At 45.4% G+C, this 143043-nt stretch overlaps 4 protein-coding genes across 8 annotated transcripts; 2 read left to right on the forward strand and 2 right to left on the reverse strand.

The window, feature by feature from the left end:
• Positions 1–1311: 1311 nt before the first annotated feature.
• Positions 1312–82045, reverse strand: DNHD1 (dynein heavy chain domain 1). Its single transcript, XM_010592266.3, is given in 42 exon segments — positions 1312–1662; positions 1844–2643; positions 2826–2975; positions 3146–3237; positions 4433–4634; positions 4716–4838; positions 5050–5236; positions 5443–6408; positions 6538–6716; positions 6913–7065; positions 7315–7635; positions 12347–12824; positions 13038–13469; positions 13600–13782; positions 14020–14169; positions 19361–19463; positions 19539–19743; positions 19943–20151; positions 20742–22344; positions 24246–24534; positions 24739–24931; positions 25095–25275; positions 25472–28364; positions 28479–28576; positions 28863–28988; positions 33797–34004; positions 34601–34695; positions 35158–35356; positions 35460–35587; positions 42001–42318; positions 42321–42492; positions 42931–43088; positions 47070–47313; positions 47405–47670; positions 64121–64172; positions 64484–64621; positions 64717–64971; positions 72050–72206; positions 74001–74111; positions 74190–74393; positions 79080–79253; positions 81432–82045. Coding segments are annotated over 42 exon segments (14145 nt in total). The 5' UTR covers positions 82031–82045.
• Positions 82046–92713: 10668 nt separating this feature from the next.
• Positions 92714–104376, reverse strand: TIMM10B (translocase of inner mitochondrial membrane 10B). 2 transcript variants are annotated; one of them, XM_064288517.1, is made up of 3 exons: positions 104156–104266; positions 103976–104071; positions 92714–103775 (listed from the first exon to the last, which is right to left on the reverse strand). In XM_064288517.1, exons 2-3 carry the CDS (start codon positions 104039–104041, stop codon positions 103599–103601), a joined length of 243 nt encoding a protein of 80 aa, XP_064144587.1. In that variant the 5' UTR covers positions 104042–104071; positions 104156–104266; the 3' UTR covers positions 92714–103598. The 2 variants fall into 2 exon arrangements, with proteins under 2 accessions (XP_064144587.1, XP_003412266.1); XM_003412218.4 differs by having other exon boundaries at positions 92715–103775; positions 104266–104376.
• Positions 104377–104459: 83 nt separating this feature from the next.
• On the forward strand, positions 104460–111419 carry ARFIP2 (ADP ribosylation factor interacting protein 2). Of its 2 annotated transcripts, none has more exons than XM_010592267.3 (8): positions 104460–104586; positions 105380–105520; positions 105757–105853; positions 106517–106635; positions 106811–107032; positions 107570–107727; positions 107870–108044; positions 108500–111419. In XM_010592267.3, the coding sequence occupies exons 2-8, from the start codon at positions 105422–105424 to the stop codon at positions 108653–108655; spliced, it is 1026 nt and encodes a 341-aa protein (XP_010590569.1). In that variant the 5' UTR covers positions 104460–104586; positions 105380–105421; the 3' UTR covers positions 108656–111419. The 2 variants fall into 2 exon arrangements, with proteins under 2 accessions (XP_010590569.1, XP_010590571.1); XM_010592269.3 differs by having other exon boundaries at positions 104485–104687; positions 108500–109198.
• A 252-nt stretch (positions 111420–111671) lies between these two features.
• TRIM3 (tripartite motif containing 3) lies at positions 111672–138960 on the forward strand. 3 transcript variants are annotated; one of them, XM_003412056.4, is made up of 12 exons: positions 111672–111778; positions 120936–121101; positions 128036–128267; positions 128489–128640; positions 128844–129024; positions 129303–130035; positions 130159–130262; positions 135970–136137; positions 136355–136523; positions 136795–136865; positions 138130–138270; positions 138394–138960. In XM_003412056.4, exons 2-12 carry the CDS (start codon positions 120971–120973, stop codon positions 138544–138546), a joined length of 2235 nt encoding a protein of 744 aa, XP_003412104.1. In that variant the 5' UTR covers positions 111672–111778; positions 120936–120970; the 3' UTR covers positions 138547–138960. The 3 variants fall into 3 exon arrangements, with proteins under 3 accessions (XP_003412104.1, XP_064144588.1, XP_064144589.1); XM_064288518.1 differs by lacking the exon at positions 111672–111778 and adding an exon at positions 111785–111980; XM_064288519.1 differs by lacking the exon at positions 111672–111778 and adding an exon at positions 112131–112487.
• The last annotated feature ends 4083 nt before the right edge of the window (positions 138961–143043 follow it).

Consider the following 143043-nt stretch of genomic DNA (forward strand, 5'->3'; position numbering starts at 1 on the left):
GCAACCCTATAGGACAGAGTAGAACTGCCACATAAAGTTTCCAAGGAGCACCTGGTGGATTTGAACTGCCAACCTTTTGGTCAGCAGCAATAGCTCTTAACCACTCTGCCACCTAGGTTGTCTTCAAATTCTTGCTACCACAAAAAATTCTGCAAAGAATTTTCTTACCAATGTTCCCTTACAGATGTAAATGTGAATCTTGGTACCTGCTCCAAGTGAATTTATCAGCCCAATTATCCCACAATTAATTATAAAATCTGAACAATATATAAACCAAAAAACTGTTTCAAGGCACTGGAAAGTGACCAAAAGCAGGCAGACACCAGATGAGAATTCACCCTTGAAAGACCTCAACTTAACTTCAGTGGGTAAGAATTGCGATTTGGTGACCTTGTGAAGGTGTTTCCCAACTCCACCCCATCCCAGCTCCAAAGGTAGAAAATCACAGTTGGAATTGACTCCATGGCAATGATTTTTTTTTTTTTTTACTGGCTCAAAGTAGCAGAGGACAGAGTTAAGGGCAGATAGAACAACTGGAAATTTGGGAGGGGAAATTCTGGAAGTGAGAGTGACCCTTATAGAGAAAATACACTTCAGTCATTAGAGAAATTCCAAAATTCTAGAGGTTATCTCTCAGGAACCAAGGACAAAATGCAGATTCTTTGGCTAAACTAAATTCTTTACACCATAGCATCTGAACTATATAGACTGGTCCCTTCTACCTACTCTCTAACACATCACCCTGTTTTATTTTCTTTATAGCACTTGAAAATAACGTTAACTTATTGCTTGTCTCCTTACCTTAAAACAGCTTCACTCGTTCCTGGTGAAACACCTGGCTCAGAGGGGTGTTCAATAAAGAATTGTTGAATCAACATAGGACCTTGTATCTTCTGTGTATGGCTTGGTGAATAGGGAAGGGATGACTCCCATTAGATAACTTTAAAAAAACATTTCGAGTTCTAATGCTCTCCCTACAAAAATCCCCCTTGTGGATTTAGCACAATGCTGAGACTACAGTAGAGAGTTGGACAAAGACTAAGGATCCTAGGTGTTGGTCAGCCTTCTCTTGGTTACATGGCAAACACCAGGCCCTCTCCCTTCCGTGTGCCCACTCTCCCGTCTCTCTAGTTGTAGGGCACACACCCTCTTCTGCCTCGTCTCCCATGTGGGTACCCTCCTCTTGCCTCAGTTGTGCCCACACTGGGCTCTCCCCTCAGTGCCCCACCTTCTAGGTGCACACACCCCGCTCTCCTTGCAAATCTCAGAAGCCTTTCATGGAATTACTCCAAGTTTATTTTGGTTAAGGACTCAGGACAGGGGTGGGCTGCAGGCATGAACTCTCCGTTGGGCACAGATGGCGGGGCTGAGTTTCGTTGGCAGGGGCAGGTGCATCAGGATATTCCTGCCGTGCAGCCTGGTGATTCCAAGGGGCCCTTCCATGTACACAGGGCAGGAGTACACAGCCAGGCCACCTGTAGGCGGCAGGTCACTGGTGACCCGGGCCTGCACGCAGACGCTGACTGGAGGCAGAGGGCTGGGCTGGCTGGAGGGACTGTCCTGCACGGCTCCAGCTATCGGGTCCCACTCGGCGTTCAGCAGCTGCAGCCCGATTAGCAGCAACCCCATCTCTGGAACGGTGGGATTTGGGCCATTCTCCACCTGGGAGCGCCAGAGACTGGTCAGGCAAGGCTAGGAAGCTGGGGATCTTGGTGGAGCAGGGTAGGAGAACTGGGTGGGGTCACGGAGAGGCAAGATCAGGAAAAGGTGCAACGGGGTAACTGTAAGGTGGAGTCCAGGGCTCAGAGAAGCGGAATTAGAAATGAAAGGGCTGCGCGAATACCCTTAGATGCAGGGGGTTGCTGTTCAGCTCCTGACGTTTATGCGGGCAGTGACTGGATCCAGAAACTTGATTACCAGGGAAATTCGGACTGCACGGATACTGGTCCAGAGCAGCCTCCCAACGCAGTGCCAGTAACAGGCGGCGCGGATGGCAAAAGGCTGACAGATGAAAGACGCGCTCTGGTACTTCGGTGCCAGGGCTCACGCTTAGGTACCGGGTCAACAGCTGTCCACGGCGCGACAGCTGTCGCAGCCAGAGCCATGGCGGTTGCGGGCCGGCAGGCGCATGGAGTCGCCAAGGTGGGGGCAGGCAGCCAGTCCAGAGAGCATGGGCCACAGCGATACAGCGCCGGGAGGCGCACGGGGGCGCGCCCTTCAGCTGCTGTAACAGGCAGTCAAGGTCACGTTGCAGCATGCCTACCAGCTTGCTCAGTTCCAGGGCTTCGGTCTCTAGGAAGCACTCCAGAGGCCGCCGCACATCCGGCCCCAGCACTGCTCCTGGGCCGCCAAGCTGGCCTTGGTTAGTGTTCGAGGTCAGCAGAGCTTGCAATGACTCCAGTCTCCGCAAGGCCTGCACTAGGCGTTGCCGCAGCCGTCGTTCTGTCTGCCAGGCACCTCCGTGAACCCCAGGAACCCAAGTGGGTGAACTCTGCCGCAGCTCACTCAGGAGAGCACGACTTTGGCGTCGCAACAGCCAGGACTGGGGGCCCTCACTTAGTCCACAGGTCCGGGGTTCAGGTGGTGTGGGCAGTAGGTGCATCTGGGCCTTGCAGTCTGCCATAGCATCCAGCTCCCCTAGTTCTTGGGAGCAGAGGTGATGGGTGAGAGATGGGTGGACTCCCCCAGGCCGGATGGAAGGAGTAGGCCTTTGGGCCCTTTACCCCATCACTCCCACCTCATATACCTTTATTGGTACTTGTTGTCCACATACATTACACTGCACTCCTCCCCCACCCCAACACAGGTAACAAATGATGGCTTACCTGGGCTGGGCATCAGAGTGGCCAGTAGATGCTGGGGTGTTTGTGGGTAGGTCCAGTTGCCACTAGTAGGGCTCAGGCAGGCTTCAGTGAGGCTAATCAGGGCCACCCGGTCCTCCATGTCCCCCACAGGACCCCCATAGAAAACCGAAGCTGAGGATGAGGTCAGAAGCCCTTAATTCCAGTTCATTCCCTTCAGTTTTCTCCACCCCCAAACCAAGTTGTGAATTACATCCCAATCTCTCAGTACCCCATCCCCCACCTCTTTCCAGGCTATCCTGGGGGTTGATGTCTGGCTGCATGAGGGATGGCAAAAGTCTCACCAGCCAGCTCCTGCATGGCAGCACTGGGATTGCTGAGGCTGGCCCACAGCTGGCTCTGGATGTGAAGGACCTGGGTCAGGGTATCTTGATTCCTGGGGAAGAGAGCAGGAAGTAGAGTTTCCAATACCATCCATGTACCGAGGACTCTCCGGTCTTTACCTGCGCTTGCCAGCCATGAGGGCTCACCTCAAATACAACTTTATTTCAAACTGAAATCCTTTTCCTCACAAAATCTGTTCTACCTCCTATCCCACTGATTGGTACTACCAGTCACCCAACTGCCCATGGCAGATATCTGGAAGCCATCCTTGACTCCTCTCTCTTCCTCACTGACCTCACTCACCCCATATTTACTCTCTACCCTTACTGTAACTTGTTGTTAGTTGATTTGTTAGTTGCTTCTAGTTGATTCTCACTTCTGGTGATCCCGTGTATGCAGAGCAGGACTGCTCTGTAGGGTTTCCAAGGCTGTGACCTCTTGAAAGCAGATCGTCAGGCCTCTCTTCCAAGATGCTTCTGGGTGGGTTCGAACTCCCAATCTTTGGCTACTAGTTGAGGGTTTAATCATTTATGCCACCCAGGGTGCCCATATGACCAATACCACTATCTCTTCCCTTGGAGACTGCCACAGCCTCCTAAAACTCTGCTTGTATCCAGCCCTGACCACTATGGTCCATTCACACTACAGCCAGAGTGATCTTTACAACAGACAAATAGGATCACATTTTTTCTCCTTAAAACCCTTCAGTGGCTTCCAGCTGTCCTCAGAATAAAATCAGACCCCTTACCATGGCTAACAGGTCCTTTATGACCAGTTTTACCACTCCCTACTCATCCCTCGGAAACCCTGGTGGCATAGTGGTTAAGTGCTATGGCTGCTAACCAAGAGGTCAGCAGTTCGAATCTGCCAGGTGCTCCTTAGAAACTCTATGGAGCAGTTCTACTCTGTCCTATAGGGTCGCTATGAGTTGGAATCGACTCAACGGCAGTGGGTTTGGTGGACTCATCCCTCAGCATGTCCACTTCAGTCACCCCGAAGTCTTCTCCCTCCTGCTAAACTTAGTTCTCTCTACTCAGAAAAGCCCCGTCCCCACTGCCTCTGCTTTCAATACTAAATTCAAAGCAAGATCCCAAAGTCCTGGGAGAAGCCTTCCTTGACTTCCCCTTGCCCGTACACTTTGGAGCACCCCAGAGATTAATTTGTCTTACTCATACCAGCACAGGGAAGATATTCAATATTTGCTGAGTGATAATCCACTGACTAGGTTAACTAACTGGCCTACTCACCAGCGCCCCCTGTGTGCCTGTAGCCTCATTCCATAGAGCTGCCGGTGGAGCAGGAGGCCATGTAGGAGGAGCAGAGGCAGTGCCTGGGTTGTGGGTGGCATGCAGAGTCCCTGCTGGGCTAGCTCCACACTGTCAATCAAGACACGGCCCAGCTCCAGAGACTGGTCCCACAAAACAGGCATGGAGTGCTGAGTCAGCACAACTGGGGAGAATGGAAAGGACAGAGTCAGCATAGCACAGTTGCCCTCTTCAATACGAGAGCCTGTAGGGGGAGGCTCCTTACCTGGCAAGGAAGTGATAGCCTCTGCAGACACAGTAAGCCAAAGACGGAAATCCCTGTGGACAATGTTCACATTCCTGCTGGCAGGTTGAGCTAAAAGCAGTTCCAACTCCAAGTCTGAGACCACTAGGGATCAGACATTGGGCTGAGATCAGGCCTGGGGTTAGGAGTCAGACACAGGTCTGAGGATTAGGCTTGAGGCTGGGGGTCAGCAGTCAGACATAAAGCCAAAGGAACAGTTTTGGGGCTAGGGAATCAGCCATAGGGCCTGAGACTTCAACCTCAGGCTGAGTGGTAGGGTAGAGTCCCAGAAGCCATACCTAGGCAGCAGACCTACCGTTAGCTCCGTCAAACAGACCCAGCAAGGGCTGTAGCAGCTCTTTGGGCCAGTGGGGCATCAGATGACAGTTATCCAGCACCAGCCAGTGCCCCTTTTGCATAGCCTGGCATAGAGTGCTGACCACTCCTGGGACCGGGTCCCAGGCTTCACTGCCCAGGGCTATCACCTGCAGATGTTTCTGCCCCTGGGAATCAACAGACAAATGGAAGAATGACTAAAACTGATTCTGGGATAACCAAGGGACCCAGAATAATGCCACAATGATCCCCAAAGACCCTGATTAATCAAAAAATGTCCACGAGAATTATTGTGGGAGGGGCGGGTCTGCACACTCCATCCCAGCCCATAGGAGCACTGGGTCACTCTGTGGTCAAGAGGCTAGGTCCAAACCTGTTCATGCTTGGCAGCTAGTTTCTGGATGACAGTCAGGGGATGCAGGGTGGCTGTAGGGTGGCCAGGCGGTGGCAACAAGATCAACATGGGTTGAGTAGCCTGACTGTGTTCGAAGGGCATGGTGGGGGCACCGAGTGTTTCATCCAGGGGCCGACCCAAGAGGCTGGTGGTGAAGTCTGCCAGGGCACCTGCCAGGCACTCAGGTCGCAGCACACGCCACAGGATCAGCTTCTGGAGGAGGCTGAGGGGATCAGGACCAGGACCAGGTGCAGGACCCAGCACTGTGGATGGCAGTGACAGGTAAGCCTGCCAAATTTTGGAGTGGCCTGCTAGGGATGCACGCAGGCCAGCAAATGGGGGCAGCATCTCTAACATCCCACATTCGTGCCAGGCCTTCAGCCCTAGCCAGGCTGGTCGGACCACACCTGCAATATGCTGGTTGTGGCCTGTGCTGGGAGATGCTGCCAGTCCAGGCCAGAGCGCCAGCCTCTCCAGTTCTGGTGCCTTTCTTGCTGCTTGCAGCAGAGCCAAAGCACCCAAGGCACCCACCAAGGGCACTCGAGTCAAGCCCAGTGCAGCCACAGTACTGCCCAGCAGCTGGCGGGTCAGCTGTGTTTTCATCTGCAGCAGATGGCTGGCCGTGTCCTCACCTGGCTGAGTCTCACGCTTCTTTATGTTGTCCAAAGCCTGCTTGGTGGCTGCCAAGCAGTTCTCTGGACTCAGACGGAAAAGTGGCAGGAGGTTCTGCAGCGGACTTAGGGCCCGTACTATGGCTATTCCATGTCGGACCACGCGCCGATAGGGTATCCACAACACCATCTCCTGCAGCCTCAGGTCTTCTTGCTCCTCACTCTGGGCACGTAGCTGACATAGCTCTGTCTGAGCCCTCACCATGTTCCGCAGGTACTTAGCTGGTTTCTGATTCTCTGAGTTCTGGCACAACAGCATCGTCAGCAGCTTCTCCTGCATAGTCATTCATTGTATGGTTCTGGCCCTTTCCCACAAAGTCCCCAGATGTCTACACTCATCCCCAGCGCTATACCTGGGCCCCTCCAATGCTCATTCCAACCCATAGACTAAGCCCTCAAGTACCTCAGCAGCCTCCATGGCTTTGCAAATATCCAGGGCTCTGCTCTTTAGTTCCTGCCAGCGGGTCTTGAGCTCGGGACGCTCTACACACAAAACTTCATCCAGCATCTGTTCTTCTAGTATGTCCGTGTTCAGGCCCAGATCTAGTACATTCAGCCCCTTCAGCAAGTCACAACCTAGCACTAGAGGTTACATAGGAGATGCTTAACCACTTCTCCTTGGCAGAGCTGGGGAGGGGTGGGGTGCACAGAGAGTCTGGTTCCCTACTATGGTCCTACAGCTGCTCTAGGCCAGGGTGACTGAAGCCCTCTTAGGGCTGGTCCAGGGGACTTAGTGTGACCACAAAGCTGTCCTGGCAACCTGCCTGCTGGGCCTCACCTTTTCCCAAGGCGCTGAGGGGGAGAGTAGTGCTCAAATAGAGACAGAAGCCAGGCTGCACCTGGGGTGGGCTCAGCTGCTCCCGCTGCAGCAGCCATTGCAGTTCTTGGCACCCTAGGCCTAGCTCCATGTTGGTCAGTAGCACGGGCAAGCCTGTGAGGGAGAGAGACAAGGACATCCTCCCCACCATGCCAGCACCCAACACCCCCCCACTATGTACAAAGTCTGGCTGTAACCGGCTCCCCACTGGCTGATAGGAGGGTCCCCTCAGGACTCTTCAGCATAGTTAGTGTCTGGGATGAGGGATGGGAGCTGAGGATAAGATTGGGGTATGAGAGGCCTGTGAGGTCACAGAATCTGGGAGGACAAAGAGGGACATGGTGGGTGGGGACCAGTTCTCACCATTGGCAGCTGCCTCCTGAAGCTGATGACCGAGCTCTGGGTCAGCACCTGAGAGCACTGTAAGGTGGAGAAGAGGTGGAGACTGAGTCTCAGAGGCTGGCTTTGACTCCTTATTCTCTGTCTCTTTCTCTGTTTCCTCTTGTTCTTTCTCTTCTTCCTTTTTCTCCTTCTCTTCCTCCTTTTTTTCCTCTTCATTTTCCTTTTCCTCTGCCTTCTGCTCTTCTGTCTTGTCCTTAGTCTCACTGCTGTCCTCACTATTGTCATCTTTTGCTTCTGTGTCTTCTTTACACACTCTCTCTTGTTTGCTCATAAGGCCATTCTCTGTGGCAGAAAGGTGCAGAGGAGCTGTTCTCAGGGGACAAATGAGGCCCCTAGGGAGCACTGTTCACCCAAGAACTCAATCTTATGAGGAAAGATTCACAAGACACCTTAGAAAAGTTACTTAAATTCTCTATGACTCAGTTACCTTACCTGTAAAATGGGGCTGATACTAGTGACTACCCCATAGGGTTGCTGTGGAGATTAAATAATACATATAAAGCACTAGACAGGTACCTAGTAAGCACTCAAAAAATGCTGGGGGGAAAAAAAAACCAAAAAAACCATTGCAGTCAAGTTGAGTCTGACTCATAGTGACCCTACAGGACAGTAGAACTACCCCATAGGGACAGCTGGTGGACTTGAACTGTCAACCTTTTGGTTAGCAGCCATAGCTCTTAGCCACTGTGCCGCCAGGGCTCTCAATAAGTATTAGCAATCATTATTATTACTCTAACATCCCAGGGATGGGTTCTAGTCATTCCTGAACACAGCTCCATTTCTGTCCTTTCTGTAGGTAGAAGAGCCAATGAATTTCCTTTTTTTTTTTTTTTTGCCTAAGATAATTCCATCAGTAGCAACTAAAAGAGCCCTCACTAATAAAGAAATCAGTGCTAGAAAGTAGTGAGTCATAAGCGAAAGGTAAAAAACTTTATGATTAGTCAAGTCATGGATGGTGTGGCAGACATAGATGGTTGGCTAACTACAGCTGTTCCCAACCCCCTTTCTCCATTGCCTTTTGTACTTCAGAAGCTGGAAAGGATAAATTCTTATTTTTCCTAGATTCCCTAGCAGGTGGGCATTGCCAGGTCTACAGTTCTGGTGTCTTGTTTTCTATTACTGCATAAAAAATCACCACAAACTTAGTGGCTTAAAACAACACCCAGGGTTCACTGGGTTAAAATCAAGTTATCAGCTGGAGCTTCAGTTCTCATCTGGGGCTCAGGGTCCTCTTCCAGGATTACTGGTTGTTGGCAGAATTCATTTTCTTCTCACACTTTCTCTGTAGAGCCCTCCACCTTCAATGGCGCATCAAATCCTTCTTGTGCTTTGGTTACCCTTTTCCCACTTTTCTCTGCTTTTAAGGGCTCATGTGATGACGCTGGGCCCACCTAGGTAATCCAGAGCTCTATATTAGCTCTACGATAACTCTATATTCAGGTCACCTGATTAGTAGCCTTAATTACATCCACAAAGCCTCTTTTGCTATGTAATGTAACATAACCTTGGGAGTAACATGAGATGACACAGATAGGTTATAGGGGCCAAAATTCTACCTACTATATTTGCCTCTCAGACTTCTGGAAGTTCTTTTATTTTCCTGACAAAAGGGACAGAAATGGCTGGCACTAACTCTGACATGCTGCTTGGAGGTGTAGCAGCCATCCTGCAACCATGACATGTGTATTAGTTTTCCGGGCTGCCATAACAACTTACCATAAACTTGGTGGCTTTAAACAACAGAAATTTATTCTGTCACAGTTCTGGAGGCTAGAAGTTTGAAATCAAGGTGTCGCGGGGCCTCAGTCCCTCCAAAAACTCTAGGGGAGAATCTTTCCTTGCCTCTTCCAGCTTCTAGTGGTTCTAAGCATTCCTTGGTTTATGACTGCATAACTCCAATCTCTGCCACCATCTTCACATTGCTGTCTCTTCCCTGTTACTGTGTCTTCTCTTCTGTCTCTTATAAGGACATTTTTCATTGGATTTAGGGCCCACCCAGATTAATCTAGAATGACCTCTGTTATGGATTGAATTGTGTCCCCCAAAAATATGTGTTTTAAGTCAATCTCTTTCAAGATACAGAAGGAGCAGATTAAGCAAGCAGAAGGAAAGATGAGGGAAGTTAAATGCCACACAACATGAAGATCACCAAGGAACCATGGAATAAGACCTTACCCCAGAGCTGATGGAGAGATGAAGCCTTCCCCTAGAGCTGGTGCCCTGAATTCAGACTTCCAGCCTGCTAAACTATGAGAAAATAAATTTCTGCTTGTTAAAGCCACCCACTTATGGTATTTCTGTTGTAGCCACACTAGATAAGTAAGACAATATCATTTCAAGGTCCTTAATTATATCTGCAAAGACCATTTTGCCAAATAAGGTCACATTCACAGGTTCTAGGGGATAGAATATGAACATACCTTTTCTGAGGATGCTATTCAACCTACTATAATGTGATAAGCCAATATGATTGTAGAAAACCAAATGATTGTAGAGCAGAAAGATATAAAGACTCTGCACACTTGAAGTTAACACTGAAGTCCTGCACTAACCCTGGACTGCTATCTTAGTGTTTCTTATACCGTGGGAGATAAATAAATCCAAATTCGTTTAAGCCATGCCAAATTGGGTTTTTGTTACTTGCAGCTTAGTGTATACCTAAGTGATATAATAAGTTATGAGGAAAATGAGGATTTTTGTTTTCCCTGATGAGAAGCTGGCTAGGTTATGTGGTGTGGAAGAAGCTGGCTTTCCTCGTGGGACTTGGACCGTATGCTCACCGAGCATTAGTGGACTTAGTAGAATATATTAGAGAATGCATACTTTTTGCAACCTCTAGAAGAAGCTTTGTTAAGGGTACTCCTTTCTGCTCATATCAAGCAATTCCAAACCACAAATGAGCAGATATTCATACACTTTGCTGATATGTGAAAACCAAATTCTCTGCCTCGTGCTACATGGAATAGGAAATTATGCGATATCGGAGGAGCCTGGGAGTCAGGGAAGCCTAATCCTCCAGCTCCCTCCAAAGCATTTCTCTATATGCATCCCCTGCTTAACAAAGGTAATAGGCCTCCTTTTCCAATTGATTCGGGTGCAGCCACGTAATAGTGGCTATGTTCCATGGCAGATTCGCCTACTTGGACTATTATTACAGTGTGAGGTGAAGGAAGAGGTTTAGACAGATGACAGTTAGCTAAGGCTTGGAGGAATGTGTGGAGCCCCCAGAACTATTCCTAAGAGACAGATGCCATGACCGTATGGTTTAAATTCAAAGATAAGAGTGTACCAAGATTTTTGACATTGGTTAGTAGCTAATAGGGTCTTTACGAATGAAATCTGCAGGAAAAAAGGTTAGAGATTTAAGAGAATTAACCAGAAAATCCCCAGAGTGTGGTAAAAAGGAATCTGTGTTTGCTTAATTTTAAGGCAAATCTCAAGCCCATATGTACATTCCAAAAGGAAGTGAGCATTTAAGGCAGAACAGCTCCAAACAGGGGACCGCTCCCCAGCTTTACTTTCACAGATCACCCTGAGAATAATCCAAAAGGAAGTGAGCATTTAAGGCAGAACAGCTCCAAACAGGGGACCGCTCCCCAGCTTTACTTTCACAGATCACCCTGAGAATAATAGGCAAGGAAAATTCTACTATTTGTCAGGACCCAGGACACCTGAACTGACTGTCTAAGAACTCACTCTAATTATGATGCTAATCATTGCCTTACTATCTGTGTCTGACATTATCTGATATATGCTATAGACCAATACAGAGTGTGTGTCTTGCCCTTTCCCAGTTTCTAAGCAGAAAGTTTATTGTAGCTATCCTGATTCTGGAAACCCTGGTGGCGTAAATGCTACCAAAAGAGTCAGCGGTTCAAATCTACCAGGCGCTCCTTGGAAACTCTATGGGGCAGTTCTACTCTGTCCTATAGGGTCGCTATGAGTCAGAACGGACTCGACTGCACTGGGTTTGGTTTTGGTTTTGGATCCTGATTCTTTAGTTTGGTGAGATTTAGCATGTAATTATCTATCATAGGTTATACAGCCATGAAGAGACACATCTTGAACTGATCAAGAGCAATGAATATTATTCAGAGTCCCCAGACTCAGAATTGGATGGAGCAGCTAGCTGTTTCTTTGGACTGTCTTTTATGAGAAAGGGGGTGAATCATTTATAATTATACAAGCAATGGCTGTATAATGGGCATTTCTGTATTAGTGTATGGAGACAATGCAAAGTTATGTTGGACAGCCAAGGGAGTGCGGGGGCGGGGGGACTGGGATAATGGTAGCAGTAATGTATTAGTAGTAACTATGACTAACTTTTTTGAGGCCATATATTAGGCACTGTATGACTTCCTTTTTCATGAATTACCTTAATTAATATAACACTTCATGAGACGGATATAATTAAGGCCCCCATTTTACTGGCAAATACACTTAGGCTTAGAGAGGTTAAGTACCTTGCCTTAGGTCACACAGCTGACAAACGAGATATTTGAACCTAGTCTGACTATAGCGTTCATGCTATAGACCACTTTACTATATACCTCCCATTGTGGATGTGAATCATTCTGACCAACACAGCCCCCAACTCCTTCTTCTGGGAAATATACACCCTCTCTTCCTTACCCTTTGAAATGTTCCATCCAACATCCCAACCAGATGGGTCCCTGATCCAAGCAGGGCCAATAGAAATAGTTCCCCAGAATTTCTGAACATGGAATAAATTTGGGCAGTAAAGCTCTGAGCTGTTGGCCAGGTTCCTGATAGTGCTGAGTAGGCCAGGAAAATGGAAGATGGTGGACTAGTCAGCCATGTAGGCTTAGAATCATTGTAATATGGGCAAAAAATGTAAATATGACCAAATTTAAGTATAAGATGGTGAAATCTGGGATACCCGGCCACAAGAGTTCAGTGTCTTTAGTTTATTATGAAAGGGAAGACCACATGTGGCTAAGAGCGTTGAGCAGTTCAGACACCCCAGAAGCACCGTGCTTACCTCTGCCCTTAGTAGGGGCTGAGACTAAGGAACTATTCTCTTCCAGAGGCAGTGGGTCCAACCAGATAAGGGCCTGGTTGCTGGGGTCAAGCAGCAGAGGCCAACGGCAACTATAGTAGTGGGTGCGACTTCGCAGAAGCAGACCGGCCAAGCGGGCAGACTTTGCCTGGGGCTTCAGGTCTCTATCCCACTGGTGCTGTTCGCAGTCAGAGCTCAGTAAAGACAGAAGACTGAAGGGAGAGTGTGTGGGTAGCAAGGGATTCTTTGGCATGGTGACAGATTTCTGCTTCTGCTTCAGTGCCTGTGCCACATCATCTGGGCCCAGGGTCTCCTGGAAGCCTTTGCACAGAGCCAGCCACTTGTTTAATAGCTCCTGGCGCCGCCATGGTGGGAAGGGACCCAGGTAGACGATGGCAGCTGAACACAGGAGGGCATCTCCAAACACAGTCATGCAGTGCCCCTTCACCTTCTAGGGAGGAAGGCAAGACCAGATGGTGTGTAGGCAGTGGGGAAGGTAATGGCAGAGGATCTGGCAGACGGGGAGCAGATTGGCGTATGGGATAAAGCATGGCAAGAAGGGCAGAGTGGGACAGGGGGATGTAGTGAGGGCCCAGGGAGAAGCAGAGGAGTGGGAGTGGTACAGAAATGACCTATGGGGGGATATCTGGAAGGCGCTGGTTACCTTGAGCTGTGTAGTCCAGGTGAGCATGGGTGTGAGGAGTGCAGCCTTTATGGGCCACTTGTAATATTTGCCATACTGTGCCCGAATGAGGGTCTCCATCACATAGCTGTAGGAAGCTTCAGCATCCTTCATCTTTCTAGTCAAAGCCAAACTGTGCTGCAGGGTCTCATGGGCCTGGAACTGGTAGTGGCCCAGGCTGGCCTGCTCTCGAGCTAGCGCCGCCTCCACCTGTTGTAGCAGCAGACCTGTGGGCAGTCCCCGGCGCTGTGCGAGTCCGTAGCGTAGAACGGCCCAAAGCCAGACTGTCAGGTTTGCTGCGGGTATGCTTACTGCTCGCAGGGCCGCATCACTCATGCCTGGAGCCTTCAGAGCTATGTTTAACTTTATCAGCTCTGAGTCTGTCATTTTCTCCTTGGGGAAAAACACCAGCTCCTGGGAGGATGTGTGTTAAGGGAATGAGAGAAGACATGAGTGCTCTGAACCTTGACCCAACAGCCTAGCCTGCCAAGTCTCCCCTATCCTCCTCTTTCCTTACTCCTCCATTGTGCCCCAACTTTCTTACCTGATAAAAATCCTCAGTGCATAACAGCTGCTTGGCGCTGGCCCAGCCTGGTTCACGGTGGAACAGGTCACACAGTGCATTGGTCACCCAGACCACAGATTCTGGTGGTGCTCGATAGCTTCGTAGCTCTTCAAAGTCAGCCGCCCGAAGCTGGCTCAGGGGCTCCAGGAATGCCTGGCCCATCTGTATGAGGAGAGATGCACTCTGAAGTGAACTTCCCACAAAGTGTTTCCAGGCAGGATCATCTTCTCCCAGAAGTCCCCACGAAAGACAACTCTTCAAGCCATCCTATTATCTTTGCCCGCTCCTCCCCAGCAGACTCTATGATAAGCCACCCCATCCTCTCCTCTGGACATCCTACAAGGGACTGTCCTTTCCCAAGAGAGGAACAGTGCAGGGTAGGTGGCAGCAAGAGCCCACCTGTTCCAGGAAAGCCTCGTGCTGAGCCTGTAGGGCATCCCGTTGCTTGACCAGGTTCTCAATGAGTTTCTCCTGCTGCCGACATTCTGCCAACTGCTGCTCGTACAGGAGCCTGTCTTGTTCTAGCTGGTGCTGAAATGCACTGAGGCTCTGTGAACAGAGATTTAGGCCCTGCAGCTCCAGATCCTGGGTCAAATGGGAACACCCAAGGGAAAGATTCCATGTGTGTGGGACCCCAGCACACACTTCACTTGTCAGGGCAACCAAGTCTGAGTCTGTGAGCTATACATCTAGTAATACACCAAGTCGGTGGTTGCTTTTTCTGCAGCAGCTTTGCCATCATATAGGCCCAGGCAATCTGAATCCAAAGCCTATGGGCTTAACCATTATGCTCCTTATCTTACTTGACTCATTAGCAGCATTTGTCCCAGAAGATAGGTCCTTCACTCTTGAAGCATTCTCCTCCCTTGTGTTTCATGATATTATGTTTTCCTTGGGCTTTCTCCAACTTGTCTGGCTGCTCTATCTCTTCCTCTTCCATTTCCATACCACCCCCTTCTCCCCGCCTCCTCATCTTATCACTCTACACTTCTACACACCCTCATGGCTTTGATTACCACTTATACTCTAACAACTCCCAAATCTGTATCTCTAGCTAGATTCTTTCCCAAGCCCCACATCGATGTATCCATCTACTTAATGAAAATCTCCTCTTGGATGGCTCACAGGCCCCTCAGATCCCACATACCCCAAAATGAGCATATCAGCTATGCCTCCTTAGCTCCCCAGCAATCTTACTCCTCTCCTCATGCATTCTTTTTCTCAGAGAACTGAGGGGAAATACACCCAGTTTCCCAACGAAGAAACCTAGTTGTTACCCTGAACCCATTTCCTCTATTCCCCAAACCCAATCTATATCTCCAAGATCTTTCAATTCTACCTCCTAAATGTCTTTATATCCAGCCCCATCCCAAACATTCACCATGCTCTCTCACCAGGCTCCCTGACCTTCTGCATGGGCTTCCTAACTGGTCTCTCAGTTTCCACTCTTTCTCCTCCTCTAATCCATTCTCCATGGTGCAGCCTGACTAGTTCTCTAAAAACAAATTTCATCATGCCTCTTAACACTTATCACTCCTTCATTGCTTTACAATGGCTCCATGATTAGGTCCCTAAATCATCTTTCCAGCCTCCTCTCTTTCTTCTTCCCCAGCAATCTACTCTCCAGCCATCCTGACTTTCATTTCCTCCAACATGGCACATATTCCCTTGCCTCTGGGGCTTTGCACATGCTGTTTCTTCAGCTTGGTACATCCTTCCTCCCCTACCCCTTTCATACCTAGTTAAATCTTACCTACCTTCAGGTAGCAATTTTGATGTACTTCATTCATTTGTTTTTATATCTAAGAAATGTTTTTCAGCCCCTACCATGTTCTACACATGGCTTTCTGCTAGATACTGTGGCACTGTATATTCTTTAGAAAAGCCTTCTAGGTACTCACCCTGTTAGAGTTGTTGTTAGGTGACGTAGAGTCAGTTCCAACTCAAAGTGACCCTATGTACAACAGAACAAAACACTGCCCAGTCCTGCACCATCCTCACAATAGTTGTTATATTTGACCCCATTGTTGCAGCCGCTGTGTCAATCCATCTCACTGAGGGTCTTCCTCCTTTTCACTGACCCTCTACTTTACCAAGCATGATGTCCTCCAGGGGCTGATCCCTCCTTACAACATATCCAAAGTATGCAAGACAGAGTCTTGCCACCCTTGCTTCTAAGCAGCATTCTGGTTGTACTTCTTCCAAGACAGGTTTGTTCATTCTTTTGGCAGTCCATTGCACATTCAATATTCTTTGCCAACATCACAATTCAAAGGCATCAATGCTCCTTCTGTCTTCCTCATTCATTGTCCAGGTTTTGCAAGCATATGTGGTGATTGAAAGAAAACACCATGGCTTGGGTCAGGGGTACCTTAGTTCTTAAAGTAGCATTTTTGCTTTTGAACACTTTAAAGAGGTCTTTTGCAGTAGATTTGCCCAATGCAATGCGTCTTTTGATTTCTTGACTGCTGCTTCCATGGGTGTTGATTGTGGATCCAAGTAAAGTGAAATCCTTTACAACTTCAAACTTGTCCCTGTTTATCATGATGCTGCTTATTAGTCCAGTTCTGAGAAGTTTTGTTTTCTTTATGTTGAGGTGTAATCCATACTAAAGGTTGTGGTCTTTGATCTTCGTCAGTGAGTGCTTCAGTCCTCTTCACTTTCAGCAAGCAATGTTGTGTCATCTGCATAACACAGGTTGTTAATGAGTCTTCCTCCAATCATGATGCCCCAGTCTTCTTCATATAGTCCAGTTTCTTGTATTATTTGCTCAGCATACAGATTGAATAAGTATGGTGAAAGGCTATAACACTGACGCATGCCTTTCCTGACTTTAAACCACACAGTATCCCCTTGTTCTGTTTGAACATCTGCCTCTTGATCTATGTACAGCATTCTCATGAGCACAATTAAGTGTTCTGGAATTCCCATTCTTTGCAATGTATCCATAATTTGTTATGATCCACACAGTTGAATGCCTTTGCATAGTCAATAAAACACAGGTAAACATCTTTCTGGTATTCTCTGCTTTTAGCCAGGATCCATCTGACATCAGCAATGATATCCCTGGTTCCATGTCCTCTTCTGAATTGGACTTGAATTTCTGGCAGTTTCCTGTTGATGTACTGCTGCAGCCACTTTTGAATGACCTTTTGTAAAATTTTACTTGCATGTGATATTAATGATACTGTTTGATAATTTCCACATTCTGTTAGATTACCCTTCTTTGGAATAGGCATAAGGATAGATCTCTTCCAGTCGGTTGGCCAGATAGCTGTCTTCCAAATTTCTTGGCACAGACGAGTGAGTACTTCCAGCACTATATCCATTTGTTGAAACATTTTAATTGTTATTCCATCAATTCCTGGAGTCTTGTTTTTCACCAATGCTTTCAGTGCAGCTTGAATCTCCTCCTTCAGTACCATTGGCTCCTAATCGTGGGCTACCTCCTGGAATGGTTGAATTTTGACTAATTCTTTTTGGTTTAGTGACTCTGTATTCCTTCTCTCTCCTTTTGATGCTTCCCGAGTGCGTTGTTTAAGATTTTCCTCATATAATCCTTCAGCATTGTAGCTTGAGGGTTGAGTTTTTTCCTCCCTTCTTTCAGCTTGAGAAATATACCGAGAGTGTTCTTCTCTTTTGATATTCTAACTCCAAGTCTTTGCACATGTCATTATAATACTTTGTCTTCTTAAGTCACCCTTTGAAATCTTCTGTTCAGCTCTTTTACTTCATCATTTCTTCCATTTGCTTCAGCTACTCTGTGTTCAAGAGCAAGTTTCAAAGTCTCTTCTGATATCCATTTTGGCCTTTTTCTTTCTTTCCAGTCTTTTTAATGACCTCTTGCTTTCTTCATATATGATGTCCTTCCACAACTTGTCTGTCTTTGGTCATTAATGGTCAACACATCAAATCTATTCTTGAGATGGTCTCTAAATTCAACTGGAATATACTCAAGATCATACTTTGGCTCTCGTGGACTCACTTAGACTTTGTCGAAATACACCTCACACTATTTTGTAATTGTCTGGGTGAGTCTATATCTTCCAGTAAACTGTAGGCACCATGGAGGCAAGGACATATCTCTTTTATTGGGAGGTAATATAATCTAATACTACTAGTAAAAACATAATTGAGCTGTTACTATGTGCCAACACTTCATCACAACCTTATCAGATTAGGGAAATACTCCCTAACCTTTTTGGATCTCAGTTTTCTCATCTGTAAAGTGGAAGAAGGACAGCCACCTCAGAAAGCTGTGACAAGAATTAGATACCAGTTGCCGTTGAATCGATTCCAATTTATGGCCACCCCATGTGTGTCAGGAGTAGAACTATGCTCCATAGGGCTTTCCGTGGCTGATTTTTTGGAAGTTGATCAACAGGCCTTTGTTACAAGGTGCTTCTGGGTGGATTTGAACCTCACCAACATTTCAGTTAGCAGCTGAATATGTTAACTATTTGCACCACCCAGGGACTCCAAGAGTTAGATAGATAGATATAAACAGAGGCCTAAATGTAAACATAGATATAGATATTAATGAGTGCCTGGACAAAAAAAAAAAAAAAACCATGGTGTCAAGTTAATTTTTGTTGAGTACAGTAATGAGTAAGTGAATAAACCGGTTGAATATGAAAGAGATGGAAGGGTCCAGAATAACTCCTGGAATTTGACTTTAATGACTAAGTGTATGATGGTGCCATTTCCTGTTGTGGAGAACACTGGAAGAAATATATAGTATTATGGCTGCCAAATGAATTACCTAGGGACCTGCAACTGAATGATCCCTAAGACTATGAACAACTCTTATCCAGACTTTGGACTTATTATGTTGTGCTCTGATGTAAGTGACCCATAAATCAGATAATAGTAGCACCCCTAAACCAGATCAGCAATTCTTGATAATAATCAGCTTGGGAAAAGATAGGGACCAAGACAAGAAACTGGAATTTGGAAAGCAGAGGAAATGGTTTTCCTTTCCCTCTCTGAATTTTCCTTTTGCATCTCAATTGAGTCCTGAGGCCTAATATAAGCTTGCCATCCTAAGTGGTAGATGATAGCATGGTACCAGTACCTTGAGAACTCAGGAGGCACCATTTATATAGAGAACACAATGAAAACCGTGTACAAAAACACAACGTAAGCCGGGTCCCTGGAGTTGTGCAACACTGCATGAGGACGTCCATCAGAAGAGGCAGGCTAGGCATCCCCCCTCCCCAACATACACACACCTCTGCTGCATTGCCATCAAGTTGATTCCAACTTATAGGGACCCTATAGGACAGACTGGAACTGCCCCATAGAGTTTCCAAGGCTGTAATCTTTATGGAAGCAGACTGCTACATTTTTCTCCCTTGGAGCAGCTGTTGGGTTTGAACTGTAGACCTTTCAGATAGCAGCCAAGTGCTTAACAACTGTACCACCAGGGTGCTGGCTAGGCATTAGGGAGCTGTAATGCCTGAAAGCCCTGTAACGAGTTATATCTTGTAAGTCAGATTATCTGCTTGTGAGTTGGACACTAGCTCACTTCCCTGTAGTTATCCCTGAACCTTTATCAAATCTTATGTAGCAGCTCATTAACACTTTTGTTAATGGGAGGGGAAAGGAGAGGATTTGAAAAATTATTCAAAAAAAGGGTACTCTAGGGAGATAAGGATTTAGGTTCAGTCTGATTGGTTCCTCCCATTGGAGCCCCTGTTTGACCCCAGTCTGTATGCATGCCTGATAATCTTGTCCTTACCTTGCGGGAGCTTTTCAGCTGCTGTTCCAGGTTGAAGACAAGGTTGCCATGAGCTCTGTGCTGTTCCATCAGCAATTCCAGATTCTCCAGGGCATGCTGGATCCTGGAGATACAATGTGCCAGTGAGTAGACCTGAGGGAGCAGAAGGAGGTATATTGCGGGGAATGGGGCCACTCACTGCTGGGCCTTGTTCCTCATCTTCAGGGTCATCTGGTGCTGCAGCAGCAGGAAGGTGTCCAGGAAGTCTATGAAGGTCTTAGGGGTAACAAGTGGCAGTATAGGGCACAGGTGCTCAATGTAGCTGGCAGCCGAAAGGTGAATGAGTGCCATGGCTTTGGACACACTGGAAATTGAGGACTGGAGGTCTGGGCACTTCAAAGAGTCTGCAAAAGGTACAGCTTCTGACTGGCTTTGTAGCTTGTAAGAGAACAGGAAAAAGAAGGTACCCTCTCCTAGCTCAGGAAGGAGGGCATAAAAGCTGAAGGGTGCTTACTAGATTCTAGAGAAAGAGACTGGTCAAGGTAACAACTCTTATTAGAACTAGATTGAGATAAATGGCAAGAACGGGTAAAGGGGGCTCACCGTCACCAAGGGGTAGACTCTGAGCACCCTCCAGGTGGTGCTGGGCCACACTGACCAGGTCAGATTGGTCCCAAGGTTCATAGTGATCAATGCTGGCAACAGCCAGTTGAAGGAGTCTCGGGAACAGGTTGGAAGGTAGCTGCTTGTGGGCCTGGTCGTCTCTGATCAGGAAAAATAGGTGCAAGTGGCTGCACACGTGCTGGTAGAACCTGTGGGCCAGAGACTCAGATGCTGTCCTCCTCTTTACCCCTGTTTGCCCTTCCAGTTCCCAGTCCAACCCCAACCCCTTAGCCCTGATCTTCTGTACATTGACAGTGGCCCCTAGATTTTCTTATGGCCTTTTGACCAGGATGGTTCAAGATACAGGGGTGGACTATCCACTAAGAAGGTAAGCACAGGTTTACTTATGCTTACTTACTAACCTGTAGTGAACAATTTCACATTTTTTCCATCACATCAAAGATTCTGCTTCTAGGTATGGCTGGTAGCTGTCTCTCTCCCAGCCCCACCGCACCTTCCTACAGAATCAAAGCCTCTTTTCAAATTTACAATCCCTGACAGGGGCAGATGACTGAGTAAGCAAGGTAAGCATGGGCTTCCTTGTGCTTCTGTACTCATCTGTAGTGAACAATTTCATATGGGTTTCACTTTGATGTGGCATGGTGAAACCCATGTGAAATTGTTCACTACAGATTTGTAAGTAAGCACAAGTAAGCCTGGGCTTACCTTGCTTACTGGATAATCTACACCTGAATAAGAGAACAGAACAGGCCCTGAGAATGGCAGTCCTTGTCCTTACCTCTGAAATACCATTTCCTTCTTGATGTTCTGTTTGACACCAAGGTTCTCTCTGGGGAGATGTTCCTCAAGGTTGTTCAGATCTGCCTCTGTGTACTGGTCAGGGAAACTGCCTGAAGTTGCCAGAGCCAGCAGGCGATGAAAGGTCGTAAGATCCACACCCTCAGGCACCAGCAGGGCCACTTGCTGGCCTAATATGCCAGCATGCCAGCTGGCATCCCGTAGACACTGGAGAATGGCCTCCTCTGATCCAGATGGCAGATGGAGGAGACGGGCCTGACAAATACTAGCAGCCAAAGTGATGGCAGTACGGCGCCCAGTACTCAGAGCCCCTGCAAGCAGTAGGCCATGCTGCCGGGGCCTCGCCAACACACGGACCAGGCGGGCTACATGCTGGGTCATGGAACGGCACAGGGCAAGTGGGGGCCTTAGCCTCAACTGAGCAGCTGAGGTGGCCAGCTGCTCCTCCAGGCTCTCCCACTGTCGTTCCAAGTACAAGTTGGGGCTTTCCAAGTTGGACCCCAGTATCAGCTCCTGACTGAAGATCAGGTCTGAGGGCTTTTCCTTGGGATGGAGTAGAAGCACTGGTAGCAACAGGGGTGTGACCAGGTCCATCCGGGATGTCTTCTGCCACCAACTCTTGGATCTCTTTATCTGGAGCTTGAAGCCAGAAATACTTGTGTTTTCCTCCTGGGTTGTCTTCTGACTTGTGCTCTCCATGGTCTCCTTGTTTACTGGTCTCATAGATGGTGTTAGACCTGGATTGCCAAAGTGTAAGCCTGTGGGAACTTGAAGGGCATATGGGACCCCCTCTTCCTCTGTCTCACTGCCGCTGTTGCTCAAGTCCTCCCATTGGGCCAGCTCCCCTTCGGATTCCACTTCAGGCACTTTTTCCTCCTCCTCTTCATCCTCATAGCCCTTGCCCAGGTTCTGAGCCCCTGACGTCGAGCAGAAGACACACTGAGCTACTTCTAAGAGCAGCTTGGCACAGTGGAAGCGTTCCTTAGGGCTGTCCAGTCGGTCACAAAAGGTCCTCTGTGCCTCATGCAACCAAAGACGCACCATGTTGCGTGTGGCTATCATAATGGTCAGACGGGTACCACGCAAGCCTGATACCCGGCGTAAGTGCTCCTGGTGGTTGAGACAGTCCATGAAACCTCGGGAACCCATTCTGGTTGGCAGCAGCTGCAGGCTGCCTAGTAGGTGGCTCACAGAGTGCAGGGAGAAGCGGTAGTGTGGGTGAAGGGGTGAAGGCATGAAGCAGCTGCTCACAGCCTCCCAGGCATCCACTGAGGCCTGAACCAGTGCTCCTGCCAGTACTCCCTCCCGCTCCACAGAGAGGAAGCGTTCAAGCCAGGCCTGAATGCTAGGGGTATGCCTGCTTAGCAGGGTAGCCCGGGTCATGGTGCCCAGGGTCAGCACTGTGAAGAGTCGAAAGAGGCGCGGGCACAGTGGGCACTCATAGCAGCCTGGAACTGTGACCGTAGCAAGGAAGTTGACTATAGGCTGCAGTGTCTGCAGTTCCAAGGTACTATGGGCATACACAGTGCCATCTATTGCCTGACGCAGAGTCTCCAACACTGGTTGGCAGCTCTTCTCTGGATCTGTGGGACATAAAGAATAAAGTAAGCACATGAGTGAGAGTGTCACCCTGTTCCTCCTGTTTCTCTCCTCGTATTACTAGGTCTGCTTCCAGCATACCCAGGGTTCTGAAGGAATTTTGTGCATTTGATGTGTTGGATTGGGCCTTGGTCACGTCTGTGTAAGTGGTTCCCTCTCCCCCACATTACACCTATAAGCAAGTATGCTTCTCTCTTCTCCTCCAAATCCTACCTCCATGACAAGTTATTCATTAACCGAAGGCTAATGACTAGGAGGGTTTGGAAGCCGAGATGGATGGAAACCACACCTGATCACAATAGGGGAAAAAGTGCAATCTTCTCATTCAAAGAGAGTGAATTTATATCACATGCACATTTTTAAAAAAAATCTACTCAATTAAAGCATGATTTATATAAAATAAAATACACACATTTTAAGTGTGCCGTCTTATTAGGCTTTTATGAATAAAGATGACACAGATACAGCATGTAGCACATAGTACTCAATAAATCGTTACCTTTTATTAGTAAGTACTTTTACCGCCTTCCTCAAATTTTCTGTATCCTGTAAAAGACTTCAATGTCTGACTGGACAACCCATCCAATGCTATAATCCACTGACTTTCTTGACTTAACAACCTGTACCTATATTTCACTTCTCCTGCCCATTCCCATGGCCATATTCTGAACTTGTCATCATCTGGAGGTACACCAATTTATAAACTTTAAACTTCAATATCCCCAACTTCTATCACAATTTCTCCCCTTTCCTTTCTTATCTTTTCTTCTACAAACTCTTATCAAGCACTTACTTCCTGTTGGGTTTGTAAAAAAAAAAAATGAGACATAGCCCTGTTCTCAGGAATTCCTGGGTGGCACAAATGGCTAAGCACTTGACTACTAGCTGAAAGGCTGGTGATTCAAACCACCCAGGGGTGCCTTGGAAGACAGGCCTCGCAATCTGCTTCCAAAAGGTCACAGCCTTGAAAATCCTATGGAGCAGTCCCACTCTGCACACGTGGGGTCACCTTGAGTCAGAATCAACTCGATGGCAACTAACAACAACTATCCCTGTTTTCATGAAGCTCAGAGTGTAGAGGAAGGTACAGAGAAGTAAACATACAATTATAAAATCATGGTTATCACAGGTTAATGTGCAGACACAGGATAGGTATCTAACCTAGCCTAGGGGCTCAGGCTTCCTAGAGGAGATATTGCCTGAGATGATTTGGAAAGAATAAGGAGGACTTAGCTGGATAAACAGGAGACAGAGGGTGGAAAGGAAGCCTGACTTGTTGGATGCCTGCATGTAGCTGAGTCCAGTCAGATCAAGTGTAACAGGCTATAGAAGAAAGACTCATCACAAAGAGCCTCATGACGGCATTTGCCAAAGTTCCAGGTAATGACTGTGTGAAACAGGGAAGGTGGAATAGAAATAAGCAGGAAGATTCAAGGGATATTTAGGAGGTAGAATCAAGAGACGTAATGACCCGACTTTGGTGAGAGAGAAGGAGATGCCAACAATATTTCTGGCTTAAGTGACTGGTTGGATGGGTGTACCGGTTACTAACAGCACACAAGGGGCAAGTTTTGGGGGGAAGATGATGAGTTCAGAGTTGGGTCTGTGGTGCTAATGGGACAAGGTGAAGATGTACAGTAGATGGGTAGAGAAACAGATCTGGTGCTTAGAAGAGAAGCCTGGGTTAGAGAGAGAGATTTAGCAGTCGAAGCATAGAGATGGTTGATGAAGCCGTGAAAGTGGTTGTGATTGCTCAGGGAGCATATGTAGAATGAGAAGATACCAGGAATGGGCACTGAAGTTTGATCTGGAGTCATATATTTGAAGGATTTACAGCCTCAAGAGATGACAGCACCTCCTTCCTTCTCTCCTCCCAGTGCCTCACCAGAAGCCGCCAGGTGTAGATCCTCTAGCAGGAAGAGGAGGGAGCCTTTAGAATCCTGGTGATCCCCAGATGATGGGCTGGTTTGTGCTTGGCCTTGGACCCCTTGGCTCAGCAGGAGGCGAAAGTGGATGGAACTGAAGGCAGGGTGGATGGGGATGAGAGTGTAGGGGTGATTTGGCTCCACTAGCACCTCCACAAAGGCTGACTTCCCCGATGCTGCCTCTCCAGCCAGCAGAACTGGTTGTCCCTTTGACAGAAGCAGGTCCACCACATATAAGAGCCGTTCGGTCTGCAGGACAGGAGCAGAGCTTACTATGGCAGCTCCAGTTTGGGATAGTAATCTAGCTGAAAGTAAAGGTCTAGTGGTTTTGTCTTAAAGCTGTGCCTGCAGAACACAACATATGATTGTGAAAACCTTTCAAAGAATGGGAGTAGGTGGGCCTCAGCTGGGCCTTGAGCCCCAATCCCAGCTACTGCCCCACTGTTCTCACACCTGGGGAGAAGGGTTGAAGGTGCCCAGAGTTCCTCTGATACGGCTGCCTAGATATTGGCCAGTGAAAGGAACCAGTGTCCCATCTTCAGGGCACACATGTAGATCGAACAGCAAGGCTGAGGGTGGTGGCTCAGGGTAGTTGGAGAGGCAATTAATAGAGCTCCTCAGGAAGGTGTCAAAGAGGGGCCAGAGCCTGCTCAGACAGACACACAGGCAAAAGTGTCAGTAGTAACAGTTCCATTTGTGATACCCACGCACTCCTCCATACCCCACCAGTGATGTCACCTGGGTTTTGACTCCCACGGGCCAGTTCATCTCAGCCCTCTACACCCCCCAGCCCCCACCTCTGTAGGCACCTGGAGGGAAGGAGGGCTCCAAAGCCCCAGATCAGGGCAAAAAGAAAGCTGCTGACAGCCAGCAAATGCTCCCTCTGCTTATTCTGCACATCTTCGTTGTCAGTCTGGGACCGGTTGTTCAGGTAGCTGCTTTTTGAGGGCTTAAAGCTCTGGGTCATAGGTTCACTACTGCTGGGGTCCTCTGCAAAGGTCATCATAGCCAGAATAGGAGGCCGGGTAGAAAAAAGCAGAGGTTGGCTGTATTACTTCTCCTCACCTTCGGTCCCTGGGCCCAGGTCCACCAAAGAATCCATGTCCCAGGCTCCAGCTATACCCCAGCTACCCTCAAGGCTCCACCTCTGCCACCCTCTCTCAAACCAGCCAATCTCTCTCCCCACCTTGACCTCGAGCATTTTCCTCCTCATCTAGACGCAGGTAGGGATCAAGCAGACTACGAAAGATGCGGGCCAGGGTGGTGACTTCGGCCACGCCTGGGCAGACAGCCTGCTGCCCATGTACCTGCAGTACGGAGCTGGCGCCTTGGCGGGTGAGGAATCTGAATGTGGCAGGCACCAAAACTTCAGCCAAGCGGTTGAGCTCAGTGACCGTCTGGTGCTGCAGGCGGTATTCATGGGGTAGGGCAGCCATCATGACGTTAAGCATACACTGCCAAGTCTGCTCCCCACCACACCAGACCAGGGCACAGCGGCCCACCACTGTGGGGGACATGCCTGTGGCATCTGCCACCTCCATCAAGAAAAAGGTGCCTGGGGGGCGTGTTATCTGTTGGCCATTGGGGAGGCTAAGCTTGGGAGGATCACTAAGGAGGTAGGTGATAGAGTCCAGCCAAGCAGCACTGGGTGCCCCATCACACACAACCCAGTGCTGGATCCCTGCTGATTCTGGAGTCTGCTCCTTTGAGCCCATGTATTTACACTGGATGGCTGCACGAAGCAGCCTGGGGAAGACACCATGGTGCCACCAGGGGCCCTCTAGCCATCCCAGAAACTCCTGGGGGCTGAGAACACTGGGGTACAAGTGGGTAATTTCCACAGGCTGGTAGCTCTGGGTTGAGGTATCCTCCGTGGCTGCCAACCGGTTCTGGATCTTAAACAAGCAGTGCCAACAAGTGGTCTTGCCGCTGCCTGCAGGGCCCAGGAGCAGAATGCCTGAGGCCCGTCTCAGGGCCTGGGTCAGCTGCTCCAGGGAGCCCAAAATTTCAGGGCTGGGATACAGTCCTACCTGCTGCAGTTCCTCCACTATCAGTGGCTTCATCAGCCTGGGAGTCATAGGCTCCACCAGCACTTGGCTGGCACTAGGGAAGAGCCCAAAGAGCAGCTCTCGGAGCTTGTGCAGGTGGGCCTCATTGAGGATGCTGAACAGCTGTGAGTGCAGCAGAGCATGCAGTAAGGCGGCCTCTTCAATGGCAGCTAGGCTGCGGGGATGCTGGGACTTGGGTTCCTTCTTGGTCACATTTAGCCTCTGTATTGTATCCTCCAGAACCTGCTTGAGCAACGGCAGGCGGCAGGGCAGGGGCCCAGACACCAGCTCACCCTCTAGGGAGAAGAATTTGGATAGGCGGATAGCCATGCGGGAGGCATCCCGCATCCCTGCACCCAGCAGGGTCATCTCTGCCACATAGTACAAGTCAGGCAGTGCCAGTGCCACAGGCCGCAGCAGCAGGCGCAGGTTGGCAGGCACAGCAGGGCTCAGAGCACGCAGTGTCAGGAGACAGCCATAGCCAAGGCGCATGTACACGTGATGGTTTTCAAAGAAGCCAGTGCCAAGTTGCAGGGGATGGATGGGGTCGATGGTGCTGGTGCTTTGGGAAGCCTCCTGGTACAGCGGGGCATACAGAAGGCGTAGTTCAGCCAAGCGCTGACCCAGGGCAGAGAGCAAGCCAGGAGGCAGGTGCTGAACTGCCTTCAACATCAGCCAGGCACCGCCCTGTAGGGCACCATTCAGGTAGTTGCTCAGGCATTGGGCCTCTAGCTGAGGCAAGCAGGGCAGTATCACCAGTTGGCGGCCCAGGGCCCGTGCCAGGTTAGTCACCATAGCTGTCTTGCCCACACCATCAGGGCCCAGTAGGGTCCCACAAGCCACCTCCTCTAGGGCCAATAACAGCACCAGGGCTGGCCGCTCAGACAGCAGGCTGGGTAGAGGCTCCAGCCTGGGTCCCAGGTACTCATAATTGTACAGGAAGGGCCGGCCCAGCATATCTATCCAGCAGGCAGCTGGTGGCAGAGAGGACCCAATAGGTGTAACAATAGTCCTGAGACCCTGCAGGGGGCTTTTGGTTACACGAGATGAACCCAGGTGGTACTTGAGTTGGCGGGCCCAGTGGAAGTCTCTCAGATCACTGACCTCATGCTGCCGCAGTAGCTGTGCTATATCCCGATGTGTCACTGCCATGACCAAGAGGGCACTGAACAGGCTGGTCTGGCGGACGGAGAGCAGGGGCTGCTTATCCTGGGAGCCCCTCTGGGCCCGCACAAAGTGCATCAGTACCTCAAGCTTGCGCATTTGCATGGGGACCATGGCCAGGATATTCCCCTCAAGCAGAGCCTCTTCTATCTCAGCCCGCCACACTACCTCCTCTGCAACCAACACACACTGCCACGGGAAGGCCTGGGCTAAATGCAGCCAGTGGAAGATATACTGGTGCAGGGGAAGCTGGCTGTGCTGGGGTAGCTGTTTGAAGACGTCATCTAGAGATGTGCCCTGAGTAAGGCGGGTGGCCACACAGTCCTGCAGCATGTGCACCAGGGCCATACGCAGAGACTTCTCCAGAGAGGCCAGCCACTTGGGGAGATCTGGATGCAGAGGAAGGGGCCCCTGCAGCTTCATCTCTTCCCCACCTGCCCCTAGCACTGCAAGTGCTTCCACCAGAGAATTCGTGCTTGGGCTCAACTCCCGGTCATCTATGTTTTTCTCCTCATCAGTTGTGTTGGACTTGAAGCTCACAGCATGCACATGAGGAAAGCAACGTCGTGCCCATCGCTGGGCCTCACATGACTCCAGTGGGGCAGCCAGCAGGGCCACCAGCTCACTGTCACTAAGGAAGAACAGGCGGGGGAAGTGAGAACGCACCCTGTAGAGTACGCTGTCCAGAGCCATGATGATGCCCTCCAGCTCCACCGAGCCTGCTTGGAGTAGTTGTTGCAGCTGCTGCCCCTGGAAGTAAGGACTCCGCTTAGCACTGGGCACTAGAAGTGACAAGACCAGTGGGTCAGCTACAGAGATCCTCATCAGAGTTCGATACTGGTCATCCATGGCCTTGAAACGAGAGCTCTGTGGTGAGAGTGAGGATGAAAGTGAGGGCAGACATGAAGTAGTAGCTCCCCCCACACTCTGAGCCCTGATATTCAGTAGCCATTGTCCACCCCTTCTCACCCCTTCCCCTACCAGGTCAGAACTAGGAAGCTGGATCTTCATCTCATGCAGGACTTTATTCAGAAAAATCCACTTCTGCTGGAAAGTCACCCACACCTCCAGCAGAGCACCTGTGAGAGCAGCCAGAGGAATACTGAAGGGAGACACTAGGGTTCAAACTTCTGCAAGGGGTCCAGCCTGCTCCTGCTGTGACCACTTAGATGCCTCACCAGCTCAGCCAAACTACTCTGGCTCAGCAGAAAGATCTGTCCCCTCATTCCAAGAAGTAGCCATGAAGGAGGCCCTCACTCTACCTTTCAGATATTCCCCCACTCAACCTCCACCTCTCATCCCCTCCTTCTTGGGCCATTCTGCCTCTGATCCCACCCGTCAGCCTACCTAGAAGTCTGCACTCACCCAGGCCATGCATAATGTTCACCCACTCCAGGGCTATTTTATTCAAGTCTCCTGACTTTTGGATGGCCAGAATCTTGAATAATATCTGGAGACTCTCCTGGATGGAATTCTGCAGGCTGCTGTAGTCTGGGGAAGAGTGGGCTCCAGCTGAGCTGAGCTGGCAGTCAGATGAGGCAAGGACAAGGGTTGGGGTGAAAAAAGGAAGTGAGCAGTCATGGTGACCTGGAATCCCTTCTAGGGGAGCAGTGACAGAGACCCGGATACCCTTTCTATCTTTGAGGATCACATTGACCAATGCAGTAAAGTCAACCCTGCTTTGGAGTAGAGCGCTGACAACCCCACCACCACCATCATACGCAAGCGTGCACTGTGGGTAGACTCCAGGCCTGCTGATTTCCCAACTTAGATGCCATGAGTGAGGGGCTCTGCCCTTACATAAACCTACTTCCACGGAAGTTCTTTGAAGAACTTGAGCCTCCAGCCTAGGAAGAGGGCTCAGTGGTTCCAGGCACCGTACATCATTTTTCTATAGCAACAAAGCCCATTCTGAGATGAAAGGGATTCTGGTAACAAGGCTGAGAGGGAAATCTTCTTCCATAGTCTTAGCACTTAGCCCCCTGGTGCTGCTCAAAAATTTATCACATCCTGCCATGGGAGACTGGGGCTGGAAATGAAGTAGGGGCCCAACTAAGGTGAAAATGGGAAAATAGAGAGAGGAGATTGATTTAGACAGAAGCAGGATTCTCCAAATACCCCTATTGGGCAGAAAATGCTCAGTATCCTCCTCTCAGAGTGAAAGAACTTATACTCTACTCCCTAGAAAAAATAGTATTTCTCTGATCCCTCTCTCTATCCCCTTCACTTACTCCTCCCCAAGTTGAGAAAGCAAAAGGGACCATCTCTTGTGCTCTAAGGGGTGTGAGACAGGCCACAACCCTCCATGCAGCTACCCGAGAAAGTGTCTTCAAGTTTTCTCTGCATACCCAAACAAACCCAAAATTTTCGATTGATTTTGGGAAGGTTGTGAAGAGGTAGCGGGAATCTCACTTAGGCATAGATCCAAGCTGTGTCCATCAACACAGTATATCAAAAACACATGGTATTTTGGAAGTAATAACTCTGATAGCCATAGATCTGAAGCTGCTCTCTAGAACACCCACACATTTTTGGTCCTACCAGTTGAATTGTATGCTCACCAAGAGTTGGAGTGTGCTTGCAAACCTGTCTATGTGGGTTATATTATCATTGTAATTACTAAATTTAGTCTAGTATTATATTAATCACTGAAAAATGAATGGATGGGAAAAGAGTTGCTATTTCTAAGGAAACTATGGAAGGCTTCAGTAAAGGTGAATTAATAAAAATATGCTATTAAAGCTAGCGTGTTGTTGTTGCTGTCAGGTGTCGTCGAGTCAGTTCTGACTCATTGCGACCTTATAGGACAGAGTAGAACTGCCCCATAGGGTTTCCAAGGAGCAGCTGGTGGATTTAAACCGCCAACATTATTGTTAGCAGCCAAGCTCTTAACCACTATACCACCAGGGCTCCAAAGCAAGTGTTTTTGCTGTAGTTAGGCACCATCAAGTCAGTTCCGACTCATAGCAACCCTATGTACAACAGAAGAAAACACTATCCCATCCTGCGCCATCCTCACAATCCTTGTTATCTTTAAGCCCGTTGCTGCAGCCACTGTGTCAATCCATTTCATTGAGGGTTGTCCTATTTTTCGCTGACCTTCTACCTTACCAAGCATGATGTCCTTCTCCAGGGACTGATCCCTCCTGACAATATGACCAAAGTATGTGAGACGAAGTCTTGCCATCCTTCCTTCTAAGGATCATCCTGGCTGTACTTCTTGCAACACAGATTTGTTCGTCCTTTTGGCACTCCGTGGTATATTCAGTACTCTTCACCAACACCACAATCCAAAGGTGTCAATTCTTCAGTCTTTCTTATTCATTGTCCCGCTTTCACATGCATGAGGCAACTGAAAACACCACGGCTTGGGTAAGGAGCACCTTAGGCTTCAAGGTGACAATCTTTGCTTTTCAACACTTTAAAGAAGTCTTTCACAGCAGATTTGCCCAATGCAATGCGTTTTTTGATTTCTTGACTGCTGCTTCCATGGGTGTTGACTGTGGATCCAAGGAAATGAAATCTTTGACAACTTCAAACTTTTCCCCTTTTATCATGATGTTGCTTATTGGTCCAGTTGTGAGAAGTTTTGTCTTCTTTACGTTGAGGTGTAATCCACACTGAAGGCTGTGGCCTTTGATCTTCATCAGTAAGAGCTACGAGTCCTCTTTGCTTTCAGCAAGCAGGATTGTGTCATCTGCATAATGCAGGTTGTTAATGAATCTCTCTCAAACTCTGATGACCTGTTCTTCATATAGCCCGGCTTCTCGGATTATTTGCTCAGCATACAGGTTGAATAGGTATGGTGAAATGATACAACCCTGAGGCACTCCTTTCCTAACTTTAAACCACGCAGTATCCACTTGTTCTATTTGAACAACTGCTGCTTGGTCTATGTACAGGTTCCTCATGAGCACAATTAAGTTTTCTGGAATTCCCATTCTTCCCAATGTTATCCACAACCAATTTGTTATGATCCACACAGTTGAATGCCCTTAAAACAGTTGAATGCCCTTAAAACAGTTGAATGCCCTTACATAGTCAATAAAACACAGGTAAGCATCTTTCTGGTATTCTCTGCTTTCACCCAGGATCCATCTGACATCAGCAGTGATGTCTCTGGTTCCATGTCCTCTTCTGAATCCAGCTTGAATTCCTGTCAGTTCCCCCTCCATATACTACTGCAGCTGCTTTTGAAGGTCTTCAGCAAAATTTTGCTTGCATGCAATATTAATGATATTGTTCAATAGTTTCCACATTCAGTGGGATCACCTTTCTTGGGAATAGGCATAAACATAGATCTTTTCCTGTTGGTTGGCCAGGTAGTTGTCTTCCAAATTTCTTGGCATAGACAAGTGAGTTATTTCCAGCATGGCATACATTTGATGAAACATCCCCATTGGTATTCTGTCAATTCCTGGAGGCTGGGTTTTCGCCAATGCCTTCATTACAGCTTGGACTTCTTCGTTCAGTACCATTGGTTCCTGCTTATATGGTACCTCCTGAAATGGTTGCACATTGACCAATTCTTTTTGGTACAGTGACTCTGTGTATTCCTTCCATCTTCTTTTGATGCTTCCTGAGTGATTTAATATTTTCCCTATAGAATCCTTCAATATTGCAACTCAAGGCTTGCATTTTTTCTTCAGTTCTTTCAGCTTGAAAAATGTAGAGCATGTTCTTTCCTTTTGGTTTTCTATCTCCCGGTCTTTGCACATGTCATTATAATACTTTATTTTGTCTTCTCGAGCTGCCCTTTAAAATCTTCTGTTCAACTGTTTTATTTCTTCATTCCTTTCTTTCCCTTTAGCTACTCTGTGTTCAAGAGCAAGTTTCAGAGTGTCTTCTGACATCCATTTTGGTCTTTTCTTTCTTTCCTGTCTTTGTACTGACCTCTTTCTTTCTTCATGTATGGTGTCTTTCATGTCATTCCACAACTAAAGGTCTTTGCTCATTAGTGTTCAATGCATCAATTTTATTCTTGAGATGGTCTCTAAATTCAGGAGGGTTATACTCTGAGTTGTACTTTGGCTCTTGTTCACTTCTTCTAATTTTGTTCAGTTTCAACTTGAACTTGCATATGAGCAAGTGATGGTTTATTCCACAGCTGGCCCCTGGCCTTGTTCTGACTGATGATATTGAGTTTGTCCATCATCTCTTCCCACAGATGTAGTGGATTTGATTCCTGTGTGTTCCATCTGGCAAGGTTCACGTGTATAGTCACTGTTTATGTTGTTGAATAAAGGTATTTGCAATGAAGAAGTCATTGACAAGCCAATTTCAAAAGATCGGGAAATTATAATAAAAGTCTAAAAGATTTCAGGATTCAGGTAACTTTACAAATGTCTTCACGTTGCTGCTTAACTTTACAGAAATTGAAATTGGAAATAGGGGACAACGCATTAATCATTTGATTTATGCAAGACAGGCAGTAAGGAAATTCCAAGGACAAGGCCTTGACCTTATGTTAAAAGCAAATAAATGTACATTTATATGTTTTAAGTTAAAATAAACAATTTAAACCATGTATGCTTCATATTTTATGATTTCCCTATTTAACTAACTTTTGGGATCAACTGTCTGGATTTCAGTTGTGTTGGATAAGAGATTTTCTCCTCTACAGCAACTCCCCAACTATACCATCTTGGGTGCCTGTACATATGCTGTTCTCTGTGCCCAGCATGTCCTTCTCACTTTGTAAGTTTGGCAAACTCCTACTTTTTCTAGGCCAGCATGAGAGCCTCTGCCTAAGGGAAGACTTCTCTGACTCTCCCAGGTCCTTTAAAGCTGGACTGTTCTCTGAGACTTTACTGCCCTAAATAAAGTGTGCTAATTTATTAAGCACTTTTCTCTATACCCACTGCCTGTCTCTCACTGGACTGCAAACTCTTTAGGGACAGGGGTGCTGTCCGTAATCTTAAGGTCTCCTGTATTTGACACAGAGGAAGCAAGTGAGTTTGATGAAGAGAATGAATAAAGGAATGAATGAGTGAGTAGAGCATAAAATCAGATAGCAGGGTACAGTCTAGAGGATAGAGCATTGAAGGTGGAGAGAGATGATCATGAGGAATTTCTAAGTGTACCCACGAAGGGAAGAACTTCTGCTGAAAGAGCTGGCATTTGGGAGAGGAGGAGTCTCAAGGAGATTAAGACACTGTGTCAGAACAGTCTGATGTCTCAGGCTGTCAGGTTAGGATGGAGCCCTAGCTAGAAAAGCCAGATGTGGCAGTGATGGATGCAGGAGATGAAAGTGGCCCCCAGTAGGGGGCTTTTGCTGGGCCACCAGGGTTGGGTCTCACCTGAGAGGATGAAGGTGCCACTATCCTTGCTTACTACATCCCACTGGGGGCTGCGGAGCATCTGTCTCTTGGAGTGCTCTGAGGCTGGGGGCTCGTAGGGTACACGCAGGATAAAGTTGAGCAGGCGCAGTTGGCGTGCTTCCCAGGACCGCTGCAGCTGCCGTAGGGTGTCTTGGGCATGGACTCGTTCGTTTTCACACTGCCAGATCTGGAACAGCTGGGTCTCAGGCACTATGACTAAGTAATGGCTCAGGGGATATCATTGGAGCAGAGGCTTGGGGGTTGGGCCTGGGGCACGACTCAAAGACCAGGGCTTAGACAAGGTGAGCTCTTGAGGATGAAGGAAGAGTGAGACTGTCTGGTTTCAAAAATAGGCCATTAGTGGCATCTAACTGTTTTGACCCAGGGCTGCTGCCACAGCCTTGAAGCCTACCCTCTTGCAAAGCTCCAGCTGAGCAGCCAATACCTCCATCATCTCGTGGTGTTTTGAGACAGGGTAAGTGCTGGGGGAACACCCATCATCCTGTGTGCCCATAATTTTTGAGCTGCCACCCATTGCCCACCCCGAGGTGGGAAATGCTCTTGGTCACAGAGAGTCTGAAACCATGTATCAGATGCCCATCTAGAGACTTAAGGAGAATGTTCATACCCTCCAGGCAGGTCAGGAATCTCATCCCCGCCCTCCACATGCCAACATCCACTGCCCCCTTGTCTCAAGGGGCTGCTGAACCTTAACTGGCACCATTAGAGCTTAGCATACAGGTCCTGGGCTTGGACCACCCTACTTCCTCTTGTGGGCCCCACCTGGTTGATTCGATCTGCAAACTCCAGCAGTGGACAAGTAAGCAGCTGGCCCAGTGTTAGGAGGTCCAGATTATTGAGACTTCCCAGCCCTAAAGCTGGAGGTAAAGCAGACAATGTCAAAGCTCCATCCTGTATCTGCCAGAAGCCAGCCCATATCCCAGAGCCCAGTCCTACCCTAAGCCCAGGGCCCAGATCTGGGAGCCAGAATGCAGCCCCACCCCCAGCCCAGCTGAAACTCTGATTATAGATCTCGGAGCACAACATAGAGCCAGCATAAAGCCCAGAACCCAGAATCCTGAACCAACCTCAGAACCCAAAGCTAAGACCCCAGCCCAAAGCTCAGTCCAGGTCAGAGGAGAGGACCTCCACATGGTAGTGAAGGAGGTTAGAAATTTATGTCCCTGGGGGAAAAAGAGCTTTGGTACCTGGAGGAAGGCAGGGAGCTGACTAGGATGAGAAATGTTTCCAGCAGGAGCAGCAGAGAACTGAGTTATGACAAAGTTCTAACCTCTACCTTCTTCCCCATGCCTGTTCCCTCTGACACTAACCAAACACACCTCGCGTGAGGGCTTGGCAGTGGAGGTTCTGCAGCTGGAGGCTGCCCAGCTTGGTGAGCAACGGTAGGAAGCTGCGGAACTCCTCCAGCATGCGCATGCAGCGGTGCAGAACTGGGCTGTGCAGCCCCAGGGTTGTGCTCATCCGGGCTGCCTCTGTTAGCCAGCCATCTGTCTTCTCCAGGGCCACAGTCAGGCTGAACTGTAGGAAGAGGGATTCTCACTTCTCGCTGTGAGACCCTGCCCACTTCCACCCTTCAGGCCCTCTACTCCCAGGCAGGAGCTCCAGAGAAGGGTGTCAGTACCTTGGGAAAAGCCATGCACTTCCACTCGCTGATGTTTTCTGAGATGACGCGGTACAGGTGCCAGATATGCTGCTGTTGCACAATAGGACGGGTTCCACAGGCCGGCAAGGGCACAGGATTCTCATCCCCTATGGGATAGGCTGGCTGAAGCCTGGGGCTAGGTGGCAGGGCTTGATGGGGGGGTGGTAAGTTAAAAGTCCAAAATGACAGGAGGGAAGACCCAGGAAGTAGGAGAAGAGGGCCCAAAATGTTCAGTATAAAAATGGAGGTGGGGTCAATCCAAGGGGCAGTTATTCCAAAGAAAAAGTATTTAGAAAAATGTGAAGGCAATGATAGGGAAGCATTCATCTTCTATTAGTCTCCATCTCACTCCACTTCAGCTACATCAGACCCTCTACTGTTGCTCATACACACCAGGCATGCTCCCTCCTTCTAAGGGTCCTTGATGGGCAGGTCATTCTTTCTGGAACACTCTTCTCTCAATCACATGACTCAGTCACTCACCAAAGTCAAGTCTTTGCTCAAACATCAGCTTAATGAGGCTTATCCAGGCCACCCCATTAAAAAGTGCTATCTAATTTCCCTGGCATTTGACTCTTCTTACCCAGCTCTATTTTTTCTCTATACTATTTATTACTTCCTAACACACCACAAGGCCAAAGATGAAGAAATTGAAGATTTTTACCAACTTCTGCAGTCTAAAATTGATCAAACATGCAATCAAGATGCACTGATAATTACTGGCGATTAGAATGTGAAAGTTGGATACAAAGAAGGATTGGTAGTTGGAAAATATGGCCTTGGTGATAGAAAAGACACCAGAGATTGCATGATAGAATTTTGCAAGACCAAGGACTTCTTCATTGCAAATACCTTTTTTCAACAACATAAATGGTGAATATACACATGGACTTCACCAGGTGGAATATACAGGAATCAAATAGACTACATCTGTGAAAAGAGATGATGGAAAAGCTCAATATCATCAGTCAGAACAAGGCCAGGGGTCAAGCATGGAACAGACCATTAACTGCTCATTTGCAAGTTCAAGCTGAAGTTGAAGAAAATTAGAATATGTCCACGAGAGCCAAAGACGACCTTGAGCACATCCCATCTGAATTTAGAGACCATCTCAAGAATAGGTTTCATGCATTGAACTCTAATGACCAAAGACCAGACGAGTTGTGGAATGACATCAAGGACATCATGCATGAAGACAGCAAGAGATCATTAAAATTACAGGAAAGAAAGAAAAGACCAAAATGGATGTCAGAAGACACTCTGAAACTTGCTCTTGAATATCAAGTAGCTAAAGCAAAAGGAAGAAATGATGAAGTCAAAGAGCTGAACAGATTTCAAAGTGCAGCTTGAGAAGACATAGTAAAGTATAATAAAGAAATGTGCATTGTAAAAATGTCTGTTCTACCAAAAACCATCTATAGATACAATGCAATTCCAACCCAAATTCCAATGATATTTTTTAATGAGATGGAGAAACAAATCACCAACTTCATATGGAAGGGAAAGAGGCCCCAGATGAGCGAAGCACCACTGAAAAAGAAGAACAAAGTGGAGACCTCACTCTACCTGATTTTAGAACCTATTATACCGCTGCAGTAGTCAAAACAGCCTGGTACTGGTACAACGACAGATACATAGACCAGTGGAACAGCTGATATTTGACAAAAGCCTAAAGTCAGTTAAATGGGGAAAAGACAGTCTCTTTAACAAATGATGCTGGCATAACTGGATACCCATCTGCAAAAAAATGAAACAAGACCCATACCTGAAACCATGCACAAAAAGTAACTCAAAATGGATCAAAGACCTAAATATAAAATCTAAAATGATAAAGATCATGGAAGAAAAAATAGGGACAATGCTAGGAGCCCTAGTACGTGGCATAAACAGTATACAAAACATTACTAACAGTGCAGAAGAGAAACTAGATAACTGGGAGCTTGTAAAAATCAAACACTTATGCTCATCCAAAGACTTCACCAAAAGAGTAAAAAGATTACCTACAGGCAGGGAAAAAGTTTTTAGCTATGATAGTTCCGATCAGCATCTGATCTCTAAAATCTATATGATACTGTAAAAACTCAACTGCAAAAAGACAAATAACCCAATTAAAAATGGGCAAAGGATATGAACAGACACTTCACTAGAGAAGACATTCAGGTAGCTAACAGATACATGAAGAAATGCTCACTATCATTAGCCATTAGAGAAATGCAAATCGAAACTACAATGATATTCCATCTCACTCCAACAAGGCTGGCATTCATCCAAAAAACACAAAATAATAAATGTTGGAGAGGTTGTGGAGAGACTGGAACACTTATACACTGCTGGTGGGAATGTCAAATGCTACAACCACTTTGGAAATCGATTTGGCGCTTCCTTAAAAAGCTAGAAATAGAACTACCATATGACCCAGCAATCCCACTCCTTGGAATGTATCCTAGAGAAATAAGAGCCTTTACATGAACAAATACATGCACACCCATGTTTATTGCAGCACTGTTTACAACAGCAAAAAGATGGAAGCAACCAAGGTGTCCATCAACGGATGAATGGATAAATAAATTATGGTATATTCACACAATGGAATACCATGCAGCAATAAAGAACAATGATGAATCCGTGAAACATTCCACAACATGGAGGAATCTGGAAGGTATTATGCTGAGTGAAATTAGTCAGTTGCAAAAGGACAAATATTGTATAAGACCACTATTATTAGAACTTGAAAAATAGTTTAAACAGAGAAGAAAATATTTTTTGATGCTCACGAGAGCGGGGAGGGAAGAAGGGAGAGGGGTTTTCACTAATTAGATAGTAGATAAGAACTATTTTAGGTGAAAGGAAAGACAACACACAATACAGGAGAGGTCAGCACAACTGGACTAAACCAAAAGCAAAAAAGTTTCCTGCATAAACTGAACGCTTCGAAGGCCAGCGCAGCAGGGGCGGGGGTTTGGGGACCATGGTTTCAGGGGACATCTAAGTCAATTGGCATAATAAAACCTATTAAGAAAACATTCTGCATCCCTGTCTGGAGAGTGGCATCTGAGGTCTTAAATGCCAGCAAGCGGCCATCTAAGATGTATCAATTGGCCTCAACCCACCTGGAGCAAAGAAGAATGAAGAACACTAATGACACAAGGTAATTATGAGCCCAAGAGACAGAAAGGGCCACATAAGCCAGAGACTACATCAGCCTGAGACCAAAAGAACTAGATGGTGCCCATCTACAACCGATGACTGCCCTGACAGGGAACATAACAGAGAACCCCTGCGCGAGCACGAGAGTAGTGGGATGCAGACCTCAAATTCTCATAAAAAGACCAGACTTAACGGTCTGACTGAGACTAGAAGAACCCCGGAGGTCATGGTCCCGAGACCTTCTGTTAGCCCAAGACAGGAGCCATTCCCAAAGCCAACTCTTCGGACAGGAATTGGACTGAACTATGGAATAGAAAATGATACTGGTGAAGAGTGAGCTTCTTGGATCAAGCAGACACATGAGACTATGTGGGCAACTCCTGTCTGGAGAGGAGATGAGAGGCAGAAGGGGTCAGAAGCTGGCCGAATGGACACAAAAATACAGAGTGAAGGGAAGGAGTGTGCTGTCTCATCAGAGGGAGAGATACTAGGAATATATAGCAAGGTGTATATAAGTTTTTGTATGAGAGACTGACTTGGTTTGTAAGCTTTCACTTAAACCACAGTAAAAATTAAAAAAAAAAATGTGCAAAGACCTGGAGGTAGAAAACCAAAAGGTAAGAAAACGCATAGCATTTCTCAAGCTGAAAGAACTAAGAAAAAATTCAAACCTCGAGTTGCAATAATGAAGGATTCTATGGGGGAAACAGGAAGCAACAAAAGTAGATGGAAGGAATACACAGAATCACTGTACCAAAAAGAACTGGCCGACTTTCACCCATTTCAGGAGGCAGCATATGATCAAGAAGGAAGAGGCCCAAGCTGTACTGAAAGCAATGGCGAAAAACAAGTCTTCAGGAATTGATGGAATACCAACTGAGATGTTTCAATAAACAGATGCAGCACTGGAAGTGCTCACTTGTCTATATCAAGAAATCTGGAAGATAGCTATCTGGCCAATTGACTGGAATAGATCCATATTTGTATCCATTCCAAAGAAAAGTGATTCAACAGAATGTGGAAATTATCCAACCATGCCATTAATAGCACACACAAGTAAAATTTTGCTGAAAAATCATTCAACAGTGGCTGCAGCAGTGCATCAACAGGAAACTGCCAGAAATTCAAGCCAGATTCAGAAGAGTGCATGAAAGCAGGGATATCATTGCTGATGTCAGATAGATCCTGGGTGAAAGCAGAGAATACCAGACAGATGTTTACCTGTGTTTTATTGACTATGCAAAGGCATTCAACTGTGTGGATCATAACAAATTATGGATAACATTGAGAACAATGGGAATTCCAGAACACTTAATTGTGCTCATAAGGAACCTGTACTTAGACTAAGAGGCAGTTGTTCAAACAGAACAAGTGGATACTGCATGATTTAAAGTCAAGAAAGGTGTGTGTCAAGGTTGTATCCTTTCACCATATTTATTCAATCTGTATGCTAAGCACATAATCTGAGAAGCTGATCTATATGAAGAAGAACTGACCATCAAGGTCATTAACAAGCTGCCATCTGCAGATGACATAACCTTGCTTGCTGAAAGTGAGGAGGTTCTGAAGCACTTACCAATGAAGATCAAAGACCACAGCCTTCAGTATGGATTACACCTCAACATAAAGAAAATCAAAATCCTCACAACTGGACCAATAAGCAACATTATGATAAACGGAGAAAATACTGAAGTTGTCAAGGATTTCATTTTACTGGGACCCACAATCAACACCCATGAAAGCAGCAGTCAAGAAATCAAACGACTTATTGTATTGGGCAAATCTGCTGCTAAAGATCTCTTTAAAGTGTTCAAAAGAAAAGATGCCACTTTAAGGACTAAGGTTGCCCCTGACCCAAGCCATGGTGTTTTCAATTGCCTCATATGCATGTGAAAGCGGGACAATGAATAAGGAAAATCAAAGAAGAATCAATGTCTTTGAATTATGGTATTAATGAAGAATATCGAATATACCATGGACTGCCAAAAGAACGAACAAATCTGTCTTGGAAGAAGTTCAACCAGAATGCTCATCAGAAGCGAGGATGGTGAGACTTCACCTCAAATAATTTGGACAGGATATTAGGAGGGACCAGTCACTGGAGAAGGACATCATGCATGGTGGAGTGTAGGGTGAGCAAAAAAGAGAAAGGCCGTCAGCAAGATGGACTGACACAGTAGCTGCAACAACGGGCTCAAGCATAGCAATGATTGTAAGGATGGTGCAGAGCCAGGCAGTGTTTCATTCCGTTGTACATAGGGTCGTTATGAGTTGAAAGTGACTCAATGGCATCTAACAACAACGCCAACATACCACGTAATTTAGTTATATTTTACGCCTATTAATTATTGTTTTTCTTCCTCAGCTAGATATTAGTCTGTGAGTACAGGGATTTTTGTCATTTGTTCATTGATATACCTCAAGTACCTAAAAGAGTACTTGGTACATATTAGACAATAAATATATGTTGAATGAATAAATGAATGGACTCACAGCCCAGGGAGAATTCAGTGAAATGCGTATGAATAAAGAGCCAGCCCACTTAGAGGACCATAAGGAGTAAAGGGTGAAGTTCTCTGTTGTGTTTACCTCTGACAGTAATTCCCGGCCTTCATCTCTTAAGCTACCATGTTAGTTCTTAACCTTTGGTTTATGACCAGTTTTGAAATATGTATCAAAAGTAATTTATAATTAATATAATAATTATAGTGCTGAGGTTTACAATTTACTCAAAAGAAATGAGACCAGATGGAAGGCTATCGTTATAAAATCATCATCCTCACTTGTTTGAATTTCAGTATACTTTCTTGAATGGGAGGAAAAGACCCAAGCCCTGGAAATCATGAACAGGACAATCTTACACATGTGAACCGCATCCATCGTGGCATTTTTAGAATATTAAAAGGCTGAGAGTTGATAGGCTATGAGAGCTCTATCTGACAAAATAAAACTACATACAGTAAATCTAAACTCTTCCAATCTCTCTTTGTCTGAACTCAGACAGAGATCCATATAATCTTTGATAGAAGTTATCTTAGCATCAAATACTGGAGAAATAACTCCCTCTGTAAGAAACAGCAGACTGGAGAGCTCCAGACGCATGAAAAAATAAATGCAGACTTGAGGATTAAGAGCAAATATCATTTGATGGAATATTGAAAAAACTATCTGCCTTCCCCACCAGACTGAGTCCCCTGTATCCCTACTCTAAGTACAACACCTGACATAGCCAATGATGAAGGATTTTATCCTATAATTTTCATTTATAAAAGAGACTAATGAAGGTATGTGATTCCTGAGCTCCCAACCCTTATCTCAGCAGGAGGAAGGGTCTAGCTCATGGAGCTGGTGAAGGGGGCAGGGTGCTCAGTACCAGTGAAGGTGGCATAGGCGTGGTGCAATTCGCTGAGGTGGCTGGCTGTGTTCTGGAACTGACGCTCCAGGGAGATGAGCTGGCGCTCAGTGCTCCTCTGCTCTTGTGCAGGGTCCATGAAGGGACCAGACAAGGCTTTCTCCAGCAGGCCGTCCAGCTCCGCCAATGCTGCTGCCATCATCTGCTGCAGCTTGGGCACAATGGCATGTCGCTTGCTGAGCAGGAACTCTGAGGCCTGGCTTTTCTCGAACTGAAATGCCTCCCATGTGTCCAGTAGCTGTGAGGCAAGCAGAGGGTAGTCAAGTAGATGTGGTTGTAGGGAGGGGAGCTGGGTGGGGTGGGCGACTCCTTGAATTGCCCTCTCACCGAGATGTCTAGCGCCTCATTTTCAGCACTAAAGAGGCTAAAGTGGTTGCGGATGAGTTCATGAAGTGACCGTATGTATTCCATTCGATCTTCCAGCTCTATGTACTGTTCATTGGCTTCATTCAACTGCAAGGATTACAGCATGGGGTCAGCACCCCCAACCCTGCACACCCTTTTGGGGGGCACTACCACCCTCTGGAGGGCCCAGATCCCAGCAGCAGCCTTTTAGCTAACTAGTATCAGAGGCAATCTGACCCAGGTCTCTCTAAAGGCAGCACAGTTCCTTGCCCTCCAGACCATGACCCTGATGACAGGGCAACATGTCCCTATCTGAATGAGTGCCACAGAGAGCAGGACTACGACTCTGAAGGCAGGACTGTACCTTTCTCATCACATCAGGGCCTCCCCAAGGGAAGACTTAGCAAGGGCAGAACACTGAGGTGAGCACAGTTTAAGAGCATCAAACTCCAGTGGGAACTCACGGAAGGCCTAGAGAGAGTGTGGCGAGTATCTGAGGGGACGGGCCCTGGATAAGTGAGGCAAGCTGGGTGCGGGAGAGCCCACCTTCTGGGAGCACCGTGCGATGGCATCAATGTCCGAGTTGATGGTTTGGAAGATCTGCATGAAATCTGTGAGCTCCGCCATCAGCTGCTGAGAGCGGCGCCAACACTCGTCTTGCACCTGTGCGAGAATGTCCTTCCTGATGTTGTCCAGCTTGGATTCTGGAGACAGGAAAGGGTTAGGTGTTAGGGGATACATGAAAAGAAGGGGTACTGGGAGAATGCTTGGGGTCTAGAGGGAAAGAGTGGGAGTGGAGCTTAAAAGAAAGTCAGTCCATGAATTTGTTCTGGGGCTCCAGCTCAGTGTCCAGTCAGCTGCTATGCCCTGAGGCCTGGGCTGTGCACCAGTAGACAAGAGTGAATGGGTGCGACAGAAAGTATCCCTGCCTTCAGAAGCTCACAATATGGTGGCAGAGACAGACATATAAATGGACACTCACAAACCAGTGTGATAAATGCCCTGCAAGTGCCCAGGAGCCCTCGACCTGGCACAGTGAGGAGAGGCCTGCAGAGGCTGGAAAAGGCCTCCTCAGAGAGGGGGACGTCGGAGTTGAGTATGTTGAGTACTTAATGCTCAAAGGCACAAAGGCCTGCCAAGTAGATAAAGCAGCATGTGCAAAGGCATGGAAGTGACATGGCCATGAATAACAGGATGCCCTAACAGAGGTGGGAGATTTCTGTTTGGGGAGTCTTACTGCCTATGCTTTTGTAGAAGAGGTGCCAAGAAGTGGCTATAATCTGTCTTTTGTTTTTAAGCATTAAAGGACAGAAGCTATCAGTTGGGTACGGGGCTAGAAGATAATCCTGGAAGCTTCCTTTGGTGATATGTACAATTCTGTTGTCCTAGAGGGTGATATGATATTTCATCAAATCTAAGACACCACTAACTATAGGAAGCACCATTATTTTATATACCACTAAAAAAGAGAAAAATGATGCTATCTAAACTCCGGCATGCCACCAATCATGGCCTCTTGGGTTCAGAGATGTTAAAATAAGCACAGTACAGTGAAATACAGTATAGAAATATAGTATACAGTATGCCATGAAATATAGTATAGGGTGCTTACTACATGCCAGGCACTGTTTCAGGTACTTTACCTCTACGCTCTCGTTTAATCCTCACAAAACCACTTTGAGGTTGATACTATTGCTGTCCCTATTTTATAGGCAAGAAAGCTGAGGCTCAGAGAGATTTAAGTAATTTGATCAACTCCAACAGTTAATATATGGCAGAGGAAGGATTCAAACTTAGGCAGCCTGGTGCCACTCTGTCATATTTTCTGTTTTGAGGTATGAAAAGTAAATCAGCCTATCCCCTATGGGCATCCTTGCAATTAGAAAGTGGGAGAGTGAGTTGCAAAGGTAGATAACTGAGACATATTAGAGACACTGGAGACATAATTGAGACACTTTTGGAGCCTTGAAGGACCTGTCCAAGAGGACTGAGCACTAAGAACAGAGACTGAGAGAGCCCAGGGAGAGGGAAATTACCGAGGGGCGCCCTCAGTTGAACAGAACACTGAGGATGTTGAACTCATCTTTAACGCTGCTCTTTTTGGAGCAGCAGCATCAGGCAGATGAAGGCAGACAGGAACTCAACAGCGACACTGTGTGGTAAACCCAACCCAGGGCTGTCTAGTATCAAGCAGCAATGGCAATAAAAATATATATATATAGATGCATAAAATATCAGGGTTCCTGGCGATTGGAAGTTGGAGATGGACTGGGAAACAGATTTGAGAGGTATTTAGAAGGCAAAAGAATGGAAAGGACTTGGCAATAGGTTGAATGTGGCAGGGTTAGAAAGAGGAAGGAGTAAAGAGCGACTCCAGGTTTCTGTTGAGACCAAATGACCAGAGGGGATAATTATGCTGTTCACTGTTGAAGGGAGCTAGGAAAAAGAGGAACAGAGCTGCAGGATAAGAAGATAAAACCAGATCAGTGAGAAGGATGAGACAAGACAGAGGGAGATGAGGTTAAATGAAAAAATTATTAAGCATCTATTGCATGCCAGACTCAATGCTAGTACTACGAAGAATATTCTCACTATAAATAGTTAAGAGTTCGGCTGCTAACCAAAAGGTTGGCAGTTCGAATCTACCAGGCACTCCTTGAAAACTCTATGGGACAGTTCTACCCTGTCCTATAGGGTAACTCTGAGTCGGAACTGACTCGATGGCAACGGGTTTGGCTTTATAACCCTATGAGTAAAGTATCATTAAGCTCATGTTACAAATTAAAAAAGTGAAGTTCAGTAATCTGCAGTCACAAAGCAAGTAAAAAACAAACCCTGTACTTTTCTCTCTCTATCTGCTCCTCTTAAAGAGGTCAGCTTATCCTGGCCTAAGGAGCAAGGACCTAACAAACTAGAAAAAGAACACAGACTTCCAGAACAGCAGTAGAGCGAAGCCCTCCCAAAACAGAGCCGAAAAGAAAGCAGACAAATCAAAGGTGCTCCCTGTTTCTGCCTTGCCAACCTGGACCCCTGTACGTATGGGAAGGGAGGGTGGGGGAAAGAGCGGGCAGTTTTTGTGGCCCATAAGATACCTTATGAGGCATATATTTTGTCTGTGAGCAAAGGCAGGGGCAGGCAGACACTTTGAAGCAAACTCTTTTCAGGACCCAGTTCCAAGGCCTCCCACCTTCAGCAGGTTCTGGCGGCGGGCAGGGGTGGGGTGGGGTGGGTGGAGGGTCCAATAGTATCTAGTCTCTGTAGGAAGTGGACACTATTGGTGCTGCCAGCCATGAGGGTTAGTGAGGAAACTGAATAACCTCTCTGTATCCTAGAAGAACAAATCACGGGCTTACAAGTCTACTTCACCATAATCCTCTCCAAGTCCAGCTCCTTACCTAATACACAACATCATGAGACATCCTTCCCATGGGAAAGGAGAAAGAGACAAGAATGGACAAGACTGGGTCTTGAACCAGATTTCTCTGAAACCCTTGGATACCAACAACTGGGCCCTGGCCTAGTGGGGGTCAGTATTGGCAAGAAGAGACCACCCTGTAGTGTCTTCTTGTGCTAACATGAGATAGTCACAATAGAGTAGAATCATGACATGATATGTTGTGGCAGAAAGAAGGCCAAAGATAATGCTCCCAAGTGCCCCACAGCTCCCAAATGGCAGAGGATACAGAAGCTAGCCAAGAGCTGACAGCCAATAGGCCCAGATAGGTTTCCTGTGTTGAGGGGTGAATGACCCTGAAGCAGAAGCTGTGGGATGGTCAGCCTAAGACAGACTGGATGGAGGATTCACTAAAGCTCCAAGGATCTGCAATACCAGCAGGAGCCAGGATGGGGTTGAGTCAGCAAAGGGAGATACTCTGAGCCCCAATTAAGAGAATACAAGCCAGTCACAGAAGCCCAGGACCCATCAGTATCAGAAGCAGTTATGTCAGGAGGGCAGAGATCAGGCAAGGACGCATGACACCTCAATGAGGGTCATAGGAGACAGCAAAGAAAAGCACACAGGCCAGGGGACGCTTCCCTTATGCCAGATGCCACCTTAGGAAGGAAAACGAGCAGAGAACACTTGAGAATAAAAACCGCTCAGAGCTGTAGTGTGAATTTTGAATTGATGGATACTCAAGGTAGACTGAATTAGACCAAAAGTGACTGCTATAAATGAAAAGTGCTCTCTTTAATTGGGAAGGTTATGCTTTTCTTTCATCACCAATAGAAGTTACAACTACAGAGCAAGACGAGATCAGTTAAAGACAATCTCGACTTCTTACACATCCAAATTGTAGTATACAGTTTGACTTTGCTACATGTGGGGAATGCAGCAATCCAGATTTCCAAGAATCTCTGTGCAGAAACTGAGCTCAACAGCACAGGCTAAGAAAGTTTTCAGTCACACTTGTTTTAAACTACTTGCACACCGTTAGAATAGAAAGTGTCACATGGCAGGGACACGATTCCTAAGGAGCACAGGGAATGACAGACTCTGTCTTCTGTAGTGACCACACAGGCTTTCGATTGTAAAAGAAAGGGCCTAGGGCCTGGAGCTTTGGGAGGCTCCATGGGTCCAGTGAGGGTCCTGCACCAAAGGTCCCTGAAGAAATTTCAGGCACAAGGAGGGCCGCATGGAGAGAGGTCAGGAAGGAACAAGGAAAGATAGGACGAACAGCACTCACCCATCTCTGCCTGTACCTCCCGGCAGCTCAGCAGCAGCAACTTGCCTTTTGTAAGCAACTCGATAGGCATGTTGGAGACACGGGCCTGCCAACCATTCAGGTGGCTCACCAGTGTTATGTAGTTCTTGATGGGGCAGCCTCTCATGGCCTCCAGCTGCTGAGACCCCCAGGCTTGCAGGAATTCATAAATGTCTGTTATCCAGTGATACTCCCTGCAGAATTCCTGCACCTCGCATAGCATGCCCTATAGGGCAGACAAGGAGCTTAGGGCAGAGGCAGATGGCTACGATGGGAGTTGATGGGTTTCATCCCCCTCCTCTAATGTCTGTTCTCACCTCCATCAGGGTCTGTTGAATAGTCACTGCCTGCTGGATTCGAGAGTTATTGTCTAGGTCCTCCTGCAGCTGCCTGTAATTGGAGGGCAAGTACTGGCCCCAAAGGCGGTACCCACGGACCTCCAGGGTTCCAGTATTTGGGAAAGACTTCCAGGGCCACACCAATCCAATATCCCGGCCACAGAAGATGCGCACAGCATCACTGGGCTGGCCCTGGAACTTGGATGTCAAGAATTTCGTGTTCAAGTTGTCCTCTTCATCTTCTGCTATTGGGGTACAAGCTATAATTATCAATAACTACCCTCCAGAGCCCATACACAACCTCCTTCTTCACCCTAAATATGTAAGCACACAACACACACATTCCCTGCTCCTGAGTGAGTTTACCCATACATCTACCTCACACACATGGAACAGCAGACCCACTGAGGCAATTAGGGCAATTAAAAAAAAAATTTTTTTTTTTATTAGGCAGAGAACAGAATTCACTCTAGTTAGTATAAGCAGGAAGGAAACTACTACAGCATATGAAGTAGGTTGCAGGATAATTGGGAAAGCTGGAAAAAAATAAGGCTCTCTGCCTAGTGAATTAGGTAGGATGTCAAGCCCACGTCGCCACCTATAAAAACACACTGCTGTGATCTGCACCAGCAAAATGGATGGCATATGCCCTGCCTCTCTCCTCTAAAAAACCCAAAAAACCTACTTAACTCAATTCTGAATTGAAGTCTCATGTAAATCTAATCGGTGGATTCTAAATCATGACGCCTAGCTGCAAGGGGGTCTGGGAAATGTAGTCTGTAGCATTCCAGCCTCCGCAGAACAGAAATACACACTGGAAGGAAGCGGGAAATGATGTTGAACAGGCCACTTCTCAGTACCTACCTTAAGGAAGATTCTTGAACCTGGCCTCCCTTTAAATTTTTTAGGAGCTGGTTCTATGCCAATTTCAATATTTGTGTTACAAATTTGTACAAAAAGGGAAAAAAAGCACGAAAATTTTCAGTAATTAGATCCATACCACCAACACCTAAACAAGACTCAGTCCCCAGATCTCATCTACATCCACACACACTCTCTAGGAGGTCTCATCCTGTTTCATGGCTGTAAGTTCCAACTATTTTCTCCTGGATTTATGTCTCAAGCCCAGATCTCTCCTTGAGTTCAAATCCCATTCGAGCAACTGCCTACACCACATCTCCACTTGGATATCTAATAACCCCAACTTAACAGGACCAAAACTGAGCTCCTGATTTCTCCCCACAAAAATTGCTCCTCCTGCAATCTACTAATTTTAGTAAGTGGAAATTCAGTTCTTCCAGTTGCTCAACTCAGAAACTTTAAAGTCATCTTTGATTCTTTTGTCACATATGACACACCCATCCATCATCAAATCTTAGTGGCTCTACATTCAAAATACACACAGAATCCAACCAATTCTCACCAACTCTACTACTGCCCCGCCCCAGGCCAGGTCCACATCATCTCTCACAGCATTACTGCAGTACCCTCCTAACTTGTCTCCCTGCTCTGGCCTTGCCCCCAACATCTAACAGCCTTTGTTCCACATAAAAGAATCATCTTTTAAAAGAACGCTAGAATGGGTTCTGGGAAGTTGGTGGTAGTGGCAGCATAGTTTTGAAATCTTCCAAATCCCCACAAATGACAGAGCAATTAGATAGCAAAACCAAAAATGTATGAATACCATTTTCAACAAAATGAGGACAAGGGATCCTCACAAACCCTAAAATACAAGTGGGTCAGGACAAACCACCAGGGATAGATTACCCAATAAGCAGGTATGCACAGGCTTACTTGTTCTTACTTACTAATCTGTAACACACAATTTCACCTGTTTTTCACTACATCAAAGATGTGGTGAAACCCATGTGAAATTGTGCACTACAGATTAGTAAAGTAAACACAATTAAGCCCATGCGTAACATGCTTACTGATTAGCCCACCCCTGCACTACTTACAGCCTCAAGACCCACATAGTATCACCATTTATGAGGAAGGAAAAACCCATTGTGTCAATTCCAATTCATAGCGACCCTAAAGAACAGAGTAGAACTGCCCCATAGAGTTTCCAAAGAGAGCCTGGTAGACTGGCAGGTGTAGCTGTTAACCACTATGCCACCAGGGTTTCCTGTGAGGAAGGAAGCAGAGTGAAACAATGAGTCACCTGAGACACCTGAGAATAGGAACTTCCAATACAGTCAGCAGGCATTTACTGGAAAGCAGAAGGCCAATTTGAGAACAGCTGATAAAACTGGAAGGGGTTTTGCCTGCTCCAATAGTAGGTGAAGTAAGGTCTTGTAGTGGGTTGAATTTTGTCCCCCATAAAGATATGTTCAAATCTTAACCCCTGGTACCTGTTAATGTGGCCTTATTTGGAAATAGGGTCTTTGTAAGATGTAATGAAGATGAAGTCATACTGTATTAGTGTGAGTCCTAAATCCAGTGATTGGTGTCCTTACGAAAAAGAGGAGAGGGCATGGAAACACACGTGCAGTCAGAATCCAAGGCTGGAATGACACAGTTACAAGCTAAGGAATGCCAAGGATTGCTGGAAACCACCAGAAGCTAGCAGGAGGCAACAAAGGATTCCTCCCCTGGAGCCTCTGGAGGGAGTATGGCCTTGCCAACACCTAGATTTTGGCCTCCAGAGCTGTGAGAGTACAAATTTCTGTTTTAGCTGTCTAGTTTGTGGTATAGCAGCCCTTGGAAATGAGTACAGGTCTATAGGGCAGAAGTAGTCTATGCCTTATAGGCTCTTGAAACTAACCAGCCAGGTTCCCTTCTGCAACAGGGCTCAGCACTAAGGAAAAGCTGCTGGGAATAGAATAAATACTGAGCAGAACAGAAGCAATAAAGAAAAAGAAAGAAAAGTTCCAGATAAAGTGAGGGAGGGAAAGAGAAACCAGAAAGTAAGCCACTATTTTTTGAGCACTACAGAAAAACAGTAGAAAAGGTAACTGAGGCATTAGAAAACTATTCTGAGCTAAACCTCTTTCTAAAAGTTCAGGGAAACTAATTTTTCTAAAATAAGCAATGAAAAGTACCAATACCAAACCCCATACATAGCTATTACAAGAAAAAAGAGAATAAGGAATAGAAATAACATGCACAGAGACAAAGAAAGCATTTGGGAATTAGATCAGAACTCTATCCCACCATTTCAAAGAAACTAAAAAAATTAGGAAAATTATATGTCATGAAAGAACAACACATACCAGAATTAGAAAAGCTCAGAAATTATGTGGCAGGCTCAGGAAAGAATTAGAAATAAAGGAAAGAAAAAAAATCATTTCAGAATAGAAACTTAAAGAGGAACATGAGATACATATATATTTACCCCAATTTAAAAAAAAAACCCAAGGGAAGAAAAAATAGGGTCGCTATGAGTCTGAATCAACTTGAGGGCACTGCATTAATCTAGCCCTCACGCTGAAAAACAATCATTTCAAAGGATGGTGCAGAAGCTTCTAGCCACCAGCAGAGGGCAAAATTATCCCTGTGTTAAAATGAGCTTGATTATAATAGAGCTGTTCATATACCCTTGCTGAACTTTAGTTACATCACATGTAAAATGTACATAAACCATTATTACCTAATAAAAAAGGAACGTAAGAGCAAATAAATAATGCTTTAAGAGAAACAAAAGGTGAAAAGAAGGGTAATTATAAGAGTAAAAAAAGAAATAGATTTTAAAAAAAGGTCTCAAGAGAAACGGACTAATATTAAGAGACAGGTAATTATTATCCAAGAGCTATGTATGGCTGCTAATCAAAAGGTTGGCAGTTTGAATCCACCAGGCGCTCCTTGGAACCCCATGGGGCAGTTCTACTCTGTCCTATAGGGTCGCTATGAGTAGGAATCCCCTCCACGGCAATGGGTTTTTTTTTTTTTTTTTTTTAATACAGACAACAGGAGCCCTGGTTGCACAGTGGTTAAACATTTAGCAGCTAACCAAAAGGTCAGCAGTTTGAATCCACCAGCTGCTCCTTGGAAACCCTATGGGGCAGTTCTACTGTGTCCTATAGGGTTGCTATGAGTCAGAACTGACTCAACGGCAATGGTTTTTTGTTTTTGTTTTTAATATAGACAACGGGTCCTTAAAGAAAAAAGCCAATGCAAGGGAAGAGAGCAAATACCAAAATCTTTAATTCAAAAAGTAAAATTAATTCAAGAAAACTTTCCTGAAATATAAAAGATTTAAAACTGCATTTTGAAAGAACATACCTGGGAATATATCTGAGACTACTGCCCCAAATGTTCAATACCAAGACATATTCTAGTAAAATTAATGGATTTCAAGGAAAGAAAAAAAAAAAATAGGCATCTAGGCAAAAAGAGAAAATGGTTTATAAAGGAAAGAAAATTAGCTTCTCATCAGACTTTATGATAGCAACTTTTAATGCCAGAAGAAAATGGAATAACATATTTAAGATATGCAAGGAAAAAGAATGTGAGAGAATAATTTTATATCCAGCAATACTATCAAAGGTACAGTTATCGCTATGTAAGAACTTGGGAATTACATTCTCACAAGCCTTTCCGAGGAATCTAATAGAGAATGAGCTTCAGACAAAATCATTAGAGGGACGCTAACATAAGGACTGCTGGCAAGCATTAAATATATTGTTAGTTGTCACACTAAGATTAAGTGAGAGTTAGAAGGGAGAGAGTATAGTATGAAACAATGATGTAGAGAGTGCTGGTGATTATCTTGCTTGCCAGATGGAGAGAGACCATCAGAGGAATGGAACTCTGGAAGGCATATTTGTTGACTACCCAGTAGCTATCATCCCCCTCTCCCTTCTTGAGTTGGTAGATCCCATTCTTTCAAGACAAACTAAAGATTTCAGTCACTTGGTTTCCCCACCTTTCTTGTAGCTAGAGGTAGGCACATGACCTAGAGTTTGCCAGTGAGATGTAAAAGTGAGTGTGCTGGGAATTTCTGGAAAAGATTTCCTTTTCTGATAAAAAGTGAGAGTCAGGCAAGGTGAGCTCTCTTGCCAACCTTATCTTCCCTTGTTCTCCTGATTTTGCTTGAGAATGGGATGCTTGGTGCTGCAGGTTGTCTTGTAACTATGAGGCAATAAGCCTGAGGATGAAAAACTACTTGATTGTAGCCTCCCCCATCACACATACCCTTCTGAAAGGATTGGCCCTCATCTATAGCTAAAAGGAGGCAGGAGTGAAGGAAGGATATAAAGAATCTGGCACTTGATGTTTTTGAACCACTGAACCAACTCTGGAACCATCAGCCTATAGACTTCTTGTTAAGTGAGATAATTGTTTTATTGTTCAGGCCACTGTTAGGTCTTGATTCTTCCAACTGAAAGCCTTCTCAGTGATTCAAAATCTAAACAGACAAGCAAAGTTAAGACACTAAGAGAGAGAAATAAAGTCCTGGTGACCTTGCCTGAGCCCTGAATCCAGTTGAGCCTAAACCCAGCTGCATCCATGGACTTCCTAGTTATGTCAGCCAATAAATTTCCCTTTTTGCTTACCCAGTTTTGAGTTAGGATTATGTAGCCCCAAGCCAACTTGGACATTCAGGCTCACATAATAGATGCTTATAGCCAAGAACAAGCATAACTGAAGATGGCAGCCTTCTTAACCATACATACCCTTCTAAAAGGATCTGCCCTTGCCTCTAGCTAAAACCAGTTAATTTACATCATGATCCATTCTCTTTGCCATAACTTAAGGACACACAATTAAAATCCATAGGATAGGAGGGGCGGAGCAAAGATGGTGGAATAGACAGACGCTTCCAGTGAGCCCTCCTTACAACAAAGACCAAAAAAAAAAAAAAGTGAAATGAATATATTTGTGACAAGCTGGGAGCCCTGAGCATCAAAGGCAAGCTTAGACAACGAACTGTGCGGCAGGGGGAGGAAGAGACCGTTCAGAAGTGGAGAGGCATTACTGGACCTGAATCGCGGGGAGCCCTCAGGCACCATCCCCGGAGCAGCGGCGGTGGTAGGCAGGTACTAGTGTTCAGCCACGCTTTCCTCAGGGAGAAGCAGCCAGCCGCACAACCTACTCACACCTAAGGAACCTGAAAAGAACGGCGCTCTCTGCAAAAGCTAAGTACTTGCACGTATTTTACCGTGCTCCCCACCCCCCCCCCAAGCCCCAAGCCAGCTTCCACAGCTGAATCCCTGGGCCTGAGATAGGGCCTGTTGAGCACCTAGAGCAATCCTCCCAGCCTTGGGGAAGGAAAAAAATTGCAACTGGGGGGAAAGATAATTTGCTAGCTCCATTAACCAGAGAAGCTCAGGACAGAAGTGGCTCCTGTCCAGGCATAAACCATCTGTGGACCTTGAGCACCTTTCCCTTCTGCATGGACCTGTGTGGGGCTATTTCAGGAGAATAGGCCCTTGTTGGAAAACTCCAACCATTTCAGCTGTACGGTGGAGAGGTGGGTGTTTGAAGTTTGACATTGCTTTGCCTATTAAACAAGGTCCTCACCTACCCACATCAGGGACCTAAGGAATGGTAGCTCCTCTCAGGTCACCCAGCCATCTGCGAAAGGGGTTCCAATGCTAACTGGTACCTCCAAGTCCTTACAACCAAAAACTTTGGGTGCCCATGGTCCTTCTGCAGGACCCACCCACCACCATGCTCTAGGGAACAGGGACACACTTTCCTCAGAGACACTCAGGGGTTGGTTCTCAGCACCCTGCCTTGCTCAGAGCATGACCCCCTGCTGCAATCAGATACTGGTATATACGCCAATCGCCCTTGCCCCTCTGAGACTGTAGGACAGAGCCTGTACCACACACTTGATGATCAGCTACCTGGAAACCTGAGCTGAAGTCAATGAAGAAAACTGAATGGACCCCTAGACTGATATACCTGATAACAGCTCTAGCCATCTGGGAACAGGACACCAGAGCTCCAAAGGCAAAAACAATCAAGCTAGCTCACTCAAGCAACCCACAGGGGTATACCAAAACAAAACAAAGCAAGCATAAACTAATACAATAACTTATAGATGGCTCAGAGACAACAGTTAATATCAAGTCACATAAAGAAACAGACCATGATCACCTCAAGAGCCTCTCAAAACAAAGAATCCAGGGATCTTCTAGATGAAACTGCATTCCTGGAATGACCATGTAGAATACAAAAGTTTAATACACAGAACCCTTTAAGACATCAGGAAGGAAATGAGGCAATACGCAGAACAAGTCAAGGAACACACAGATAAAGCAATTGAAGAAATTAGAAAGATTACTCAGGAACATAATGAAAAGTTTAATAAGCTGGAAAAATTCACAGACAGCAATCAGAAATTCAGAAGATTAACAATAAAGTTACAGAATTAGACAACTCAATAGAAAGTCAGAGGAGCAGAATTGAGCAAGTAGAAGCTAGAATTTCGGAACTAGAAGATAAATCACTTGGCACTAATATATTTGAAGAAAAATCAGATAAAAGAATTAAAAAAAAATGAAGAAACCTTAAGAATCATGTGGGACTCTATCAAGAGAAATAACCTACCAGTGATTGGAGTACCAGAACAGGGAGGGATAACAGAAAATACAGAGAGAATTGTTGAAGATTTGTTGGCAGAAAACTTCCCTGATATTGTGAAAGATGAGAAGATATCTATCCAAGATGCTCATCGAACTCCACATAAGGTAGAAGTTAAAAGAAAGTCACCAAGATGTATTATAATCAAACTAGCCAAAACCAAAGATAAAGAGAGATTTATAAGAGCAGCGAGGGATAAACGAAAAGTCACCTACAAAGGAGAGCCAATAAGAATAAGCCCGGACTACTCGGCAGAAACCACGCAGGCAAGAAGGCAATGGGATGATATATTTAAAAAGTGAAGGAAAAAAACTGCCTGCCAAAACTGTCTCTTAAATATGAAGGTGAAATTAAGAGATTTCCAGAGAAACACAAGTTTGGGAATTCGTTAAAACCAAACCAAAACTACTAGAAATACTAAAGGGAGTTCTTCGGTTAGAAAATCAATGATATCAGATATCAACCCAAGACTAGAACACTGGGCAGAACAACCGAAAGTCAACCCCCACAGGGAAATCCAAAAAAAAACAAAGCAAGACTATTAAAAAAAAAAAAAGCTTAAAACAGGGTAACAGCGATGTTATTATATAAAAGAAGACAACATTAAAACAATAAAGATGGGCTAAGAAATGTAATCATACACCTTCCACATGGAGAGGAAGATACGGCGATACAAAGAAATAAAAGTTAGTTTAAATTTTAAAAAATAGGGGTAAATAATAAAGTAACCACAAAGGAGACAAACTATCCTACTCATCAAAATAAAATACAAGGGAAAAATACAGACTCAAAAGAAACAAAATCAACGACAACAAATAAAAGGAAAGGACAATAAATAAAGAAAATCTACTCAGCACATAAAATCAAGTGGGAAAAAGAAACTGTCAACACACAAAAAAAGATATCCAAATGATAGCACTAAATTCATACCTATCCATAATTACCCTGAATGTAAATGGACTAAATGCACCAATAAAGAGACAGAGAGTGGCAGAATGGATTAAAAAACAAGATCCGTCTATATGCTGCCTACAAGACACACACCTTAGACTTAGAGACACAAACAAACTAAAAGGATGGAAAAAAATTATATCAAGCAAACAACAGTAAAAAAAGAGCAGGAGTGGCAATATTAATTTCTGACAAAATAGACTTTAAAGTTAAAGCCATCAGAAAGGATAAGGAAGGACACTATATAATGATTAAATGGACAATACACCAAGAAGATATAACCATATTAAATATTTATGCACCCAATGAGAGGGCTGCAAGATACATAAAACAAACTCTATCAGCATTGAAAAGTGAGATAGACAGCCCCACAATAACACTAGGAGACTTCAACACACCGCTTTCGGTGAAGGACAGGACATCCAGAAAGAAGCTCAATAAAGACACGGAAGATCTAAATGCCACGATCAACCAACTTGACCTCGTAGACATATGCAGAACACTCCACCCAACAGCAACCAAGTATACTTTCTTTTCTAGTGCACATGGAACATTCTCTAGAATAGACCACATATTGGGTCATAAAACAAGCCTTAGCAGAATCCAAAACATTGAAATATTACAAAGCATCTTCTCTGACCAAAAGACCACAAAAGTGGAAATCAATAACAGAAAAAGCAGGGAAAAGAAATCAAACAATTGTAAACTGAACAATACCCTGCTCAAAAAAGACTGGATTATATAAGACCTTAAGGATGGAATAAAGAAATTCATAGAATCCAATGAGAATGAAAACACTTCCTATCAGAAGTGCTTTGGGACACAGCAAGAGCGGTGTTCAGAGGCCAATTTATATCAACAAATGCACACATCCAAAAAGAAGAAAGGGCCAAAATCAAAGAATTATCCCTACAACTTGAACAAATAGAAAGAGAGCAACAAAAGAAACCCACAGGCACCAGAAGAAAACAAATAATAAAAATTAGAGCTGAACTAAATGAAATAGAAAACAGAAAAACAATTGAAAGAATTAACAAGACCAAAAGCTAGTTTTTGAAAAAATCAACAAAATTGATAAACCACTGGCCAAACTGACAAAAGAAAACAGGAGACGAAGCAAATAACCCAAATAAGAAATGAGAGGGGCGATATTACAACAGACCCAACTGAAATTAAAAGAATCATATCAGGTTACTAGGAAAAACTGTACTCAAACAAATTTGAAAACCTAGAAGAAATGGATGAATTCCTAGAAACACACTACCTACCTAAACTCAGAGGTAGAACAACTAAATAGACCCGTAACAAAAGAAGAGATTGAAAAGGTAATAAAAAAACTCCCAACAAAAAAAGCCCTGGTCCAGATGGCTTCACTGCAGAGTTCTACCCAACTTTCAGAGAAGAGTTAACACCACTACTACTAAAGGTATTTCAGAGCATAGAAAAGGACGGAATACTATCAAACTCATTCTATGGAACCACCAAATCACTGATACCAAAACCAGGTAAAGACACCACAAGAAAAGAAAATTATAGACCTATATCCCTCATGAACGTAGATGCAAAAATCCTCAACAAAATTCTAACCAATAGAATTCAACAACATATCAAAATAATAATTCACCGTGACCAAGTGGGATTCATACCAGGTATGCAGAAATTTTTTTTTTTTATGCAGGGATGGTCAACATTAGAAAAATAATTAATGTTATCCACCACATAAATAAAACAAAAGAATCACATGATTTTATCAACTGATGCAGAAAAGGCATTTAACAAAGTTCATCACTCCTTCACGATAAAAACTCTTAGCAAAATAGGAATAGAAGCAAAATTCCTCAACATAATAAAGGGCATTTATACAAAGCCAACAGGTGACATCACCCTAAATGGAGAGAGCCTGAAAGCATTCCCACTGAGGTCGGGAACTAGACAAGGATGCCCTTTATCACTGCTCTTATTCAACATTGTGTTGGAGGTCCTAGCCAGAGCAATTAGGCTAAATAAAGAAATAAAGGGCATCCAGATTGGCAAGGAAGAAGTAAAAGTAACTCTATTTGCAGATGACATGATCTTATACACAGAAAACCCTAAGGAATCCTCCAGAAAACTACTGAAACTAATAGAAGAGTTCAACAGAGCATCAGGATACAAGATAAACATATAAAAATCAGTTGTATTCCCCTACATCAACAAAAAGAACATCAAAGAAGAAATCACTAAATCAATGCCATTTACGGTAGCCCCCAAGAAGATAAAATACTTAGGAATAAATCTTACCAGAGATGTAAAAGACTTATACAAAGAAAACTACAGTACACTTCTGCAAGAAATCAAAAGAGACTTACATAAGTGGAAGAACATACCTTGCTCGTGGATAGGAAGACTTAACATTATAAAAGTGTCTATTCTACCAAAAGCGATCTATACATTTAATGCAATTCCTATCCAAACCCAACGACATTCTTTAAGGAGATGGAGAAACAAATCACCAACTTCATATGGAAGGGAAGGAGGCCCCGGATAAATAAGGCATTACTGCAAAAGAACAAAGTGGGAGGCCTTACTTTACCTGATTTTAGAACCTATTATACCGCCACAGTATTCAAAATAGCCTGGTACTGGTACAACAACAGATACATGGACCATTGGAACAGAATTGAGAGTCCAGACATAAATCTATCCACATATGAGCAGTTGATATTTGACAAAGGCCCCAAAACAGTTAAGTGGGTAAAAGACAGTCTTTTTAACAAATGGTGCTGGCATAACTGGATATCCATCTGCAAAAAAATGAAACAAGACCCATACCTCACTCCATGCACAAAAACTAACTCAAAATGGATCAAAGACCTAAATATAAAATCTAAAACAATAAAGATCATGGAAGAAAAAATAGGGACAATGTTAGGAGCTCTAAGACATGGCATAAACGGTATACAAAACATTATAAAGAATGCAGAAGAAAAACTAGATAACTGGGAGCTCCTAAAAATCAAATACCTATGCTCATCCAAAAACTTCACCAAGAGCGTAAGACTACCTACAGACTGGGAAAAAGTTTTTAGCTATGACATTTCTGATCGGCGCCTGATCTCTAAAATCTACATTATAGTGCAAAAGCTCAACTGCAAAAAGAGAAAATAACCCAATTAAAAAATGGGCAAAAGATATGAATTGACACTTCACTAAAGAAGACATTCAGGTAGCTAACAGATATATGAGGAAATGTTCACAATCATTAGCCATTAGAGAAATGCAGATCAAAACTACAATGAGATTTCATCTCACTCCAACAAGGCTGGCATTAATCCAAAAAACACAAAATAATAAATGTTGGAGAGACTGTGGAGAGACTGGAACACTTATACACTGCTGGTGGGAATGTCAAATGCTACAACCACTTTGGAAATCGATTTGGCGCTTCCTTAAAAAGCTAGAAATAGAACTACCATACAACCCAGCAAACCTACTCCTTGGAATATATCCTAGAGAAATAAGAGCCTTTACACGAACAGATATATGCACACCCATGTTTATTGCAGCACTGTTTACAATAGCAAAAACATGGAAGCAACCAAGGTGCCCATCAACGGATGAATGGATAAATAAGTTATGGTATATTCACACAATGGAATACTACGCATCGATATAGAATAGTGAGGAATCTGTGAAATATTTCATAATATGGAGGAACCTGGAAGACACTATGCAGAGTGAAATTAGTCAGTTGCAAAAGGACAAATATTGCATAAGACCACTTTTATAAGAACTTGAGAAATAGTTCAAACTGAGAAGAAAACATTTTTTTGTGGTTACGAGAAGGGGGAGGGAGGGAGGGTGAGAGAAGGGCATTCACTAATTAGATAGTAGATAAGAACTATTTTAGGTGAAGGGAAAGATAGCATACAATACAGGGGAGGTCAGCACAATTGGACTAAAGCAAAAGCAAAGAAGTTTCCTGAATAACCTGAATGTTTGAAGGCCAGTGTAGCAGGGGCAGGAGTCTGGGGACCATGGTTTCAGGGGACATCTAAGTCAACTGGCATAATAAAATCTGTTACGAAAACATTCTGCATCCCACTTTGAAGAGTGGCATCTGGGGTCTTAAATGTTAGCAAGCAGCCATCTAAGATGCATCAATTGGTCTCAACACACCTGGCTCAAAGGAGAATGAAGAACACCAAGGACACAAGGCGATTACGAGCCCAAGAGACAGAAAGGGCCACATGAACCAGAGACTACATTATCCTGAGACCAGAAGAACTAGATGGTACCCGGCTACAACCGATGACTGTCCTGACAGGAAACACAACAGAGAAACCCTGAGGGAGCAGGAGAGCAGTGGGATGCAGACCCCAAATTCTCATAAGACCAGACTTAATGGTCTGACTGAGACTGGAAGGACTCCACTGGTCATGGCCCCCAGACCCTCTGTTAGCCCAGGACAGGAACCATTCCTGAAGCCAATGCTTCAGACATGGATTGGACTGGACAATGGGTTGGAGAGGGATGCTGGTGAGGAGTGAGCTTCTTGGATCAGGTGGACACTTGAGACTATGTTGGCATCTCCTGCCTGGAGGGGAGATGAGAGGGTAGAGGGGGTTAGAAGCGGGCGAAATGGACAGGAAAAGAGAGAGTGGAGGGAGAGAGCAGGCTGTCTCATTAGGGGGAGTAATTGGGAGTGTGTAGGAAGGTGTATATGGGTTTTTGTGTGAGAGACTGACTTGATTTGTAAACTTTCACTTAAAGCACAATAAAAATTATTTTAAAAAAAATCCATAGGATAGTCTGAATCACTCGGATTCCTTGTCTTGAGGATTTGAACTAAGTCAGTCACATGTCCAGGGAATTCAACTGAAAGGTCATATACAGTCAAGGATGGAGTCAGTGCTATAGAACCAACTAATTCTAAGGCATGTAAAACCAACCAACATGGAAACAAAAGTCAAAAAGAAGCAGAGACAGCTGGTTAAGAGAGATATCAGGGGAACTAGGAGGATGCACAGAGAAAAGCAGAGATGAAAGAATAAACAGCAATTTGAGAGACAGGGGTGGTCTTTCTAACTTTTTAGTTTCAATTTCTGTGAAGCTTAGTGGTGCTGTTGCTTTTCTGCCTTTGAATATTGGTGGTTTTCTGAGCTCCAAAACACAAGACAAGTTTGACAAACTATGATTCTAGATGCGAAGACCCATGAAAGTGCTCAGGTAATATGGTGCTATACGAAGTCAATTCACGTGTGATTCAGAGCAATGGAAAGAAAAGCTAGTATATTTTTAATGTGATTTGGCAAAAGGAGTATACCAACAAATCAAAACAGAAATCACTAATAATTTCACAGCCAAGGTCGGAGTGAGATAAAATGTGCTGATGATAAGAAATCTGTAATCAATTAAATCAAAGACACACAAGCTACCTGTTATTTCTGAGGTATTCAGCATTCAATTTCAAATATATATGTATTGGCATAATAAATATAAGTCTACTTCCAATATCAACATGGAGTTCCAATTTAAAATATCAACCCAACTTTGGGGAAAGATATTAATAATATAGATCTTTTCTGTAGGTTTCCTTGAGTGAGTGACTCAGACAGTTCACAGAGAGCAAAGCTTCTTGTCAAACCTATTAGTCCAACTCTCCATCTCTTCAAAATGTCTTACAGAGTGGCAAGGAAAAAACCCTCTGCTTCTCTGTCATCTGTGAATCCCCTTACTGCCATACTGCTTCCCTTTATACCTCTTCTTCATGGTCATAGTCTTCATATCTCACATTCCCAAGAGGCCCTTCCTGCACATGCAGAACCCTGACAAAAAATGCAGTAATCACAGTCTTCATACTTCACATTGTATCTCTAAGCTAACTTCAGCACCAGCCCAACCAAATGTACATCAAAATACTTCATAATAAAAATCAGGCCATCCTTTGTTCCTTTTTTTAACAGATTTATCTTACCACAACTATCAAAAAGATATTGCGATCTTAGTAAGATACTGTCAACTAAAGTTAATGTAAGAACTTTCATGTAATAGTTCTTGAACTTGACACCTGGCATATCAGAAAAGCGATGATCTGATTAAATTTTCTCCATTTCAAACTGCAGAAAATTTCTGTTAAGATTGTAAGAACATCAGATAATATCAATGCTCTATTCAATTGCAAAATGTTCTACTACTAAGACTCTTGAAAGTGTTGGAAAACACATTTTATGACTGAAGGTATATTGCATTTGCACACATTTGCAACTATTTTATTAATAATACATTGGATATTCTTCTAATGATAAAATACAGCCAATGTGTAAGTTTCTATTGTAAAGGAACTTATTTTTCATATTTTAGCGTATAAGTAAAAACCAAAAAACCAAACCCAGTGCTGTCGAGTCGATTCCGACTCATAGCGACCCTATAGGAGAGAGTAGAACTGCCCCACAGAGTTTCCAAGGAGCACCTGGGGGATTCAAACTGTCGACCCTTTGGGTAGCAGCCGTAGCACTTAACCACTACGGCACCAGGGTTTCCAGCATATAAGTAGAGGTGCTGAAATCATTTTGTAATTTGGTTAAATTGTCATACAAATTTTGACTTCAGTAAAAGATTTTTCAGACTGAAGTGTGTTTCTTAAAGACTCCCAGTAGTGGTTTAATTACTCCTTGTGTACTTTTATTGATAGTTACTCTATTTTTCTTAAAGAACTTTAGGAAAATCCTAAATCAGCATTGGTTCTGGTTCCTCCACAATATTAGTTTGATTTTTCATGCTGAACTTTTTTTCTTCCAATTTTTATTTTGAAAATTTTCAAACATAGAAAGGTTTAAATGGTTCTATGAACACGATTATCCTTCTACCTAGATCAACAATTATTAACATTTTGCCACATTACTTTATCTGTCTATCCATCTATCTTATCTTTTCCTTGAACCATTTAAAAAGATGCAAGCAGTATGACATTCCGCTCCTAAATACATTAGTCCACGTTATTCTTTTAAAAGTGGAAGGGACAAGCTAAGGCATTGCCAGATAATATTTTCACTTTCAGTATAATTTAGAATGAAAGCTCAAGGTTTTTCTTTTTAACCATTCAAAGCAAAATATGGCAAAATAAATACCTGTGATACAAGTGAGTACAGAACATGAGAAAATAGCTGAAATGTCTGATTTAGCTAAGTTTGTAGTAATAAGAAGAAGGTGCTATCTGTAGTATGTATATTATGTATTTGGTCCCATACTAGACACTCCTCCTCCTTTACTCTTCAAACAATCCTGCAAGTTCGGTATTTTTGTTACTTCTATTTTGCAGATTAGGAAACTGAATTCATATATGTGCATATAGCTGGGATTTGAATCAACATGTGTCTGACTCCAGAGTCCTTCCCCTTTCCACTGCACCATGTAAGCCAGTATCAATAGTCTTCATTGATCTAGGTTCATTTTGGGGAAAAAATATGTCCCAAATGGAATGATTTGTAAAATGGGCTCCTTTCAGTGGATCTTTTTCCTCTTTTGCCACCTCTTTCCTAAAATTAGCTTTGTGCCGTTAACTCATGTTACCAAAAACATACTAGGTAAATAGGAAAAGGAAAAACTATCTACACGTCGAATGTAACTGAATATATTTAATGATTTTCTTTTTCATGGTGTTAATATTCCAAATAAAGAAAATGTACAGATGTATTTTCTCCCTGTGGTTAACAAGTTTAAAGATTGGTAACCAGTGATAACTGATAATCCTAAATTATCTCTCAATATTACTAATGAATTACTCTCTGTGAAATGAAAAAGAGTTGTATGAAATAAAGCAAATACTAAGCAAGCAGAGTTCTTCAAATAAGTACAAAGTTAACCTAGCAATCAAATTAAACAGTAGATGAAATACATGACGTTAGAGAAAACCTCATGGAGTTTAGATGAACAGGGGAAGGACAATGTACTCACACATTTTCATATACCCCTCTTTCCACTCAGGTACATGCATACATATACACATAAGCATACGCATGAATGAGCAAAAATACCCCCTACCCCATGACCCTTATAACACCTGTGTGCAGTACCCAGGTTAGAGCTGTTCCACCCACACCCAAGGCCTTATTTCCAGACTGTAGAGCCTGGGCCTCCTGCCCTCTTCCCATGCCGTTAGCACCCTGTACTTTCCATATGCCCCCTTCCCCCTCCTTCCAACCTGCTCCCTGCCTAAGTTTCCCTAAATACCTTGAGAATACAGGGAATCCCAGGAAATCTGGAGGTCTGCAGATTGCATCACCTTCATGCCAAAATATGGACAAGGGGCAGAAATGGAAAACAATGAGGGATTCAGACCAGGTTGAGGGATTCTGATTACACAGAGGATAACCAAAGGCAAAACAAAACAAAAGCCATTGCCATCAAGTCCACTCCAATTCATAGCAACCCTATAGGACAGAGTAGAACCGCCCCATAGAGTTTCCAAGGAGCACCTGGTGGATCTGAACTGCTGACCTTTTGGTTAACAGCCATAGCACTCAACCAGGGATTCCACACAGAGGATAGGAATTGAAAATTCCTAGAGTCAGCCCCCTGCCCTCTCCAGAATACCTGCAGGGCAGAGGCCTTGACAGACTGTAGGCCCCCAGTTAGAATCTGGATCATCTTTTCAATAGAGGGTGCATGAGACAGCTGGCCACAATTGTCAAAGACCAGCTGTGCTGTGAGAAAGGGTTTCTGCCTTGGGGCCTATAAAAAGAGTCAGGAGAGGTCATGGGGCAAGCTGTCACCCGTGCAGCCTGAGACTGCCTACCCACCTCCACACATGCCACCCACCACCTCACTTGCAGGATGTTGGCAACAAAGGAGGTTATCTCCTCCTCCACAATGGACACAAGACTCTGGCAAATCATGTAGTCTACCAGGCGGGCAAGATGTCCCAGCTGCAACAGCCAGGCCTCTGTCTGCTTCAGCCTCTGCTCGAGCTCCTGGCGATGTATCCTCCGGAGATATACGGAGCCCTGGTTTCTCCCAATCTTCTTGCAACGTTGCACTCGCTCCTGCAGGCCCTGCTGCATGTGGTATGTGTCCTCGTGAACCTGCCAGTGTAGAGTGGAAAACTCACTGTGGGTAGGGGTGGAAAACAAACTGACCACCTACTAGTCTGAGCAAACTCTCAGGTCTTGGAGCCTGGAACTTTGATGTGCTCATGGCAGGTGGCTTTTTAGTACAAACTAGCTCCAGAAACTTCAAAATGACCAGAGAAGATGGGAAACGGAGAACTTATATTGAAAGGCCATAATGTGCTGGAGTCCCTAGGTAGCACAAATAGTTAATGAACTCTGCTGCTAAACAAAAGGTTGAAGGTTTGAGTTCACCCAGAGACACCTTAAAACAAAGGCCTGGTGATCTACTTTCAAAAAATCAGCCTCTGAAAACCGTACGGAGCACATTTCTACTCCAACACACATAGGTTTGCCATGAGTCGGGATCGACTTGACGGCGACTGGTTTTTTGGTTTATAATGTGCTAATGTGATAGGTCATGGCCAGGCCTATCTACTGAAAGTCCCCAGGATGGAACTCAAATAGAAAATGTATGCTTGTGTAAATCAAGAGGTTTACAACACATGGCATAAACAAAGAAAAAGAAAGATTGGATAAGTAAGGCTCAGGAATAATTCCAGGACATGGACTCCAGTCATTAGGCCTGGGTGAGGTGGCCTGCTGAGTAGCATAATATTGCCTTATGTTAGAGGACACATAATCCCAGATATCAAGCCTTATTATAAAGGTACAATAATTAAGAAAGTGTGACACTAATAAAGAGATAGACAAATGGACTAATGGAACAGCATAGAGTCCAGAAACAGATCCGCACATACAGCCATTTGACTTATGACAAAGGCACAACTGCAATTAAGTGAGGGAAATATGGTCATTTCAATAATGGGGAAAAAAATAAACCTTGGCTCTTACCTCACACCATATGTAAAAATTAATTTTAAATGGATCAGAGACCTAAACGCGAAAGATAAAATAATAAAACTTCAAGAAGAAAACATAGCAGAATATTTACTTGACCTTGGGGCAGGCAAAGATTTTTTAAACTAGGTCTCAAAAAGCACTAACTAAAAAGATTCATAAATTGAACTTCATGAAAATTAAGAAATTCTGTTCATCAAAAGACACTATGAAAAGGTAAGCACAAACTGGGAAAAAATGTCTATAATACATGTATTTGACACAGAACTCATATCTAGAATATACAAAGAACTCCTACAAATTAATAAGAAAAAAAACAGACAACCTAATTAAAAATGAGCAAGAGACTTGGTATCAAAATGGCCAACAAACATATGAAAAGATGCTCAATGTCACTGGTCATCAGAGAAATGTAAATTAAAACTATGATGAGATACCACAATGAAACATCACTGAACATCCACCAGTTTGGCTAAAATTAAAAACCCTGACAATACCAAGCGTGGATGAGAATGTAAGTCAACTGGAAGTCTCCTACATTGTTAGCGAGAATGTAAACTGGTACAGCAACTCTTGAAAACTGTTTGGTACTGCAAAACACGTGTATCTACCATATTCCAGGAATACATGCCCAAAAGAAATGAGTGCTTAAGTCCACCAAAAGATAGATACAAAAATATTTATAGCAGTGTTAGTCATAATAGTAAAAAAAAAAAAAAAAAAACTGGAACAAACTTGTCTTTGTTATCTAGTGCTGCTATAACAGAAATATCACAAGTGGATGGCTTCAACAAACAGAATTTTATTCTCTCACAGTCTAGTAGGCTCAAGTCCAGATTCAGGGTGTCAGCTCTAGGGGAAGGTTTTCTCTGTCAGCTCTGGAGGAAGGTTCTTGTCATCAATCTTCCGGTGGTCTAGGGGCTTCTCTGCAGAGGAACCTTGGGTCTAAAGAACACTCTTTACTCCTGGCATTGCTTTCTTGGTGGTATGAGGTCCTCCTATCTCTCTACTTGCTTCTCTCTTTTATATCTCAATAGAGATTGGCTTAAGACACAATCTAACCTTGTAGATTGATTCCTGCCTCATTAATACAACTGCCCCTAATTCTACCTCATTAACATCATAGAGGTAGGATTTACAACACATAAGAAAATCACATCAGATGACAAAATGGTCGGCAATCACACAATACGGGAAGTCGCGGACTAGCGAAATTGATACACATTTATGGGGGACACAGTTCAATCCATGACACAACTTAAATGTCCTCAATAGGAAATAAATAAATAAATAAATTTTGGTACAATCATACAAGGAAATACTATACAGAAATACTAAAAATTTAACCACTTTTATCTAGAACATTATAGATAAATCTCACAAACATGTCGAGTTACAAAGCCAAGCTAAAAAAAAAAAAAAAATGTAGCACATTTTGTCTCCTTCCATTTATATGAAATTCAAAACCAGGCAAAATTAATCTATGGTGACAAAGGTCAGAGTAGTGATTAATTTTGTAGGGGAGAGGGGAACAGCATCCAATAGGAAGGTACCAGGGAACTTGCTGAGGTACTAGATATGTTCTATATCTTATGTAGATGGTGGTTACATGGGTATATATATATGCAAAAAATTCAACAAGCTGTGCACTTAAAATTCATTTGCTTTTCTGTATGTAAATTATACCTTAATATAAAGTTTTAAAAGAATGATAGAAATAACTACTGACTGTAAAAACAAACTTACAAGAATTTTTATAGCATTTAAATAAGGGTAGTATCCAGGAACTGGAAGGTAGAGAAAGGCTGTGAAACAACTTGCCCCATTTTATGCTCCAATTCAGCTGGGTACAACGGGACATCCAGCTTTTGTTGCCCGGAAACTAAAGGCCATTGCCTCCTTCTTGTTCCTGCACCATGGCTCTAGGATCCTGACACTGCTGATGCCACTCACCTCCTTCCCCTACCTCCTGAAGAAATAATATTAATTTCCTCTTCAGTTACTCTTAAAACATCCAAAGAAGAATATTCCTGAAGGGTCCAATCTGCACAGACCCATAAAACACGCAGAGGCTCTTTTAACTACAAATTCTTAAACTCTGTGAAGCTGTTATTGAGCACCTTCTTTATGCAAAGACTCTTCTAGTTTCTTGGAATACACTGGCGAACAAAACAGGCAAAGATCTCTACCTTTGTGAGTCTTACATTCTATCGTGGGAAGTTAGCCAGTAAACATAAGTAAATTATATAGTATGCTAGAAGATGATCGGTGTTATGGATTAAATTATGTCCCCCCAAAATATGTGTTGTAATTCCTAACCTCTATGCCTATGGTTATAATCCAGTTCGGGAATTGGTTGTCTTTGTTATTTTAATGAGTCAGGATTAGTGTAGGGTATATCTTGAGTCAGTCTCCTTTAAGATATAAAAGAGATTAAACAAGTGAGCAAAGGAGAGATGGGGTAAGATAGAAACCAAAACACATGGAGATCTCCAAACAACCAGGAAGCAGAAGCTGAAAAGACAAGGACTTAACTCTAAAGCCAAGAGAGATAGAAAGACTTCCCCTAGAGCCAGCATTCTAAATTCAGACTTCTAGCCTCCTAGACTGTGAGAAAATTAGTTTGTTCAAGCCATCTACTGGTGGTATTTCTATTATAGCCAGTACTAGATAACTAAGACAGAATTTGGTACCAGAAGAGTAGGGTGTTGCACTAACGGATACCTAAAATGTAGAATCAGTTTTAGAGTTGGGTAATGGGTAGAGGCTGGAAAAGTTTTAAGGTGACTAATAGTAAAAGCCTAGATTGCTCTGAAGAGACTGTTGGTAGAATTATGGACATCGAAGGCAATCCTAGTGAGAGCTCAGAAGGAAGTGAGGAGAGCCATAGAGAAAGTCTCTATCATCTTAAAAAAAAGAATACATATTGCACCAGCAACAGACTGTTGCTAGAAATGTGAACATTATATGTGCTTCTGGTGAGGCTTTAAAAGAAAATAACAAGCACGTGATTAGACAATGGAGGAAAAGTGAATGCTTTTTATGCAGCGGCAAAGAACTTGTCTGAATTATGTTCATATGTTTGGTGGAAGGTAGGACTTGTAAGTGATCAACTTGGATATCTAGCTGAGAAGATTTCTAAGCAAGATCTTGAAGGGGCTTTGTGGTTTCTCCTTGCCGCTTACAATAAAATGTTTGAGGAAAAAGATGGACTTCAAACTGAACTGTGCAAAACGAAAACGGAACTTAAAGATTTGGAAATTCTGTTGTACAAACCAAGGACACATGTTCCAGAATATTCATCAAGGACATGGCTACCCAATCTTTTGTTAAACAGATTAAGTCTGTGACTGATGGATCTAACCAACTACCACAGCAAAAAAAAAAAAAAAAAAGCCATCAGCTTAGATTGAAGGGGGCAGAGAAAGAATGAAAGGAAAGAACACTGTCTGCCTCTTGGAATTCTACAAGCAGGAAACAGCCAAAGTAGCTACATCTGTTATCCCCCAAGAAAAGAAAAGGACCATCCTTGGAGCAGCTTGGAGATCAGCAGAACTGCTGGAAGAAGAATGGGAAGCAGGGCCTCCTTGATTTCAAAAGGTGGGGGTATGGTCTCCTGGATCTTAAATGATGGGGCCACAGCCTCCTAGGTTTCAAAAAGTCAGATCATCACAAACTCAGTTCCAGAGTGTGGGGCTGCCATTAAGGTGTGCCAGGGGAATGGGGTTGCTGCCCAAAGCTGAGGGGGTGGGGCTGCCATGCCCATGGGGCAGAAGAACGAGGCCTGCTGGGGATGATGAGGAGGTGGGGCTGCCATTCATATGGACTAGGAGGATGGGACCACCCAAAGCCAAGGGATCAGTTGCTACAGAGTTGCTATCTCAGTGGATGGAAGGCAACACTGAAGCCCAGGGCCAAGGGACCTCCACCCAGAATCCGGAGGACAAAGCCAATACCCAGAGTCTGGAGGGCGGGGCAGTTTCCCAGATGGTTCCAAAGAACAGAGGATTATTTTCAAGGCTTGTAGATTGCTTTGCTGGGTTTTAGACTTGCTTGGTACCTTTCAGGGAGCCCTGGTGGCCCAGTGGTTAAAAGCTTGGCTGCTAACCAAAAGGTCTGCGGTGCCAATTCACCAGCAACTCCTTGGAAGCCCTATGGGGCAGTTCTGCCCTGTCCTGTAAGGTTGCTATAAATTGGAATCAACTCGATGGTAACAGATTTTGTTTTGTTTTGTTTTGGTACCATTCCCTCCAATTTCTTCCATTTGTAATGGAAATGTCTACTTTGTACCTGTTCCACCACTGTGCTTTGGAAAGAGACAACTTGTATTCTAGATTTCACAGGTTAACAGATGAAAACGAATTTTGTCCCAGGATGGAATACACCTAAAGTTTCACCCATATTTGATTTACATGATTCAGAAGATGAGATTTTGGACTTGGAGTAGGTTTAAAACTTTTGGGATGATGTGAGGGAGTGAATGTGTTTTGCATGTGGCAATGACATGAATTTTTGGGGGCCAAAGGGTGGAATGTTATAGATTGAATTATGTGCCCCAAAAATATTTGTTGTAAATCCTAACCTCTACGTCTGTGGTTATAATTCCATTTGGGAATGGGTTGCCATGGATTGAATTATGTCCCCCGAAAATATCTGTCAACTTGGCTAGGTCATGATTCCCAGTATTGTATGATTGTTTGCCATTTTGTCATCTGATGTGATTTCCCTATGTGTTGTAAATTGTATCACTATGATGAGATCTATAAGATTAGATAGTGTCTTAAGCCAATCTCTTTTGAGATATAAAAGAGAGAAGCGACCAGAGAGACATGGGGACCTCATACCACTAAGAAAGTAGCGTCGGGAGCAGAGCGCATCCTTTGGACCTGAGATGCCTGCACTGAGATGATCCCAGACCATGGAAAGAGAAGTGACAAGACCTGACAGAAAGAGAAAGCCTTCCCCTGGAGCTGGTGCCCTGGATTCAGACTTATAGCCTCCTGGCCTGGGAGAGGATAAACTTCTCTTTGTTAAAGCCATCCGCTTGTATATTTCTGTCATAGCAGCACAAAGCACCAAGATAACTAAGACAATAGGTAATACAGAAAAAGGAAAATACAGAGTAGGGTAAGGATGATAGGGAATTCTGGGAGGGGAGGGGATGTGACCATTTAAAGTGTTTGAAAATTTTGAAATCATAGGTATTTAAAAATATTTATTATAGAAAATTGCAAACATATCCATAATACCCAATTCTAACTACCCATATATAAACTATTATATATAATAAGATTGATAAGATTTCAGCCAAGAGCTATCCATAAAAGAAGTAACTAATTCCTCCTGGGAGTAGAAATTTCTTACAGTCAAGGCCATCTTTGAGACTTCAAGTTTCTGTTCCTGGTGATTAACCAACTCTGAATGATGATGGGAGCAACTTGGAGAATGCAAAACCTGGTTCAAGCCAGGCAAGGTGAGCTCCCTTCAGGTCAGTTCTCATTTTCACAAAATCTACTTCGGTCCGCTGTCTGAGAACTGGACTATCTGGCGTTGGTGATTAGCCAGAGAACTGTGTGAGAATCCAGGCCCACCTAACAACAAATCATGATGATAGGCCAAGGGCAAGAGTCAAGTACACGGCAGGGCCTCTCAGAGCCCTAGGCAGGCAGCATGCACCACAGATGCAAAGTAGGCATAAATCAGGAAGGTCTCCAGTCCCAGCTACTGTGTTTGTCTAGCTACTATGGCCCATTCAAAACCCAGGACACAAACTGCAGGACTTCTAGTGACTATACCTTAGAAACCACACTCTGCATTTTATGTCTGCCAAAGGTTCAAGATAGTTTCAAGGATAAAGCCAGTAGCATGAAAGACCAGGATTTCTTCTCCCAAATCCCTTAATGCCCCAGCACAAACAACTGACAAAATAGACATAGTTATATTCCTTCTCCTCCCTGCTCCTAAGTCAGGACCAAACCTCAGGGAAAGGGTAAGTCCAAGCCTCTGCCCACTTGTTATTGACCCATCCACCCTAGAGCAGAGACTGCTACTGCTGGGCAGGGCAATGGCTCTGAACCACTTGCAGAGTCCAGGCCACGTGGGGGATCCCAAGAGGAGCTTAAGCTAAGAGGAGGCTGGAACTCTGGGGAGCTCAGCTTGGAGAGAACGTTCGTAACGAACTGGAGCCTCTTACCATCTGAAGAATGACTGTGCAGAGGTGTAGGCATCGGCGGAGCAGACGTAGAGCCTTGTGGTTCTCCTTGGCTAGAGCCCGTTGTAGCTCCAGCAGCTCGTAGCTCTGATCTGGCTCCCGGGGAAGCCAGGACACAGAGCGCAACTCCTGCAGAAGCCTGGAATCAAGGGCTGAACTAGTCAGAACCAGCAACCCAGCCCTTCTTCCTTGGATACTTTATAAAGACTGTAATATTCTCTGTGACCCTCAGTGACAGGTTCCTCTTGTGACTTCTTTGGAAGAGTTCAAGCTCGGGAAATTGCTGGCTGGGGAATTCTTTGAGAAAGGCTTGGGGTATGTGCAAATGATCAGGGTCACTCCCTTCTGCCAGGAGAGAGGATCATATATCCTCAAAGTTCTGAATTGGAAGGAGAGATTCCAAAGGTTTCTTCCTCAGAATAAAGGAAGCTGAAGGCCCCAAAAATCTAGATAGATGAGTTGAGTTTTAGAATCAAAGATGATGAGCTTGCAGCTTCCCTATGAGCTGATCATCACCCCAAGGAAGCCCACTTCTCTATCTACTTTCCCACAGAGAGCTCCACATCTCTAAACATCCTTGAAAAAGATGAAAAACCCCCAGCAAGCAGAAAGGATGATCATAACAGGTGCCACTTATTCAGTGTCTAAATAAGAGGCACTGAACATGTTGCTTTATATTCACAATCTCATTAATTCTCACTACAGCTGTGTAGAAATCATTATCTCTAGTTTACAGACCAGAAAACTGAGGCACAAAGAGTAAAGTCCCTTGCTAGCATTCAGAATATAAATTCAGTTCTGCCCAGACTCCAGGCTCTTATGCTTTTAAGTATGCCATGACAATTAGGCTAGATTAGAGGACGAGAATAGCCTAGAGCAGAGGTTGTAAATTGGTAGCCCATGGGCCAAATTCAGACCAAAAAGTTTTTCATATGTACCACAAAGAATTAGCCAGCAGAGCATATTAATAAAAATTTGAGCCAACTAGTTAAAATTAAGAAATTTCCCAACAAAATGTGGATTTCCAGGATATCCTGAAAAATAAAGTGATTGACCACACTGGGGAAACCTTGGAGGCGTAATGGTTGAGAGTTTGGCTGCTAAGCAAAAGTTCAAATCTACCAGGTACTCCTTGGAAATCCTATGAGGCAGTTCTACTCTGTCCTATAGAGTCACTATGAGTTGCAATCTGCTCTACGGCAATGGGTGTGGTTTTTGGTTTGGACCACACTGGGTCTACCATATTCCCAGACAGCAACAATCATTTAGAACTGAATAATCACTATCCTTTCTAGACGCAGTCTCCTGATTACAGTCCCACCTCCCTAAAGCCTTGCACTTATCCTCATGCATTCTTCAATACTCCTGGTTGGGCCTGGCAGACATTTCAGTTTGCAATTCCTATCAGAAAAGATAATTGGAAATGTCTGAGAAGTGGTGTAGGGAAAGCAAAGAAGTACTGAAAATAGGAATAATCAGTCTTTTCCCAAAAAAAGAACCCAAGCGATACAGTGGAAAGAGCAGAGAATTTGGAATCAAACACCTGAGTTAGACTCCCAGATTCGATACTTAATAATTGTCACTATAAGTTCTAATTGACGGTAGTGGGTTTGGGTTTTTTTGGTTTTTAATTGTGTTATCTGGAGCAAGTTGATACAGAAGAATATGTAATACCATGGAGAAGTGTTCAGCATACATTATCCAGAGAAAAAGACTGATTACTAAAAAATACATAAGGTCTGATCCCATTTTGTATGCATGATAGAAAAAAGACTAGAATGATGAGCAACAAAATGTCCATAGTGGTTATTTATGGGTGGTGCGATTAAAGGGTTTCCCCCCCACATTTTCCAAATTTTCTACAATGAACATTAAACCTTTTGTAATAATAATTTTTTAAAAATCCATTAAAGTTGTATTTTTAGGAACTCACCTGCTAATATGGAGCAGCCCAGCTCCGAAGTGGGGCACGGCCAAGAGCAGATGACTTCCTAGGAGAATTCGGCGCTGATGCAGGCCCTGTAACTTCATACTCTTCTTCCAACTACAGAGTAGAGGTCAGTGGCGACATGCCGTTGCTCCTATCCACATTAACCCAAATTCCAAACCCACCATCACCTACCGGGTCAATGCCTTGCGTACGAGGCAATTCTTAAAGAATGGAATGAACTGCAGCTGTTGCCAGAGAACAGAGTGGCGGTGCCAGGTACCCAGTGTCATTGTGTCACTGCCCTCCACAGGATGTATATGCAGGATCCCAAAGGGAGAGAAGATGTAGTGCTCAGGATTCACCTTGTTTGGTGGCACAACCATCAGGTTATAAGGCCTACGAAAAAGAGCTCTGATCAGTGGGAGCCCTGGGAACCTGTGCAGACTGCAGTCAGGGACAAGGGAAGGATGGGGAGATGAAAAAGGAGGCAGAAGAAAGTAGGAAGCAGTGAAAAGAAGTAGAATAATCTTCAAACTAGAAAGATGGAACAAATATTAAGAAGACATTGAAGCCAAAGATAGAAAAGAATAAAATAAGTACTTAGCCTGTTCCAAGAAGCTCATCTCTCCAGACCAACATGCACTATATATATCCCATCAATTTTTTAAGATGCTATCAATTATAAGATGCATCATTATTATATGAAACACTAAGAAAAAATACTGCCAATATGATACTCCATCAATTTATAAGATGCATCACAATTTCAGAGATACTGAAATATGAAAAAATGAGTTCATCTTAGAAATTACAAAAAACGTATATCCCTATGTACCGAAAGAATATGCAGATATAATCAGGGAATTGCTGCCTGGAGTAACTGAGATTGGGGAAAATCAGAGGAGAGGCTAGAAGACAAGAAACAGGCAAAGAGGAGAACTACAAACTGAAGAGCCAGACAAGTACTTCCAGAGATATGTAAAAATCCTAATAGACCTTGGGCTCTTTTGGCAAAATGCACCTACATCCCACATTAAATATAATTTATGGATCACTATATAGAGTCTCTATGAGTCAGAGTCGGCAGTGGGATATAACAGTTGTATCTAGTTGCAGTAGATTAGTTAGCATAATGCTATGTTTGAGCACATTTAACAAAACATCTATTAATTTTTATTTTGCTGTCACCTTTTCACAACTTGGAGCCAATGATATTTTTAGGCATTAAACACACTTACATAAACCCTTTTAAAGCTGTATGTCCTATAATGCTTAAGAGATAAAATGGTCCCACCCTCTCTTATTTCTCTCAACTTTCTAGAACACATTATTAAGCAAACAAATTAAGAGCACTGAGATAGATATGGAGCCCTGGTGGCACAGTAGTTAAGCGTTCAACTGCTAACCAAAAGGCTGGCAGTTTGAATCCACTGCTGCTCCTTGGAGACCCTATGGGGCAGTTGTACTCTGTCCTATACGGTCACTATGATTCGAAATTGACTTGGTGGCAGTGGGTTTGGTTTTCTTGTTTGTTTTGAGAGAGATATCAGAGTGGGTTTGTTTCTCTTCTGATAGAGTTACTAGATCTTCTCAAGAACCAAAACCAGTTGCCATGGAGTCAGTTCTGACTCATGACGACCCCATGTGTATCAGAGCAGAACTGTAATCCATAGGGTTTTCAGTAGCTGATTCCTTTTGAGGTACCTCTGGGTGGACTTGAACCACCAACCTTTCAGTTAGCAGCCAAGTGCTTTACTGTTTGCACCACTCTGAGATGCCTTTCAAGTACCCTTATCCCCAAACTGAGAAACCTGAAACAAAGAGAAGTTATGATGCAGTTAAAGGAAGAACACATGATTTAAAACCAAATTTACCTGACTCAAAGCCCCTCCCTTAACCACTGGGCCACTTAGCTTCCTACAGGATAGCAGCCTATCTCAACCGATCTCTGGCTCTCCCCAGTATATACTCCTTTCCCTAGGACATTCCTAATGGAGGCTGCTCTTTCTGGGCAGGGCTAGGAGTTAGGGAGCACTCTCCTCACTCCTAATGGCCACTGCTCCTTTGGGGTCTATTCATTCATTCCACAAATGTTTATTAAGGCCAAACACTGTGTCAGGCCCTAAAGATACAACAGTGAACAAGAAAAACCTAGTCCTTGACTTCATGAAGCTTAGTTAAACCATTTATCAAGTTCCTTCTCTGTCCAAGCACTGTGATAGGGGGCAAGGACATAAAGATCACTACTACATAGTCCTTGCTCTCAAAAGGCTGAGTCAATTAGAGTATTAAGCAATGCTAGAGAGTAAATGGGGCAAGCCAAGACCTTCTTCCTGAGTCCTAGGCCTATATTTTCAACTGCTTCCAAAACATCTTAAACTCTATGTCCTGCATGCACCCAAAATACAAGAAGTTCTATACAGACCTCATCGCCTAGCCCCTCCAAATCTGTTCTTCCTCCCGTTCATTCATTCAATATTACTGAGTTTCTGCTCTATGCCAGACTGTTCTAAGCCCTGAGGATGTATCACTAAACAAAACAAACAAAAGCCTCTGACCTGACAGAGCTCTCATTCTACTGGAGGAGAAAGATGATAAACATAATGATAAGGGGAAAGAGCAGGAAAAGGGAGATTGGCAGTGCTGGGGGAGGAGAATGTTTCAATTTCAAATAGGGTGCTAAGTGTGGAGAGGTGACAAGCAAAGACTCTAAGGTGGTGAGGGAATGAATTCTTTCCTAAGTATGAATCAAAATCTAGAACAATACAAGAAAAAATTGATCAATTCACACATTAAAAAAAAAAAAAAAAACCTGTTACATGGCAAACTAAATAAATACATAAACAAAACCAAACAACAAATGACAGGATTCTACTTCTGGTTATAGTGCTCTAGAATTCTGGAACAATTCCCACTTGGGGACAACTAGAAAAACTGAGCAAAATTATGAAGAGCACCTGTATGAAGATATCAGAGGATACATAAATTAAATCCCCCGGGCTTTTGGTTGGGACCCTCTATGGTTACAATTTAGGAGTAAAGTTGAACTGGAAATATATCTCCTTCCTTGATGTGGGCCCAGAACTGCAACTTTCGCTCACTTAGTTCTGAGTCTGTTGAAAACTCTGTCCCCTTCTTAACCTTTCATGCACGTTCAGGTAGTCCCTGACTTATGACTGGGTTCTGTTCACAGGACTACGTCATAAGTATCTAAGTCAAATACTTCTTTTTTTCCCATTATTATTGCCTTTTATTATCAGTATTTTTATAAATCCAATCTTTAAACATCTGCAAGTGAACATCTGAGAACAGTAACGTCAACAAATTATGCCCTGCAACACAATATGTAGTACACATTAGTAACGATAAGATGTACTACCAAAAAAAAAAAAACACACGCATTCATAAGTGCAGATCCTCAAAATGCAAATACTTTGTAAGTCAGGGGCTACCTGTATAATAAACTTGACACACAGCTGCCTCTAATGGAATCAATAGGAGCTTTCATTTGGAGAAAAGCAGCATCAAATGCTAAACTCACTTCGCTGGATTCTTCTTTGGCAAATCTTGACCCTGTAATTACTCACCACCTTTTTAGTTCTCTTGTTCATGGTTTCTTTTCTCTTTATGTGCCTAATTATCTTTGGTTGTGCTGCTTTTCTGATTATAACATTTTCTGTCTGTAAGCTCTCCAGTGCAGTCAGTAGCTATCCTACCCTATCTACATTACTACAATTACTACCATGTTGGTAAACTGTTAAATGAATTAGTCAGTAAATGAATGAATGATACAGATCATTAGTGCTAGCTAAGTTCAGGCGAAAGACATCAGTGTATGCAGGGAATAAGGCTCTCTGGGAGGGTATAGCAGATACTGTGTAAGAGCCTGGACTTTTGCTTTAGACTATACTGTATTAGGTTACCCTGGTTGTGTGGTGGTTAAGAATTTGGCTGCTAACCAAAAGGCTGGAAGTTCAAATCCACCAGCTGGTCCTTGAAAATGCTATGGGACAGTTCTACTCTGTCATATAGGGTCGCTATGAGTCAGAATAGACTTGACGGCAACAGATTTTATTTTTTTGGTATCAGGTTAAGTCCTGGTCCCACCACTTAGTACGTGGATTTCGACAAGTTACTTAATCTTTCTATGCACCAGTATGCTCATCTCACATGTGGGAATAATAACAGCACCCACCTGGTAAAAACAAAAAAACCAAACCCGTTGCCATCAAGTTGATTCCAACTCATAGCAATGCTATAGGACAGAGTAGAACTGCCCCATAGGGTTTCCAAGGAGTGCCTGGTGGATTTGAACTGTTGACCTTTTTGTTGGCAGCCATAGCTCTTAACCACTACACTGCCAGGGTTCCCTCCACCTTGTAGGTGAGGATTAAATGAAATAACACAGCATGTGTTTACTATTAGCACAATGTCTGGTGTATGCTTGATTAATGGTAGTTATTATTATTTTTTTATTATTATTTCTGGGAAGAAATGGGATTCAATGAGGATTTTAAAATAGGTAAGATTTGGAACCCATAGGGGAAAGTAAATGAATGCCTCTAGAGTTACATGAAGAAGAAGGAGATTTGGTTTTTATAGCCCCAGAAGATAAAACTAGGCCCAGGATGTAGAGGTTAAAAAAAAAAAAAGAAAAGCAGATTTTGGCTCAGTCTTGGGAATGGGATGTCTTGGGAAGCACATAGTTTCTCTGATACTGTAAATATTTAAACAAAGACCTAATCCTTGCATGGTAGTTGGAAGAGTTCCTTGTTAAGTCCCCTTGTAAAGCCATGACCAAATGTTTATATCACTCTAGGATAGAATAAAGAAGACAGGGCAAAAGGTGAGAGAAGGATAACTAAGGAGCTGAGAGAGAAAAAGGGGAGCAAAGAGGGTGGAGAGGAGGAGACAGAGGAGAAGAAAAGAAGGAAGAAAACCAGGAGACAGGAAAGAAGGAGTGTGGGGAGACAGGAGAGGGTACAGGAGCAGGTATGGAGAGAAAAAGGAGGGAGAAAATAGCTTGTGAAGAAACCAGAGAGTAAGAGGAGTAGGAGAAGGGGCCTGGACATAAGCTGGTACCTAAAATACCGGCTGGGAGCCACATTGAGATAGAGGAAGTGGATCTTCTTCAGGTATTTCTCCATCTGTAGAATGTTCATCACATGGCTGCCTGGGAGGGAAGTCTCCAGTAAGAAGTCAGTGCTTCTCTTTTGGAAGGGCTCCTCTCCAGGAACTTCCTGGTCAGCCTGGGACCTGTATAATAAAAAATCAGAAGGAAACAGGAGGCGGAGCAAAAAGGTACTGAGGAGGTGGGCCTTGCCACTGTTGGCAAGTGAAAGGAGGAGCTAGATCAGGTGCTTGAGGGGACCTGATATGACATTTTCAGAGCTGTCTATTGTGTACACCCACAGATGTTCACATACTAAGCAAATATGGTCCATCATGCGTGACAGGCACCTATATTCACACAGACATGTGCGTAAATGACCCCTCCCTTTCTGATGAATGAATAATCATTCTGGATTAATTTTGATTACCAGTACTATGAAGTCAGTGTTACCTAATACTGCATACAAGTAATGGGAGGACTTTATTTTCTCAACTTACCCACCCTGTAAACACACAGTTTTGGATTTCCCTTCTCTGTCAACGTTCCAACCCTCCAGATCTCAGATCTTTGCTCCCATTACACCTGTTCTCCCACCCTTCAGGATCACCATGCCTGTGACCCTTCCTTTCTCCTTCCCCATGATCACCCAACCTCTAGTTTCACATCCTTTCCTTTCAAGCCAGGATTCCATGGTGTAGCACTTCAATCTGCTCAAACCTACACCAACACTCTCATCTTCTTAATCTTCTACCACATCAGTCAACAAAATCCCAACCCCAAACCAATCCAGCCATCTGCCTTCTCCTCTCCTATATACATGTTGCTGAAGGTAGCAATAAGCATATAAGTTGAGAAGACCCTGTGGAACTTAAATATATTAGTTCAATAAGAAAATTAATTACTCAAGAAACAAAAATGCATTACCCAGACTAATAATGTTGGCTGAGGTGACCTCAGAGCACAGAAACTTCAGTTTTAAGTTCCCCCAAGAAAGGAAATTTGTACTCAGGGCACAGGGTAGCTCTTTGAGAGAGGAAGAGTCTGCTGGTGCTACTGAAAGCATAAATTGTTGGCACTGGCCACCCTCCAGAGTCCTGGAGGCAAACTGGTTAAGCACTTGGCTGCTAACTGAAAGGTTGTTGGTTTGAACCCACTAGCCATTCTGCAGGAGAAAGATGTGGCAATCTGCTCCCTTAAAGATTACAGCCTTGGTAACTCTGTGGGGTAGTTCTATTCTGTCCTTCAAGCTGCCAGGGAGCTCAGCTGGTCCCCACATTAGGCCAGGAAGAAGGCTCTGAAAGAAAGGGTTGGGATGAAACTCACATCCAATTGTGCTACCAACTCGAATCTGCCTTGGCTTAGCTCAGCTCAGAATTGACTCGATGGCAATGGTTTTTGTTTTTGTTTTTTTACTTGGTTTGGCCACCCTCTATCAGAGCCCTGAGAGTCTGCCTATTTGTCTACCATTAGTGCTTTAAGGCTTAAAGAAAAACTTGACCCTGCCATAAACTTATAGCAAAAACTAAGGAAGCCAAGCTTGATTAATGGTAAAACTAGCCTTCCTCCCCAGATAATGAATGTGTCACAGGCAAGCTGCAAAGCACCTAAAAAGTGAGACCAGAGGACAGGGAGGAATTCCAAGACTAGAGCTAGAGAACCTTCAGGATAGGGGGTCTCTGTAGGCACTCTGAAATCCTGAAGAAAGTTCTGAGAGCCAGATAGGGAAACAATTTGTCATTCAAGCTGCCAGGTGGCTCAGCTGGTACCCACGTTAAGCCAGGAAGAAGGCTCTGAAAGATAGGGTCAGGGTAAAATTCCCATCCAATGGTGCTACAAACTCGAATCTTCCTTGGCTTAGATCACATAGGCATGCGTGCGAAGGGCTCTCAGACAAGCACTCACTTAGAAGCAACTCAAGAGAAGGACCCCGTATCCAGCACACAGCGCTTAGCGCAGGTAGGCCCAGAGGCGACACTCAGTGATTATGAATGAGTGAGAAAAAAAAAAAAAAAAAAACCATCTGAGAAAGAAGTCTGGAAACTGAGGCAGAGAAGCTGTTTTCGGAAGCTTCGACTTACTTATGGTGGCTTTTGATTTTCATCGGTTTCTGCATTTCCCTATGGGGATTAGCATTAAGATCATTGGGTTTATTTTGCAGACAAAAAAGAGAAGCAACCTCAGACCAGTTTGGTTTCGGGTCAGATTAATCCTTATGATCAATAGGGAGCTAGCCCTAGACATCTAAAGGACCCTAGGGGCAGCCCTATGCCAGCTTTTTTTTACCCCTCTGCTCAAAGCCCCAGCCTGGGCCCCTCACTTACCTAGTCTCTCTTCCAGCAAGTTCCTTCTCTGCCTTGTCAGCGCCACTGCTTTCATACTGTACAGGGATGTCTGTTGCCAGTGCCAAGGGGAGGAGGCTAAGGCTATCCAGCCACTGCGTCTCTTCAAGGGCCACCTCAGCACCAACAATGCCTAGGCAGTGCTGTAGCTCTGGCAATGTCAGTGGTCGCAGCCATGTAGCCAACTCCTTCTCTACCTGCTGCCCATCCCACCGAGCCTGCACTAAAGGGCAGGCGGGGTACGGGAGCCCATGTTGGAACCTCTGCTTCTGTAGATGGCAGTCAGTATGGGAGGCACTCGCTAACAAAGAGGTGTCTGGGGGAAAGGCCTGGTCTATGGCATCTAGTAGGTCCAGCTGGAGCTGGGACTGGACCCAGGGTGCCCAGCGGTACAGCTGCTCCAGAAAAGGCAGCAAATCAAGGTGGCCACATAGCAGTGAGCGATATGGAGGCAGTAAACCCAGCACTGCGTGCAGGTAGTGCCAAGCTGCGGGGCTGCGGTCCTGCAGCACAGCTGAGAACAGAGTTCTGAGCTCAGCTAGCAGGAGCTGCAACACTGTGGGCTTCTCTGCCTCAATCATTGACTTTAGGAGCTGTTTCTGTTTCCTCTCAGAGGCCCAAGGCTGCTCTTCATTCTCTAGGACCAATACAGAGTTCCAAGATTCAAGAGCATCAGATGATGCTTCATCAGGAGATGGGCCCACCTTCTTCTCCTCAGGGACCAACAGGAGTTGAGCATTCAACTGCTGTCGCAGTGACCTTGCCCACTGCTCCGGCTCCGACTGCCAGTTCCAGGTTCTGGGCTGCAGAACCTCACCTGTTTGGCCCAACCGAAGAGGGATATAGAAGGAGAAGGGCCCTTAGGCTCTGGGTAGGAGATGGTTAAGGTCAATGGGGTGAGGCTGGGAGAAGGGAAGGGGAGGGAAGGACCTAGGGCTTGAAAATGGGTGGAGCAGCAGGGTATAGAGCCCGGCCAGCAGAAGGCCTTTCCTGAGACTCTTAAGCCCTCACTAGCTTCCCCCCAGGACTCTGGTAAGAAGCTTGCCCAGGAGGTGAGGTTCCTGCATGCACAAGAGTTCCTTCCCAAATCCCCTATCCTGTCCCTCTCACCTGGTGGATCTGGTACAGGAGGCAGGGGGAAGGCAGAGAGCCAGATCCGCTGACGAGGTATCATTGGGGAAAACCTGCTGGAGAAGTGCATGGACACAGACGTGGGTCCCAGGTAAAAGCTCACCCTAAGCCCAGCCACCCCCACACAGAAGGCCTTGCACAGACACGTGTGATCACATGAAGAGTCAAACTGACACACCGACAGGGTTCAATCAGAGAACCTCGATCACAGCAAGGAACCTACGCTCCGAGTGCAGCCTGGCGATCGCCTGAAGGGGAAGAACAGGTTGTCACTCAGAGGCCCCAAAGCCCCAGTCCCACAGTCCATCAGCCCACAGGCTAAGGGTCGTGAAGACAGAAAGTGGAGGAACCGGTACAGCAAACCACTTGGTTGGGGTCTGGCGGAAGACGACAAAAGGAGGACTCGGGTCCCAAGAGAGCGTGGTAAGATTGCTAACCAGAGACAAAAAGAGGGCGGGGCCTCCCTGGGGCATGGGGGAGAATTAAAGCGCTTCCCCGGGAGCGAAGGGAAGGGATCCGGGAATCCCAAGACCAGGATTCAACCGCAGCCCATCCCCTCCCAGCAGTTAAAACGGTTACAACAGCCCAGGAAGCTCGAGCCTCAACCCTGAGCACCACGAGAGCCAGAAAGGGGAGTGGCCAGGGCTTGATGTGGGCGGGGCCTGGGGCAGGGCCAGAGCTGGGAGGGGCGGGGCACAGGCTAAATTGCTGGCTGACTGAATTCCTGAGACAGGGGGACTGGCAGAGAACCTGGATGTACCTGAAAAAGAATGACACCGTTGAATTAGGGGAATAGCAGTCCTGAGGTCGTCGTGGGCAGGTTGTAATCCATGTGCTCGTTTATTCATTCATTGAGTGTCTGAGCTACCGCCAGGCACCACCAAATTACGCCTTTACGAACCCCGTACACCCCCCAGCCCCCAAGCCTTAATAAAAGATGTCATCTGAGCAGTCAAGAAGAAACGATTAATCCTCCTCCCCTTTTGTCTGGTTAATTCTAATTCATCCTTTGGATCTCAGTTTAAAAATCACTTCCTCAGGGAAGCGCTCTTTATTCCACAGTCAAGGTAAATTTGCATTATTATGTATTTCCGTTTGTTGTTGTTAGGTGCCGTCCAGTCGGCTCCAACTCATAGCAGTCCTATCCATGTACAACAGAAGGAGCCACTGCCAGGTGCTGTGCTGCCCTCTCAATCGTTTTGCATTGTGGCAGCCACTGTGTCAATCCATCTCCTTGAGGGTCTTCCTCTTTTTCGCTAACCCTCTACTTTACCAAGCATGATGTCCTTCTCCAGGGACTGGGACTGGGGCCACTTGATAACATGTCCAAAGCACGTGAAACAAGTCTAGCCATCCTCTTTTCTAAGGAGCATTCTGGCTGTACTTCTTCCAAGACAAATTTGTTCATTCTTCTGATCTGTGGCCGTTGAGTCTATTCTGACTCATAGTGATCCTATAGCAGTGCATGGTATATACAATGTTCTTCACCAACACCATAATTCAAAGTCATCAATTCTTCTTTGGTCTTCCTTTTTTATTCATTGTCCAGCTTTCACATGCATATGAAAATACCATGGTTAGGGTCAAGCCCACCTTAGCGTTCACACTAAGTTTAGAAAGTGACATCTTTGCTTTTTAACACTTTAAAGAGGTCTTTTGCAACAAATTTGCCTAATACACTACATAGTTTGATTTTTTTTAATAATTTTATTGTGCTTTAAGTGAAAGTTTACAAATCAAGTCAGTCTCTCACACAAAAACCCACATACACCTTGCTATACACTCCCAATTACTCCGCCTAATGAGACAGCCTGCTCTCTCCCTCCACTCTCTCTTTTCAAGTCCATTTCGCCAGTTTCTAACACCTCCACCCTCTCATCTCCCCTCCAGGCAGGAGATGCCAACATAGTCTCCTGTCCACCTGATCCAAGAAGCTCATGCCTCACCAGCATCCCTCTCCAACCCATTGTCCAGTCCAATCCATGTCTGAAGAGTTGGCTTCTGGAATGGGTTCCTGTCCTGGGGCAACAGAAGGTCTGGGGACCATGACCACCGGGGTCTTTCTAACCTCAGTCAGACCATTAGGTCTGGTCTTATGAGAATTTGGGGTCTGCATCCCACTGCTCTCCTGCTTCCTCAGGAGTTCCTGTTGTGTTCCCTGTCAGGCCAGTCATCAGTTGTACCTGGGCTCCATCTAGTTCTTGTGGTCTCAGGCTGATATAGTCTCTGGTTCATGTGGCCCTTTCTGTCTCTTGGGCTCATAATTGCCTTGTGTCCTTGGTGTTCTTCATTCTCCTTTGATCCAAGTGGGTCGAGACCAATTGATGCATCTTAGATGGCTGCTTGCTAACATTTAAGACCCCAGACGCGACTCTTCAAAGTGGGATGCAGAATGTTTTCTTAACAGATTTTTTTACGCCAATTGACTTAGATGTCCCCTGAAACCATGGTCCCCAGACCCCTGCCCCTGCTACACTGGCCTTCAAAGTATTCAGGAAACTTCTTTGCTTTTGGTTTAGTCCAGTTGTGCTGACCTCGCTGTATTGTGCGCTGTCTTTCCCTTCACCTAATGTAGTTCTTATCTACTATCTAATTAGTGAATGCCCCTCTCTCACCCTCCCTCCTCTCGTAACTGCAAAAGAATTTTTTCTTCTCAAACTATTTCTCAAGTTCTTATAAAAGTGGTCTTATATAATATTTGTCCTTTTGCAACTGACTAATTTCACTCAGCATAATGCCTTCCAGGTTCCTCCATGTTATGAAACGTTTCACAGATTCCTCACTCTTCTTTATCGATGCGTAGTATTCCATTGTGTGAATATACCATAATTTATTTATCCATTCATCCGTTGATGGACACCTTGGTTGCTTCCATGTTTTTGCTATTGTAAACAGTGCTGCAATAAACATGGGTGTGCATATATCTGTTCGTGTAAAGGCTCTTATTTCTCTAGGATATATTCCAAGGAGTAGGATTGCTGGGTTGTATGGTAGTTCTATTTCTAGCTTTTTAAGGAAGCACCAAATCGATTTCCAAAGTGGTTGTACCATTTGACTTTCCCACCAGTAGTGTATAAGTGTTCCAATCTCTCCACAGTCTCTCCAACATTTATTATTTTGTGTTTTTTTGGATTAATGCCAGCCTTGTTGGAGTGAGATGAAATCTCACTGTAGTTTTGATCTGCATTTCTCTAATGGCTAATGATCGTGAACATTTCCTCCTATATCTGTTAGCTACCTGAATGTCTTCTTTAGTGAAGTGTCTATTTATATCTTTTGCCCATTTTTTAATTGGGTTATTTGTCTTTTTGCAGTTGAGTTTTTACAGTATCATGTAGATTTTAGAGATCAGGCACTGATCAGAAAAGTCATAGCTAAAAACTTTTTCCCAATCTGTAGGTAGTCTTTTTAGTCTTTTGGTGAAGTCTTTGGATGAGCATAGGTGTTTGATTTTTAGGAGCTCCCAGTTATCTAGTTTTTCTTCTGCATTCTTAATAATGTTTTGGATACTGTTCATGCCATGTATTAGGGCTCCTAATGTTGTCCCTATTTTTTCTTCCATGATCTTTGTCGTTTTAGATTTTATATTTAGGTCTTTGATCCATTTTGAGTTAGTTTTTGTGCATGGAGTGAGGTATGGGTCTTGTTTCATTTTTTTGCAGATGGATATCCAGTTATGCCAGCACCATTTGTTAAAAAGACTGTCTTCTCCCCATTTAACTGTTTTGGGGCCCTTGTCAAATATCAACTGCTCATATGTGGATAGATTTATGTCTGGATTCTCAGTTCTGTTCCATTGGTCCACGTATCCGTTGTTGTACCAGTACCAGGCTGTTTTGGCTACTGTGGCAATATAATAGGTTCTAAAATCAGGTAAAGTAAGGCCTCCCACTTTGTTCTTTTTCAGTAATGCCTTATTTATCTGGGGCCTCTTTCCCTTCCATATGAAGTTGGTGATTTGTTTCTCCATCTCATTAAAGAATGTCGTTGGGATCTGGATCGGAATTGCATTAAATGTATAGATCGCTTTTGGTAGAATAGACACTTTTATAACGTTGAGTCTTCCTATCCACGAGCAAGGTATGTTTTTCTACTTATGTAAGTCTCTTTTGGTTTCTTGCAGAAGTGTATTGTAGTTTTCTTTGTATAAGTCTTTTACATCTCTGGTAAGATTTGTTCCTAAGTATTTTATCTTCTTGGGGGCTACTGTACATGGCATTGATTTGGTGACTTCCTGTTCGATGTTCTTTTTGTTGGTGTAGAGGAATCCAACTGATTTTTGTATGTTTATCTTGTATCCTGATGCTCTGCTGAACTCTTCTATTAGTTTCAGTAGTTTTCTGGAGGATTCCTTAGGGTTTCCTGTGTATAAAATCATGTCATCTGCAAATAGAGATACGTTTACTTCTTCCTTGCCTATCTGAATGCACTTTATTGCTCTATCCTGCCTAATTGCTCTGGCTAGGACCTCCAATACAATGTTGAATAAGAGCAGTGATAAAGGGCATCCTTGTTCGGTTCCTGATCTCAATGGGAATGCTTTCAGGCTCTCTCCATTTAGGGTGATGTCAGCTGTTGGCTTTGTATAAATGCCCTTTATTATTTGAGGAATTTTCCTTCTATTCCTATTTTGCTAAGAGTTTTTATCATGAATGAGTGTTGAACTTTGTCAAATGCCTTTTCTACATCAGTTGATAAAATCATGTGGTTCTTGTCTTTTGTTTTATTTATGTGGTGGATTACCTTGTTTTTCTAATGTTGAACCATCCCTGCATACCTGGTATGAATCTCACTTAGTCATGGTGAATTATTATTTTGATATGTTGTTGAATTCTATTGGTTAGAATTTTGCTGAGGATTTTTGCATCTACGTTCATGAGGGATATAGGTCTATAATTTTCTTTTCTTGTGGTGTCTTTACCTGGTTTTGGTATCAGGGATATGGTGGTTCCATAGAATGAGTTTGATAGTATTCCGTCCTTTTCTATGCTCTGAAATACCATTAGTAGTAGTGGTGTTAACTCTTCTCTGAAAGTTTGGTAGAACTCTGCAGTGAAGCCATCTGGACCAGGGCTTTTTTGTTGGGAGTTTTTTGATCACCTTTTCAATCTCTTCTTTTGTCATGGGTCTATTTAGTTGTTCTACCTCTGTTTGTGTTAGTTTAGGTAGGTAGTGTGTTTCTAGGAATTCATCCATTTCTTCTAGGTTTTCAGATCTGTTTGAGTATAGTTTTTCCTAGTAACCTGATATGATTCTTTTAATTTCAGTTGGGTCTGTTGTAATATCGCCCATCACATTTCTTATTTGGGTTATTTGTTTCCTCTCCTGTTTTTCTTTTGTCAGTTTGGCCAGTGGTTTATCAATTTTGTTGATTTTTTCAAAAAATCAGCTTTTGGTCTTGTTAATTCTTTCAATTGTTTTTCTGTTTTCTATTTCATTTAGTTCAGCTCTAATTTTTATTATTTGTTTTCTTCTGGTGCCTGCGGGTTTCTTTTGTTGCTCTCTTTCTATTTGTTCAAGTTGTAGGGATAATTCTTTGATTTTGGCCCTTTCTTCTTTTTGGATGTGTGCATTTGTTGATATAAATTGGCCTCTGAACACCGCTCTTGCTGTGTCCCAAAGGTTCTGATAGGAAGTGTTTTCATTCTCATTGGATTCTATGAATTTCTTTATTCCATCCTTAATGTCTTCTATAATCCAGTCTTTTTTTGAGCAGGGTATTGTTCAGTTTCCAAGTGTTTGATTTCTTTTCCCTGCTTTTCCTGTTATTGATTTCCACTTCTATGGCCCTATGGTCAGAGAAGATGCTTTGCAATATTTCAATGTTTTGGATTCTGGAAGTGCTACGGCTGCTAATCAAAGGAGGGTCGGCAGTTCAAATCCACCAGGTGCTCCTTGGAAACTCTATGGGGCAGTTATACTCTCTCCTATAGGGTCACTATGAGTTGGAATGGACTCGACGGCAGTGGGTTTGGTTTTTTTTTTTTTCTATCCTAGACAATGCTCCATGTGCAGTAGAAAAGAAAGTATACTTGGTTGCTGTTGGGTGGAGTGTTCTGTATATGTCTACGAGGTCAAGTTGGTTGATTGTGGCATTTAGATCTTCAGTGTCTTTATTGAGCTTCTTTCTGGATGTCCTGTCCTTCACCGAAAAGTGGTGTGTTGAAGTCTCCTACTATTATTGTGGAGCCGTCTATCTCACTTTTCAATGCTGATAGAGTTTGTTTTATGTATCTTGCAGCCCTCTCATTGGGTGCATAAATACTTAATATGGTTATATCTTCTTGGTGTATTGTCCATTTAATCATTATATAGTGTCCTTCCTTATCCTTTCTGATGGCTTTAACTTTAAAGTCTATTTTGTCAGAAATTAATATTGCCACTCCTGCTCTTTTTTGATTGTTGTTTGCTTGATATATTTTTTTCCATCCTTTGAGTTTTAGTTTGTGTCTCTAAGGTGTGTCTCTTGTAGGCAGCATATAGATGGATCTTGTTTTTTAATCCATTCTTCCACTCTCTGTCTCTTTATTGGTGCATTTAGTCCATTTACATTCAGGGTAATTATGGATAGGTATGAATTTAGTGCTATCATTTTGATGTCTTTTTTTGTGTGTTGACAGTTTCTTTTTCCCGCTTGATTTTATGTGCTGAGTATATTTTCTTTATATATTGTCCTTTCCTCTTATTTGTTGTTGTTGATTTTGTTTCTGCTGAGTCTGTATTTTTCCCTTGTATTTTATTTTGATGAGTTTGTCTCCTTTGTGGTTACCTTATTATTTACCCCGATTTTTCTAAATTTAAAACTAACTTTTATTTCTTTGTATTGCTGTATCTTCCTCTCCATATGGAAGGTGTATGATTAGATTTCTTAGTCCCTCTTTATTACTTTAATGTTGTCTTCTTTTATATAATAACATCGCTGTTACCCTGTTTTGAGCTTTGTTTGTTTGTTTTTATAATCTTGCTTTGTTTTTTTTGGATTTCCCTGTCTGGGTTGACTTCTGGTAGCTCTGCCCAGTGTTCTAGTCTTGGGTTGATATCTGATATCATTGATTTTCTAACCGAAGAACTCCCTTTAGTATTTCTTGTAGTTTTGGTTTGGTTTTTATGAATTCCCTAAACTTGTGTTTATCTGGAAATGTCTTAATTTCACCTTCATATTTAAGAGACAGTTTTGCTGGATATATGATTCTTGGCAGGCAATTTTTTTCCTTCACTTTTTTAAATATGTCATCCCATTGCCTTCTTGCCTGCGTGGTTTCTGCCGAGTAGTCCAGGCTTATTCTTATTAACTCTCCTTTGTAGGTGACTTTTCATTTATCCCTCGCTGCTCTTATAATTCTCTTTTTATCTTTGGTTTTGGCAAGTTTGATTATGTCTTGGTGACTTTCTTTTAACATCTACCTCATGTGGAGTTCGATGAGCAGCTTGGATAGGTATCTTCTCATCTTTCACAATATCAGGGAAGTTTTCTGCCAACAAATCTTCAACAATTCTCTCTGTATTTTCTGTTATCCCTCCCTGTTCTGGTACTCCAATCACTGGTAGGTTATTTCTCTTGATAGAGTCCCACATGATTCTTAAGGTTTCTTCATTTTTTTAAATTCTTTTATCTGATTTTTCTTCAAATATATTAGTGCCAAGTGATTTATCTTCTAGTTCCGAAATTCTAGCTTCTACTTGCTCAATTCTGCTCCTCTGACTTTCTATTGAGTTGTCTAATGCTGCAATTTTATTGTTAATCTTCTGAATTTCTGGTTGCTGTCTGTCTATGGATTTTTCCAGCTTATTAAACTTTTCATTATGTTCCTGAATAATCTTTCTATTTTCTTCAGTTGCTTTATCTGTGTGTTCCTTGGCTTGTTCTGTGTATTGCCTCATTTCCTCCTGATGTCTTAAAGGGTTCTGTATATTAAACTTTCGTATTCTGCATCTGGTAATTCCAGGAATGCACTTTCATCTAGAAGATCCCTGGATTCTTTGTTTTGAGAGCCTGTTGAGGTGATCACAATCTGTTTCTTTATGTGACTCAATATTGACTGTTTTCTCTGAGCCATCTATAAGTTATTGTATTAGTTTATGCTTGCTTACTGTGTCATAGCTGCTTGCTTTGTTTTGTTTTGGTATACCCCTGTGGGTTGCTTGAGTGAGCTAGCTTGATTGTTTTTGCCTTTGGAGCTCTGGTGTCCTGTTCCCAGATGGCTAGAGTTGTTATCAGGTATATCAGTCTAGAAGTCCATTCAGTTTTCTTGTATGAATTCAGCTCAGGTTTCCAGGTAGCCGATCATCAAGTGTGTGGTACAGGCTCTGTCCTACAGTCTTAGAGGGGCAAGGGTGATTGGTGTATGTACCCGTATCTGATTGCAGCAGGGGGTCATGCTCTGAGCAAGGCAGGGTGCTGAGAACCAACCCCTGAGTGTCTCTGAGGAAAGTGTGTCCCTGTTCCCTAGAGCATGGTGGTGGGTGGGTCCTGCAGAAGGACCATGGGCACCCAAAGTTTTTGGTTGTAAGGACTTGGAGGTACCAGTTAGCATTGGAACCCCTTTCGCAGATGGCTGGGTGACCTGAGTGGAGCTACCATTCCTTAGGTCCCTGATGTGGGTAGGTGAGGACCTTGTTTAATAGGCAAAGCAATGTCAAACTTCAAACACCCACCTCTCCACCGTACAGCTGAAATGGTTGGAGTTTTCCAACAAGGGCCTATTCTCCTGAAATAGCCCCACACAGGTCCATGCAGAAGGGAAAGGTGCTCAAGGTCCACGGATGGTTTATGCCTAGAGAGGAGCCGCTTCTGTCCTGAGCTCCTCTGGTTAATGGAGCTAGCAAATTATCTTTTCCCCCGAACTGCAAATTTTTTCCTTCCCCAAGGCTGGGAGGATTGCTCTAGGTGCTCAACAGGCCCTATCTCAGGCCCAGGGATTCAGCTGCTGAAGCTGGCTTGGGGATGGGGGGGCAGGGGGCCGTGGTAAAATACACGCAAGTACTTAGCTTTTGCTGAGAGCGCCGATTTTAGGTTCTGGAGGTGTGAGTAGGCTGTGCAGCTGGCTGCTTCTCCCTGAGAAAACTGAGGCCAAATGCTAGTACCAGCCTGCCCGCAGCCACCGCTCCAGGAATGGTGCCTGAGGGCTCCCTGCAATTCAGGTCCGGTAACTCCTCTCCACTTCTGAACGGTTTCTTCTTCCCCCTGCCCCTCAGTTCATTGTCTAAGCTTGCCTTTGATGCTCAGGGCTCCCAGCTTGTCACAAATATACTGGTTTCTCTTGTTTTTTTGGGTCTTTGTTGTAAGGAGGGCTCACCAGAAGCGTCTGTCTGCTCCGCCATCTTGGCTCTGCCTCCTCCGTCATTTGATTTCTTGATTGCTGCTTCTATGGGTGTTGATTGCGGACCAAAGTAAAATGAAATCTTTGACAACTTCAGTATTTTCTCTGTTTACTATGATGTTAGTTATTGGTCCAGTTGTGAGGGTTTTTGTTTTGTTTAGGTTGAGGTGTAATCCATACTGAAGGCTGTGATCTTTGATCTTCATCAGTAAATGCTTCAAATCCTCATCACTTTCAGCAAGCAAGGTTGTGGCATCTGCATAACACAGGTGGTTAATAAGTCTTCCTCCAATCCTGATCCTGCATTGTATTCATGTAGTCCAGCTTCTCGGATTATTTGCTCAGTGTATGGATTGAATAAATATGGTGAAAGGATACAACTCTGATACACACGTTTCATGACTTTAAAGCAGCAGTGTCTCCTTGTTCTGTTCGAATGACTGCCTCTTGGTCTATGTACAGGTTCCTTATGAGCACAGTTAAGTGTCTGGAATTCCCATTCTTTGCAATGTTGTTCATAATTTGTTATGATCCACACAGTTGATTGCCTTTGCATAATAAATAAAATACAGGTAAACATCTTTCTTGTATTCTCTGCTTTCAGCCAAGATTCACCTGACATCAGCAATGATATTCCTTGTTCCACATCCTCTTCTAAATCCAGCTTTAATTTCTAGCATTCCCGTCGGTGTACTGATGCAACCACTTTTGAATGATCTTCAGCAAAATTTTACTTGTATTACTTGTGTGTAATATTGTGTAGCAATACTAATGATAAAAAAATTTTTTTTTTAATACTAATGATAAAAATTTTTTTTTTTTTATACTGTCCGATAATTCCCACATCCTGCTGGATTAGCTTTCTTCAGAATGGGCACAAATATGGATCTCTTCCAGTCTGTTGGCCAGGTAGCTGTCTTCCAAATTTCTCGGCATAGATGAGTGAGCACCTCCAGCACTGCATCCGTTTGTTGAAACATCTCAGTTGATATTCCATTAGTTCTTGGAGCCTTGTTTTTCCACAATGCCTTCTATGCAGCTTGGTCTTCTTTCTTCAGTACCATCGGTTCTTGATTATATGCTAACTCATGAAATGGTTGAATATCGACCAATTCTTTTTGGTCCAGTGGTTGTATATTCCTTCCATCTTCTTTTGATGCTTTCTGCGTGGTTCAATATTTTGCCCATAGAATCCTTCAGTATTGCAACTTGAGGCTTAAATTTTTTATTCTATTCTTTCAGCTTGACAAATGCCAAGCATGTTCTTCCCTTTTGGTTTTCTAACTCCAACTGTTTGTACATTTTACTACAATGTACATATTCTTCATAACATTCATCACAATTGTGACTATTTGTTTTATATAGGCCTTTATATATCTACCTTAAGTTCCAAGAGAATAGGGTTGCATCTGTCTCATTTACCTCTGTCTGCAGACCTTAACACAGTTTAATAAAAGCAGTTGTTCAAATATTTGTGAAAAATGTAAATATATGGATGAATGTGAGACATAACCAAAAAAGAGAAAACAGAGTCCAGAATCAGCATGGTGTATCCAAGCAGTACAAAAAAAATGGTCCTTCTATAACCGAGGATGAGAATCAAAAACTGAGGAAAGGGGGTTGAAGATGAGGCCAGAGAGGTCAGCTGTGACCTAATGAGAGAAAGCTTTATTAGCCATGCTAAGGAGTATGCCAGAGAAAGCATTAAGTAGATGAATAATGTGGTTAAATTTGTATTTTGCGGGAATCACTCTTGGCTAGTGTGGAAAATGGATTGGGGGTACCTCCCAATAGCCATTCTCTTTTTTTTTAAATGTGCTTTTTAGGTGAAGGTTGAAACAGCAAATTAGTTTCCCATTCAATAGTTTATACACAAATTGTTCTGTGGCATTGGTTTCTACCCCCTCAATGTGTCAACACTCTCCCCATAACTATCCTGAGTTCTCCATTTTCACTTGTTCAGTTTTCCTGCCCCTTCCTGCCTTCTCATCATTGCTTTTGGGCAGATTTTGCCCTTTGGTCTTATATAGCAGCAGTTTCCTCATGGGTGTTATTGTTTATTTATAGGCCTGTCTACTATTTGGCTGAAAGATGATCTCTGGGAATGGTTTCAGTTTCATGTTAGAAGGGTATCTAAGGGCCATTGTCTTGAGGGTTCCTCCAGTCTCTCTCAGAGCAGGAAGTCCAGTCTTTTTCTTATGAATTCGAATTTTGTTCTACGTTTTTTCCCCACTGTAACCGGGACCTTCTATTGTGATTCTAGTCAGAGCTGTCAGTAATGGTAGTTGAGCACCATCTAGTTCTTCTGGTCTCGGGCTAACGGAGGCTGTGGTTCCTGTGGTCCATTTTTCCTTTGGGCTAATTGTTTCCTTGAGTCTGGTTTTCTTCACTCTCCTTTGCTCCAGACAGAGATCAATAGTTGTATCTTAGATGGCCAATCACAAGCTTTTAAGACCCCAGATCCTACTCACCAAAGTGGGATATTGTAAAAGTGGTGTGGCCGGGTGTGTGACCTCCTCTAACTTCACAAGGGAGAAGGAGAATCAAGATAAACAGCTGAAGCCCAGCAGAATGGCAAAACTGACTAATCTCATTATAGTTCCATACACCTTATTTGCATGGTCTCACCCCCACAATGGTGCCATGCACCTTATTTACTTTATTAGCAAGCTATCCAATTCCCTTGGTGGGGCACAAGCACCTAATTTGCATAGCCCCACCCAGTCTTTTGGTGGGAGTTACAAGACCATGGTGAGAAAGGCCATGTAAATGATCCATTACACCACAGATGTAGAACATTGTCTTTATCAACTACGTTAAGCCAGTTGACCTATATGTCCCCCGAGACAATGGTCCCTAGCCCTCAAGTACGGTAACTCAGTCCTGCAAAGTGTCTGGTTATGTCTAGGGTATTTCCATGACTGTGCCGTGTGCTCTTTTGTATATATGAATATAGATGCAGCACATACATATATGTAAAAATATCCATTGCCAAACCCATATATGTACTTGCATGTACTCCCATATGCCCTCTCCTATTCAGCATACATACCTACCTATGTATCTGCATAGTTATCTAGTGCTGCTATAACAGAAATACAAGTGGATGGCTCTAACAAAGAGAAGTTTACTCCCTCACAGTTTAGAAGTCCAAATTCAGGGTGCCAGCTCTAGGGGAAGGCTTTCTCTATTGGCTCTGGGGGAAGGTCCTTGTCATCAATCTTCCCCTGGTCTAGAAACTTCTCAGTGCAGGGACCTCAGGTTCAAAGGACATGCTCTGTTACTGGCTATTCTTTCTTGGTGGTATGAGGTCCCAATCCCTCTGCTTGCTTCTCTTTCCTCTTGTCTTTTAAGATAAATGGTGATGCAGGCTACACTCCCCTTACATAGGATCAGGGCTATGACCTAAGAAAGAGTGCTGCATCCCACCCTAATCCTCTTTAACATAACCTAATCTTGCCTTATATGGATATTATCTTATCACTGATAGCGTTGTATTTCAGGATAGACCTTGAATTTTTTTTTTTTTTGACAATGAATGCAACACCATTCCTCTTCAAGTTGTCATTCCCAGCATAGTAGATTATATGATTGTCTGATTCAAAATGGCCAATACCAGTCCATTTCAGCTCACTAATGCCTAGGATATTGATGTTTATGCATTCCATTTCATTTTTGATGATTTCCAATTTTCCTAGATTCATACTTCGTACATTCCAGGTTCCGATTATTAATGGATATTTGCAGCTGTTTCTTCACATTTTGAGTCATGCCACATCAGCAAATGAACATCCCGAAAGCTTTACTCCATCCACGTCATTAAGGTCAACTCTACTTTGAAGAGGCAGCTCTTCCGCAGTCATCTTTTGAGTGCCTTCCAACCTGGGGGGCTCATCTTTCAGCACTATATCAGACAATGCTCCGCTGCTATTCATGAGGTTTTCACTGGCTAATGCTTTTCAGAAGTAGACTGCTGGGTCCTTCTTCCTAGTCTGTCTTAGTCTGGAAGCTCAGCTGAAACCTGTCCTCCATGGGTGACCCTGCTGGTATCTGAATACTGGTGGCACAGCTTCCAGCATCACAGCATCACGCGAGCCCCCACAGTATGACAAACTGACAGACACATGACTGGAAGAGATCCGTATTTATGCTTATTCCCAAGAAAGGTGATCGAACTGAATGTGGAAATTATAGAACAATGTCATTAATATCACAGGCAAGCAAAATTTTGCTGAAGATCATTCAAAGTGGCTGCAGCAATATTTCGACAGGGAACTGCCAGAAATTCAGGCCAGTTTCAGAAGAGGACATGGAACCAGGGATATCATTGCTGATGTCAGATGGATCCTGGCTGAAAGCAGAGAATACCAGAAGGATGTTTACCTGTGTTTTATTGACTGTGCAAAGGCATTTTACTGTGTGGATCATAACAAATTATGGATAACATTGAGAAGAATGGGAATTCCAGAACACATAATTGTACTCATGAGGAACCTTGACATAGATCAAGAGGCAGTTGTTCAGATAGAACAAAGGGATACGGATTGGTTCAAAGTCAGGAAAGGTGTGCAGCAGGGTTGTATTCTTTCACCACACCTATTCAATCCGTATGCTGAGCAAATAATACAAGAAGCTGGACTATATGAAGAAGAATGGGGCATCAGGATTGGAGGAAGACTCATTAACAACCTGCGTTATGCAGATGACACAACTTTGCTTGCTGAAAGTGAAAAGGACTTGAAGCACTTACTAATGAAGATCAAAGACCACAACCTTCAGTATGGATTGCACCTCAACATAAAGAAAACAGAAATCCTCACAATTGGACCAATGAGCAACATCGTGATAAACTGAGAAAAGATTGAAGTTGTCAAGGATTTCATTTTACTTGAATCCACAATCAACAACCATGGAAGCAAGAGTCAAGAAATCAAAAGATCCATTGCATTGGGTAAGTCTGCTGCAAAGGACTTCTCCAAAGTGTTGAAGAGCAAAGATGTCACCTTGAAGACTAAGGTGTGCCTGACCCAAGCCATGGTATTTTCAATCGCATCACATGCATGTGAAAGCTGGACAATGAATAAGGAAGACCGAAGAAGAGTCGACACCTTTGAATTGTGGTGTTGGGAAAGAATATTGAATATACCATGGACTGCCAAAAGAACGAACAAATCTGTCTTAGAAGAAGTGCTGCCAGAATGCTCCTTAGAGGCAAGGATGGTGAAACTGTGTCTTACACACTTTGGACATGTTGTCAGGAGGGATCAGTCCCTGGAGAAGGACATTATGCTTGGCAGAGTACAGGGTCGGCAGAAAAGAGGAAGACCCTCAACAAGGTGGGTTGACACAGTGTCTGCAACAATAAGCTCAAGTATAACAACAATTGTAAGGATGGTTCAGGACCGGCCAGTGTTTCGTTCTGTTGTGCATAGGGTCGCTAGAGTCGCAACCGACTCGACAGCACCTAACGACAATAACAGCCTTGCCTCATAAACCACAGAAAGAGATTAAGGATTTACAACACATAGGATAATTACATCAGATTACAAAATGGAGGACAACCACACAATACTGGGAATCATGGCCTATCCAAGTTGACACATATCTTGGGGGGACACAATTAAATCCATGACAATGTCCATTGGCCATTTTTTAATTGGGTTGTCTTTTTGTTGTTGAGGTGTTAACGTTTTCTATAAATTTTACAGATTAGGCTCTTGTCGAGTATATCGTAGGCAATTTTTTTTTCTTTTCCAGTCTGTAGGTTCTCTTTTTACTCTTTTGATGAGTATAAGTGTTTAACTTTTAGGAGATCCCGGTTTTCTAGTTTATCTTCTGTTGTTTGTGCATTTTTATTTGTTTAGTATTCTAGTTGTGCCATATATTAGGACCCCTAGCATTGTCCCTATTTTTTCTTCCATGATGTTTATAGTTTTAGGTTTTCCATTTAGGTCTTTGATCCATTTTGAGTTAGTTTTTGTGTATGGTGTGATGTATGAATCTTGTTTCATTTTTCTGCAAATGAATACGCAGTTTTGCCAGCACCATTTGTTAAAGAGACTTTCTCTTCTCCATTTAATGGACTTGACACTTTGTCAAAGATCAGCTGTCCATATGTCGATTAATTTACTTCTCGGTTCTCAATTCTATTATATGGGTCTATGTGTCTGTCATTGTACCAGTACTAGGCTGTTCTGACTACCATGGCTGTATAGTAGCACAGTGGTTAAGCACTCGACTGCTAACTGAAAGGTCGGTGGTTTGAACCCACTAGCCACTCATCGGGAGAAATATGTGGGAGTCTGCTTCCGTAAAGATTACAGTCTTAGAGACCTTACGAGTCAGTTCTACTCTGTCCTATAGGGTCACTATGAGTCAGAATCAAATCAATGACAACAGATTTTATGTTTGTTTGTTTTTATACAAATTGAGAGCAAACTGGAAAGAATGATTTGATCCAGATGAGGGCTTTCAGGTGCTGATTGTTCTGTGAATAGTAAGGGTAGAAGATATCACTCAGTGAGATTTTGGATGAAAAACATATATAATCATTGGCAATTAAATTTATAGGCTCATTTCTGTCTCTTTTGATAGAAAGCCTTTCTCTGGTTATGTTAATAATGGTTTGAACTGGGAAAGACTGAAAGATATTCATTCAACAAATATTTAATAAAGCACATTTTATGTGTCAGTCACTATGTTAAGGACACAATGGTGACCAAGAGAAACATGGGCTTTGCCCTAATGAGGCATACAAACTGTTAGAAGTGTGACATAGCAAAAGCATGAGGAATTATGATAGCTGGAGTCTGAGAGGAAACCCTGGTTGCGTAGCGGTTAAACACTATGGCTACTAGCCCAAAGGTCGGCAGTTTGAATCCACCAGGCACTCCTTGGAAACTCTATGGGGCAGTTCTACTCTGTCCTATAGGGTGGCTATGAGTCAGAATTGACTCGATGGCAATGGGTTTTTTTTATGGAGTCTAAGAGATCTTTGAGGAAATAGTATTTGAACCAAGATCTCAGGAATGAGTTGGAGTTAAGTAGGTAAAGAGGGAAAGGTGCAGATATGCTGCAAAGGAATAGAGCAAAAAAAAAAATTTTTTTTTTTTTAGAGGAACTGAAAGGCCAGTGAAGTTGGAGCACAGAGAGGAGAGAGTTAAGTGTGACTCAATTCAGCAAACTATACTGACAGTTCACTCTTTGACAGTCACTGATAACACACAGCTGGAGGTAGGCAGGGGCTGGATTATGCAGGGCCTTATAGGTCATATTTAGTTGGTTTATATCAGAATAATGGAAGCTATTACAAGGTTTTAAGCATCAGTTTGTGTTTTCCTGGCTGATCAGTGGAAATGGATTGGCCGAGTGGAAAAGTGAATATGGGGAGAAGCAATTGCATGAGGGGTGAGAAAGAGGGATGTGCCCAGGTGGTTTCTAGCTTCTGCAACTGAATGAGTACTAGCCATAGGGGCAAAGGTTACGAGTTTGGCTTTAAACATGTTAAGTTTTGGGGGATGTTTTGAGACACCTAAGTGGAGATGAAAGGAGCTGGAGGGAGGGATCTGGGAGCTTTCAATAGATGAGGCCTGGAGTGGGGATGAAACTCTCTGAAAAATGAGGCTGAGAAAGAACAGGACCTAGACAAACTTTTAAAAGGCTGGGAGAAGTTTGAGCCTGCAAAGGGAGGCTAAAAAGCTGCAATCAAAGAGGTAGTAGTAAAGCCAAGAGAGTAGACTCACAGGCACCAAGGGAAGCAGATCAATGATGAGGAACTAGTAAATAATACCAAGTGCTACTGAGAAGCAAAGCAAGCCAAGGACTGGGAAATAATCACTGGATTCAGGGATATAAAGGTCACCGTCATGAACCAGGGTTACAGACCTCTAAGATGGAAAGGGCCAAAGTAAACAACTGTTTTGAAAAGTTTAGCTGTAAAGTGGAAGATAGCATGGTAACTGGAGGGGAAATGGAGTCCAGAATAGTCTGTTAATAGAAGACTCTTCAGCTTGCTTAAACACTGATCAGAACCTAGTACCGTGGAAGGAAGTCATAAATTCCAAAGAAAGGACTAGGACTCAGATCACAGGAATAAGCATTGACCTTAGATAAGAGGCGTGCTTCCTCTGTTTAGACAGAAGGGTAAGAGAAGAGGATAAGGCAGGTATAGATGGGTGAATAAGATTCCCATTTGATAGTTTCTACTTTTGTCTATGAACTAAGGTTACATGCAGAAAGTGAATTGAAGGGTATGTAATAAGAGGGTTATGAATACTGGTTTGAAATTGTCCTTGCAGAAAGCAGGAGAAATGACCAGAAAGATCTAGTAGGATTATAGGGGCTGAGATTCAGTCTGAAGTTGGGCACCATAGACTCACAGTGGTATAAATCTGCTCCATAGTGATTTCACTGGGCAACATTCAGCTGTCCAAAACGCAGGCATAAATGTTTCACTTTATCTGACAAAGAGATGAGAGGCAAAGAAATTTAGCCCACTGCAGAAAAATCACTAGAATTCAAGCTGGATACAAACCTGAAGACAGCAAGGTGCTAATAGAAGGTAGAAGCAGCAATGGCCTGAATGCTCCAGCGAAATCAAAGAATGGTTGTAGAAGGAATAGTTCAATAAACAAACATGGTCAGTGAATGAGATGCCAGTAATAGCATTTGAAGATAGAGCAGTTTGGGGTGATGTCAATGGCCAGGGAGTAGGTAGCTAAGACAGAGTAGAAATTATTAGCGCTTGGGTCAAGGAACTAAGAGACCAAAATACTGGACTGTCCATGTAGACATTAAAGTATCAATGGATATACAGAAAGACCATGGCCTAGATATTTAGAGGCAAGTGGCAAGAGAGTGGTAGTTACTCAGGACAAGTAATGAGAAAGGGTGGTACGGTTGAATATCCTCAAAGAAATGAGAATTTCCCAGGGAACAGGCAGTAAGTTCTGACAGGACAATGGCAGGAAAACCAACCCTATCTTGTGTGTGTGTGATGCTATAAAGCATTGTTAACATTTATTCCTGTGTTGTGCCTGAAACATCACATTGTCCTTGTTTTCACAATGGATTCCACTTTATGGCAAGACCTGAGATTTAGTGACTACAGGAGGTGCAGTAATAGGAACAAGGTTTTTCTCATATCAGACAGATCTCTGTTCCTAGCCTTTCTTCAGCAGTTACTAAACCCAGTACCCAGCGCCATCGTGTCGATTCCGACTCATAGCGACCCTATAGGACAGAGTAGAACTGCCCCATAGAGCTTCCAAGGAGCGCCTGGCGGATTTGAACTGCCGACCCTTTGGTTAGCAGCCATAGCACTTAACCACTATGCCACCAGGGTTTCCAAAGTTACTAGGTTCGTGATATGGAGAGGAAATACAGATAATTGACAATGGAAGTTTATTGCAAGGATACACACGAATGTTGCTGTGGAAGAATTCTTCCACCAGCAGCACAACATTCCGTTCTCCTGCCTCTGGAAGTTGGGAGGTCGCCCAATTGTTTCACCTGTTTATACTTTCCAAGGGGAGGATTTTATTGGGCAGACATAAAGCCTGTCAGTACGGAGTTTTCTGATCAGCAACTTTCACCTTCCTAACAAACCTTTCCACTCAAGAGATAGCAGCTAAAGAGGGTAAAACACTACTTGGAGCCAGTTTTCTCAATAAGTAATTGTGTGTAAGATGGTGCTCCAGTATACATTCTGGATTCTTGCTTTATCATCTATTAAGTGGGGATAATACCTCTTACTTGTGGTTTTGTTATAAAAATTAAGACAAAGCATGATCTATACCAACATCATAACCTATATAAAGTGGGTTCTTAATAGATATTGAGAGGCAGCCTGGTATAGTAAAAAGAACATGGACTTCGAAGTCAGATCTGTGTTTTAATTCAGGGTCTGCTACTTCCTGATCTGTAGAAGGGATGGAATGTCTGCTTTGTAGGCAGTTGTAACTTTTTTTTTTTAATTGTGGGAGCCAGTGTCTAAGAGCTTCAATTTCCTGTGAAAAATGAACCACAGTCATTTAATGAAGGATAGTTGAAGGTAAAAGGTGTAAAATAACTGCTGTGGTGATTAGGAGGAATAGATTAAGAACATAAAAAAGGAAAACAAACAAAAAAAACCCATCACCGACTAGTCAATTCTGACTCATAGAGACCCTATAGGATCGAGAACTGCCCCATAGGGTTTCCAAGGAGTGGTTGGTGGATTCAAACCGCTGACCTTTTGGTTAGCAGCCATGGCTCTTAACCACTGCACCACCAAGGAATATATAAAGGATTGCTTATTGGTTGTAAGGGCTTGACTGAGGTTGGAGACCATGAATTTTTAGTGGTGTCCATTATACAATTGTTTTTTTTCTCTAACAGCCTGAATGGAGAAATAGAAAAGATAAAACATCTGGATTGATATGAAGGGGCCAAGGACAGCAAGAAAATGGAGTGATAGAGTGATAAGCCAGACAGGTGAATACAGAAATAAATTCTACAAGGAAGGCAATAAATGAAGAAAGAATGGACAGTGGAATTAGAAATCACAGAATAGGTACAGTGGGAACAATGTAGGGTAGGACAGTGAAAGAGCTAGAGTTAGGAGTTTCCTAGTGGAGTAGTGGTTAAGAGATATGGCTCCTAACTAAAAGGTCAGCAGTTCAAATCCACCAGGCACTCCTTGGAAACCCTAAGAGGCAGTCATACTGTGTCCTATAGGCTCGCTGAGTGAGAATCGACTCGATAGCAGTGGGTTTTGGGGTTAGACAAGGGGTGAAATATTGAGGAAACATTAAAGAGGTCCCAAAGACGTGGCCTTATCTTTTTTTTTAATCCTTTATCGGCACCGTTCTTTGTTCTGTCGGTTAGTGCGTACCTGTTGGTTTCAGCCCTGGCTGCTCAGAAATTGCCTTCTACTTCTCCCTTGAGTTTCTCCCCTTGAAGTCTGGCTGTATTACAAAATATGTTTCCCCAAGTTTTCCCCTTCCTGGCTGCTCCTGAAGACAAGCACACAGACCTCCACTGTTTAAAGCTTTTATTGCTCATCCTGAGAAGACAGAAAATATTAAGAAAGTGGCCCAGGGAAATGGTAGAAGTTCCAGAACACTCCAGAATTCTTACAAGTTTCATCTCTGTTCTATGTCACTAATTTCATAGGAGGTAGCACCTAGAAGCCCTGTGGTTTCTTGGTATCTCCTGCCTTCCCTAGACTTGGCAGAATCCTTTCTTAAAAGATATAGTCCATGAAAAAACAGTTATGAACTAACATATACTTGGCTCACAAATGAGCCATTTCAGTCTCAAGGACAGCTAGACAGGGCTCATATTTTGTCATCTGGGCAGGAACCAACATCCTGTTGCTCACACCAACCTTAAAACTGTATCCACAGACCCTACTTTAACCAGGAGCCTGGGATACTGAGGTTTTCCTTCTCCACACAGAAGGCAACTTCTTGGCAGCCAGAGCTGAAGTTAATAGATATGCACTAACTGACAAAACAAATGATGGTGCCAATAAAGTGGGTTCCTCCCCTCCTCCCCCCCCCCACCCCCCAATGAAACACAGTAAAAAAGCAGGTTTATTAGCTCCAGGAAAAGGAGCAAAGGTACCCATCTCTCAGGCTACTCCTCACGTTCTCTGTACAAGCTCTACTCAGCCCAAGGGTCCGTCCAGCCCCCCCCCTTCTGGGGTGGGAAACAGCTAGGTGCCAGATGGCGAGGCTCCAGGCCGTTCAGCAGCAACACCTGGCATGGCTGAGGCAGCCTCATAGTCTGCGATGCGGCGCTGTACCAGGGCAGGCATGAGCTTCACATAAGCGGCCATGAGACGGTGGTTGGAATGGATCAGCTTCCCAGCACAGCTGTGCAAACAGGCCTCCTAAAAAGAAGATAGGGTGGAAGTAGGGGCCAAAGGGGTCCTGTCAGGCCCCATCTCCTTCCTTCCCCAACCCCAGCCTAGGGGTGAAGGCCGTGAAAAGGCCAAGGCCAGAAGTGGAAATGAGAGGTGGGGTTGGGAAGCTGACTACCGTGAACTTTGAGGATCGAGGATAACCTCCCTAACCCTACTCAGGCCCCCACCTCCTCAGCGTCCAGAGCTCGGTGGTGCAGGCTGGGCACGCAGCGCTGGAAGCAGAGTTCTGTCATCCGATTGTAGACCAACAGGAAGTCCCGCAACTGCCGGTAAAAGGGACCAGGAACTCAGCGATAAGGTGTCCCTCAATTCAGCCCAGCCTCCCGGGGTTGCCCTGGGTCGCGCACCACAGCCTGAAGTTCTCAGCCCTCGGATCCCTGGCTCTTTGGGGTACCCGCGACGTTAACAGGCATGGGAGCTGAAGGTATGGCTCTGGAGCAACTTAATCCCGACTCACGTTTCTCAGCTGCTGCTGCTGCTCCATCACGCCGCCGGCGCCCGCCTACATCTCTTCCGTTTCAGCTTGAAAACACCCCGGAAGTAATCTCTGGCCGTTCCCCAAGGACTGAGGGGTTGGCTCAAGGATCGCCCTGCCCTCGGCAGCCAACGTCACTTCCGCCCTTATAATCTGCGACGTGGCCGGCTTCTTCTGCCCGGGAGGGGACGTCACTTCCGCCGAGTCCCTGACCTGCGGCTAGGATCGCGACGGGAACTGGAGCCCGAGGTCCCCGCGCCGCCCGGGTCTGGCGCCCTGAGGGGAAGAACGGCCCGGCCCGAGGTGAGAGGGACATACTTGGGCGAGAGGGAGTTGAACGCACAAACCTGAGGGCAAGATGCTCCTGAGCACTGGGGAAGGATGAGCGCACACCTGATGCCCAGGTGAATGGGGGAGGGGCGGGGACTCACACACCTGGGAAGACATAACTGACTTTGGAAGGGATCACTTATGTCCTGGAAGGAAGAGGCTTTTACCAGAGGCGGGAAACATACACCAACTGATTCAACTAAGGCCTGGTAGGGAGGGCCTGAGAAGGAGAAAGAGGTGCGTGGGATGGAGGAAGGAGCGACCACTTGAAGGAAGGGGGAAGAAACACTAAAGGAGTGGGAAAGGACAAGCAGTGCAGCACATACCTGAATGGCGAGTGGGCACCAGAGCCCTGGGAAGGGGTTCATCTCCTGGTGGGAGGAGGGGGGAAGACACACCTGAATGGAATAAGCTCCAAGAGGGCACAGACTTTATCTCTGTTGTTTACTGCTGTATTCCCAGGGCCTCAAATCGTGCCTGACACAATGTAGGCACTCATCTAGCATCTGTTGAATGAATGAATGATTACCTGAGTCCTGGTGGGCTTGGGAGGTTATGAGAAGACACCTGAGACCTAGGTGTGCATGTATAAAAATGTGCACCTTGGAGAGGATAAATTCATATATCTAGGGAAAGGAGTGGTAGCTGAACCCAGGACATGCTTAAGTGCTGGGGATAAGCTCTAAAACCTCAGAAATGGCAAGAGAGGTCTTCCCCTTCTGGAGTGCTGGCAACTTCCCAAAACCACCTGTGTTGGGCTTTGCAGGGCCCAGGGGTGGAGACTTTGACTCCAGTCCCTGCCCCAGCCATGACGGACGGGATCTTAGGGAAGGCAGCCACAATGGAGATCCCTATTCACGGGAACGGTGAAGCTGGGCAGCTTCCTGAGGATGATGGGCTGGAGCAGGTGCTTTTCTTTGATTCTTCTCCTAATCAAATCCCAACTCAAACTCTGGGCTCTTATTCCATTCCAGTAGCCTTTCCCTTATCTAACTCCTGTCAATCTTTTTATAAATCTTCATTCTGATTCTGTGCAGATATCCCTTGCTCTCTCTGTGATGCTTCAATCCAACCTTGTTCCCACCCCCAAAATGATTCAGCTGCCCCTATGTTCCTGAAGCCTCCCTCTTCTCTGGCCTCTAGGACCTCCAGCAGGTGATGGTGTCAGGACCCAACCTTAATGAAACCAGCATTGTGTCTGGTGGCTATGGGGGCTCTGGTGATGGACTCATCCCAACAGGTATGAATGATCAGAGACAAAAAGCTTGAGTCCACAGTGGGGACAGGAATGGTTCTGGGGAGCTTAGGATATGCCTAGGGACACTTGAATTATGTCTGGTGGTCTTGGGAACTTCTGCCAGTATGAACCCCAATGTCTTCAGCCGAAGACCAGCTGCCAGCGTTGGCCTTCTGCTACCACTTGCTACTTAGCCCCTCAGATGCACCTTTTTATCCTTTTTCTACTGCCACCACCTGAGCCAGGTTAAGATGTCTAGTTCACAGGAGTTCCCTTGGTTTGGAGCTTAAGACTTATTTGGAACTTTGTGAGACTTCTGGGGGTTTTACTTCAGACTCTAAAGTTTAGAGGAACAAACAGCCCTGAACCTTACACAGACTGGGATTCCACATGGGAAAGTCACCAGGTTTCCTGTTACCAGATCCCATCATCATTGACCCCATCAGAAGATGGCCAGAGGAACTCATGGAGATGTATGCTGGGATTTAGGTCTTGGGGTGCAAGGTACTAGTTCCCCCTAGTGAGCAGGAGGATCTCATTGTGTCTGAAGCATTCAGCTGCTTCAGAGATGTCATTTTTATGTGCTGGGAGGGAAGTATGGATGGGGCCACAGAGGTGTCTGGTTGTATCTGAGAGAGGCTGGTGTCAGAGAACTTGGTCCTTTAGGGTCTGGCCGGCATCCATCTCACAGTGCCACTCCCACTGGCCCTGGAGATGAGGTGGCTCGGGGCATCGCTGGAGAGAAGTTTGACATCGTCAAGAAATGGGGCATCAACACATACAAGGTGGGACTCAAACAACTTTTCCTATCTTCCAAACTTCCTTGGGTACCCTTTTCCCTTCTCCCCAGACCCCAATGTCCCATCTATGGCTTAGACCAGGAACCTGGGGATGCTGGGGCAGGTACCTGTTGTGGGAGGGTGCTAGGGTCTCTGACCTATTCCCCTACTTCCCAATCAGTGTACAAAGCAGCTGTTATCAGAGCGATTTGGCCGAGGCTCCCGGACTGTGGACCTGGAGCTAGAGCTGCAGATTGAGTTGCTGCGTGAGACGAAGCGCAAGTATGAGAGTGTCCTGCAGCTGGGCCGGGCACTGACAGCCCACCTCTACAGCCTGCTGCAGACCCAGCATGCACTGGGTGATGCCTTTGCTGACCTCAGCCAGAAGTCCCCAGAGCTTCAGGTGCCTCAGCCAGGCCAAGGGGGATGGGTGGGGGGGACTGGGCCAGGGCCCTCCCAGGCAGTCACCCCTCAGTTTCCCTCCCTCCCTCCTGCAGCCCACAGGGAGAACCCCTCCAGGGTGGGCCCAGCCCTGTCCCCAGCAACACTCACCTGTGGAGGCAGCTTAAGGGTTTGTACAGAGGTCCAGAAGTTGGAGGGGATGGGGGAGGATGCCTCACAAGTGACCCTTCTCTGCATTGGCAAGAATGCCTGTGGTGTTCGGCCTAATTGGAGCACCCCCTGCCTGCTGCATTAGCTCTTCCTGTTCCATTTCTGTGAATTTATTTGAGAACCCCCACTCTTCATATTCCTACCCTAGGCATCCCAGGGTGGCCCCACTAACTTTTTGGCTGAGAGAGCCTTGCTGGAGGCAATCCTTGGGTGTTCCAGTGTGATTCAATGTCAGTTTCCTCCCTGGGGAGGAGGGGAGTGAAGGGCCCTATAGCTCCAGTCAGGCAGGATCTGTTACTCACGGCCTTTCTCTGCCTTCTACCCTCAGGAGGAATTTGGCTACAATGCAGAGACTCAGAAGCTGCTGTGCAAGAATGGGGAGACGCTGCTAGGGGCTGTGAACTTCTTTGTCTCTAGCATCAACACATTGGTCACCAAGACCATGGAAGACACACTTATGACTGTCAAACAGTATGAGGCTGCCAGGTGTGGGCACTGGCAGGGCCTAGGGTTTGGGGAGTTGGCTGGCATGGGTGGAAATTTGGGCAGTAGGGGCATAAGAATCCAAAGGAGAGTATGTGTGGAGGACAAATGAGTGGAGACCAGCCTGTGTCACCCTCATTCCCAGGCTGGAATATGACGCGTATCGAACAGATTTAGAGGAGCTGAGCCTAGGCCCCCGGGATGCGGGAACACGGGGCCGACTTGAGAGCGCCCAAGCCACTTTCCAGGCCCATCGGGACAAGTATGAGAAGCTGCGGGGAGATGTGGCCATCAAGCTCAAGTTCCTGGAAGAAAACAAGGTGCCAACCCCAACCCCTTGACCCTAGCCCACATTGCCATCTGTGACACTAACATTCTCGAGCCCCTCCCCGTTGTTGAATCGGAAAACCCAGCCTGGCTAAAGAGTGGGATGTTCCCTTAAAACTCCCTCAACCCCTGGGCCTTGCCTAGTTACCCTCCTTCTAGTTCCTGGCTCTTTTCTGTTAGAGGATTTGGTTGCTGGTTCTAGGATCATAACTGGGGAAAATCAACCCCTGGGCGGGAATACCAGAACCCCAGGCCCAGCAAATCAAGTCAGGTTTCTCCTATCAGGGTGCCCTTTCTGCTTTGACTGCCTTGGTGGAGTTCAGTCCCCACCCAAAAGCACCATCAGAGCAGAGTCCAAAGTGCCTCTGGTCTGGGCTCAGGCTCAGGCTCATAGCCCTTGACAGAGGGCTTATGAGTCCAGCCTTAGCTGACCCTCCTGGACCCCCAGATCAAGGTGATGCACAAGCAGCTTCTGCTTTTCCACAATGCCGTGTCCGCCTACTTTGCTGGAAACCAGAAACAGCTGGAACAGACCCTGCAGCAGTTCAACATCAAGCTGCGGCCGCCAGGAGCTGAGAAGCCCTCCTGGCTAGAGGAGCAGTGAGCTGCTCACAGTCCAACCTGGCTATCAAGAAGGACATTGGGAGGGTTAACCCCAGGGTGGGGGAGATTGGACATGGGACATCCCCTGCCACCTGCCCTCTGGCTTGGGCTCCCTCTCCCTGGCTGGTGCCTGATACCAGTTTTACCCAAGCTGCTGTGGGGAGGGGGACAGTAGGCCCTGCAGCTGCTGCCCTGTCCTAAATTCTCCTGGCCACTGGGCTCCATTTCCAGATCTTTTCCTTCCACTCCACAGCCAAAGGCTATGACAAGACCACTCCCTGGCCAATGGCATCACTCCTCAGGCCTATACCCAGCTCCTGGGGTCTGCCTGCTGACCAATGGTAGAAACTCTAAAGGCCCTCTTAGCCAGTGGTAGCTTTTCCAAGGCTCCCCTGGGCCAATGATGTTGCCTCCAGTATCCTTTGTCCCTCCTCTATGCGTGCCCATTGCAGAGAAGGGGACTGGGACCAAAGGGGTGGGGATAATGGGGAGCCCCATTTCTGGCCCTGCATCTGAATGGGTCTCCTCCCACCCACCCACCCAGTTTAATTGTGCTCAGAGCCCTGGAAGATTGGGGCCTAGCACTAGGAATAAACCTTTCATAAAAGCAGGCCCAGTGAGGTCAATTTGTGGGGGACTCCAGGAGGGTGGGCTGGGTGGAGACATGCACAGCCTAATCATACACTAAAATCCTAGCCAGAAATCAGGTCAGAAGAGCTAGGCCCCAACAGCTGAAGTCCCATCTTCCCCCAGCTCCTCAGCCCAGTTGGAGCCAAAGCTTTATTTGTCCTGCAGGCCAGCACCATGATAGCTATGAATCTTAAGAGCCCAGGTCCAGAATGGGTGGGGCTGGCTGACCTTCCTCATACGTTCATTCACACAGCAAATATTTACTGAGTGCTTTTATTTGCCAGGCACTGCGCTAGACTCTGGGGAAACATCAGTGAATAAAGCACGGTCCCTGCTCACAGTGTTTATGGCCTAGTTGGGGATTGGAACAAGTAACCAGGCAACTACAATACAATGATAAATCCTAGGACACAGGAAGTACAGGGAGCCACGGGAGCACAGAAGAGGGACATCTAGCCTAAAGTGGAGTGGAGATGGGGACAGTCAGGTTCGAAGCTGAGACCTGAAGGTTGTGTAAGCATCAGCCAGGCAGGGTAGGGGAGAACATTTTAGAGAAGCCAACATGTGTAAAGCCCCTGAGTAGGAATTAGGAAGACTTCAGTTTGCTAGGAATAGAAAGTAAAGAGGGAGTAGCTAGAGAAAGACTACAGAGTAAGGTGGCGAGAGAGTAAGGCTGGGCATTTTGACCCTGTTTAAGGACTTTTGCCCGTTGTATACAGGAGACTGTGAAGAATTTTAAGTAGAAGTTGGACTGCATGGGAGAAGTCTAGGGTTGAGGAAAGGAGTCCTTCTGAGAGTTAAAATAGTATACAGACCCCAGTCCCCTCGTCCTGGGTAGTCCAGCAGTCCTAGCCAAAAGCTCCACATCAAGCTTGAGTTCTGTATTAGGCTCATTCACAAACATTGGGACACACAGCTTGAATTCAGGTGGGTGAGTGAGAGGCTGAGGCAGTTCCCATCCGCCCTGCTGTACCCGGGTGTTGAGCCCAAATTGGAACCTTGTGTGAGGCAAGAAGCTCCCTGACAGCACTTTGATTTAGCCAGGGCAGGTGCCATCACCTCTATGCTCTTCGGGTAAGGAGAGCTCTAGAATCTTTCCACATTCTTCCCAATCTCTGGAGGGCTGAGAGAAGGAGCAACCCAGTCAGTCTCATAACACCAGGATCCACTCAGACCTGACTTTGCTTTTTGTCACGGATACTCCAGCTCCCAGGCAGGCTTCCTGGGTTTGGACAGCCTGCAGTGATCTTACTGGAGTTTAATTATTAGGTAGGGGCCCACATATAAGCCAGCACTTTATGGTCCTCTGGGAAGTTTAAACATGAAAGGTACTGAATCTCCGAGTGGCCATAAATAAGAGGGGCCTAAAAAGCAAGGTTCAGATCCTAGTTCTACCATTTTCTAGCTAAGTGATCAGGGTTAACTTAACGTCTAGGGGAGCCAAAGTCCTCAGTTCTAAAGTAAAACAGGGCTAATAAAAGAAGCTACCTATTAAAGTTATGAATATTAAATGAGATAATATATGTAAAGTGGTTAGTTCCGTGTCTGGCATACAATAAGCACTCTGTTAACTGTTATCATAGTTATTTTTATTATTTTCCACCGGGGCTGCTTTTCTTTTCCACAGTGTGATGATTCCGAGAATTGATCTCGGTCTTTGGGGTGAGGAGGAAGTCGCTAGATGGTTAGAACCATAATTTCCTCACGAAGGGGCTCCTGAGGGAAAGCCAGAAAGCTAGAGCCGAATCAAGTCCTTCACCGGTGTACCCCAACAGCCCCTTCTCCCAGAGCTCTGGGACGGCCCTTTCTCTGCCCAGACATCCGTTCCGAGGCACAGACAATCCCTTCCTCCCCCGCTCAGCAGAAACCAGACTGGCATATTCCGCGGGAGCCCCACAAGAAAGCCGGAAAGGGTGCCTCCAGGAGGCAGCCCCAACAGGCTCCCAGAGTCCCAGCTCCCTGCTGCCCAAGCTGCCTTTTCTGGACCAAGCCTTATCCCAGTCCCTGAGACCAACTACACCGCCCCTCCCTCGGAGCCCTCGGGAGCCAGAAGCAGCTGGCTGGGATCCGGGATCCGGGATCCGGGATCCGGGATCCGGCTCACCTGCTCCACAGCGCGACAGCGGAGGCAGCGCCCACAGAAGCCGCGGGCGTGGGGCGGGGGGGTGACCGACTCGATACGGGGCGGACTCGGGAGGGGAGAGCGGGCGGGGAGTGGGCGGGATCTCCGCGGCGGTGGGCGGGACGTGGGTGGGTCTTCAGCACTTGAGTCGCCCCCTCCCCCGGCCCGTCCGCAGCCCCGCCTGGGCCCCTCCCTCCGGCCTGTGCGGCGGGTCGGGCAGCGGCGCCGGCGCGGGGACAGGCAGAGGCGCGGGACGTGGGGCGGCGCCGCGGACAGGGCCGGGCGGACGGGCTCTGGCAGCGGGGGCAGCGCCGCGGGCCCCTCTGAGTGGCCGCAGTCTGGGCCTTGGCCCTCCCATCCTTCTCCGCCGCGGTGAGTGCGACGGGCGGGGCCCAGGCGTGCATTTGTATCCCTGTCTACCGGGTCCCGGTCTGGGTCCCAGCAGTGTGTCTATCCGGGTGTCTGTGGGTGGGGGCGCGGATGCTTTTCAAAAGCTGTGCCTGTCTCTATCCACGTGAGGCGTGTCCATGTCCGTGAGAGCAGCGGGGGTATTCTTCAGGCTGTGGCTGCTCAGGTGAGGTTTGTGCTTGAGGGGGGAGGCGCGGGTGGATGGGTGGTCCCTTGGAGGAGCGCGGGGCTTTGGGAGCTTGAGTGTGTTGGCGGAGGGTGCGGAGCGCTGCGGCCGAGGGTGGGGGGTGGGGTGGGGTGGGGTTGCTGAGTGGGACTCTGGAATCTTGTGGCCCAGCTTGTCTGAAGGGCTCCTTTCTCCCTGGTGCAGACACCTCCACCTCTTGCTCCTCCGCTCCATCCTCCTCCGGGCACCCAGAAGCCCACCAGGCAGGATGGAGGACACTCTTGCCTCTCCTAGCACTGCTCGCTGGACAGGAAGCCTCATCCGGAGGCTGCTTCTTGTAGGAAAGGATCCCTCAGGTTCTCTTGCAGCCTGGGCCCATCCTGGAGGACCCCAGGCCCCTCCCTCGTTCTGGCCTCCCTCCCCTCTGGATTTGGTTTCAGATCCTGGGCTTCAAACCTGCAAGGACAGATGGTTGCAGGTTGGAGGGGCAGGCTGCACTCCAGGGAGGTCAGTCCAACTGAAAGCAGGCCCTGGGCATATTCCCGGTGTGGGGGTCTGTGTGGTGTGTGAACAGCAGAAGGCCAGGATAGGTCCCAGGAAGATCAAATCTGTGAGGTCATAGCAGGTGCAAGGTCCTCTTCACAGGTCTCCCCCTGTATGTCCAGCTCGCCAGTGCCCTTTCATCTCCTAAGCGGGGCTCTGATTTGCCTGCAGAAATGAAGTCAGAGCTGCAGGCCTGACAGTTGCCCTGCCCTTCTTGGCTTGCATACCTCCAGTGACAGAGCACTTACTACCTTTTGCTGTTGGAAAGCTTAAGCAGGGGTCTGTCTCTTCTTGAGCTTTGTTCACTTGTCTTGTTATTGCTTTTGCTTATGCCTTTCTCTCTAGTGAGAGGAAACTGCAGAGATTTAAACATGGCTCTCTTGTCACCAGGATATACTGGCACTTTCTGTGTGCCAAGTACCACCTCACCCACTTAGAGGACAGTGGCATTCTTGCTGAAAGAAGAACTTGAGCAAAAGCTCAAGTTGGGAGAGTATAGCCTAGGTTCAGAAAACAGCAAAACCGTATGGCTAGAGTAGAGGGTGCCCAGAGAAAGTATCATGGGTGACTCAAACTCAGCAAACATTTACTTTAGAAGCGAGGTAGGGGCAACTGTGACCACCGTCTAACATACCTAGCCTTATGATAAAAAAAAAAAAAAAAAAAAACCATTGCCTTCGAGTCGATTCTGATTCATAGTGACCCTATAGGACAGAGTAGAACTGCCCCATTGAGTTTCCAGCGAGTGCCTGGTGGATTCGAACTGCTGACGTTTTCGTTAGCAGGTGTAGCTCTTAACCACTACACCACCAGGGTTTATGATAGAAGCTAGAAATTAAATCGTCAAGGGAGCACAAGATGGAATTTAATCAGGGGCACATTTTACAACCTGTAGGGGCACTTGGCCGGAAATGAAACTTTGGGGATCTCAGAGTTTGGGAACAAAAAGACCGCTCCTTCTAATTTACAAGTAAGGGATGGGAATGGGAAAAGAACTTGTCTGGCATCTCACTTCAAGTTGGTGGAGTTAAAATGACAGAGTCAGGACTAGAGCCTAGTTATCGTGACCTTTAAACCCAGACACAGAATCAGAATTTTAGAAGCAGAAATCAAGGTGAAAGAAGAAGAGGAACTGAGAAGATTCCTGGGGTTCTGATTCATGTGACAAGGTGGATGGTGGTGCCTTTCATTAAGATAAACACAGCAGGAAGAGTAGTTGAGGGGAAAATGAATTCAGTTTTGGACCAGTCCCTATGCATCATCCAGATAGAGATGTCCAAGATGCAGTAAGATATACAGGCCTGGGATTCAGGAAAGCCATCTGCATGGGAGATAAATCTTTAGGAGTCATTTAACAACTGGGTGCTGACTGAGTCCATGGGAAATGATGAGATTAACCAGTCAGAGTGTGAGAAGCGAGAGAAGAGTCCCTAGAACAAAACGCTGTGGAGCTAAACATTTAAGGAAAATGCACAGTGGAGGGGCAGCCAGAGTGGCAAGCAGAGAACCTGTACTGAGTAGATCATGAAAGCATCCAGTATAGCCTCTGTCCTTTTGAGTCTTGCTCTCTTGGCCAACTGGTCCATATTTCTTAATTTTTATGCTTCTGTTTCTTAGTTCATTGTTTTCCCAGTGTACCTATCAAATTTCTATTTATCCCCCAAGGCCCAACTCAAATATTCCTTCCTCTGGATGCCTCTTTATTTTCCTCTAACACCTTCAGAGTTAGGCACTTCGAACATGTTAATATCATGACATTTATCACGTGGTAGTTATGAATTTCTATGTCTGTTTCCCACATCAGTCTAAGAATATGTGAAAGACAGGGACTACATCTGATTCAGCTTTATATTTCCAGTTCCTGGTTGAGGAACCTGGCTTAGAGTGTGTACAGGGAAGTTTGATCATTTGATAGGTTGATCAGTTGATGGAATGGTTTATTCACCTTAGTCTGGCAGTGGTGGGGAAATGGTACTGTGAATTTCATCACTTCCCTTACCTCCAGTCTTACTGAAGGAGTTCCTTGGAGTTGAAGACTTTACCTTATCCAAGGTTTCATCTGTTCCAGAGAAACTCCAAAGACTATAACCTGCAGTCATTTGTCATTTTGCTGAGGCCTTAAATGATTAAATATGCTTGGAGGCTAGTGAGCAAGACTGAGTCATTTTAGTCAGTAAGCCTAGCTGACCTCACACATCCAGTTTTCAACAATGCAATGGTCGTCTGCACTCACAGCTGTGTAAATCGTGTACACTGGGAATCTTGTGAAGTTTAGGAGGAAGTTATGGGGTGAAAGTAGACGTTGTTTGAGAACGTGGAGACGCGAAAAGCCTTGGCACATGTCCCTTGCAGATGTTAAGGATCTAGTGGAATCAGCACTGATCATCTTCATTTGCTCACAGTTTACTTCCTCCTCAGTCCCCTTGACCTGGCTTCCTCTCCCCCGGCCCCTGGAAACCACACTCCCCGAGGTTACTGACAGCTTCTTTTGGGCTTTAGATACGGGGCCACTCTGCAGCATTTCACAATGAAGATCACTCCCTCATCTGTGAAACTTTGTTCTCCCTTGCTTTTTAAAACATCTCTCTTTTCTGCATCTTCTCTATTTCTGACAACACCTTCTCAATCTTCTTAGCTGGCATTGCTTCCTGGGCTTATCCCTTAAATGTCGAGGTTCTTCAGTGCTCACTCACAGGCCTCCTTTCTCGTGTGACACCCTCTCTGGCCGATGTCATCCATTTCCGTGGCTTCAAGTATTATCCTTATACCCTCGACTCTCAATTCCACATTTCCAGGCTAGACTTTTTTCCTAGACTCTATCTTATCTTTCCAACTGCCATCTGGATCTCTGGTTGAATGCGCCATAGGTACCTCAGATTCATCACATGAAACACTAAATTTGTTACCCTCTTATCAAAACTGCTCCTCTTCCAGAGTCTCCAAGCTAGAAAACTGGGAATCATCTCTGACTCCTTTTTCTTCTCCAACTCTTTACATGAAATCACCCAGTCACCGAGTTCTGTTGATTCCTCCCTATGAAATCCACTTTGACCTCCCCTCCCCTAATTAAGGCCACCATCATCTCTCCTTGGGAATATTGTACAGTCTCTTAATTTTCAACTCTTGACCCCTCTTAACTATTTTCCACATCACAGTAAAAAATTTACTCTCGTCACTCTATTCTTAAAACCCTTCTGTAGCTTCCCTTTGCTCTTTGGATAAAGCCTTAATCCCTAGCAGGAAAGAGTAAAGTGTGACCTCCTTAATAAGATCAACAAAGCATTGCATGATCTATCTCCTGCCTAACTCCCCTCTTCTTTCTTAGCCCTCCCCTGTCACAGTGTGTAATCCAGGCCACTGATGGAGAAGTCACCAAGCTCTCTGTAACTGGTACTCACCCTGTAGTGCTCAGCTTGAATGCCACTTTCTCCTGGAGAGCTCTTCTTGACCTCCAGCCTCCACACCCACCCCTGACCCAGATCTGGGTTGGGGACCTTCTCTGTGCTTCCTGGGGCAACCTGTGCTTCCCCATCATAGCCCTCACCACATTCCATCACAGGAATCTGTTTATCAGACTGTGGAATCCATGAAGGCTGACCTGTGACTATTTATCTTTGTATCCCCAGGCCTAGCAGATGTGCTGAGTGAATGCTGAATGTGGAAATAAGATGCCTTTAGAACTGAGCCTTAAAAGATGGGTAGGATAAGAGATGCGGGGATGGCCGGAGGCAGCCTGAGAAGGGAGTCCAACACCCTCCAAGTATCTGCTGTGATAAACAGTGGACTTAAATCACTGCCTGTAGGACCTTGGGGGCAGATCTCTAGAACACAGTGGGATGGGAGAGGTGGGAATAGGTGTGCAGGAGAGTAAGGGAATCTTAGACTTTCAGGCTGGGATATGGCCTCAGCGGCTGCATGCCCAGTACTTCTGGGTGGGGAACTAAAGCAGGAAGGGGAAGGGAGGGAGGAGCTGCCTGTCCTTGGATGTTGTCCAATCCCCGCCTTTGTGTGACAGGCTGGGAGAGCCCCTTGGGCTTGGAAAGAGGCAGAGCCTGACGTCCAGCTGCCCCATCAGGGCCCAGCAGACCACTCCTACTCTTCTTCCTAGTCCTCCACCTCACCAGACTGAAGTCTCGGCTCGGCTCTGGCCTGGCCTCCTGTTCCTTCAGTCTGTCCTCCCTCCTGCTATGTTGTCTTGGTATTAGGTCTCCAGATCCAGAACCCTCACATCTGGAAAGAACCTCAGGGTCCAAGTGCCCACATCAGGGGGAGGATGCTTTCAGGCATGCCCTTCCCATTCTACCTCCACCCATGCTCACACAAACATAGGCAAGGGCATATGCAGCCCAGACTCTCTCCTGCCCCTCTCCAGACCTCGAGGTTCATTGTCTTTTAGAGAGGCCCATGATGCATCTAACTAGGCACAGATAGCAATGACCTGGCCCTTGTCATTGCTTTTTTTGAAATAATCCAGTATTTTTCTGCCTCTCTTCATGGCCAAATTTGTCTCATAAATTGTCTACATCCACTGTTAAGCTCTTCATCTACCATTCATTCTTCAGTCATGCTAACCTGGCTTCTGCCCCCACCACTCTCTGTCTGGTAGATACTCTTCCATACTCATCTTACGTCACCCCTCTTTTCTTGAATCACTCTCTTCCTTTGATTTTCTTGGTCTCTTACTCCCTTGGTTTTGTTTTTGTTTTCTTCTCATCCCTCTGGGCTCTCTTCAGTCTCTTTTGCTGGCTCCCCTTCCTTGTGCTGGGCCCTTTTCTTCTCACTCTGTTCCTAAGAAGTCTCATCCATTCTCTTTGCTTTAAGTACCATTAGTATGCCAATGATCCCAAATCAATAACCAACCCAGACCTCTCTTTGGAGCTCCCATATTCTATCCCTTATTTGACATCTCTATGTTGGGTGTTATGTGGACATCACACAGGCACCTCAAACTCAGTATACCTGAAACAGAATACTCTAATCAGCCCTTCCTTAGCTTTCACTGTCTCTGTGCATGACCCATCATTTGCTCAGACAAGAAACCTGGGAATTATTCTTGACATTCCTTTTTCCCTCTCACAGCCAATCCATCACAATGTCTTTTTTATTTTATCTCATGAATATTTCTCAATCAATCCACTTTTTGCCTATAACTCTGATAGTGTGCACTATTAAGTTCTCACCTTAAGAGCTGCGATAGCTTCCTAACTGGTCTCCCTGCAGCCACTCTTGCTCATCTCCAATCCTCACAGTTGCCAGAGTAGCTTTGTATTTTTTGTAAACTATATGATTGGCCCAACTTAGAATAAAACCCAGATTCTTCACATGACCTCCAAAGGCCTTCATGATCTCATCTCTGCCTACCTTCCGAAACTACCTCTTACCTTTGCTCTAACATGGGTTCTCATTTGAGTTTTCTGCCCTAGAGCCTCCATTCATGCTGTTTCTTTAGGCTAGAATGATTTCCCTCCCTGGTTCCCCGATGCCCCTATCCTCACCCCTAGAATTTTTCTTCTATCCCTCAGAATGCTCCTTGGAGAGATCTTCCCTCATCACCCAATCAAAAATATTCTTTCTTGTATCATCCTTTTCTCCTATGTGCTTTTTGTCATAGCATTTTTTTTTCAATTTGCAATTATATTTATTTGTTTGCTTACTTTTTAAAATATCTGTCACCACCTTCCCACCAGAAGAACAGTGACCATATCTGTTTTGTACATCACTCTATCTATCTCTAGCACCTGTACAAAGTAGGCACTTAATATTTGTTGAATTACTGGATGCATTCAATAAATACAGATCAGTCCTTAGGTCATGCTCTGTGCTAAGTGCTAGGAATAAAAAAAAAAAAAAAAAAATCTAGCCCCTACCCTTAAGAAATCTCCATGCAGTGGAAGTAACAAGAAACAAGAAAACTATAGTATAATTTGATAAGGGCTAGGATGGAGGAAACACAGGGTGTGAAAGACACAGGAGCCCTGATGGGCACAGTGGTTAAGAGATAAGCTGCTAACCAAGAAGTCAGTAGTTTGAATCCACCAGCTACTCCTTGGAAACTCTATGGGGCACTTCTGCTCTGTTCTGTAGGGTCGCTATGAGTTGGATCAACTCGACAGCAATGGGTTTGGTTTTGGAAGGGACACAGAGGTGGAATACCTAGGCCCCCCCCCGAAAAAAAATAAAGACCCAAACCCATTGACATCGAGTTGATTCCAACTCTTAGCAACCTTATAGGACAGAGTAGAACTCACCCATAGGATTTTCAAGGAGCCGCTGGTGGTTTTGAACTGTTGACCTCTTGGTTAGCAGCCGAACGCTAAACCACTGTGTTCCGCAGCAGGGATCTGCACCCAATCCAGGCTTGAGGAAATCAGGGAAGGCTTTCTGGAGGAAGTGACATTTATGTGGAGACCTGAAGGATAAATAGGAGTCAGCTGGGCATGGAGGGGCAGGAAGAGAATCTCAGGCAAAGGGAACAAAATATGACAGCCTATACGCAAAAGAGAACAAGAAGCCTTCAGGAACTGAAAGGAAACCAGTGTGGCTGATCAAAGAATTGTGAGGGATGAGGTTATAGAGGAAGATAAGAGCCAGACAAAAGGAAGTCTTGTTGGCCAATTTAAGGAGTTTGGACTTTGTCCTCTGGAATGGAGAGTCACTGAAGGAATTTAAACAGGGAATTACTTTATTTTTATTTTTATTTTTATTTTTATTGTGCTTTAAGTGAAAGGTTACAAATCAAGTTAGTCTCTCATACAAAAATTTATATATACCTTACTATATATTCCTAGTTGCTGTCCCCCTAATGAGACAGCATACTCCTTCTCTCTACCCTTTATTTTCATGTCCATTCGTCCAGCTTCTGACCCCCTCTGCCCTCTCATCTCCCCTCCAGAAAGGAGCTGCCCACATAGTTTCATGTGTCTTCTTGATCCAAGAAGCTCACTTTTCACCAGTATCATTTTCTATCCCATAGTCCAGTCCAATCCCTGTCTGAAGAGTTGGCTTTTGGGGACCATGACATCCAGGGTCCTTCTAATCTCAGTCAGACCATTAAGTCTGGTCTTTTTACAAGAATTTGAGGTCCACATCCCACTGCTCTCCTGCTCCCTCAGGGGATCTCTGTTGTGTTCCCTGTCAGGGGAGTCATTGGTTGTAGCCAGGCACCATTTAGTTCTTCTGGTCTCAGGCTAATGTAGTCTCTGGCTTATGTGGCCCTTTCTGTCTCTTGGGCTCATAATTACCTCGTGTCTTGGTGTTCTTCATTCTCCTTTGATCCAGGTAGTTTGAGACCAATTGATGCATCTTAGATGGCCGCTTGCTAGCGTTTAAGACCCCAGATGCCACTCTTCAAAGTGGGATGCAGAATCAAACAGGGAGTTACTTCTAACTAAGCAGCTGGCTAGGAGTTCCTGGATGGGTGCAAAGAGTTAAGCGTTCGAGTGCTTGACTACTAACTGAAAGATTGGCACTTTGAACCCACCCAGAAGCATCTCCAAAAACAGGCCTGGCGATCTGCTTCCAAAAGGTCACAGCCTTGAAAACCCTATGGAGAGCAGGTATAATCTGCACACATGAGGTTGCCATAAGTTGGAATTGACAGCAATGGGTTTGTTTTTGGTTTAGTAACAAGATCTAGCCTGTGTTTTGTAAGACTCATTCCAGCTCCCAGGGGGATGGAGGAGAAGGCACAAGTGAAAAGACAGGGATACCAGTTCGGAGGCTACTGCTGTTTTCCAGGAAAGAATTAATGGTGACCTGAACAGTAGGTGTGGGGTTGGAGAGAAAGGGATGGATTTGAGATATTCAGGAGGCAGAATCCACAATACCTGTATACTGATTGGATGTGGAAAAGAGTGAAATTCCAGGCACGTGTGCTGAGAGATGTGCCAGGTCACAGATATCAGAGCTGCAGGTCATCAGAGGAGAGACACTCCATCAGGAAAGGTCTCCTGGAGAAGGATTTGGGAGAGGCAGAGGAGATTTGGGGGGGAGGGGGCAGGTGGCGGGGTGCGATAACAGTGAAAATGGGCATCCTTTAACGGGCACTCAACGCGTACTATTTCAAATTCTCAAAATAACCACTTGAGGAAGGGTTTACTATTCCCTTCTTACAAAGTAGGAAAGTGAGGCTCAGAGAGGTTATTTGAATTGTTCAAGGTCACGTATCTGGTAAGAGGCTGAACCAGGTTTGAAACCAAGTCTAACCTGAAGCCTGTGCTCTTAACCAGAGCACTATGCTCAAGGGTCATTCAATCCACCTACTCCACCGTGCTCCTGCCAAAGCACTGTTCTGTTCTGCCCCTGGCCATAAAGAAATGGAGGCCAGTTCTCTGCAGGGGACTGGAATGGTGGGGCTCTAGTGGGGAGTGGGAGCGTTGTCCACCCTGGTGCTGACCATCTCTCTGTACACAGGCTGGTGTGAGTGATAGGAACCATCCGTGAGCACCATGGCGAAGAGGGAGGACAGCCCCGGACCCGAGGTCCAGCCAATGGACAAGCAGTTCCTGGTTTGCAGCATCTGCCTGGATCGGTACCGGTGCCCCAAGGTTCTGCCTTGCCTGCATACCTTCTGTGAGAGGTGAGGGGGGACTGCACCAGGGTGGGATGAGGACATTTGGGGCCCCCATGAGAAGGGAGCCATGTGTGTAAACCTGTAACAGGTAAGAGAAGTATATATAAGCATGGGAAGGGAGCCGTGTGTGTAAACCTGTAACAGGTAAGAGAAGTGTGTATACGCATGGGAAGGGAGTGGGTGAACCCCACCTGCAAGAGATCCGGGTGGGAGTGCAAGAATCTGTAGAAGGCCCGGAAGCTCCTAACAGTGGGCCATGGTCTCTGCTCAGAATGGTGCCTTCTGTGCCAGTTCTCAAACCCCAGGGCAACCTTGATACTGTTAGAGCAGCCAGAGCTGCTGGGACCCCCAGTCAGCTCTGGCACCAGAAGAGTTTGTGACCAGTGGGAGGATATTTGAAGCTAAGCCTGTCACTCCCTGTCTATCCTCATTTTATCCTCTGGCACTATGTAAAAGTCAACCCCTCCCACCCTCTAGTTTTTGTTTTGTTTTTTTTTTTTAAATCTATAATTCAGCCTTTCATTCAACAAATATTTATTGAGCAACTACTAAGTGCTAGACCCTCTCCCACGTACTGGGTATGCAGTGATGAACAAAACAAATCTGATGCTTGCTTCTAAGGAGCTTACAGTATATGAAGGAAAAAGATAATACAGGCAGTCCCCAGGTTATGAAGTCTGACTTACATATATTCCATAGAACCAACCCCCTAAAAGTTCGAGGTACATATAATGGTTCGAAATAACAAACGGGCACTACTTTCAGACGCACATCAAAACATTATTATTATTATTACTGTATTATTATGTTAAAAATGTTCTAGTGTATGTGGAAGTATTTCTTTAATGCTTTTATGCATAGAAAGGTGCACTATATACTAAGACGAACTTTTTTTTTTAAGACAAACTTTCGACTGACGTCAGATACAAACTGTACCTAACTATTCTGACTTACGTACAAATTCAACTTAAAGACAGACTTAGGAATGGAACTCGTTTGTAATCCGGGGAGTGCCTGTAATCAAATAATCATACAGACAAATGTAATATTTCACGCTTAGTAAGTGCCTCAAATAAAGGCTTACAGTGCTATGAGGGCTTAGCATCTAGTATGAGAATCAGGGAAGGATTCCTTGAGGAAGTGGCCCTTGAGGTGAGATCCGGAGGGTGAATAGGAGTTAACAGGTGAAGGGGACAGAAAGAGCATTCAAAAAGGCCATGTGGTATGAGGGAATATGTCAGGTAAGAGGGCCTAGAAGAAGCCCGGTGAAGCTGGAGCAGAGCAAGTGTGACTGGGTGTCACGGGATGAAGCTAGAAATGCAGGTGGAGGCCAGACCACACGGGGCTTTGTAGACCTGTTGGGGAATTTTATCTTCACCCTGAGAGCCACACGAAGCCTTAACAGGGTTTTATGCACAATCACATTGGTGTTTTGACAGTATTCTCTCTCAGGCTCTCATCCCTCATCACTCTGTCTTAGGTGCCCTGGTCCCTGGCTCTTCTCACCATTATCTCCACCTACGCCTTCCCTCTGCCTCCTGCCTTCACAGAAACCTGGCTTTGCCCCAGGGATGCTATTTCTGGCTTTGCTCTTTGAGATTAAGGCTGTACCTCCCTCTTCCCTTCATTGTTGCTATTGGTCTAGCAACTTTTTATCACTCCGCCTCTTTTACTGTAGACTTTGGAAAGAGTCTCAGCCTTCCTGCCCATTCCAAGTTCTTCCACCATCCTGGGTGACTTCACTACCTACTTATGCCTCTTGTCCATTTCATCTCCAGTAACCTCCTCCTCTCTGCCTCAGTCACACTTTCCTAGCCACACCCTGGATTTTGTCATCACCCAAAATAATACCACTTCTGTGGTCATAAACTCCAATACCATATCCCTTACTCTAATACCCCGTTCTTACCTTCCATTACCCATTCCATCTTCTCCTCAAAGCTACCAACCCCATCCAGCCTCCCTTTCTTTCTTACCTACATGAATCCTATGGTTAACCATAATTCCCTCCCAGCTTTGCCCTTTGCTAAACCCACCCAGCAGAACCTCAGTCCTGGATCAGAGCTACAGTTGGATGTCTCTGCAACTTCTCCTACACCCAGATCACTGAGCACTCCTAAAGAAAATGAGCACCTGGGAAATTATGACAGTATCTCCCATTTATTGATTGCTTACTATTTACCGGAAACCCTGGTTGGCTTAGTGGTTAGGAGCTACGGCTGCTAACAAAAAGGTCAGCAGTTCCAATCCACCAGGTGCTCCTTGGAAACTCTATGGGGCAGTTCTAATCTGTCCTATAGGGTCACTATGAGTTGGAATTGGCTTCACGGCAATGGGTTTGGTTTTTAGGTTTACTATTTACCTAACTTACTTAATCCTCACAATACTTTATTATCCCCATTTGGAGGCAGAAACTAAGGTTCAGAGTAATTAAGCAATTAAGGAATGTTTCCAAGGTTACACAGGAAGTACGTACGTAGCAGAGGTAGGAATCCAGGTTTGACTGCAGAGCCTTCACATTTAACTACCACTTATTCATTTATTCATTGGTCCTTGCTGTCAAAGAGCTTATCCTGTAGTGGGCAGTAACAATAAGCAAACAAACAAGAGAGTTACATCTTATGCTACGTGTTTTACAGGAAATAAACAGGAGTAGGTCGGCAAGGGTAGACCAGGAGAGACTACTCTATCAGCATGGGTAGACCAGGAGAGACTACTCTATGTAGAAAGGAAGGCTCCCTGAGGAGGTGACACTTGACCTGAGACCTGAGGTTGAGAAGGAGACAGATATGTGAAGATTGTTCCAGGCAACAGGAAAAACCTGTGGAAAGGCCTTAAGGAAGAAAAAAGTGTGGCATGTCCAGAGACTAGAAAAAAAGCTAGTGTGGCTGGAGAGTAGTGCATGAGGAGAAAAGTGGAATGAGGTGAGGTCCAAGAGAATCAGGGTAGTTCGTAAGGGAGCTTATAGGTTTTGGGAAAGTGTTTGGATTTTATTCTAAGTACAATGGGAAACCATCAGAGGATTAAACAAACGTTTTCCAATTAAAATTATTTTTATGGTAACAGTTTTATTGCAGCAAAAAGGATACAAATGAAGAGACCCATAGGGTGAGGTCTGGGAGGGTTCCCAATGCAGAGCTTACATGTCCCAAAAAGAGACATGCTATCCTCCCATGTGCATCGATGTCTTTCACCAACCAGGAAGCCCCTGGAGGGTTTTTTGAAGCAGGGAAATAATGTGATATAAATTAGATTTTTTAAAAGATCATTCTGACTGCTTTGTGGAGAATGGAATGTAGAGGAGCAATAGTGGACACAGGAGACCAGTTGGGAAGCTATTGTAGTAAGGCAGGTATGATTAATGAATAGGAGGTCTTGATAAGCTCGAAGATGTTTTGCAGAGGAAACACTAGATTCACTGAGCTGGGAAGAGAGCTGCCAGAAACAGAGTGGAATGGTCAAAATGCAGATTTCAGAGTAGATGCATGACTATTGATGAGATGTGGGTGGTGGTGGACAGCTGAGGTGAAGTGGATGAAAGATCACTGAGGGTGAGAAGGTCAAGGAATTAAGAAGTTATGGGTGTGTAGGTCACCTTGTGAATGTCAGAGCCACTGAGAATGAAGGCAGAAGTGTGTGTGTGTGCATGTGTGTATGCTGGGGTATGGGGAGTGGCTAATAAAGAGAATGAGCCAGAAGAAAGATTTCAGTGAATGGAGCGACTGTTAGGTTAGTGGAGACAATAACAAGGAAGGTGGTATAGACAGAAGGCATGAGCTTCAAAAATGCTGAAGAATAGTTTAGAAATGTTCCAGTTAGGAGCAAGGAGGATCAACCCCACCTCCAGGCCCTAAGGAATGTGGAGTATGAGAGAAAAACCACTCTCTACTTGAGAGAGCTGCAGGGAAAACTAGGTAACAATTAAATAAATTAATGTTTGTGAAGCACTTCGGACAGTACTCCTCAAAAGGAGCAGGGACGTTCAGAGAAGAGATTGAGGATATGGGAGAGTTTATACAATTCAGATCTTCCCTCCATAAATTTATGGTTTCCACACACACAGCTGCCCTCAGTCCTAATTCTCTGTTTCTGGTTAGCTTCCTCTCCTCCCCTGAGTGACTAATCCTAACAGTCACCATTATCCTTAGATTCTCCCTCCTTTATGTTCAGCAGCTGATCTTGTCTGAGGCAATGTTAGGAATTCTCTCTCTCTCTTTCATCTCCCCAGCCCCTTGCTTATCTACACCCACCTTCACCCCTTCCCCCTTCCTTTCATTTAGAGGATGGGGTCCTCTCCTCTTCAGGCCAACCTGAGCCAACTCTTGTCCCCATCCTAAAGACCTGTCCCATCAGTCTTCTAGTCTCCTCCACCTCTCCCTCTGTACTGGTTCCTTCTCAATTTATGAACACATGCAAGATTTCCATTTAAAACACACAAAGAAAAACTCTCTTTTGTTCTCCCCCTCTAGTTGTCATCCAATCCCTCAACCCGCTTCTCATTCATACTTCTAAGCTACCATTTACTCTAACTTCTTTACCCCACCACTCTACTGACACTGTTTCCCTTACAAAGTGCCCTCACATTTGCCAAATTCAGTGGACATTTCCAGTCCTTACCTTACCTGACTCCTCATCTTCTTTTGACGTTGATGACTATTCTTCACTCCTTCCGGAAATACACTATTCACTTTCTTCCCTGCTGCTGTCTCTCCTCCTTCCTCTCTGCCTGTTCCTCTTTGCTCTCCTCATTCAGAATTGGCTGAGTGCTCTGTCCTGCTCTCTTCTCACTCTGTATCCCTCCTTGGCTGACCTTATCCTCCCCCATGACTACAGAAACCATCTAAATGCCTACAGAACCCCCATCTCTATCTCTAGCCTGCCTTCTCTCCAACTGTCTGCTGGTCTCCTCCACCTGATGTCACACTGGTATGGTAAACTCAGCGAGGACAAGACTGAACTCATCTTACCCAAAAAGCTACTTACGTTTCTATGTTTCTTATGTTAGTGAGTGTCACCACCATCCACTCAGTCACCTAAACTAGTAATCTGGGAGTCAACGAAGACCCATCTGTCTCACTCCCTATGTGTAACCAGACAACACCTCCTACTGGCTTTACCTCTTAAATATTTCTCAAATCTGTACCTACCTTGTAGTCTTTGTTGCTACTGCCCAAATGCAGGTCCTCCCCACCTCTTGCCAATACTATTGCACGACTTTGCCTGGGATTTGAATCCAGGCTCCAGTGCTTCCTAGTTCTGTTACCTTGGACAGCTCACCCTTTCAGAGCCCATTTCCTTTTCTAGAAAAAGGAGATAGATTTCACTACCTTAGAGAATTGTTAAGAATAAATGTAAACTCAGAGTAGGCAGTTAATAGAACAAATCCAGCTAGCTTATGTGTGTATGACAAAATGCTCAACCTCCCTAATATTCAGGCTAATACAAATTAAAGTAAAAATGAGAAAAATCACTTTACACAAATCAGAATTTCAAAAAATATTTAAAGATAGTAACGTCTACTATTGTGGAAAAATGAATATTTACAGTAGCATTAGAAGTGATTGGGTGAGATATAGAGATACTGGTTTATATAAACGAATTTTAAAAAAGAATATTGTTTAATAAGAAAATAAGATGCAGGAAGTTATTTAATCATATTTGTGTAAAATAAATAATAACATACAGTAAAGCACAAAGCACAGCACCTGGCACCTAAATATTTAATAAATGGGAACTGGATGATGACAATGATGATTCCACTGTCCCCTGTCTGCTTTATAAAATGTCAGCCTGGCATGCCACTCTCCTGTGGCTCCCTATTGCTGTTGGGATAATTTCTAAACTCTTTGGAGTGGCCCATGAGACCCCGTGAGCTGGCTTCTGCTTCCCTCTCCAGAATTTTTTACATTTCTTGCCTTGGACTTCGTCTTCAGCATACTATGCTGCTTCTTGCCACCTCTTATATCTGGAACACCTTTCCCCCTTTCCCTGTGCTTTTCCGTAGTCAGGCTAACAATCAGTTATCTATGAAAATTTGGCTACGTCACCTCCATGTGAAGCCTTTCCTGGCCACCCTCTCCACCCATGGTGGCCTAGATACCACTTCTATGCATTTCTTTGTCACTGCATCAAGTGTATTCCTTATATCAATAATAAATAATATTAAAAGCCTACATTATATACTGCTTTCTGTGAGTCAGGCTTGCTTCTTTTTTAAAAAAATTTTATTGTACTTTAGATGAAAGTTTACAGAGCAAATTAATTTCTCATTAAACCAGGCTTGGTTCTACGTACTTTACATTTAATCCTCCAATACCCTGTGAGGTTTATATGGTCTCCATCTTACAAAGGAAGAATCCTTACCTCATAAAAGTTAAGTAACTGGTCCAGGATCACAGTGTAGTAAATGGCCGACCTGGGAGTTGAACCCAAGCAGCCTAGCCCCAGGACACATGGCCTTAATCATTACACTATTCACACTCTAAATTCTCTATTTCTGTGACTTTTTTGACTCTGTAGACTGGAAGTATTTTAAGGGCAGGCACTGTGCCTTATTGTTGTATCCCCAAAGCTTGGCACAAATTTGGCAAGTATAGTCAGCTGGTAAATGTTTAATGAATCAATGAAAGGGGAGCTAGTTGAATATTCTCTGTGAGAAGGCTTTATAAACACCTGTGAAAGGTGAACCTGTGTTTGTGCCACTGAGGAATGCAGATATGTTTGCTCTTCTGAGAGTGGTCAGGGATGTGTTTCTACTCAGGGATGAGGCTTTTTACACGTACTGGCAGAAAGGATCGTGTATCAACTAGAGAGGTTTCAAAATAAAGTGTAAAGGCATGCCTGTGAAGAGAGGGGTGTACCACATAGGAGGTGTGAGGTGGGGTATGCTGGCCCATCCCATCCCCTCTCCCAGCTCTAACTCCCCCTCGTCCTGGGACAGATGCCTCCAGAACTACATCCCTGCCCAGAGCCTGACGCTGTCCTGTCCGGTGTGCCGGCAGACGTCTATCCTCCCTGAGCAGGGCGTCTCGGCACTGCAGAACAACTTCTTCATCAGCAGCCTCATGGAGGCCATGCAGCAGGCACCTGATGGGGCCCACAACCCCGAGGACCCCCACCCCCTCAGTGCTGTGGCTGGCCGCCCCCTCTCCTGCCCCAACCATGAAGGCAAGGTGGGCCCAAGCAGGCCCAGTGAGGCCAGGACTTGGGGTGGGTGGGGGAGGAGAGGCGTGGGGGGGCCAAATGGCTGTGGGTGAGAGGGTGTTACTCCAGATTACCGTTCCAGGTAGGGGGCACACCTGGAAGATGACGGGCAGGGAGGGCAGATGGGGTGGGAAGAGGCAGAGAAGTTGGGTGCGCAGCTGTCACCTGACTGGCGTCCTTGCTCCCCCAGACGATGGAGTTTTACTGTGAAGCCTGTGAGACAGCCATGTGTGGCGAGTGCCGCGCAGGGGAGCATCGGGAGCACGGCACGGTGTTGCTGCGGGACGTGGTGGAGCAGCACAAGGCAGCCCTGCAGCGCCAGCTTGAAGCAGTGCGCGGCAGGTAGGCAGCAGGTGGGGGCCTTGGGATGGTGCCTCAGTGGGGCAGGAGAGAGACCCTGGTTGCGAGGAGGAAGGCCTGAGGAGGGCAGGGAGGTCCTGGCCAAGGACTCTCCAGGAGAGCACCATTTGGGTTCCCAGGGAGAAGGGATGGTTTGGTGAGGGTGCCCTGCAGCAACCCCTGTGTGAGATGCTTCCCCTTCCCAGACTGCCACAGCTGTCTGCAGCTATTGCCTTAGTCGGGGGCATCAGCCAGCAGCTGCAAGAGCGCAAGGCAGAGGCCCTGGCACAGATAAGCGCAGCCTTTGAGGACCTGGAACAAGTGCTCCAGCAGCGCAAGCAGGCTCTGGTCAGCGACCTGGAGGCCATTTTTGGAGCCAAGCAGAAGGTGTGTGTGTCCACCCCTCCCTGCAGCTGTTCCTTATGGGATGGCCTTATTGCCTCCATTGCTCCCTCTGCTTCCCACACCTGTGTGCCTCTTTCCCCAGGCTATACTTTCGGCCTCTAGACATGGGCCCACAGGTGCTGCGGGAGTCCGTGTTTCTTGTCATCTGTGTTCCTTGTCCGCTCCCACCCTCTGCCATGCCACAGCACTGCAGCTCACCAGGAATCCCAGAGATCCCGTCTGTGCCAGTCCCCACCCAGCCCTCCCATCTCCCTCCTCAGGTGTTGCAGTCCCAGTTAGACACACTGCGCCAGGGTCAGGAGCACATCGGCAGTAGCTGCAGCTTCGCAGAGCAGGCCTTGCGCCTAGGTTCCGCCCCGGAGGTGCTGCTTGTGCGCAAACACATGCGAGAGCGCCTGGCAGCTTTGGCTGCGCAGGCTTTCCCAGAGCGGCCGCATGAGAACTCGCAGCTGGAACTGGTCCTTGAGGTCGATGGGCTGCGGCGATCAGTGCTCAATGTGGGTGCGCTGCTCACCACGAGCGCCACTGCACACGAGACGGTGGCCACGGGTGAGGGCCTGCGTCAGGCGCTAGTGGGCCAACCTGCCTCGCTCACCGTCACTACCAAAGACAAGGACGGACGGCTGGTGCGCACTGGCAGTGCGGAGCTGCACGCAGAGATCACGGGACCTGACGGCTCACGCCTTCCTGTGCCCGTGGTGGACCACAACAATGGCACGTACGAGCTAGTGTACACCGCACGCACCGAGGGTGAGCTGCTCCTCTCTGTGCTGCTCTACGGACAGCCAGTGCGTGGCAGCCCCTTCCGCGTGCGTGCCCTGCGCCCTGGGGACCTGCCACCTTCCCCGGACGATGTCAAGCGCCGAGTCAAGTCACCCGGCGGCCCGGGCAGCCACGTGCGGCAGAAGGCGGTGCGTAGGCCCAGCTCCATGTACAGCACAGGCGGCAAACGGAAGGACAACCCTATTGAGGACGAGCTCGTCTTCCGCGTTGGTACAGCTGGCCGGGGGTGGAGACAGAATGGGGTTGGCTCAGGCAAGGGTCAATTGGGAAGTGAGGCTCAGAATGACCTCTTGAGTGAATTTTTTTGTTTCCCTTGCTCTCCCATCCTTATAGGCAGCCGCGGACGGGAGAAAGGTGAATTCACCAATTTACAGGGTGTATCAGCAGCCAGTAGTGGCCGCATAGTGGTAGCAGACAGCAACAACCAATGTATCCAGGTAAGTGCCCTTCCCATCCTCCCCAACATCAAAATAAGGGTTCTCAAGCTACAGCCTCTTGAAAAACAGGGTGTACAGGTCATCTCCTGAAAGATGAAACCCTACAGATAGTACCATTCCATAAAGAGCCACCCTTACTCTACCCATTTCCCACCCCACCCCCACCCGCAGTAACAGTAACCAGCACCTTCACGTGACTTACTGTGCTTATAACCTCTACCTCGGAGTCCTTGGCTCAGGCCAGATCAGCTTCTGGTCTCCAGACTCTGGCACATACCTTTTTCCTCCTCTGCCTCCACTTGAGCCTACACTGGCTGGCTTACTTGCTTCCTTTTCTCCTAATGGGCAGGATGCAGGCTCTGCCTTTCCCTGCTGTCTTCCACCATAACTGTCTGGTTCCCGACTGTATGTTGTCTGCAGCTGGTCTCTGGAAACATTTGGTTGGCTAGACAGTCAAATCGGGGTAACTTGTAAAAGGGGGGTGCCTTTCAGTGGCTGGAGTCCCTAGTGGCACAAATGGTTAAGTATGCAGCTACTAACTGAAAGGTGGCTTGGAAGAAAGACCTAGTGATCTACTTCGAAAAAATCACAGCCACCGAAAACCGTATGGAGCATAGTTCTACTCTGACACACTTCAGGTTGCCGTGAGTCAGAGTCTGTTCCACTGCAGTAGGGTTTTTTTGTTTGTTTTCAGTGGCTAGAAGTTGTAGTGCTGCCGCACAGGTAGTCCTGCCCCTGCCTTCCCAGTATCTCATAACATATGATTAAAGCTTCAGACGCTGAATGGGCATGGTCTCTGCTGTACTCAGAGCTCCTTAAAGCCAAGAAAGGTGGCTTTCTCTCTCTTTATTCCTGGAGGAGAGCCCAGCAGGCACCAGTGTGGTAGACACAGTGTTGTGCTTGGAAGTTCAGGCCCTGAAACCAGACACCTGGGCATGAATCCTAGCTGTGCCCCTTACAAACAAGTCATGTGACCTTTCTGAGCTTCAGTTAACTCGTGTAAAATTAGCAGAATAATACTTCATAGTGTTGCTGGGAGCATTAAATGATGCAATGTACCTTGTTGGACACAGAGTGAACTTTTTAATGTTGGCTATTGTTAAGAATGTCTTATCCAGTTGGAGGCTGTAAACAAAGGCAGGGAGGTGGAAAAGTGCTGGAGCGGGGTTGTTCAGGGAACTGGAAGGATCCCAGTGGGTCTGGAGATAGATGACTGTTGGGGGTGGGGTAGCTGAGGTCGGATTGTAAACAGTTTTGGAATTTTCAGTTTATCATGTAGGAGATTGTTTCCAACTACCATACGCTTCGGTTCTTGGAAATATTTTATCAGTTAGCAAAACTTTTCCCTGAAGATCCTTACTTCACAACACCTATAAATTTAAACTTCATAAATGGAAATCTTTACCCTGCCTGAGTGCTGTCGAAGCTCCAGCTCTGCCAAAGGTCTGTCACCTCAGTGCTCAGGAAAACTCACGTCAGCGCTTCCCTGGCCCCTGCTTTCCACCTAGCAAGTGGTGGCCACCCAGACTTGTCTAGCTCACCTTGATTCTTACCCAATTCCCAAGAGCAGAGAGATGGAGAGGCCCAGGTCAGCACAGGGAGGCTTGTGGGCCTAGCCTGGATGGTGGGGAGGGTATGGGGAGGAGTGTGTTGAGACTCTACTGGGTCACATCCTCCACCTTCCTCCACTTCCTTTTCTACCCCAACTGCCAGGAACGCTTCCTGGCACAAAGGCTGAGATTTGAAACATCTTCCCTGGTATGTGCACATATGGGTGCCCACATGCGCAGCAAGACCTGTGCCACTTTGTCTGCTCCAGTGAGGGGCTGTGCTGTCAGTTCTTCCAGGGTGGAGAGTTGAGAGGTAGGGCTTGGTGCAGCCCCCTCTCTCTTCCAAATATCTGCTAGTCCTATAGCCATCCTCTTTGCTTCTACTTCCACTCGCATCTCAACTTCATAGCTGCTGGGAGTCTGGCTTTCGGATTCCAAAACTGAGTGTCTGCTTCTCTTCCTCTGAGGTCCTCAGAACTGGTGTGGACCAAACTCCCAGATCTGCTGTCACCTCCCTCCCCTTAGTCAATGAAGGTTGGGGTCTGTTTTAGTTTCTTAGTGCTGCTGGTACAGAAATATCACAAGTGGGTAGTTTAACAAGTTTATTTTCTCCCAGGTTAAACCAAAAAACCAAACCCATTGCCATCGAGTTGACTCCGACTCATAGTGACCCTATAGGACAGAGTAGAACTGCCCATAGGATTTCCAAGGCTGTAAAGCTTTGGAAGTAGACTGCCACATCTTCCTCCCTCTCACATTTTAGGAGACTACCAAAACCCCAGTGCCTTCGAGTCGATTCCGACTCATAGCGACATTATAGGCCAGAGTAGAACTGCCCCATAGAGTTTCCAAGGAGCGCCTGGCAGACTTGAACTGCCCGCCCTTTGGTTAGCAGCTGTAGCACTTAACCACTACGCCACCAGGGTTTCCTTTAGGAGACTAGAAGTCTGAATTTAGGGCACTGGCCCTAGGGGAAGGCTCTCTCTCTGCCTGCTCTGAGGGCAAATCCTTGTCTCAGCTTCTCTAGCCCAGTGTTCCTCAGATCTTTGGACACATGGCATCAGTCTTTCCCCCCACGTGTGTTTGCTTGGCTCTGTGCCTAATCTGCTCTTTTTAGATCTTGGAAGTCATTAGTTTCAAGCACACCCTACACGGATATGACCTCATTAACATAACAAAAAACCCTATTTCCAAATGGGATTAAATCTACAGGTATAGAAGTTAGGGCTCCACTACAATTACAAGGGAACACCATTCAATTCATAGCAGGGTCCTTGTGAACTTTTTCCCTTTGGTGCCTTCCATGTGGATGGTGAGGCAGATCCCCTCAGTGGGCTGGACCAGCATCAACTGACAGGGAAAAAACATTTTGTGATTTTACAGGAAGAATTTGAATTGTGTATATTATATCCTTCTGTAAATTGTCTTAGTCCAGAGATTTTATCAGTTCTTCCATGAAGCTTCATCATCTGCTTCAGGCAGAGAATTCATCACATCGTTCTCAGAGTTCCTCCAGCCTTTTGCTGTAGCAGTTTCATTCTTTCCTGGAATCACTGGTTGGTTTTGTTGTTGTTTTGCTTTTTGTTTTTGCCTGGTTTTGTTTTATTTTGTTTTAATCTCTTTCTTCCACTAGACTCTGAGATCTCTGAAGCCAGGGATCTATTTATTGCTGTCATGGTATGTTACCATCGTTGTTAGGTGCCATCAAGTTGGTTCTGACTCATAGTGACCCTGCGTACAACAGAATGAAACACTGCCTGGTCCTGTACCATCCTTACAGTCGTTGCTATGCTTGAACTCATCATTGCAGCCACTGTGTCAATCCATCCCTCTGAGGGTCTTCCTCTCTTATGCTGACCCTTTGCTTTACCAAGCATGGTGTCCATCTCTAGGGACTAGTCCTTCCTGATAACACGTCCAAAGTACATAAGACAAAGTCTCGACATCCTCACTTCTAAGGAGCATTCTGTCTATACTATAGGAAAGAAATGTTAAGGACCAAACTGGTGCACCAGCAGATTCTAGAGATATTACGAAAGCAAATACAGTAGGTTTTGCTGAGCCATCTCTTAGAGAGATCAAGAAGTGGCAGGACTTGGTGGGTTAGGTGGGTGGTGTTACCATTCACTATGATGGGGCACAGGAGGAGGAGGAGCAGGCCTGGGGATAAGCTGATGAATTCACTTTTCCAAATGCTGCGTTTGAGGTAACTGTGCAGCATCCAAGTGGAGATGTCCAGTGTGCTCTGGGTGAGCTGAGGAATTCATTCATGTGTTGAATGTCTACTATGTGCCAGTTGCTGTATTAGTAATGGAAATGCAGCAGCAAACAAAACAGACATGGTCTCTGCCCATGCGGAGCCTATATCCTTATAAGTTGTTGTTGTTAGGTGCCGTCGAGTCAGTTCTGACTCATAGGGACCCTATAGGATAGAGTAGAACTGCCCTATAGGGTTTCCAAGGAGTGGCTGGTGGATTTGAAATGCCGACCTTTTGGTTAGCAGCCAGGCTCTTAACCACTACGCCACCAGGGCTTCCTACAAGCGGATACAGGTATTTAACAGTTACTTAGTTCCAGAGGTGATCGTTATTGTGACAAGAGCTATCAAGTATACATCATGGAGACCTAACTTTCTGTGTGAGTATCGATTCAGAGGTGGGGGTTGGTCAATAAAGCCTTCTGTGAAAAGTGACCTGGAAATCCTGAGACTCAAAGATGAGGAGGAGTTGCGCAGGTTTAAGGGGTAAGATAGGATAGGATGGGAAGAGTAGGACCCCCTCCCCCCCCCGCCTCCATCAGGGCTGAATCTCAAGCTGAGCTGCTCAGACTGGAGGAGGCAGATGCACTACCTCACTGCTGGTCTGGTGGTACCTTTTCGTCTCTCTCATATTAACTCTTCAGGCCTGTGGTATCTCCCTCTGGTCCTGGCAAACACTGTCCCACCATGGTGACAAGGGCAGAACCCGGGGACTGCGTTGTTTAGCCTGGTGGAAGTGAGCATCAGGAGGGAATGATGTCTGTTGGTGGGACCAGTTCAGATAGCCCTGCAGGCCTAAGAGGTGGGGGGAGGGAGGGAGAGCCCAGCCCACTAAGGATGGAGCAGGTCTAGATCAGAGAGCAAGGCCCAAGGCCAGAACTTGAATTCTCCAAGGCTGATCCTGGCTCTGATTCATCTTGTGTCCCCAGAGCCTATAACAAAGGAGAGTGTGTGAGACTATTGCATGAGTAATGTTTTGACTGTGAAGGAAAAGTAAGAAGGCTTAGCTTAAGAAGGAAAGAGGCTTAGCTTAAGGTAGGTGATTCTAGTTTGGAGAGATCTGAGCATGTTGGTTGGCTAAGGAAAAGGAGCCCCAGGGGAAGGGGAGAGGTAGAAAGATTCACTCTGTCCAAGAGGAAGGTTACCTTGTCAGCCTATACCCCGAATGACTTGCTGACCCACCAAACTAACCCTGGTATACTTTCTTTTCCCCTTTCTGTTCTGACCCTAAGTCCTATTGAGTCACCCCCAATATATTGCCTGAGTCCATCTACTTCTCTCCAGCCAATTACCCTGGGGCAAGCCATCATGATTCTCACCTGGATTACTGCAACAGCCCCTGACTGGTGGCTGGCTTGCAGCTAGAGTGTTCTTTCTTAAAAGCAAATCTGATATTGTCCCTCCCCAGCCCAAGAGTTTTCAGTGAATCGCCATTATACCCAGGATAAAACATCACTGCTCTTATTCACCTGAGTGCTTCCTGCTGTCCAGCTCCCCTGCACAGGTCCTAGAGCACTGCCCATACTGGGCTCAGTGCCTTTTACATTCTGTTCACTCTGCCTAAATGCCTTTCCTCCTCTTCCTTTACTGGCAGGCTTTGGTTCCTCTCTTGGCATCCTTATTAAGCTGTTAGCTCATATATCCCCTTCTCTGTGGAGCCTTTCCTGACCACTTTGCCTCTCACCCCTTTCATATTTTCACAACCCATTTACCCCTCTGCTGCATGTCCCCTGAGGTCGGATTCCTCCCTGTATCCCCAGCATGGTGTCAGTAAGTGCTTGCTGAATGACTGAATGGATGGGGGCTGGGGTGGTCTCCTTCTTCAGGACCCTGCTTCCTTCCCTCTGTGCCCACAGTCTCTCCCCTCCTTCCCGCTCCCTCCCTCAATCCTCTGCTCCAGGTTTTCTCCAATGAAGGCCAGTTCAAATTCCGTTTTGGAGTCCGAGGACGCTCACCTGGGCAGCTGCAGCGCCCTACAGGTGTGGCGGTGGACACCAATGGAGACATTATTGTGGCAGACTACGACAACCGTTGGGTCAGCATCTTCTCCCCTGAGGGCAAGTTCAAGGTGAGAGGCCTGCTGTCCCTGTACTGTCTGTACTCCTAGTAGCCAGCTGAGCTGACCATTCTAGTGTTTCCTGATGGCCAGGGCCTAGACTAGTCCATTCCTGCCTCCTCCTGCTTTCTGGTCCATCCCTAGCCCAAAGTTCTGTTTTGGAGCCAGGTTGAGACTATTTCCCCTAGCAGTCAAGATAAAGTGACTTATGGGTATCCCCTCCCTCCAGACCAAGATTGGAGCTGGCCGCCTCATGGGCCCCAAGGGAGTGGCCGTAGACCGGAACGGACATATCATTGTGGTGGACAACAAGTCTTGCTGCGTCTTCACCTTCCAGCCCAATGGCAAACTGGTTGGCCGTTTTGGGGGCCGTGGGGCCACTGACCGCCACTTTGCAGGTATTGGAGGACAATTGAGAGATCTGTTCTGATATCCTAGCCCCAGAGAACTGCCCTGATATCCCATTTCTAGACACCCTTCTATATCTTGGCCCTAGAGACCCTCTTTTTCCTATACCCTACACCCATTATTCCAGAGACCTCCTCCTACTTGCCCTAGCCCTAGACACCCTACCCATTTCCTAACACCTCAGCTTTATCATCCCAGATACTCTTCCCATCTCACTCAGTATCCCAGCTTACTACCCTAGAGACCGCTTTATATTTTCAGGGCCCCATTTTGTAGCTGTGAACAACAAGAATGAGATTGTGGTGACGGATTTCCATAATCATTCAGTGAAGGTTAGTATCCTCCCACCTCCATGACCACTGCCCCAACTTCCTTTCTTCTTCTACAAGACTCTTCTCTCCCTCACTTTCTTTTTTCCCCCTTTGAGATTAGTAATTCAAATAATAAGCATTTATAGCCTGGCTACTTTGTCACAGATACTATGCCAGAAGCTGGGGATACAGTAATGTACAAAGCAGACACATTCCCCATCTTGGTTATAGTCTAGTAGGGAAGAGAAAAGGGTAACCAGGAAGTTACAAGATGATGTGATAGGGAAGTGTAGGAACTGGAAGGGCACAGGGGACACATTTGATTCAAGTGAGACTATTTGAGAAAGACCTAAAGCAAGCAACCAACCAACCCACTGCTGTCGAGTCGATTATGACTCACAGCAACCCTATAGGACAGAATAGAACTGCCCCGTAGAGTTGTCAAGGAGCGCCTGGCGGATTTGAACTGCTGACCTTTTGGCTAGCAGCCCTAGCACTTAACCACTACGCCACCAGGGTTTCCAACCTAAAGCACAAGTGGGAATTAACCAGATGGTAGAGTATTTTTTTTTTAGAGAAGGGGACAGTATTTGAGTCAAGACCTAGAGGTGGAAACCCTTACGGTGTGTTCAGGAAACCCCCAAGAAGTTCATACTGGGTTTGCAGAGGAGTGTGGTGCAAGGGAAAGATGAGGTTTATATGCCCCATTAAGGAGCTTGCTCTCTTCCTAAGACCTATGGGGAGCCATTAAGGATTGCAGGCAGGGGAGTGATACAGTCCTGTGTGTCTTAGAAAGATCACTCCAGCTGCTGCATTGGAGGGAGAAAAATTAGAGACAGGTTTTGCCTTTACAATAATCTTACAGTAATCCAGATGAGAAATGATGAGGACCTGGACCATGGTAAAAGGCAGTTGCAACATATAGATAGGGTACAGCTTTGAGAGAGGTATTAGAGATAGAATCAATGAAATGTGTTAATTCATTGTCTGTGAACCAGTGGAGAAGGTGGAGTCAAGAATGACTCATGGCCAACTGGGTGGTGCTAGTCACTGAGATAGAGAACTCAGAAGAACTGCTTTCTCAGGGATAATGGGCTGTTGGATTTGACATCTGCTGGAGATGGTCAGTAGGCAATATGGTACATGGATGTGAAGCCTAGGAAGAAGGTCTGGGCTGTAGCTGCAGATCTGGGGGTCCTCATCCCTGGGGCTTCACGCCATCCTCCTCTAGTCCCTATCCTTTCTTGAGGCCTGGTCCCTAGTCCCCAGCACCTTCCCCTGCTAGGTATACAGTGCCGATGGCGAGTTCCTCTTCAAGTTTGGCTCCCACGGTGAGGGCAATGGGCAATTCAATGCCCCCACGGGAGTAGCTGTGGACTCCAACGGAAACATCATTGTAGCCGACTGGGGCAACAGCCGCATCCAGGTGAGTAAGGCCCAGGGATGCCATGGGGGTAAGGCTTCCTGTTTTGCCCTGTACACACTGCCCTCCACTGCCCCTCATCTGCCTGATCTTGCCTCTCTCCCCAAATCTCCACTCTCTACCCAGGTATTTGACAGCTCTGGCTCCTTCCTGTCCTATATCAACACATCTGCAGAGCCACTGTACGGCCCACAGGGCCTGGCACTGACCTCGGATGGCCACGTGGTGGTGGCTGATGCTGGCAACCACTGCTTTAAGGCCTATCGCTACCTCCAGTAGCTGCACAGGGGCCCCACCTGGCTCATGGAGGGACGGACATAGGGGTGATTGGACAAGAGGGTCTGGCAGGAGGTGGGCCAGACCTGGCAGCACTGAATGTGGGCTGTGGGCGTGGGCGCGCCCGGTGCCCTCCCTCTTCCCCTTCCCCAACCCCACGGTTGCACTTTATTTATTCGGTTCTTGCTTTGGTGACTGGGTGGGCCTGGACTCTGGTCCCCAGGATGTGTGCAGAGCTTCACCCTAACCCCTTACACACCTCCCCTGCCCCCTCAGTCTGCTCCCCACCCTCCAGCCTGGGGCCGGAACAGCCTGTTACTCCAGGGCACAAATCCCTCTGGTTGTCTCCCTACCATCCCCATACACACTGACAGAGACAGCAATACCCCACCCCTCCATATTAAATAAATGTCTTCACCACGATGGTTTTGCTGGTTTCTTGTGGGGTGGGGCTGTGGGGGGATGGGGTGGTGGGACTAGCTCTACAATAAATGGTGGGCAGGCAGGCAAGCATTGTTAGGGGCAAGGGGCCTAGTTCCCTAAGCTGGGTCCTGATGTTTTGAAGCTTCAGGAGAGGAGAGTAAGAAAGAGTGAACACCTGGTACACTGAGTCACCTGCCAAATCCCCATCTGGGGCCCTGCGTCTCCTGCAGAAATAGGCAAGTCCTTTGCCTATTTGCCAAGAGCCACAAGCCTGCACTAGGGACCTGATGGAGGATCAGAGACTATGGTGTGATTACACTGCACCCCCCACTCCCTGTGTACTCTTGTGCAAGTACACCCAGCAAGGCCCTCAGAAATATCTGCAAAAGCATGTAGAGAGTCTGCGTGTTTCCCTTGCTTTTGCCTTTTACCTTCCTGTCCAAGGTCACCCCCTGTTGGGCCAGCCTAGGCAGAAACGGGTGCGGGAGCCCCCATGCCAAATTTTAGAGCTCATTGCTGAAGCCCTTGCTGTCTAACTCTGCCAAGATTGCTGCCCTTTGCCCACAGTGGGACTGGAGTCCTGGCACCCCCTTCTGAGTTCTAATCTGTCAGGGTTTGGTTGCCAATTCCAGAGATGACTCAAACCCAATGCTCCATTATCTGAGTGCACTGTGAGGTAGGGACTATGCTTTCTCCCATTCCACAAAAGCCTGAAGCTTAGAGAAATATAGTTCCTATTGCTGATGAAGAGCAGAGCCAAGACTTGAAACTATAGCTGTCCAACTCCTAACTGGTAAGTTATAGCACCTTACTCTTCGTCATGCCTCTGGTGCTTAGCATGGGCACTGACAGAGCAAGCACTCAACAAAATTTAGGGAATGATGAACCTGGGAAGATGGGTCATCTGAGGTCATGGAAAAGATGAAGACATTGTCCTGGTATGATTCCTGGGCCAAGGATAGGAGGAGTATTCATGACCTGTGAAGATCTGGGGTCTTTGCAGAGATCAAGGGGGCACCACTGGACCATATGGAAGTCTTGGTGAAGACGGAGAAAAGTGGACAGATTTTAGGTACTATTAGGAAGTAGGAACAACAGGCTTCAATATTTATTGAATCTATACAGTGGCAGGCGTGTAGTAGGTGCTAAAGTTATAGCAGTAAACAAGCAGATGAAGTCCTGTTCATTAGGGCAGGGTGGAGAGTGGAGTACTGGAGCTACTACTTACTGGCTTGAGAGAGTTGATTGTCAAATTTTCAGGAGGTTTGAAAGCTGATTGTTGAACTCAGCTGTTAACTAAAAATTAAGTTATATAAATTTAAATGCATTTTATTAAAAACAAAGATAATACTCAAAACTTGTTATCTCCTAATTATTTTATTACATCTTACTGTGTTCTTGAAGTTATTTACATCTGTAGTATCCGTGTGGTGGAGATATATAATGGGGTGCTACTGTGCCTAACCCTGTGTTTGGTAACATTTTGTTGGTTGCTTGAAGTTGACCATGGTGGGAGTATTTACACTACAGAAATTGGCAAGCCCTGACTGTTAACATTTACCATCACTCCCCTTGAAAGCATTAGGAGCACACCCTAAGAAGTCAGGCAGCCCACATCAGCCAGAGTTTAAATCATAAAACTACCACTGGCTAATGGTATGACTTGGGTAAAATGGCTAATTCTTGTTTCCTTATTTGTAAAATCAGCCTGATAATAGTACCTCTAGGTCTCTATGAGTCAGAGTTGACTAGATGGCCACAGGGTTTTTATCATATGTATGGAGTCCTTGGGTGGTGCAAACAGTTAACATGCTTGGCTGCTAACTAAAAGATTGGAGGGTCAAGGCCATCCAGAGGCACCTCAGTAGAAAGGCCTGGCAGTCTAGTGAAAAATCAGCCATTAAAAACCCTATGGAGCACAGTTCTCTTCTGATGCACATGGGGTCGCCATGAGTTGGAGTCAACTTGATGGGAACTAGTGGTGGTACTGGTATATATATATTGCTTATATGTTCTTTTTTGTTGTTGTTGGTACCAAAACCAAACCAAACCCAGTGCCATCGAGTCGATTCCGACTCATAGCGACCCTGTAGGACAGAGTAGAACTGCCCAATAGAGTTTCCAAGGAGCGCCTGGTGGATTCGAACTGCCGACCCTTTGGTTAGCAGCCATAGCACTTAACCACTACACCACCAGGGGTGTTGTCAAGTTGGTTCTGACTCATAGTGACCTCATGTATAACAGAATGAAATGCTGCCCGGTCCTACACACACACACACACACACACACACACACACACACACACATTTAATGCAATGATCCATGTCAAGTGTTTAGCCCAGTGCCTGACACATGCATGTATCCAATAGATATGAGCTAATAAATTATTTATTCATAGAGAAGCAAGAACGGGCTATGCAGGAAGCCCGATTTTAGAGCAAGAGAAAATGTGCATGCTGCAGAGATTGATTGGGAGCGCAATGCTCTTTTTGGCTGCCCAGAGCTTTGTCACTAAACCATGGAAGCCTGGGGAATAGGAACCCTGCCTCATCTCCTTAAAGCATATAGCCACAGACAACAGGACCAGCACAGACAGCCACCTTTAGCAGGCCCAGGGAAAATGGTCAAGGTCCAAGAGCTCAGGTCTGGGCACAGTCATTCCGAAAGGCAGTGGGTCAGTGTCTGGCCTAAATCTGACCCCTGGCAATGCAGGAAGAAGCTCTGTCCATGAAGACATACACAGGCGCACATTGAGACCCCACCTGGAGGAAATCAGAAAGCTGCTGGTTAGGAGGATTGAGAAGTGCCAGATTATATAAAAAAGAAGATAGTTAAACTTCCCTGGGGTTGAATTTCCCAGGAAATCAAGCAAGAGATTGAGGTCCTCAAACACACTTTGGGCAGCAGAGGTTTGCAGAGGAAGGGGAAGGAGCATCTGAGGGTGTCAGCTACTGAGCCCCACAGCCAGGGCTGAGGGGGTGAGGGAGGAAGGCTATGAAGGTTGTTTAAGAAAAACTCAGGCTCTGGCTTCAGGTTGAAGGGTGGGAGCTCATTGATTCTTGTGGCCTCCAGGGGGCACTCAGGTCCAAGTATGGACACACAGTCTCTCTTCAGACCAGTCAGAGTGTTGGGCTCAGGACAAGTGGCCTCAAATGAAGGGAAAAGAAGCAAGCCCAGTCTGAAAAGGGTTGCCTTGTACCCTGTGACCAGCACCAGAATGACCGATGTATCCAGAGCCTGGGTTCCCAAATGGACATAGTCCTCTGCCTGTCAGTAATTGCTCAGAACTTGAGCTTCAGCATGGGTCACCTGCAATGAAGAAGACCCTGCTGGCCTAGTCTGTGGGGAGGAGGGATGCTCTGATAATGGCATTTAAGCCACACTGGGGTGGAAAAGGAAATTAGGAAACGATATTGAAAAGGGTCTGTTTTAGGCTGGGTTCTCTACAGAAGCAAAACCAGTAAAGCATATAAATATATATTTATATATAGAGAGAGGAATTTATATCAAGGAATTGGCTCACACGGTTTGTACAGTCTGGAATGTCCCAATTCTGTGGGTCAGAATAGAGGCTTCTCCTGATTCATGCAGCAGGAGGGGCTGGTGAACCCAGGATCGGCAGGTGAGAGAGTAGAGCTCTTGCTCACAGGCTGCAAAGACTGATGAATCCCAAGATTGGCAGGCAAGACTGCAGGTAAGCTGCTAGCTCAGGTCCCAAGACCTAGAGGTCAGATAAACAAGAACCAGCTGCAGGGTCCAGAACGAGCAAAAAAGCCCCCAAGCCTTGCTGGAATGTCCGCTTATATTTGATGCAGGCCACACGCCCAAGGAAATTCCCTTTCAACTGATTGGATACTCACAGCAGAGCCCATCAAGGGGGTGATTGCATATCACATCTCAACATGGAATTAATCACAACATTATAGGACTGCCAAAACACTGAGAATCATGGCCCAGCCAAGTTGACACACAATCTTTATTTCATTTATTTATTTATTTATTATTGTACTTTGGAAACCCTGGTGGCACAGTGCTGTGGCTGCTAATCAAAAGGTCAGCGGCTCGAATCCGCCAGAT

This window comes from Loxodonta africana, chromosome 7, assembly GCF_030014295.1.
Source record: "Loxodonta africana isolate mLoxAfr1 chromosome 7, mLoxAfr1.hap2, whole genome shotgun sequence".
Taxonomy (NCBI): Eukaryota; Metazoa; Chordata; class Mammalia; order Proboscidea; family Elephantidae; genus Loxodonta; species Loxodonta africana.

Coding starts and splice junctions, on each gene's coding strand:
- TIMM10B (XM_003412218.4), bottom strand. CDS start 104,292: ATGGAGCAGCAGCAGCAGCTGAGAAAC. Junction 104,072..104,265: donor AGCAGCAGCAGCTGAGAAAC/GTGAGTCGGGAT, acceptor TTTTACCGGCAG/TTGCGGGACTTCCTGTTGGT. Junction 103,776..103,975: donor GAGCTCTGGACGCTGAGGAG/GTGGGGGCCTGA, acceptor TCTTCTTTTTAG/GAGGCCTGTTTGCACAGCTG.
- ARFIP2 (XM_010592267.3), top strand. CDS start 105,422: ATGACGGACGGGATCTTAGGGAAGGCAGCCACAATGGAGATCCCTATT. Junction 107,033..107,569: donor AGAAGTCCCCAGAGCTTCAG/GTGCCTCAGCCA, acceptor TTCTACCCTCAG/GAGGAATTTGGCTACAATGC. Junction 108,045..108,499: donor AGTTCCTGGAAGAAAACAAG/GTGCCAACCCCA, acceptor CTGGACCCCCAG/ATCAAGGTGATGCACAAGCA.
- TRIM3 (XM_003412056.4), top strand. CDS start 120,971: ATGGCGAAGAGGGAGGACAGCCCCGGACCCGAGGTCCAGCCAATGGAC. Junction 129,025..129,302: donor TTTTTGGAGCCAAGCAGAAG/GTGTGTGTGTCC, acceptor CTCCCTCCTCAG/GTGTTGCAGTCCCAGTTAGA. Junction 136,138..136,354: donor CCCCTGAGGGCAAGTTCAAG/GTGAGAGGCCTG, acceptor CCCTCCCTCCAG/ACCAAGATTGGAGCTGGCCG.